We start from the raw sequence: 113335 nt of genomic DNA, 5'->3' as shown, positions 1-113335 counted from the left end.
TGTTGTAATTGGCAGCCTGTCGTAAATCCTTAAGAGCAAGCTTGAATAAAAAAGTGGGAAAGGGGGGGCTTTGTATTTGTTGAAGTCCTGTCTTATTTGAGTGTTATGTTTGTTAATTTATCCCCACAGGAGAGCGCTTTAAACATCAACTACTCCAAAATGAGCACTTGCTTGATTGGATTTCCTAATTTGTAGCGGTAGAAACCCCCAGATTGATTGTATCCCTTTTTACAGAGGTTTTTGGTGTTGAATATGTATAAAACTATAATCTTTGGGTTCTCATTTTGTGGTTTTATTTATACTTTGTGTACATAGGTATATATATGTATAGCTTGAATGTATGAGCTCAGTGCGACCATTTGCTTGTAATAACCACAATGATTACCATAGTTTACCAACAGCGTAGTAGTGTCCAGTCTCACTGTAGTGTTCAGTCTCACTGGTCACTGTGAAAATTTTAACAACGAACAAAAAGAAAAAACTTGCAGCTATCTTGTATATACACGATTTCTTGCCTAGCTCTGTCTGTTTTTTCAAGTGTTTCACTTGAATGTTTCAAGCTTGCTCTTAAGTCCTGCAGCAACTTTACCCGCTGCCCCTGGCTTTGTCAACACTCCATTTTTGTGTAGTTTAAGTTGCATCTTGGATCTTTTCCCCCGACCCCCCCCCCCCAAAAAAAAACAAATACTCTTGCTGTGTTAGTCAGTAGTTCACTCAGATGTTTGGATCTCTCTGCTCTGCTTACCATCTTCCTTCTGGCTTCATCAGGTGTGTTTTGTGTTTTACTGTAGTGTTCGTTCCATGTGGTGGGTTGTTCAAGATGTGTGGTTATTTTGATCGTAGAGGAGCATAAAGGTTGTACATGATAACTGGGAGGATTCATCAGAGAAACACTTGGGGGATGGGGCTGGATGGGTCAAACGGGCAAGAAAATCTTGAAGAGCAAATATTGGAAAACCTAAGAAAAACTGAAAAATAATAAAGGTTTTTATTAACACTTGTTTGGTGTCTTTTGTTTCATGATTTGAGTGTAAAATAAAGCAGGTCACAGGCCTTTTTCACAGAAGATATTTTGAAGTATCAGTAGAAAAGGCACAGGTGGCCTACAGAGCCATTAATATTTTAGTAACTGCTTTACTCTGCTGTTGTCTCACTTTAGGATACAGTAGTAACTGCATCTATCTGGTATTTCTAATGAATAGAGCTGAAAACGGTCACTGAAGACAAAGGTCGCAGTCGTGTCTACCTGATTGATGGATGACCTCGTCCCCTCTGGCTTTTATGAGAATTCCAGTCATATCTGCATGCGGATGACATTCGAAACTGAAAACACACTTGTCTTGTTAAAGAGCAAATTCTTACTCTGCAGACTGTCAAAGAGTTCAAACATCTGTCATCGGACAGTCGAATTTTTGGGGACAAGTATTGTTTTCAATGCAATACCCAAAGTGAAAAGTCAGTATATCTGGTAATAACATTCACATATCAAGATGACTGGTGCAGAACTTAAATATAAATATATGCTTCAGCTGCTCTGTGTCGTCTGATGTGATAAGAGAAGTGTGGAGAAGCCTGACTTTTACGTGACAAACGCGATCGACATGATCAAGGAAAGGATGGTCTAAATGCCCACCTCTCCCGTGTGCTGTTATTAATAACTGGCCCACATACCAGCACTCCACTCTGGTTTCTGTGGGTCAGCTGCTTTTTTGGAGCGCTGCGTCCGGCCTCCGTTACAGTTACCTATGACGACTCCCTCCTCTCTGCCTGTGTGTCTGTGATTCTGACTCACTTGAAGCCCACGGACAGAAAGGAATAAGGAGCAAAAAAAGAGAAACCGCACACACACAGATAAATAACACCTGTTTTTTTTATTTAAATAACAGCTCTGAAATGCACCCACAAGATTTACAAAGATACATTTTAGCCTGCAACATAAAATAAGGTGATTGGACTGCGAAATGATGGCAATATTTTCTATTGTAGCAACTCTTCAGCCAGTGATAATAATAATACGTCTCCGTGTATAAATACTAGACTATCATTATTAAACAGTCAATCCTACACCTGCAACTTGACAATTACTGTGGAAATACACTGTGCAGGTGAAGGAAAAGGTGCTTATATACTTTAAAATATTTATTCTGTTTAGACTGTCCTCTCTTAAAATATTTTCTCGATGTTTCTGCTGTGTATTAGCACCAACAATGATACAGATTGAAACTCGGAAGAAGTGAAGATGCATTCTTACATGATTACTGACAATGTGAACACCATGTCTGACCACTGAATCGTAGATTATATATTTTATTGTTTAAAAATATAACAATCTTCTGATAAGTTATAGGTTATAAGTTGTTGTTTTCTTTAAAATCAGTATGTAACAGTAATTCACAGACCCACTTTGATTTAATACACATTCTTCATGCATTGATGATCAGCTGTCCCTTCATTTCCAATCACCTCACTAACGGATCAAATTAAGCCACATCAACATTGAAGCCAAAATCCTGCTTTAAAAACCACTCAGCCATATTTCAGTTATATCAGAGTATGAGACTTGGAGCATGTGGACACAAAACCGTTAAGTTACCTATTATAAAGGAAGGACAAACACTTCTTTCATTGACCTTTTGGCAACATGAACAGACCAGTCACCTCTAGAAATATGGCAAATACAATCAATTAACTTTATGAGCCCTCTATCGTGGAATAAAGCAAAGGGCTACTTATACATTAAATATAAATCCCAACAAAATGTAGTCATGCCCTAACAATGTAACACGGAAACACTACAGGATGCAGTAACTAGATTTGCTTCTGTGTTTGTTACATCCATGCATAATGTATTTAAATAAAAGCTAAAACTTCCCAAAATAAGCATGAAACCCATAGACAATGATAAATGATTGATAATGTTTTATTCTACAGCCCACCAGTATATTTAATACTAATAATGTACATGACAGAAGAGTTAACATGCTCCCCCGGTGTTCTTCAGAGGATGAACCACAAAATACAAAACAGCAGAGTTTGGGAAACTTTTTACAACATCTGTTACAATATCGGTTGGTATCACTCTAGTAATTGATTGGTTGATCATAACTGGGACATAATCAGACTACAATTAGTGAGTTTGCCACAGAATGACTATTTAGCAACCGGTTCAGCAGTGAGATAAGTTGATCAACCAAAGATTTATTGTCATGTCGAAAAGCAAAAAAAAGTTAAAATCCAGTGGTTCCAGCTTCTCAAATGTGAATATTTGATGGTTTCTTTAGTCTTCTGTGATGATAAAAAACAAAACATAGACAAAACAAATGACTAATTGAAAAAGAAAGAAAAAATTGGCAGATTAACTGATCATGAAACTAATCTCTAGTTGCTGAACTGTTTTACTTTCCATCTGTTACAACACTTAACCATGATTTAAAGCAGCATTCAATGTGATCATCTGAAATACCATCAGAAATGCAGTTTTTAACTACTTATTTTCAGCTATAAGTTTGCACAATCAAACAAAATATTTATCAAATATAAAGTTGCAGTTATCATATCACATTTTTCCCTTGCTATCCCTTTAAGAGAATTCCCTCTAAACTGCAGATGGATTCATTCAAGTGACCTTGGTTTTGCAAAGTTACATTCCACCATGTTAATCTTCTGCTAGTTTCTACTGCTGGGCTGTAAAATAAGACATTATTAAAATTGGCAGGCCAAGTCTCAAGTGTCCAAAAACACAATCTTCACAGCACAACAAAAGCCAAATTAAAGCTAAATGTCCCAAACCTCAAAGTCAACTGAGGTCACAAGCTGGCTAATGAAAAAAAAAAAAAAGACCTTTTTCCCCCCTTTGAAAAATGTTGCACTTCAGTGAAATTGTCACAATATACAGTGACAACAATCTGTCAATGTCCCAAACATGGCACATTTAATTTGAAACCCAATATAACATTTAATTTGCATAAACCACTGCTGAATAAATTAAAAACGATCGAATAAACAAAGTTTTGCTCCAAGCTCACTACTACATGTCAAACAATATATTAAAACCTAAATTTGAAATAAAAGTAAAGGCAAAGAATACACTTGCCCACATACAGTATAATCAGCTGATCCAAGTGCTGAAGTGAAACTGACTTGATAACGTGTCAGCGAGGTCACATTGAACTATAAAGACTTCACCCAGAGCAAAAGTCTGGATCAAAGGGCCTCTGTGCCTTTTGTACAAAAGAAAAAAAGTGTGTTTTGTTCAGTGTCACTGTGCTGTTTGTTTAAAATAATAGTCGACTTTCTACCATTGGTAACATGATATTGCAATCATTTACTGTTTTGTTTACATAAATACAGCTGATAACTGCCATGGAGCGAGAGCAATGGCGGGTTCCTCCTGCTAAATGTGGATCCCTTCGGTGGAGGTAGAAAGTGGACTGACACAAAAAAAGGAGGGAGATGAGCAAGAATTTGTTGAGGCTGGAATAAGAATGATCAATACTCCAAGACAATGCTTACAAGGGTTGGATGTCTACGATGCTACGACGTCTGTGTAGCGGTGAAGACTCGGAAGGGATGGGCGACTAAGCAGCATCATGCAGGTTGGTGGGGAGAGAGGGAATAAAGGTTGGTGTGGTGCTATGGGTTTAAGGCCAGATGAGGACATACAGCAGTTGAGATCACGTCTGATGCACCTCGTGGAACATCAGCTCTCGGGGGATACGAGTCTCTGGGCCGTAGAGCTTACAGGCTCGACGCTCAAACGCAGCAACGTTCTGCTTTACAACCTCATCGAAGAACATGGTGGCTAACTGGGAGTGCAGCAAAGAGCGGAACTCAAAGGATATCTGGTAAAAAATACAAAAAATACGATTTCTTTTCAGTATATGCCAGACAGAGTAGATGAGTCATAAAATATGGAAATGATAGAAGGCAGATGCAGGAAGAAAGCTACTGGCTACTTACAGAAAAGTCTACTGTGCAGGTGCGAGGGTAACCAGGAATGCCAGGACTAAAGCGCCATATTGTCTCCAGGTGATTGAACAGCTTTCCATCCGTGCACACTGCCTAAAAATCAACCAAAAGAGAAGCTCTGTGGTTACAAATGGGAGTTTTGGGAAAAGAATACTGGCTGACATTCCACACACTACTTGCTTCAACTAAAATTTGCTAAAAATTTGTTACATTCAACATTTAATATCATCCACACAACTGACAGACTCAGTGAGGCTACTGGCACTTACTTTGACTAGATGGGGTCGGACACTAGTGATCATAGATGTGTATCTCTCCACCACTGGAGGGAATCCCACTTCAAGATGAGCTTTGGAGTGGCCTGCTCTTCTCATGATGGTCTGGGACTTCTTACACCAGGGCACAAAATGCTTGTAATCATCGACATTGGCCACCACATCATACATCTCCTGCATAGAATACCTAAGACAGCAAGTATCACAAGATTAAGGAATAATAATAATAAAAAAACACTCAGAAATACAGTAATTGCTCATAATGAACTGGAAAATTACCCAAGTATCCTACGCTCCGAGTACTCCTTCCTTTTGTTGGTGAGGCTGATGAAGTTTCTGCTTTGAGGAACAGCCATTGTCATTGTGTCCCAGTCTTGAAGGCAAAGCACTCTGGGAGTTCTTGTCATTAATATGCCACATGATGACAAGTGTCTAAAAGGTAAGAGGAAATGTCCTGTAAGCCACATTCTGGAAAGAGTGCAACCTGCCACAAGCACAGTACACAACAAAACAGGCCCACTACATTCCAGTTTCCAGCTACCAGTGTCAATAAGTACACCTGTATTATGCTGGACCATGACATGTTGTGAGTTTGCTGGTAATTTCTGAGATGGTCCTTTAATATGAATAGAAAAAAGAATAGTAGTGTGACACCCACTCACTCTTGTTGCACCATTTCACAATGTGTTTTCTGGTAGGTGATTACAGGCTGACACATGTGACTAGAAAAATACATGACAACTTACTGAGGATCAGTACATAAATATACTATCTCTATCAGCGGATACAAGGTTAAACAAGCAATACTGTATGGGTCCAACAATTAGGTATTCCTTATAATTAGCTGATTATTTTAATAGTAGTGTGCCAGTATTGCATCTGTCAAATGATATTAAAACTGTTGTGGTCTTTTTATTTAGGAAAAGCAATAAACTGCCTTGTGATACTACGCTCAAATATAACAATACATTCGCAATATTGACCAATATTGTGTTTGCTACTTCAATCTTAAACAAGCCATACTGTGTGGGTCCAACATTAATTCGTTTTTCTTTATAATTAGCCGATTGTTTTTATTAGAAACATGTCAGTATTACATCTGTTTTCTTTTTACATCTTTTTATTTAGGAAAAGCAATAAACCACTTGTGAAAGTACGTTCAAACATAACAAATACGTTCTCGACCAATACTAGTAAGACAGTACTGAATATTGATCATGGCTTCAATAGCATATTTTGATGCATCCATGAGGTGTTAAGTGTTTGTTACTTAAATCTTGAAGTGTAAACTGTGACATTAGCCACCAGGGTTTAAAAGTCACAGAGCTCTTACCCTGGTGCAGGACTGTCACACTGTTTACATAAGAAAACATAAGTACGACTACCCTGATAACGTTACCTGATGACCTTTTCCTCTCTACACCATTTGATCCACGGGAACACACAGTGTCGGTCACTACGCACTGAAGGACTAGCTGTGTGTCATTATAATAATAGAGCCAGTGTTTCCGTGACAGGCTCACCTGATGTTTTGTCGCATGCATCCTCTTGGCACCGCTGTACGACCCGAGCGAGAGGAGCCCACAGCGGCAATCTGCAGATAGTCACTGAACGTCCGCACACCCATGGGTAACCTCCGGGCACTGGCCGTGGCTGCCATCAACCCAGCCACTCCGTTCAAATGGGTTAGGTCCTGGCTGGGTCTGTGAGGCTGACACCGGGGTTTCAGTCCCTGCTTACGCCCGTAACGTTACGACTTGTCAGAATAACCAGCTTTCACCGGTTGTCAACGTAACTAACGTTAGTTACGGCAGTTAACTGCTAGCTAACGTTAGCTAGCTAGCAGGGTTTCATAACGAGTCCGAACAAACGCGACGTACAGCCGCGTTCCTCTATTTTTTCAGCAATACTCACATCACTCCACCTCTCAGGACCCAAACGTGCTGCAAAGTTATATTATTTGTGTTAGTTTCGGTTTTAAGTTTCGTCAAATACCGCCCAGCTGCCGACGACCTTCTACTGCTAAATAAAACGCCGGTGGGACAAACTGTTCCTTTCTTCTGGCCGTTGGTCTTCGGTTTAGCTTAACGGCTCTGTGGTGAAATACTGCCCCCTCCTGTGCTGGAGGCTGAATGAAGCTTTTATATCTAATATATTTTAGTTCTATTTTTTATTCCTATTATATTGTTTTATTATATTTTATTTTGAGCAGTAGTGGAAGAAGTATTTATATCCTTTACTTAGGTAAAATTACCAGTACAGCAATGTAAAAATACTCCATTTCAAGTAAAAGTCCTCCATGAAAAATCCTACTTAAGTAAAAGTACATAAGTATCAGCAGCAAAATGTACTTAAAGTATTACAGTAAAAGTAGTGGTTTGGTCCCTCTGACTAATATATTATTATTTATGACATCATAAGATTATTAATACTGAGGCATCAGTGTTAGAGCAGCATGTTACTGTTGTTGCTGCTGGAGGTGGAGCTAGTTGAACTACTTTATATACAGTTAGCTAGTTTAGTCCAATGGTTCCCGATCAAGGGGTCAGGCCCCTCCAAAGGGTCACCAGATAAATCTGAGGGGTCGTGAGATGATTAATGGGAGAGGAAAGAAGAAAAAACAGAGTTCTGATACACAAATCTGTTTTCAGTTTTTGGACTTTTTCTATAATCTTTGTTTTTTGTTGAAATATTGGATCATTTGAACATTTATTGAAATGAAACCATGTGAGAAGTTTAGAGGGAAAAATCACTATTTGGTGGAGCTGTTATCAACTCATAGACATCTGAAACGTGACACCGACTACACATTACTTTTTTAAGATGTCAAAAGCCAAAAAGTTTGGAAACCACTGGTTTCATCTTTAACAATGTGTTGTATTTTAAAAGCTTGTCATATTATCCATTGTGTCAAATCTCCATCTGAAAAGTAACTAAAGCTGTCAAATAAATGTAGTGGAGTAGAAAGTACAATATTTCCCTCTGAAATGTAGTGGAATGGAAATATAGGAGCATAAAATGGAAATGCTCAAGCAAAGTACAACTACCTCTAAATTGTACTTAAGTACTTTGAGAGTAAGGCACGTCCCAACTTCAACAACTGACCATCAGGAGTTGTAGTCTACAATATTGACAACTGAGCCATCTCCATGACAACAGAGCGTGAACAAAGTCCATGAAAACCATGAGATGCCGTTGAGAGCACCAGAAAAAGCTATTAAGTAGATATTATGTCAAACCTAAAGAGCCAAGTACGATTAAATTCTGGGAATAAATGTATAGGAAAATTTACCTTGTCATTATTTGGTAACCTGTGAGCAAAATCATATCAAGTGGATATCTGCCACATTTACATGTCTTTTTAGCATCAAAGTCCCTCTTTGTGTTTCTTGGAGAGTGTTTCCCTGTTGAGTTGCAGTGGAAGTAACAAAAAGAGAGACTTTGGCACAAAAAGACTAACATTGAAAGATATATACTTGATTTGACTCATTTGGATGGCTGAAACTTCATATTAGCTTCAGATAAACTATTAAATACATTTTTGCACACAAGGAGCCTTGTGGATTTTGGCCCCCATCACTTATATTGTAAGTGCATTATGAAGGGATCTTCTAATAGCCAGTATGAACAGGAGGAATGATTATGATTATCACAGGCCCCAAAAGTTTCACCTCAGAGAAAATTGGTACTATCATCACATCATATGTTTAGTTCTCTCAATCTTTAGCGGTGTATTAGGAGGTGTACGACAGAGTATTAGGGCCACACTGAAAGGAAAGAAATTGTGAGATTTTGAGAAAAAAAATCATAATTTACGAGAATAAAGTTGTAATTCATGAGAATAAAGTTGTAATATTACAAAAATAAAGTATTAATTTGACAACAAAAAAGTTGTAATTTTATGAGAATAAACAGTCGCCTGCATTAAAATGAGGAATGTGAAGCATCTTGTGAAGTTATACTTTAGGTTTCACAAATAACCAAATGATTTGGCACATCAACACCAGATTATTATCAGACTTTTAAATGAGTGTGTGTTTATTCCGAAGAAAGAAGCACACAGACTTGAAAGAACTTACCTCTTTTTGTGGAAAAGGAAATGACTGAAAGTGGTCGAATGCAAGACTACCGGTGGTTACATCTGATATTAGCACTTTTTTCTCGTAGAATTATGACTGTATTCTTGTAAAATTACGACTTTTTTCTTGCAACTGTATACTTGTAATATTATGACCTTTTTCTTGTAGAATTACAACAGTATTCTTGTACTATTATGACTTTTTTCTTGTACAATTATGACTGTATTCTTGTAATATTATGACTTTTTACTTGTAGAATTATAACATTATTCTTATAATATTATGACTTTTTTCTTGAAGAATTACAACTTTATTCTTGTAATATTGTGACTTTTTACTTGTAGACTTATAACATTATTCTTATAATATTATGACATTTCATCTTGCAGAATTACAACTTTATTCTTGTGATATTATCACTTTTTTCTTGTAGAATTATGACTCTATTCTTATCATATGACTTTTTTCTTGTGGAATCACGACTTTGTTTTCGTAATCTGAAAAAAAAATCTATATTTTTTTTCAGTGTGGCTTTAATACTCCGTCTTAGTGGAAGAGAACATTGTAACTTGTTTTCTTTTTTTATGTCAATGAGCAGTGGGACGGCAGCGTGCTCTGCGGGTGTCTGCCGCACGGTGTCGCCTTTTCACCCGAGAAGGCGCGAGCAGCCGCCACGCCTGTAGGCGGAGCGGCACAGTCGTAGCCAGGATCGTCAGACCAGACATAGGATACAGACAACAACAGTGACAGATCAAGACCGCATTTCTGACAGTTTGCAACCAGCTATGGGTGCAGTCTGAAAAGTGGACACAGTAGCGCACCGCAATATACCTCGAAGTTTTATCCTCATGAAGGAGCTCCGTCCTGGCTGAGTTTGGGAGATGGGAGTACTCAACATTGCAGACCAGGTACGCTGAAAAGAAAGCGCTCCGTGTTTGTGCTGTGGCGCAGTCTATTTGCTGGGAGATTCCTGCTCTTGTGCGCAGCATATTACGTCTTATCGGCCGAACGGCTTGTTTTCGTTTTTAGCTTATTGGCGGTGCATGTTTATTTGATTGGATATCGGCATCATAATGATATATCCCCTTACAATTAGCGATCCTCGGCGTTCATTACGTTGCTCTTGCCCAGGCCCAGTTCTGGGTCGCGGCCAGCTCTGGAGCAGAATTAGCTAACGTGAGCTAGAGCCGATGAGCTAGCTGACGTAAGACAACGGCCTGTAGTGCAGGCCTCAGCCAGGGCTCAGTGTATTTACTGGAGGGAAATAAGAATCGCATTCGGTTATTTAAAGTAAACGCATTAAATACAACAACTAACATCACTATTAACCATATCACTGAATTGTTAACGACTATAACGAAGATAATGACGTGCTCAGAGGAATCAGACATAGTGATGGTTATATCCGACTCGTCGCTGCGGGATCAGCTTTAACGTTATTTAATGCAGCGTTAACTGACCAGATTTTTCTATATTGCAGCCTCCTCTGGTCCAGGCCATCTTCAATCGTAATGCTGAAGAAGTTCAACTATTATTGCACAAAAAGGAGGATGTCAATGCACTGGTATGTATGTTGTGCAGTAAGTTTCAATGCAAAACGGGTCCAGATCATGAAGGGCCCCAGTATTATCAGTTAAACATGAAAATTAAAGATTGATTGATTGTATTCTTTAATCCTACAGGACCAAGAGCGCCGTACGCCACTTCATGCTGCTGCCTGTGTGGGTGACGTCCATATAATGGACCTCCTCATTGAATCAGGTGAATGATTAAATGCATGCATTCCTGACACCTGGCTATGTGTTGATAATATAGGCTCTTCTGTGTTTAAGAAATGTGGTGCATACTTAATTCTTTGTCACTATGCCAGCAGATATCCCCCCCCCTTCATTGTTAGTTCACCCTGCAGAAGCATTGCTCTTTCACCTGTAAGATCCTTGTTATTCTTTTGAATAATAGTTGATTTCTTTGTCTTCCAGGTGCCAGTGTAAATGCTAAAGACCATGTATGGTTGACCCCGTTGCACAGGGCGGCTGCTTCCAGGAATGAAGTGAGCAATAAACTCTTCCCCTTTTGCCATTTTGAAGAGTCTAATTATCTCTCAGTCTGATGACTTCATTCTCTAATTCTATTATGTATTCCTCCATGGTGATTATAGATCTCATTTAGATTTATGCACCAAAATATTGCGCTGACTGAGGGAAATGCAGCAAACTGCAGATATGATATATGCTTAAAGCTCTTGCGATTGCTTCCCTCTCCCCAGAGGGCAGTGGGTCTGCTGCTGAGGCGCGGAGCAGAGGCAAATGCACGAGACAAGTTTTGGCAGACACCACTGCATGTGGCTGCTGCCAACCGTGCCACACGCTGCGCAGAGGCCCTGCTAACCCAGCTGAGCAACCTGAACATGGCAGATCGCACCGGTCGAACTGCCCTGCACCACGCTGCTCAGAGTGGGTTCCAGGAGGTAAGACATGGCACAATCTTTTTTTTTTTTGTTTGATTTATTGCCTTCCTTTTTTTAGACTCCTTAAAAGAGTTGTTCCTACAGTTTTATTTCATGTCTTACAGATGGTGAAGCTGCTGCTGAACAAAGGGGCCAACCTGAGTGCCATCGATAAGAGGGAGAGACAGCCTATCCATTGTGCTGCTTACTTGGGTAAGCGAGTTTCGCTCTCCAGCCAGTGCTGCACAACACAAATTCCCATTGTCAAATAGCAGTAAAAGCTCCTATTGTTCATGGTGAGTTTTACTTAAACGAGAAGCAATAACATGGAGAAGTCCTTGTGTCACAGTCTGGGGGTGAAAAACGCCACAATAACCGTTTACTTAAACCTCTCTATTTGTGGCTTTTATTGCATTGAATCCGTCAAAATAAATAGAATTAATGTTAGAGATAATACTGAAATGTTTTCTCTGGTTTTGTGTTGTATCCTGTAGGGTATGTGGAAGTTGTGAAGTTGCTGGTGTCCCGCAGTGCAGACAAGAGCTGCAAGGATAAGCAGGGCTACACACCTCTCCATGCTGCTGCTGCAAGTGGTCACATCGAAATTGTAAAGTACCTACTGAGGATGGGGGCAGAGGTGAGTGATTCAGTATTCATTAAAAAAAAAAAAAAGATTTCGAAACTAACTAAATTAGTCTGCCCCTTTGCTTGTTTTTATTAAATGTCACGGGGTATAACCAGTAGCCTTTCAGTATGAGCAAGCAGCTGAAATCTGATCAAAGGGCTCTTATTTTAAGATTTCAGGCTCAAGGCACAGACTGAACTTGCGTCATGTTTGTCTTTTTTCTCTGTCAGATTGATGAACCCAATGGCTTTGGAAACACTGCACTCCATGTGGCTTGCTACATGGGACAGGAAGCTGTGGCTACCGAGCTGGTGAACCACGGAGCTAATGTTAACCAGCCCAACAAGTGCGGCTACACCCCTCTGCACCTGGCCGCCGTCTCCACCAACGGTGCCCTCTGTCTGGAGTTGCTGGTCAACAATGGGGCAGATGTCAACCAGCAGGTATGTAACGGGCTGAAAGCTCTCAATTCACTGTGCTGTTATTAATAATTAGATAATCTGGTGATAATTAAATCAGTCACTCTGGAGGAAGATTGTGTTCGAGCCACTTTGTTTGTTTCTCATTTACAGAGCCAGTGCTGTGTGTGAACTAGAGCTAGTGGAGCGTGAGGAGATATTAGCTAGATTTGACAATCTGCCACCGCAATCACTGACTCTACCTTCTTAAGTCTTTATTATGTTACACTACAGACATGGCAGCGTAGTACATTTTGTATTTGTTTACTTCAATCTTTGTTAAAGTTGAGGATCATTTAGACACAGTTTGGTTTGTCCAACAAATTTCAAACCAAAGATTTAACTAAAATGTTGTTTTAGGATTGGTCCCATAGTCCAAAGTGGTTAAATCAACATATGGGGGTGGATATGGAGAAAGAATAAAGATAATACACATTTTATTCCTGCCTATAGAAACACTTTTTGTAAAGCTGCCTAAAATTCAAACATTGCACACACACACACTGTCCCCGTACATTTTTAAGGATTCATGTGCTATTGCTTACTCCCTCTGTGCATAGCTTACAAGGCCTTCAAATTATCTTATTGCCCAATTCCAATAACAGAAAAAAATATTGGTTTGTGGTTAAGACAACCATTCAGCCCCAGCCAAAAAAACTTACCACTTCAAGTATAATTTTCTAAATAGATCTTGTGAGCAGTTGAGTAAGAGTGGAAACAGACTATCTGCTGCTACCTACAAAAATGTAAAAAAGCAGATGTGCATGATCATTATTTTGGTCTTATTTGTAAACTGGACATGTGGATCTGCTTTTGTTCACTGTGGTCGTAGCAGTTTTCTGAAGCTTGTTCAAAAAAGTGAAATGTGATTTTTTTTTTTTTTTTGTTTTAATGATCTCTGAACTACACTTCAAATAATATCCTGATTTTTTTTATATTTTGTTTTTCTTTTACTCTATACAGAGCAAAGAAGGGAAGAGCCCCCTGCACATGGCAGCCATTCACGGACGCTTCACACGCTCTCAGATCCTCATCCAAAACGGTAACCATGACTATGCTGTCTAACTGATCAGTAAGAGTTTGGTGTTGCAGGATTTTTCTCTCCTCCATAATGGCTTTTTTTTTTTTTTTAATTCACTCCCTCTTCCCTTACTTCCCATCAGGTGGGGAAATTGATTGTGTGGATAAGTATGGCAATACTCCTCTCCACGTTGCTGCTAAGTACGGCCATGAACTTCTGATCAGCACTCTGATGACCAACGGAGCAGACACAGCCAGGTCGGAGAAGCCTTTAAGTGGTGTTGCTTAATGCTATGAGATGGTTTGGTTTAAGTGGGCTTGTGTTTTTGATATTGACCGTTCGGCTTCTAACAAACTCTTTGTGCTTTTTCCAGACGTGGGATCCACGGAATGTTCCCTTTGCACTTAGCTGTGCTGTACGGGTTTTCAGACTGTTGTCGCAAGTTACTCTCCTCAGGTTTGTCTTTGTTCCATCAACGTGTGCACTCTGATTCATTTACACTTTGACAAAGCCGTTACCATCAGCTGTTTCTTCGTCTCCCTACAGGTCAGCTGTATAGTATAGTTTCATCCATGAGTAAGGAGCACATACTATCTGCTGGGTTTGACATAAACACCCCTGACAACTTTGGGAGGACCTGTCTACACGCTGCTGCCTCTGGAGGGTAGGATTGCAGAACCTGCTTTGTATTTGCTTAAAATGTTCCGCTATTAAATGGCATCTGTTACTCCAAGTTAATTTCCTCTCTGTGTGTATCTTTCTTTTACAGAAATGTTGAATGTCTGAACTTGCTCTTAAGTAGCGGTACCGACTTGAATAAGAGGGACATAATGGGAAGGTGAGTTTTGCCCTCGTCTTTGTTAGATGTGCTAATTTTACTGATGCTGCTACATGTCTGTGCAGCTGACTGAAGCGTCGACTCACTGTATTCTCCCTCCTTGCCTTAGGACACCGTTGCACTATGCGGCTGCTAATGGGAGGTACCAGTGCACTGTGACCCTGGTGAGCGCTGGCGCTGAGGTCAACGAGCCTGACCAGACAGGCTGTACTCCCCTGCACTACTCTGCCGCCTCCCAAGCCTTCAGCAGGTTGGGAAAAACAAAAAAAAATCTCTCTCCTTCTGTGTTCTCTCAGTAACAGGAGAAGCAACACAAAACCACCAAATGTTCGAAGTCCAAGACCGTTCCAAGTCTGGCAGAAAGTCAACCATTGTTCCAGAACACTGATTGACTGGTTAAACTGTCAGATCGGTCGGTGGATTTTGAAATTTGTGTTTCTGTACTGTCTTTCTGTGGTTTTTCCTCAATTCTCATACCCGTTCACTTCAATAAATGTAAAGTTTCATGAAGGCATAAATGCTCTAAATGCTTGGTTTCATAGTCAAGTCACACGCCCAGCGATTTCTCAACTTTTTCAGAGTTGATCGTCATTTTTCTGGGAACCATCAGAATGACGAGGATGAGGCGAAGGAGTCGTACTTGTGAGTTTTTTTTTCCCCTGACTAACGTGATTAAGGCGTAAAATTCAATAAACTGAAACAATGTTTGTTTGTGGGAAAACAAATTTATCGCCGCTTTCCTTCCTCTTTCTTTCTCCGCATCCTTCATCGTCCTCTAATCACAGCTGCTTGGAGCATCTTTTGGACAATGGTGCTGATCCATCGATGGTCAACTCAAAGGGTTACAGCGCTGTTCACTATGCAGCTTACCATGGCAACAAACAGAACCTGGAGCTGGTGCGTTCCTCCGTTTAATCACCTCACAACACAACTACATGCATTAATCAGTCATATCATGTCACACTTTAAACATCTAGTAAAGGATTTCTTGATTGATATTAATATGTGTGGTTTGTTTTTTCAGCTCCTGGAGATGTCCTTTAATGCACTAGGAGACATAGAGAGCAGTATTCCAGTCAGTCCTCTGCATCTTGCTGTAAGCGTTTCACGTTTTACCAACTTTCTAGTTCCACAGCGATTCAAATCGGCCTCTTAATCTTGACTGAATGCAAAGTTGTGACCGTCTTCCTCTGCTCCCTCAGGCTGATAAGGGTCACTGGCAGGCTCTGCGTGTGCTGACAGAAACTGCAGCCTATGTGGATATGCAGGACGCTGCAGGCCGTTCTGTGCTCTACTTGGCCGCCCAGAAAGGCTACGCCCGCTGTGTGGAGGTGCTCTTGGCTCAGGGGGCCTCCTGTCTCCTCAATGACAACCGCCTCATGTGGACTCCGATTCATGTTGCAGGTACGCTGCACCCCCGCTGGAAGATTTCATAGCAAACCACCCACATAGAGTAAATATTGAGTTATAGATGAATACATATTTAAAAAAAGACAATCTTTGTTTCATATCAGCTGCCAATGGTCACTCTGACTGCCTGCGCATGATGATTGACTACGGGGAGGAGGGGGATCTCACCAACGTCGCAGACAAATTTGGCCAGTGAGTGCTTCTCTTTGTTGTTTACTCTGAAAAGAATGGCTTCACTTTGTATATCCAGCTGTTTTGATCAATGAGCTCACAGTGGGTGGGAAGAAAAAAAAAAAAACACTTCTTTATTGTTACTTCTGTCCCCCCTTCAGGACCCCTCTGATGCTGGCTGTTCTGGGAGGTCACACTGACTGTGTCCACTACCTGTTGGAGAAGGGTGCCTTGCCAGATGCTAAGGACAAGAGGGGCAGCACAGCTTTGCACAGAGGGGTGAGTCAAACACACTCGACCACACTGTGTGGCTGTACGTTCATGACAAGGTTACTTAGCAGCAGCACAAAATCCATACAAGACTAATTGGTGGGTAAAGTGCAAGTGGTACATTAATCAGTAGAAATCATACAAGCACTGTTGAATTTTAGTCCTGGTATGAAAACCAAGGACTACTATAATACACAACCTTCGTTCTCACTTCAAAATAAAATAGTTTAGAAAATATGGTGAAAACAGCGACCTGAATGTAAAGCTGCATCATTAAAGGAGTAAAATATTAACAGAGAGGAATGAAATGATGGTTGAAACTCCTTTTTAAATCCCTTAGCACAATGTTATTGGCACCTAATCGGCATCAGCTGATAAAGGCTTTAAAACGAATGTCGGTCATATCGGCCTGAAATGAACATTTCTGTCCATATGACAGGCTGATCAGATGCTTTAATTATGCGTACGTGTTGCGAACTGTTGACTAAATGCTCGAAGAACTGTTTATCTGTTTGTCCGGTAAACTCGCTTCATGCGGGTGGGTGTTATCACCATGTCGGGTATTTAAAAAGCAGTGAAATGAAGGCAACCGAAGGATTTTTTTTAGTGATGCTGTTCTCTTTAAGTGTGTTAGGGATACATGTTTGGGGATGTAGCTGCGAGGCGAAGAGGAGAAGGGTTTAATGGATGAAGTTAAACTGCAAGATTAATCTATAAGGCTTATATATTTCTCCCTGCTGGTCCTGCATAACGTCCTGAGAAGGATGTCTCAGTGCTTGATGTAGTTTAAGTTTTAAAGTAAAAGTAGTGATTTGGTTCCTCTGACTGATACAGTTTTATGCAAAAGTTTGGGCACCTTTTGACAAATAACATATTTTGGGGATTTTTTTCACTCTCTCTAGGATTTGGAACATAAAACACAATATTTTCAGCAACATTAATGCAGTTAATGTCATAAAAAATAATAATGAAAACATCATTGTGGCTTTGGCAAAAGTTTGGTCCCCCTACATAATCAGTACTTAGTAACAACCCCTCTGGCAGAAATCACAGCTTACAAACACTTTTTGTTGCCAGATAAAAGTCTTTTAGTTCTTGTATTTGGGATTTTCTCCCAGTCCTCCTTGCAAAATGCTTCTAGTTCTGCAATATTCTTGGGCCGTCTTGTATGCACAGCTCTTTTGAGACCTAACCACAGATTTTCAGTTATGTTCAAGTCAGTGGACTGTGGTAGAAGCCATCCTGTTTTCAGCTTCAGCTTTTTTTTTTTTTTTACAGACGGTGTGATGTTTGTTTCCAGAATTTGCTGGTATTTAGCAGAATCCATTCATCCCTCCGCCCGTGCAATGTTTCCTGTGCCTCTAGCTGCAACACAGCCCCAAAGCATGATAGATCCACCTCCATGTTTAACAGTTTGCAAGGTGTTCTTTTCATGAAATGCTGCTCCTTTTTATCTCCAAACATACCTTTGCTGATTGTGGCTGAAGATTTCTATTTTAACTTCATCAGTCCACAGCACTTGTTTCCAAAACACATCTTCTGTAGATGTTCTGTTGCATATTTGTGACGTTGGATTTTATGATGAAGATGCAGGTATGATTTTCTTCTACCGACTCTTCCATGAAGCTATGAAGGTCATTTGTGTAAGCATCGCTGCTAGTGTGACCCAAGTGCTTTAAAGCTTCATTTGATGCCGTGGTATTCCAACGGTGAAATCAGTACTTAAGTGTGTGTCTATTTTTTCGTTTTAACCCCCTTGTCTCGTCTACCCGTAAAACCTGGCGAGAGAATATCACCCGTACACTGACACCTGTCAAGGTATTGGGTAATACCAGCAGACAGACATACTTTGCAACCAATCAGAGAGCTAGAGTAAGTGGCCACGCTGTGACTCACAGTAAGTGACGCAGCAAGGTTGGTTGACAGCGCTCTGTATATTGCTCATACTATGATGCTGTTGAGAAGTAAAACCACTTGTTCTGAGTGCAAATACGCTGCGTCAGCCAGCAGTTTATTTGACAATAAGTAGCCACAATGACATACTGGACAAAATACGTAGGGACATGGGGAAATGCTCCGCGCTCAGTTTGTTGTTGCAGGGTTTCTGCAGACATGGTGAAGCTTACAGCTGTGTGCGGTGAAGGTAAGCGGAGCTGTGTGTGCTAGTTAGTGGTGTGTGACCGGCAGCGAGCCCCTGTGTTGGGTGTGTGCTCAGAAAGACGTTGTTGTGCAGATATAAAGAAGTCACACAGCTGACACCAAAAGAAGCCCAAATGAAGGTACTAACGGTGTACCATCACTCCTATGTCTGCTAAATCTTCCTGCAGGTTTTTGCAGTCATGTGATGGTTTTGATTTGCCTTTTTGTGCAGCACACGAGCGGTTCTCTCTGAGTTTTCTTGGCCTTTCAGATCTCATCTTGACTTTCACAGTTCCCCTAAACTGCCATCTCTGGCACTGTGGAAACTGCAAGCTGACAACACTTTGCTATCTTCTTCTAGTCCTCTCCTGCACTGTGGACATCAATCACTTTCAATTTCAGAGTCTTACACAGCTGCTTAGAGGAACCCGTGGCTGCTGAGTGTTCGTACAAGGTTTGAACAGTCAGAGTATTTGTAAAGCTTTGAAATTGGCATCAGCTGACGTTTCCTAATGACAGTTGTTGACATGCTCAGGCCTAACAAGTTGATTAAGGTTTCTGAGACTTGGGAACTCTTTGAGTGCCTGAACTTTTGCACATGCCACAGTGATGTTTTTATTTTTGTTCAGTTTATAACATTAAAAGTAACTATGCATTAATGAAAATATTGTTTTTTTTATGTTCCATATCGTAGAGATGCGGTGTTTACATCTTATTAATTAAAAAAATCACCAAAATCCAGTGCCCAAGAGGTGCCCAAACATTTGCATACAACTGTATATTATTATAAATGACATCATTAGAGTACATCATGTCTATTTATCTTCTTTTAGTTTGCTTTAATTGCAGCACACAGCCAACAGTTTCAGTTGGTTTTGCACTTACTCTCACATGATTCCTGTGGACAGAGATTACATTTACTTACTTGTTTTGCAACTTGTAAATGGGTCAGATTTGCTCTGGTTGTGGCTCTTGTCAGGATATTCTTAGGGAGAGCATCATCCGAGCCTGTTAAAGTAGGATGAATCTTAAAGTTTTGTTTGAAAATGTTACATAAAATGAAATATGGCATGTTTTACACGTAACCTGTGAATGTACACATTTTGAAAAGCATCGTATTTTATGTCTCCATCTTCCAGTGGGCCATCATGATAAGAGTAGAGATAATAATATGTTAATTCCACTACAGGAGAGACTTGTTGTTCTCTGCTATTAGGTGGTAAAAACATGTGCATATATCTGTATCGGCATCAGCAGTCAGACAAAATGAGTTGGTACAAAATTAACTTTTTTGTCCACCAGCTAAACGACTAGTGAATGTTGAAATTTTACCATCCGATCAGTAGATTACCATTGGGGGTTTTTTTGGCCTGTGAGTGAAGCAGATCTACCAGCCACTTGCATATTTTACCAGCATTTGGCTGTTGGCTGGTGCTAATTTTGTGCTCTGGTTGGAAAATATCAGCAAAAATCCAATATCGTGCCTTCTTAAAATGCCTAATAGCACCATCTGTTCAGGAGTCTTAATGTTCAAATCAACAGAGTCCAGGGATACTAGGTGGACAGTTTCCTTGATGCGTATTTGTCAAGGTCCTAGATTTTAAGAAGTGCCAATTAGCATCTATTGAGTAACATTTTTAATCTAGGAATAGACTCAATCCTTGTCCAGGAAAGTAGTGTAGATGTAATTAACACTGCTGTGATCCAAGAGCAAAATACATAACAGAGAAAAGTGAAGGAAAATGACTAATCGGTAAAGAATTTGTGGTCATATTTTTCACAATCACAAAGTTTTTGTTGTTTATGTCGGTGGAGATTGTCTCATCGCTCCTCGCTGGTGTCTGTTTAGGCGGTGTTGGGCCATGATGACTGTGTTACAGCCCTGCTGGAGCACAAAGCTTCTGCACTGTGTCGGGACATCCAGGGTAGGACACCGCTGCACTACGCAGCATCCAGAGGCCACACGGAGATCCTGGCCAGTCTGGTGCAGGCCGCCATGGCAACAGACCCACAAGATAAACTGCTGGACAACAAACAATACACCCCATTACACTGGGCTGCTTACAAAGGTTTGCTCAGTTTGATTGACTGGAAATGGCTAATCCCCCAAAGCCTAAATGTTGTAATTAATCACTGTAACATCTGTCGTCTCTAACGCTGAGTGTGTTTGTTCTCAGGGCATGAAGACTGTTTGGAGGTTTTACTTGAATTTAAAACATTTATCCATGAAGAGGGAAACCCTTTCACCCCCCTGCACTGTGCTCTGTGAGTATTAACTTCTTGTCTTGTGTGTCACTGTGCCAAAACTAATAACCTTTACTCAAAAAAAAAAAAAAACCCACATTCTGTAGGTTTAGATGAAATCATCATTTCATTAACAAGCTTGTTTTGCTGGTAGGATGAATGGCCACAGCGGTGCTGCAGAGAGGCTGCTTGAATCTGCTGGGGTCCACATGATTAACACCAGAGATGCCAAAGGAAGGTGAGACTGCAGAAAGCTTGTAATGATCTTAAAGAAACAGGCAGTTATTAATGTTTTTCTCGTAATCTGCATCTGTTCCTTCTTCCGTTTTGTCAACTGTTTGGTCGTAAAGGCCCCACAGACACTTAAGCTGTAACACTGATCCATATGGTAATTGGTTGGACTGTCCTGGTCTCTGCCTGTAGGACCCCACTGCATGCTGCTGCATTTGCTGAGGATGTTGCAGGACTTCAGCTGGTGCTTCGCCATGGGACAGAGATCAATGCAGTGGACAAAAGCGGACGCTCTGCTCTGATGGTAGCTGCTGATAAGGGACACAGTGGCACCGTGGGTAAGTCCGCTTAGAGAGATCATGTAAATGCATCGATCCAACGTTTTCTCTGGTGACATTTTGAGCTGTTATTCTCATGAGATTCTTACGAGCTGAGTGTTTTTCCTAAGAACACATAACTGCATGTCACACATTAGTCTTAAATAGGTCTGTTGTGCATCTCCTCTGACTATAATTGTCAGATAGGAACATATTTAGTCTCTCAGGAAATAAATAGTTTGTGTCGATGTCGTTCAGCCATCCTTCTTCACCGGGCCAAGGCTGACCTGACACTGCTGGATGAGAACAGGAACACTGCCCTGCACCTGGCCTGCAGCAAGGTACGCATCACAATCATAAAGCTCCACCGTACTTCAGCAAATACACTTTCTCTTCGTGTAATACGGTAGAAACACTTGCATTTTCTTTATGCTTCTTTTGTGTTTTGTCCTTTTTTAGGCTCATGAGATGTGTGCCCTGCTGATTCTGGGGGAGATCCACAGTCCCACTCTCATAAATGCCACCAACAGTGCTCTGCAAATGTGAGAATTTTTAAATTCTAAATTTTTACAAAAGCACTTAAAGGCCAACAGCATTGAAATACTAACGCTGAATCTGAAGGGCGCCATTGTTAATGTTATTAGTAACACCCGTGCTTTTCCTACTATGACCAATCAACATGTCTGTGCTGTGATAAAGGCCTTTCGGTTTATATCTGGTCACTACTCCTCAGCTGGATCTTACGTTAAGTGTATTTTTCACATAGTATATTAGTTGGTGAACAGTTTGCCAGCTGTCTCTCAGACTCTCCCTCGTTCTCCTGCAGGCCCCTCCATCTTGCAGCACGTAATGGCCTGGCTACGGTGGTGCAGGCACTGCTGAGTAGAGGAGCCACTGTGCTGGCTGTGGATGAGGAAGGTGAGGAAGGCTCTGTTCATATGCACTTTTTCTACTCACCATTCTCCACAACACACCATACTGTAGTGTTTAGATTTTGGAAAAAAAAATATTTTCCTAGCTTCTAGACAGCTATTTATTGTGAAAATGAACTTATGAAGACCTGAAACTTGTCAGGATAAACGATCACAAATGAAAATCATGACGGCTTTTAAGTCAACACTGTGTGGGAGTAAAGCTGAAAGCACAGATTAATGTTAAGTCATCTGTGTTCATGTGCTTGGTACATTTTTTTGGAGTTGATTACTGAAGCAACCATATTTGTATCGCCGTCTAATCTTTTAGTTAGATTTCTGAGCGTGTGAGTGTGGTAGCTGACTCACCTCTTAGATGTTGGAGCTTTATTTGTGGTAAAAAGATTTAACAAGCAAAAACCTTTTTAAAAGTTGTAATTCACATGTGATTTACGTGTGCACTAACGTGACTTTGCCCGTCGACCAGGCCACACTCCAGCTCTGGCCTGTGCTCCCAACAAGGACGTGGCTGACTGCCTGGCTCTGATCCTCTCTACCATGAAGCCTTTCCCCCAGCGGGACCCTTCCTCCTGCTCCTGCTCCTCTCCCACCGTCTCCCCCTCCCCGGGTCTCAACTTGCTGAAGCACTGCGGCATCACCGCCGCCTGCGCCCCCTTGCCCAGCAACGGCCTCCACAACGGCTACGTCAAAGACCGTCACGGTGCACCGGTTGGCCTGGACGGGTGTCTGTCTGAGTGAGAGGTCTTTGTGCCCCCCGCCCCGCCCCCCTCCCTCCTCCCTCTCCCCCCGCTCAGTCAGCTGCTATCACCATCATCACCACCAGGGGGCGACTCCCTTTAACATGGCCCAGAGGACCAGGAGAGCACCCGCCCACATGTCTGTTCTCTGTGTATGTATGTGTTTGTGCGTCTGTGTGTGCGTGAGTGTTTGGTCTTCTCTTGAGGTGCAGTCAAACCTAATATGCAATTAGATCCCATTCCTCCATCTCCTAGTAGTGCTTAATACATAGAGGCTGATTGCTCTACAAGGTCACTCAAGATGAAGTGTGGCATCCAAAACAAACACTAGCAATCTGGCCATCTCGAAAATCATTTAACCCTTTAAAACCATGTCGACATAATTATATAACCGACATTTAAGAGCATGGAAATCTCTGTATCCTCTACTGTCTTTCTCTTCATATCATTCAATATAAACGTCATATCATGTTTAATCAGTCGCCGGTGACCTTGTAGAGGAACAGCCTTCCCAAAAGAATGATCAAAGAGTTTCTTTGTTTGTTGAGATTTTTTTTTTTTTTTTTCTTTTTTCTTTTTTTGTTTTTTTTTTTTTGTTTTTAAATGTCCGTTAGCATAGATTTTTATGAAGGAACCACACAAGGGAAAAAAAAATCTAAATTTTTTGCTTAAGAGTGCAATGCTTGTGTACTACAGTACAATCCGAAAATTTGGAAAAGGGTCACAAAGATGTTAATTCCATAGTGTACTTTAAATGTAACGGCCTAGAATTGTTTGGCATTTTAAGATAATTTGGATAATGCTGCTGAATACATTAGCATGTCTCCTTCTAAAAGGAGGGCCATGTGCCGGTCAGCGTTGTAACATCAATTTGTTCTTAATGCTGACTTAATGTTTTAAAGATGCTAAATAAGTGTTTGTTAAGCTAGAATGTTTCTAAGCATATAAGTTATGACCAAAGTTGATCAACACTACTATGGCTATAAATTATTTATTTGAGATGAACTGTACTGTATAGAGAAAGACAATAGATCTTGATATACCTCGTCAACTCGTTTAGCAGCTGCTTCATCTTCACCCAGGGTCCGTAGGCCTAATGTTCTCTTTTTGTAGGACTAGAGAACTACTGTAGGATAGTGACTGACTGAGGCCTTGTTTATTTCTAGATGAAGGCTTTACTAGTAATATCTGCCAACAACACCTCATCAAAGCATCATATATCTGAGCACATAAATGAACAAGCCATTTCAATTTATTTCCCATCTCTTTAACAGTGGTTTTTTTTTTCTTCTTCTTCTTCTTTTTTTTTTTTTGGAAAAAGATTTCAGAATTAGGGGTGGCCTAATGATCGAAAAAGGGAGCGATCCCTTTTCGTTCCTTTTTAGGCACGTTTTTTTTGTTCTTTTGTGTTTTTTTTGTTTTTTTTTCTGAAGTTGAACTGGCCATCAGCGTTGTGGTTTTAACGAGCTCTTACTAAAAAAAGGAGTATCTCTCGTAGCTGGTGAACTAGTCTTAAACATCTAATAGCTATATATATATATATATCTCAACTTCTCGGTGGTCATCAATTTGAACAGATAAAGAGTATCGTCTGCTATTTTTATTGGGCAGTTTTCAAGCAATATTTTCTTTTTTGGCCTTTTTTTTTGTTTAACGTTATTGAATAGACAATCACTGTCACAAGGGCTTTTGTTTCCCTGGAATGTGTTTATTTGTTTTTTTTGTTTTGTTTTTTTTTTCTTCTTTTTAATATTTCATGAAAAAAAATTTACCTAAAGACTAAACGAATGGCTCTGTGTGTGCCGGGCATTTTACTGTCAGTGTCAACACAAATGCACTGGATTGCCTTTATGGCATCTCATGAAATGCCTTTTGACCCATGCCTTCCGTAACACATCATTTCAGTTGGATAGCGTTAATGGCAGAGTATGAGGAGCCCTGAGACTGATTATGTTTCCACCCATTTGAAAGCAACAGCATTGAACCACAGTTGCACCATTAGTATCTAGTGGGGAATAAAAAAAAGAAAAAACATTGCCCGGCATATAATACCTTATATGTTTCGGCACTATCGATGACCAGGGAGTTGATATCCCTTAAAGAAGTAAATAGGGCTAAGAGGAAAAAGGAGAGGGATCTTTGCTTAGGCCAATACCTGTTGTTTAGATTTCAGGAATAGCAGAAATCCAAATATGTGCTTTTTTGGTGTTCATTTTGTTGTCTCCTCATCCCATTTCTGGTACTAAGCATACTAAAGATGATTGTATCGGACCACTAGAGCTGTTTGTGACTTTTCGATGTTATATCTATGCTATTTTGTCGTTTTTTGTTTTTTTTTTTGGTTTTTTTTTGACCATCCGCCGATGGTTAAATTACACTGAGTCAGATTGTTTTCATTGGCGTGATAACTTCATATCCACTGGTAATGAAGTGGCACAATTGCACACATTAGTTGACTGGATGAGAGATGAGGACCTAGACTAGGCTTTGTCGTTAATTACCCCCCTACAAAAAAGTCTTTCATGTTGTTTTTTTTTTTTTTTTTTTTTTTTTTTCTTGGATATACTAAAACCGGCACGAACGCCGTTTCAGAGCAGTGATTTGATGTCGTAGATTCAGAGTTTGCATTTCAATTGACCTCCATAACTGACTGAATTGAAATGGAACTAATTGGTGACCCCCCAGCCTTCGTTCTCTTGATGGATTTTTATGTTTTTCAGGAGAACAGTTATATTATTAATATTAGGGATAGGTACATATTTTTCTTTGTAATCTCAGGATCTGTGCTGAAGCAGCAGGCAGAATTTATTACTCCAATCAGATCTCAGCAGGATAATTATGTCTATTTCTTTTTTTTTTTTCTTTTTTTTTTTCTTTGGGATGGGATGTTCCATAATTTAATTCCTTTTTAACCCGAATCCCACAGCACTTAATTAGATAGTCAAGCACGCACTTTAGTACATTCAGGTTCTAAGTGTGCAAAATAGAGCAGATGTAATGTATGTACTTATGTTTACATGCATGTGTGTTGCTGCTGAATACAGGAAGGGGAGGGTTGCAAAAGACAAGCAAAGGCTGCAACAAAATTGTACTCAATGCATTAATTTAAACAAACAAACAAACAAAAAAAAAAAAAAAACAAGTGTCTCTAAGCACTTCGGGACAGTGTCCACTGCCCACTGACTTTTTTTGTGCTTTCTATTTCTGGGCGGCCGGCCCAACAAAAGTGACAAGGTTACATTACCCAGCCTACTGTGTTAACAATACAGACTCTGGCCTAAGTCACTTAAAGTCAGTCCAGTGATTCAACAGACACCTCAGGCAGGCTCCTAAAAATACTCTACATACTCACTCTGCCATCTGTAGGTGCTGTCAGACCAGTCTGTTCAGGCAGGGATTTTTTTTTTTTTTTTTTTCTTCTCTCTTGTGATGTCCTTATCTGACCAGTAAATGGAGCCATTGCCCCCCTTTCAACTATACAAGTTGTAACTGAATCCTTTTGTTGTATCACAGTATTCTTATACATGCTTTTTTTTGTGTGTGCGCGCGCGTGCGTGTGTATGTGTGTATGTACCAGTGATAACTTGAGTGATTGTGCATGGAGCTACATCACAATTTTGACATAGTAACGATGAAAACAAGTGGAGCATATAAAAAAAAATATATATATATCTGGAGTCAGAAACGGAAAGCAATGAAAGGTCCAATTGTAGCAATAGAGAGTGTGTGTAATCGTGTGCAGCACAAATATTGCACTGCCATCCATTTAGGCCAATTCAGTAAATCATAGCATAAATGCCAATGGAAGATTTTAAAATGCGGGTTAGATGTTATAATCTTTGGTCACAAATAAGGCCTGTTTTTGCCAAAATGTGTGGCAAGAGGAGGGGGAAACCTCTTTAGTAAAGCAGCAATGGATTTATGCATATGTTCAAGCAGTTTACAGTCTGACCATCAAATCTGAGCCATGAATTTTCTGACTGAAATGAATGTAGGGTCAGTTTGGAGCAGGACAAATTTGCTTTCTCCTGACTTAAAACTGTTGCTCTTCATTTGTCTTGCATAGATACGATTATACAGGTAGCATGTAATAACCTAATTCTCTACATATTATACAGTATGTGTAGTAGTCTTCCTGCATTGAGAGACTGGATAGGGTTTTTTGTTTTTTTTGGCATTATTGTTGGAGTATAGGCCTGCTGTTGTATAATATCGCTCTTCTTTCTCTATACATATACATATTTGTGTGGAGTGTAGCCTACAAGGTAAAACAGAGGACAAGAGTTCAGATGAATTTTAACATACACGTTCATCCATTTCATTGAGATTGCCTTACAGCACAGTAAAACAAGAGGGACAAAAAGGTCTACAAGTAGATATGATCACACATACTCGTAAATAGCCTATATTTGACAAAAATGCACCTAAGCTACACCCATTTAGTGCCATAGAAACCTTTATTTGCCTTTAGACATAAATCATATTACTTGGTCAGTAACTTCTTCAGACGTAGGCAGGATTATTACAGTTTTTGTGTTCGGAGCTGCATGTCCGCTCGCCAATTATACTAGTCAAAGAAAAACTATAAATATTTGCATGGAATATTATTACTCAAATGCAAGTATTCTGTTCAAATTTGGTGTTGGTAGAAGTCTATTTTATAATTGGACATTTTTGAATAACATAGTTAGTCCCTTTGGTATTGGCAAAGCAATCCCTAGGTTGTGTGTTTGTTTAACAAGATGGTTTATAGTGTGTGTGTGCGTGTGTGTTACCAGGAAAAAAAAAAAATAAGTTTTTGATGTCCAAAAAAAAAAAAGAAAAAAAAAGCATGGTATATACAGTATAGAATTGATTTGCCTCAATGGATGTCTTGGTTCTTACTTGAAGTAACGCTGATAAATGGCAAATTTCAATTCAACTCTCTGATCCACTGTTGAGCCTTTTGCCTTAAAAGCTGAAAAAAAGGAAATGATACCTGGCAGTACCTGATAAGTCGCATCACCTGTAGAGTTATGCTACTTGGTTGGATTGCTTAAAAAACAAAAAAAAATACAATTTTGGCTAATTTTGTTCTTACAGACATCCGTGGGTGTCGAGAAGCACACGAATCATTTGAGGTAGCACATAGCTCAAGGTTGCCATGGTGCAGAGATTGTTCTGAGAGGTTAGGATATCGCCATATTTGCCACTGTGAATGAATGAATTCAGAATTCACTCGTAAACAATCAACTTTGGCTTCTCTGTTATCCAGAGCCAAATGACACTGGGGATTAAAGTGGTGTACCTCAAAAAAAAAAAAAAAAAAATTCAGACGGAAAGGAAATTCTTATGAAAAACGCTTGTACAGCTATGCTAACAAAGAGTTAAAATCTCGTGATCCATCTTGTCGTGGGGTAGTGTAAATCTGCTTAAACCAGCCTAAATCAGAAGTGTATCTACGCTGAAGTGTTAGATTAGTGTCGGCGGATATCTCATGTTTCCTACCTTACAAAGGGGCAGCCAACTGCACCTTGTACTTTTTATTGGACCTGCAGTTTTACCTCATCAGTGATCTTTTGTGTGACGACGCTGACATTGATCCTCTGTGATTTCTTCTTGTTTTTCCTGATGCCAGTCATGTAGATTTCTCTCGTATTGTGTGTGTGCGTGTGTGAGAGAGAGAGAGTGTGTGTGACTTTTCAATATATGCATGCCGATCCTAAACATGCACAAGTCCCTTTTTTAAGTCCATAAGAGCATAGTTACCTTGTTTGAACATGTTTCTCATTACTACAAGCAACAGACGAGTCTGTTATCTGGTGCAAGTCATATAAGGTACACACCGTACATACATGACTGTACCTTATATATACAGTACGTATAAGGTGCAGTCATAAAGGACACGGTCTAATTCAAGGTGGGAAATGAAGGTAGCTATTAAACTTTACCTCTGCAAGTGAAAACAATACAATTTTACTGTATGACTAATGCTAGTTTGACCGCCTTCCCTGCCTGAACACTTGGTTATTAATTTCCCCCCACCAATAGGACCTGTGTAATATCGAGCACAGTGGTGGCATGGTGCCTTTTATTTGTTACTACCGAAAGGTACGGTCTTCCATTTGTATTTCCCAGAAGCCTTATAATGGGAAAAAAGAAATTACACTGAACGACTACAGTAGATAGGCTCATATTCCCTCTGAGATGATTATTTCAACCCTACGTGATCTGAGTTTTTTTCTTCTTTTTTTTTTTTTCTTTTTTAATTTTTTTCGGAAAAGCCTAAATAACTCCTCCTTCTGTATCTGGATTTCATGATGCATTTCCAGTGACTGAGTGCTCCCTTAGGGTGGCAGAATAAATTGCACATTACTGATGCGATTTTTTTTAGGGCACATCAAACATTGAATGGATGGGGATCAATGGTATGAAAGCACAAATCCAAAGAAGGCACCGCGGGGCTCAGTTGGCTCTCCCAACACCACCGAGTGAAGGAGCCTATAGACCAAAATTTAGGCGCAGACATGAGGAGCAAAAAAAAAAAAAACATCAGACTCCTCTGAGTGCAGAAAACATGAGGTTTGATTGTCAGTAACACATTAACTGTAGAAAGACTATTGTCTGGAATTTCAGAGCTGCTTCTGATTGTTCTACTAAACTCTTTTTTGGGTATTCATCGACGATTAGTAACTTCACAATACGAACAGAGTTGTTGTGAAAAAAACGACGCGGTACCTGCATTCAAGATCAAGTGATTACATTTAGGCAAGCTGTTTGTTGTGACTGTGTTGCAAAATTGATTGTGGAGATTGTTTTGTGTTATTTAGGGTAGACTGACCACAAGTAGGGTTGCAGTAGTAGCTGTGTGCAGTGTTAATAACGGTGTGATCATACTATAGAAGTGACGTAACATTTGTTGTCTTACTACGACATTAAGGCATGAATCATCTTCTCTCAAGCTGACCTCGTTTGAAATAGACAAAAGATAAAAAGTGCAATAACCTTTTGTTTATCATTGCTTCCTCAGTTGAAAAAAAAAATTATTTAATATGCTCTTTTTTTTTTTTCTTTTCTTTTTTTTTTTTGTTAACACCAAAAGTCACTCGTCTGTAGCAAATGAAGGATTTCAGTGGTCCTCTTGTTTGCATTCAGAGAGGTGGTGTTTGATAGTGGAGTGTGTGATATTCCATTCTTAAAAACTGTGATCAATATCCGACTTTAAAAAGCTGCCTGCTCAGAGAAAGGACCGTGCACAAGTTGACTGATAGATACGAGTAGGTGCTTTTGTTTCCTTCTTCTTATGGATGGACTTTTGATGGTATTGTAGTTTGGACTTTAGACCTAATTCCTTGAATTCTGGTTTATAGCCGGTAGACATGTTCATTTGCATGTGTAGATGTATATGCATCCTCTTCCTCCTTGAATGAAATGTTTTCTCAAAAATATTTAGACCTGCTGTCAGTGATGTATGCGGATAAAAGGAATTATGAAATGCCTTATATTTGTTTTCAATGTTAAGCATTAAGGGTTCTTACGTGTCCCTCCCGTTTTCAGCGTGTAGCCTAAAGCTTGTACAGTTAAGAAACTCATGAGATTTATATCTACTGTATAGCCTATGTGTTTTCAGAATTTGTTACTTGGAGGTCCTGTGATTGTGGTTTTAGAGAAACATTCCCCTTGAAAGTGCCGTTTGTTTTCACCAGCAGAGGATATGTCTGGGGGGGGGGAAATAATGTAGTATTTACACGAAGGAAAACAAATGAAATGTTTCAAAAAAAAAAAAAAAAACACTTTCCGGTGTTTTTTTTTTTTTTTTTTTTTTTTTTTTTTTTTTTTTGAACTGAATGACACAAAGTATTTGTGCAGGTGAAGCAAGGCAGCAATCTTCTGATGGAGCACCTTATCGACTCGCTCCTTCCTTCTGTGAGCCCACGATGGAAGTAGTCTCACACCAAGCTTCATTACTCTAAAGCAGAGCCATATCAGAGAATTTGCCCATTAGGAGCCCCCTTGAATGTGCTATTTAGGAATAGCCTACTGTAGGAAAGGATGTATACTGCATGTTCTGTGACATTTTAGTAGTGATAGTCCCTTTCATGTTTTTATGTTTAGTCCGCTTCACTGTAGATGTTGCCACCTCATTGCAACTCACAAGCTATTAACAATCCTCTCACAACTGGACTTAAAGCAGGCATTGATCTGCTGCTGAGGCAGCCTTAATTCATCGCAAATTTAAAAAAAAAAGAAAAAGAAAAAAAAAGAAGAGATGATAGATAATGGGTTGCCTGTTTTACTTTGAGTGGCTTATCTGGGGAAATATAAAGGAGCCCTTATCATGAGTGGAAGGACTCTGAATCAGGGCATGTGATGAGTTACAATCAAATAGTTTCACAGCGCACCTTCACAAAAAAATAAGATAAAAACCTTTAAAAAAAAAAAACAACAACGTTGGCTCGTCCACCCAACATTCCAAAGTTGATTTCATTTTCCACAGTCCTGTCCCGCTGATTGAGGAAATCTTTTTTTTTTTTTTTTTTTTTTTTTTTTTTTTTTGCTTTGCTAGTGAATGAAGTGGGCATGTGTGTCAATGACAGGGTTCCCTATTTAGCCTAACGCTGATTACCTCATTTACAAATCTGCAAATATACTATTCTACTGTGTGTAAAGGAGTCAATGCCATCACCAGCAGCGTGGTCTCAAGACCTGTGATGACAACAGGACCAATGAAGTTACTCTGTTGAACTTAGCCAATTTGATATATGACCAGTCTGGGGGATTTAAAGGGTTAAAGACACGATTCAAATTTTGTAAGGCCGAATGGGCCGCTAAGATTTCTTCAGTTAGTAAATCACCACAGCTGCTATCCCGGTTAGTGTCAGGAGCTATCAGAAAAAAGCAATGACACCATTTTTTTTTTTGGAGATTTTTGTCTTAATTTGACTCAAAGTGGTCAAATCAATATTCCGTTTGACAAAATCAAGGTGAAAATCTTAACGTTACAGTTTGTCAACATGCCGCTCCTTGAAACGCCGGCTGGAGTAGCAACTGTGGGGTACTAGCATGGTTCAAGAAGTCGAGCCGAAGCCTGGTGTATCTCACAATTATTTAAGCAAACGATCATGTTAGCATCACTTACTGTTTTCAGTAGCATTTCTCCTACCTCCTTGTTTTGCAGCCTTGAGTATTGTTTGTCTCTCCACCTGTTCTGACAAAGAAGAAAAAAAACAGATTTATCATAAGCAATGGTAGTTATACATTAAAAAAAAAAAGTGTGCTTGGTTGTGCTGTATGTGTATATGTCTATTTGACGTTGAAAAAAAAAAATATTTATGAGAAGCATTTATACGACAAAATACCACTGGAATGTGAAGCCAGACAATGTTATGATGCAGATTATGATGATAGTCTATCCCCTTTAACATTCAGTGGCGAATGGTCAGAGGAGTGTCATCTTTTAGAAAATGAATAACCACGCATTGGCTTTTTTTTTTTTTTTTTTTTTGTTTAAATATATATACCATCTATCACTTCGGTTTCCTCGTGTGCATATACTTCCCTGTCTAGCCCTATAGTGTACAGTATTTCAACGTTTACAGCTTCATTCTGGGTCAGCCATTGATTGCCCTGCAGTTGGACTCGATACCACAGGTTGTCACAAGAAAGATGTAAGGTGGATTTGTTAATTCAGTACGAGGGCGAGTTTGAGCCCCTCGAGCCGTATGCCTTTTGAATCCATCTGTCCACTCTGAACCAAAATCTGCTACATAGGCGTCTGTTTCCACACTGCCCCGACATTTTACTTTCAGTTTGACTACAAGGGGTACAGGACAAGGTGAAAGGTTTGAGGTTTTCTGACCAGGGCCCTCTTCTCTCCCCCCCCCCCCCACCCCCACATACCCTCCACCTCCTGCCCCACCCATGCCTACTCCAGGACAGGACCAGCCCACTCCCCAATCCCCGCTCCACCCCCCCACACCCCCACACCCCACCCCACCCACCCGCCGTCTCACCTAAACCTCAAGCCATTCATTTTTCTGTTTTGTTTCTTCGACAATGCAATCCTGAAAGCACTTTGCCTTGTTATTCCTTTGTGTGAACATGTGAATGATAATTTGTTACAAAAATGTTAAATATGTAAAAGATCATTCACTGTTTTGGAAAAACCTGCATCTGTCTTTCTGACGTTAAAAGAAAAAAAAAAAAAACAATTTAGTGACATTAAACCTGAATCTATTTTATAAAATGTTTGCTGCAGCCAATTGGTCTTGTCATTCAGTATTGTGGCTTAGGGTTGTTTGTGTTCAATAAAGTGCTATTGCTAAATATTTACTGTGTCTGGAGTTATTTCTTGCTAATTGATCAACGTTTTTGGTCACATAGGTGTTGTTTTACAGTGATGGAAAGCAGTCAAGTACATTTACTCAAGTACTGTACTTAAATAAAATTTGAGGTACTTGTACTTTACTTGAGTATTTCCATCTGATGCTACTTTATACTTCCACTCCACTACATTTCAGAGGGAAATATTGTACTTTCTACTCCACCATTTACTTTTACAAAGTTACTTTTCAGATGAAGATTTGACACAACAGATAATATAACAAGCTTTTAAAATACAACACATTGTTAAAGATGAAACCAGTGGTTTCCAACCTTTTGTGGCTTTTGACGTCTTACAAAAAAGTAGTGTGTCGTCTGGGTCACATTTCAGATGTTTATGAGTTGTTAACAGCTCCACCAAATAGTGATTTTTCCCTCTAAACTTCTCACATGGTTTTATTTTAATAAATGTTCAAATGATCCAATATTTCAACAAAAAACAAAGATTATAGAAAAAGTCCAAAAACTGAAAACAGATTTGTGTATCAGAACTCACTGTACTTAACTACAGTTTTGAGGTACTTGTACTTTACTTGAGTATTTCCATTTGATGCTACTTTATACTTCCACTCCACTACATTTCAGAGGGAAATATTGTACATTTATTTGACAGCTTTAGTTGCTTTTCAGATGAAGATTTGACATAACAGATAATATAACAAGCTTTTCAAATACAACACCTTGCTAAAGATGAAACCAGTGGTTTCTAACCTTTGTGGCTTTTGATATCTTACAACAAGCAGTTTTAGTCAGGGTCACATTTTCAGAAGTCTCGAGTTGTTAAGAGCTTCTCTCTAAACTTCCTGGTTTCATTACAGGAAATGTTCAAATAATCCAATATTTCACCAACAATCAAATATAAGAGAAAAAGTCCAAAAACTGAAAACAGATTTGTGTATCAGAACTTTGTTTTTTCTTCTTTCCTCTCCCATTAATCATCTCATGACCCCTCAGATTTATCTGGTGACCTTTTGGAGCCCTTGGTTGGGAACCACTGGACTCAACTAGCTAACTGTATATAAAGTAGTTGAAACTAGCTCCACCTCCAGCAGCTACAACAGTAACATGCTGCTCGAACACTGATGCTTCAGTATTAATAATCTAATGATGTCATATATAATAATATATCAGTCAGAGGAACCAAACCACTACTTTTACTATAATACTTTAACTACATTTTCTGCTAAAACTTATATACTTTTACTCCAGTATGATTTTTCATGCAGGACTTTTACTTGTAATGAAGTATTTTTACACTGTATTGGTACTTTTACTTGAGTAAAGGATCTGAAAACCTCTCCCACCACTGTGATTTCATTACTTCCAACACATCAGGTTTGGTTCACCAAAACACATGATACATACTGTGTGTATATATATACATGTACATATAAAATGCATTTCTCAGCCACGGACTGCAGCAGTGCTCTGTGGGTGATAAGAGGCTAAACAGGAAGGAGAGGAACAGCAGCCAGCATGCAGAGTCTGTGGGATACGGTTTAACAGAGGGACACATTGAAAACATGAGTCATCACTCACTACCACTGTGATTACATGTTCCAACACCGCCAAAAACCAATGTCATCACATTGCATGAGTACTCTTAACAAATAATGTGGTTTTGTTAGTTTTAAAATATATTCTGCACACTCTGTACTGTAAGGACTTTTTTGTAAGCTCATCTGGGCTTGGTACCCTTTTGGTGTTTGACATTTGAAGAAAAATACTGATTCATTCATTGTACTCCATCATTATTTTCAGGTCTATTTGAGTATGGTTCAGTCTTTTTTATTCTTGTCTTTGTGGACTGTTTCATTTTGCAGGAATGGATGAGATATATTAAGGTACACTGAGAACAAAGGTGTGGGCTTCAAGTTCAAACTGTTTTGGATATACATGTATGAATAAATACTCTGCTGACGTGTGTAAATCCAAGTGTAAAATGGGAAAAACGATAGATGGATAGACAGATAGATAGATACTGATGACTGACCAATCAAAAGCGCTTAATTTACGTCATGACGTTTCCACCCGCTTGCGTACTGACGACGCAGGGAAGCGTAGGATGTAGCACAGGACGTGGCTAGCGAGCTAGTAGTCAGAGTAGGACGACCGAAAATACATTTAAAATCGTGACTAGGATCTGTTTTGCTACATGTTCAAGTAAGTCAATCACTCGGTTATGATGTTTTATTCCAACGTGGCTGATTGTAAACAGACATTAGTCGGTGTAGTTTGCCCAGACTGAGCTCTGTCTGGTTAGCTCGATGGCTAATATCCAGAGGAAACCAACGGTGCCGTAGAGCTAGCTAGTTAGCAAGGCTTTTCCATATTTATTACATGACGAGCAAAGTACACTGAAATCTGAACTTGATTATTTTTATTCAGTCAATATGGCACCAGGTTGGGCTCGCTTATGACATTGTGTTTTTTAGTGTAACGTTAACAACGACAGAGGAATCTGTCACATACACACACACATACACGTAGCTGACGTTAGCATGAAAGGTTCGCTTGTTTGCAAGGCATGCTGAGTGCGATGGGAGGAAAGGGATCTGAAAATCGCCTCCAGACCGGTGTGTGCTGCCTCCAACTGAAATTAGGTCAGCCACCAGTCAACGGGGACAACAGGATCCTCTGCTCGGATGTGGGAGCTCCACATGTCGAGGATAACGATAGAAAACGTTACGGATCAAGGACGTCGCTTCGAGGATTTATTGAGTCATTCTGTCTTAATTAATTTAGCAATATGTGACAAAAATGTGTAGATTAGATATCAACATTCTACTATTTCTTACCTTTTATAGGGATATCCTAGTATATATATTTGTCAGTTCATGATAAGGCAGGTTGGAAATCACTAATGCCTCAGCTATTTAAATATGTCTGCATTGATGTTGTGTTTATGATGTTGGTTAGGATGACAAAGCATAACTTAGCTTGATATAACCATCAGCCAAGCATCAATCTTTTAAAAACTAAATAGTCAGTGTGGATTTTTTTCTTCAATGTATTTTTATTTTTTGCAGGGAGTCTTTGTGTCTCTTCAGCCAGACAGATGACCTGTGCCAGATGTGACCTGTCAGCAACACATCCAGAGCTGAATGGAAGCATTTGAGGCCTTTTGTGAGTGAGGTAGGCTCTAAATATTTTCTCCCTCTATAAATGAGTTTGTGTGAAATATCTGCAGTCATGTCTTGTCGCAGTTAAGTCGCCTGGAAACCTAATTTGCTTGGTTGTGTGTTGTTCAGGAGGTTGCGGCTCCCAGTAATGTACCATGGGGTACGACGTTACGAGGTTCCAAGGGGAGGTGGATGAAGACCTGCTGTGTCCTATATGTAGTGGAGTGCTAGAAGAACCTGTGCAGGTGAGTCATCTTCTGATGAATCATAAGCTCTTAACTGTATCAGCGCTTTGTCAGATTTTTAAATTTTTTTGGTCTCATTATAATTTTCAGGCCCCGCACTGCGAGCATGCCTTCTGCAATGCCTGTATAACACAGTGGTTCGCCCAGCAGCAGATTTGTCCTGTTGACCGCACAGTAGTGACACTAGCTCACCTCCGGCCTGTGCCACGCATCATGCGCAACATGCTGTCTAAACTACAGATCAGCTGTGACAATGCGAGCTTTGGCTGTGTAGCCACACTACGGCTGGACCAGCTGCAGTCACACCTCAAGGACTGCGAGCACAATCCCAAAAGGCCTGTCAACTGTGAGGACGGGTGTGGGTGAGTGACTTCCGTTTGTCAGGAGATAGTTAGAGTTGAGTGCACTGATTATTAATTTGTCTGTTCAACCTTCAGAACCTAAGTTTCTAAGGTGTGGGAGATCATAACTCAACAGCTGCTCAACAAAAAATATAGTAATCATTAAATATTGTGTCAGAAAATATAAGTATATGATTTGAAAAAATGTTGTATCACTTTGTATGGTTTTCAATTTTCTTTTTTCTCTCTTGTTTATTGTTTCTTCCTCTCTCGGGCAGCCTTGAGATGCCCAAAGATGAGCTCCCCAACCATAACTGTATCAAACACTTGCGAAGTGTCGTCCAGCAGCAACAGACTAAAATTTCAGATTTGGAGAAAACTGTGGCAGAACATAAACACCAGTTGGGGGAGCAAGTAAGAACATTTTTCCTTCTCAGTGATATATTAACCACAAAATACTTATTCTGCCTACTCCTGAAAAATATTGTTTACAAATGTGTGTGGATCATATTTAGAAACAGCCAGGAGCATATTTCTTTTCCATAACAACCACTTTATAATGACTGATTAAATTTTATACTTAAGTAAGCTATACAGCACTCTGTCTCAGTTACTGTAATGCTTTTTGGGTTTGAAACATTTGGTTACATATGATCATTTGTAGGACGGGATCTATCAAAGTATTTGAGTGTGATATGTCTGTGTGGTGTAGCTATCGACAGAGGTCTGTGTGTATGATGTTTGTGTTTGGTACTGCATTGTTTCTTGTTTCTAAAAGTGGTATTAACAAGTGGTGGAGAAAAATATGACTATTATATTGTGACTGTGGTGAATTTTTATTTTTTTTTGGTACTGTTATATAACATACTGTATATTCCAAATAGATAATTTTGAATCTGCCCTCGCTGAAAGAGTTGAGGGTTAGTATTTGTCCAGAAAAAGTGATTTAAAGGCAGAGTACTGGATCCAAAGAAATAAAAATATTTTACATCCTGGTATGTGCGACTTTTCAAGGTGACTAGACCAGACTAGTTATTACCAGTTATAAATTCCTTTCAAAGCTTTTAGAAATTTTTTGAGATTTTTCACTGACTCTGGTGCTCTTACACTCCAGAAACGGGACATTCAGCTGCTAAAAGCCTATATGAGAGCAATCCGCAGTGCTAACCCTAACCTGCAAAACCTCGAGGAGAGCATCGAGTACAATGAGATCTTGGAGTAAGTGAACTTTTGTCTTCTCTCCCACTTGTGGTATTCAACTACAGTCAACTTTGTCAAGCTGCTGCAGCTCACTCCCTAATTTTTTACTGTTTTTTTAAAATCTTAATCTACAGGTGGGTCAACTCCATGCAGCCTGCCAGAGTGACACGCTGGGGCGGCATGATCTCCACTCCCGATGCCGTGCTCCAAGCAGTCATCAAACGCTCCCTCATCGACAGCGGCTGTCCTCTCTCTATTGTGAACGACCTGATCGAGAACGCCCATGAGCGTAACTGGCCGCAGGGACTGGCCACTCTGGAGACGCGGCAGATGAACAGGCGTTACTATGAGAACTACGTTGCCAAGCGTATCCCTGGCAAGCAAGCAGTAGTGGTGATGGCCTGTGAGAATCAGCATATGGGGGAGGATATGATCTTGGAGCCCGGGCTGGTCATGATCTTCGCGCATGGCGTGGAGGAGATCTTATAACTGTACTGCTAGCTGAGCTGATCCAGAGACAAGTGGGGACGTTTTGCTTGGGGGTTTGCTGTGACGAGTAGGTTTTTCCTCGCTGGAGTGAAACCTTCCGAACAAATCTGGCTTATTTAAAATAAAATCTTATCAGAGGCTCACTCCTAAGCTTGATACCTATGCCTTAAAGTAAGGACAAATACATTATGAACCTGGCAAATAGAAACTTAATCTGACTGATATCAAAGATAAAAGGTGAGATATGATGTTTACAAGGTTTATATTTAGTGCATTATATGATCTGATTGTTCTGCTCTGTGTCCTAAATATAGTGATAAGCTTGAACCCCCATTTAATGTCCTCAGTTGTATAAATGCTTGTAAATACAAATACTATATTGAATTATAAATGTCATTCTCTTATTCCTCTCACTGTAATTAGGTTGTGATTTTTTTGTTTATCTCGGTTCTGTTTAGTCGGCTTGTGTTAATGTTTGCAGGGATGTCAACTCGGAAGTTTTTTGGGGTTTCTTTTGCGTGCTTGCTTTAGTATTTAGTTTCCTGTGAATATTTCACAAGACATTGTGCTTCTCAGTTTAGATTGTCCAAACCTTCTGTGCCATTCGTTTTATTTATTGTGTTGCCTTTTACACAAACATGCTTGAAGATGTTACCATTTGATGTATGGAAATCTGCCTTTTTCGGTGCATTTGAAGTACGTTGCAGGAAGAAAAAAATGATTTTGTGTTTTCTCTGTTGCCTCAGTTGTATATAGTCTGTATGTTGGGTCCAGTTGAATCGTTAAATTTGAAGTTTAACATCTGGGATTTAACTATGTATAATTAATTTTATTTGACAAATCATAATGGTTCACGTTATATGTTAGGTGATCCTTATGTCATGTTTTGATGATTGAAATATAGACATTGATCTTATTCTTCACGGTTAGCAAACATCTGTTCACTTACATGTCACTACAAAAACCACAGCTTGGAGATTGTAAAAAAATATTCGTAAAGTCACTCTTATGGCTTTTGAGAGGTAAAATGTTTCACCATTAGTCACTTATAACAAGATATCAGATATTCGGTATAAAAACCCAAAAAGAGCAGTAAACATAATTTCGGATTGTGCCCTTTATTCTTTTCCCTGTTAATGTTTTTATTTGTTTTGTGTCTGTTATGTACTGTGTTGTACAGGCAAGAAAGTAATAAAATGTCAAACGTCATCCCAAAAGAATGTATTTTCTCATTGGGATAACAAAATTTTAAATTTAGCATCTTAAGTAGAGGAAAAAATGCAGTTCCTTCCTTTGCCACACCATGTCATCAGAGACCTGTAAGGAGCCACGTTTCTTAAGGGCACATCAATTGAAGCACATTATATAAAGTCTTGTCTAGAGGAAGTTATTGCTGCTTTTTACAGCAGCGAGGAGTTGATGTGGGATCTGAAATGGTGCTGATCCAGGTTAAGATAATGAGGAAACGTTTAACCACAAAACTCGGAGAGAGAGAGAGAGAGAGAGAGAGAGAGGGAGGGAGGTCTGACCGCTCTGACCTGACTCATCTCCTTTTCTGTCTAACCAGACACCCACATGTTTTCCATGTCTGTTATTCTCTCTTGCCAGCCTTGTCCTCATTGTGGAGCATAATCCCTCACCATTGTGGTCACTGGAATGTGAAATCATGTGCTTTACCAAATACTGTGGCTCTGTTATAGTCCTACACACATCATTATGTGATGTGATTGGTCTCTAAAATGCATACAGCGGTCCCCCATACTGAACATGTTACATGAATATGTTTCAACATATAAATTACATAAAAATGTGTCTACATGCAGCTTATTTATTGAAAATGTACTGCACACATACTTAAGGTTACTATGCAGTGTTGAAGGAAGTACACAGATCCTTTACTTAAGTAAAAGTTGCAACACTAAAAATATTCATCATAAGTGAAAGTCTGTCTGCAAATATTACGTAAGTAAATATATGTGAGTATTATTAGCTAACTGAACTTAAGTATCAAGTAAAAAGTACTGTAGAATAATGGCCTCTGTGATTGTATGTTATATTGTCAGATCATTAATGCCGCATTAATTGGCATTGTTTACATTGTTTAGGTGGAACTTATTTGAACTATTTTATATGTTGCATAGTTAAATCTATAACAAAGCATTATATTTTACAAGCCCATCATATGTTTTATTGTAAACTCTTCATTTGTAAAGTAGTAATAGTTGTGAAATGTAGTGAAGTAAAAGTTACAATATTTTCCACTGAAATAGTAGTATTGCAAGTTTTAAGCGGTATTAAATACCTCAAATTTGTACTTAAATGCAGTACCTCATTATGAATGCAAATAGTTATACTGCTGTGCTGTAAGACAGCGTCATTAAAAATAGTCGTTTCTGATTGGCTGCTGGTGACCATTAACCTACTCAACAGTTTAATCATTGCGCAATACACGTTAAACGGCAGGTAACCGTTTCCACAGCAACAATATTCGTTGAATATGTGAAAATAGCTAAACCATTGTTTAAGTGAACAACTTTATTCTATTGTCAGTGTTTATTTATTTTTTGTTAGTAATCATGGTAGCTAACGTTAGCTATAGCCTAAACACTAAGGTATAACAATATGAGAAAATAATGGACGGTGTTTTTATTCATATTTTAGGAAGTTGTGGCAGTTATGGCAGCTAGCTTGATACCCAAACACGTAAGTTATACATAATATATAAAATACCACAAAGAAAGTGAATTTACTTAGCTAAAACATCTTGTGTACAGGACTAGTGGTAAATTAAAGCTCTATGGCATCTGTGAGGGGTTTATAGATCATAGATGGACCAATCAGTCTTTAATCTTAAAAACAAATCTCCTTATTTTATATCAATGTTTGGGATATAACAGAGTAAAACTGACTTATGGTGAGTTGACAAGTTTGACTTGTAGATGAAAAATGTGCATTTTGTGTTTGCTAATAGGCTCGGTGAAACTGAGGTCAACAACTCTTTAACAGCATAAGCAAACAATCATGTTAATACCTATATTCAAATATCTGTCAATCATTTACAGCAGGTTTCAATGTTGTGCATTGAATTTTATTAGTGGGGCTGTAGTTTACATTTGGATAAAGTTAACAGATTAAAAATATTCCAGTCATTCCTCCAGATACAGCTGTACGCTCCTTATCAGGGAAAAATGAGACATCCTGGTATGTGTTATTTTTATAACACATTCTTATCATTCATGGATCGTTCGTATCAGAAATTCTTATCAAATTTGTTCATGTCTTTCCATCACCTTTGCTAGTTACTTACTTTCTGGTCTTTTGTCTGTCTGACATATTGTTATTTTGCTCCCCTTCATGAATGTTAATGGAGTGAGCAAAATATTGGGAACTTTTCAATATTTTCAATATAATGCACTCCAGTAAACCACCAACACCCACTACGACCTCAATAATAAACAAAAAGTAGAATTTCTGGCAGAGCTGTTGTATTGGATTTCATTAGATTGCACAAGTGTTCCTAATAAAGTGCTGGAGGAGTGTTCATTTATTACCTGCGACAAAAACACTTTATGGCTCTTAGTTTGTTAAAAGCACAGTGATAGAAAGTACATTTACTCAAGCACTGTACTTAACTACAGTTTTGAGGTACTTGTACTTTACTTGAGTATTTCCATTTGATGCTACTTTATACTTCCACTCCACTACATTTCAGAGGGAAATATTGTACTTTATACTCCACTACATTTATCTGACAGCTTTAGTTGCTTTTCAGACGAAGATTTCACACAACAGATAATATAACAAGCTTTTCAAATACAACACCTTGCTAAAGATGAAACCAGTGGTTTCTAACCTTTGTGGTTTTTGATATCTTACAACAAGCAGTTTTAGTCAGGGTCGCATTTTCAGAAGTCTCGAGTTGTTAAGAGCTTCCCTCTAAACTTCCTGGTTTCATTACAGGAAATGTTCAAATAATCCAATATTCCACCAACAATCAAATATAAGAGAAAAAGTCTGAAAAACTGAAAACAGATTTGTGTATCAGAACTTTGTTTTTTCTTCTTTCCTCTCCCATTAATCATCTCATGACCCCTCAGATTTATCTGGTGACCTTTTGGAGGGGCCAGACCCCTAGGTTAGGAACCACTGGACTAAACTAGCAAACTGTATATAAAGTAGTTCAAACTAGCTCCACCTCCAGCAGCTACAACAGTAACATGCTGCTCTAACACTGATGCTTCAGTATTAATAATCTAATGATGTCATATATATAATAATATATCAGTCAGAGGAACCAAACCACTACTTTTACTGCAATACTTTACATTATGCTACTGATACTTGTACTACTTGATACTTATACCGTACTTTTACTTAAGTACGATTTTTCATGCAGGAATTTCACTTATATTGGAGTATATTTACATTACTGTATTAGTACTTTCACTTAAATAAATAATCTGAATACTTCTTCCACCACTGTAAAAGCTCTAGCAACATATAGTGCACGTTACATTGATTTTCTCTAAGTGGGCAGAATGATAATAGCTCAGCTAGCACAGCTGCATAAACCTAACGAGCATTATCTCACAACTTTGCAGATGTGTGCACGCTGGTGTAACGTGTGTGTATTGGTTAGCAAAGAGGGTGCAGAGCAGCTGAGGCGGTGCTTGACAGGAGGGATCTGCTCAGTCAGTCTCAGCACTGCACTACTTCACCGCTTCCAGTCCGTCGACCTGCTGCCGCCGCTGCTGCTGCTGCTGCTGCTGCCGCCGCCTCCATTTAAAGTTAACGGCCACTTTCCTTCGCATCGGAAAGCAGGATTTTTGACCGGCTGTTGAGCTGCACCGAGACGGTTTCCATTAAGACTTAACGACGGAGCGGCGATAGGAAGGTAAATAAACCTACAAAAACAAACAGTAAGAGGCGTATTGATTGAAGTTTGCAGTGCAGCTCTGGACGGCTTTTTGCAGCCAGAGAACGGACAGTGAAATACGGAGAAGGGGAGGGGGTGGTGGATAATTTTAGCCTCATATCTTTTGTGCTCTTGTCAAGAAATGTAAAAATCCGAGGAGATGCATGAGGTAATTGACAGCTTTCAATCTTTGCATGGGTTGTTTTGTTTTTTTGAAAGTGAGTGCTGCGGATAGTCGTGTGTTGATAACAGAGTCATACACTCAACCGGGTAATAACCAGCAGGGTTATTGCATTTAAATGCACACTTCTCTGCCTCCTCTTTAATCCTCATAAACATCCTTTCATCTCCCTTTTTGCAGTTGTGTCATAACATCATAATGTCAGGCTACTTAAGTTACCTGCGAGGGAACCCTTCACTTAGTCTGGGCTATTTAGAGAATTGAGCAATTCATCTGTCAGAATAGAGACCCCGGAGCAGTAAGAGGCATTTAAACTATTTGGGGTGTCATATCTGAGGATACTGTGTTGTAAAGCACTAAACCACTATTTGTTTAATTTGTATAAACCCCAGGAAGAGTAGCTGCTACCTTTGTAGTGGCTAATGGGGATCCAAATAAACAGTTAATCAATGTTTAAACTTGTCAAGACAGCTTTGTACATTGAGCAGCAGTAGTGTTATCATTTTATCAGAGTGACTCCCATCTGAGATTGTTGCAGGACACGGTGGAGACAGTGAAAGCTCAATCAGAATAGGTGTAGATAACACATCAGAGAGGGGGTTTCCCTGTGTTTTTGTCAGTTCTGGGATAGTAAAATCCTCCATGGTGTGAAGGAGATGAGAGTGGGCGTTGGTGGGCACTGTCACTGCTGTGTGTGTGTGTGTGTGTGTGTGTGTGTGTGATCATTGTTTACTACAACACTTCCCTTTCACTGTCATCTCACTGCAAATGGTGACTTTCCGCTCTCATGCTAACTGGCAAAACAAAACATACAGGAAAGTCTTGATACTTAGTCAAATCTACATTTCCTCCCCTTTTTCTTTTTTCTCTTTTTTTTTGCCTGAAGTCTCAGTTTCAGAGGAGCTTATTTCCCATATATGTGTAGTCATTATGAGCTGGTTGTTTAAAAGCTGATCTCGTCTGGTCTCATTAGTATTTGTTTGTTTTGTAGCTGCGAGAGAGTTTTCAGTCACAGGCAATCAATACTGTAGTCAGGTCAGTTGGCTCATTGTTAATGTTTAGATCAGAAGCTAGAGGCTGTAAATGAACTAGAATTCAACCCATTTTGTGATATCAGATTAGTTTGTGTTATGTTAGCTGTTGCGTTATGGAGTGCTCAGAGAAATGGTATGACCGTTTGTTTATGAACTGTTTCACTTCTCTAAATACAGCAGTGCTATCTTCTATTTAGCCATCACTTCCTTTATTATATTATTGCCGTGAGTCTGTTTAAATCCTGTATGAATGACTATCATCTGCTAAACTTCCATAGCTGATTCAATACGTTATTATCACGTCATGGAAGTGATTGGACTTTTCCACAGGGCAGCTTGAATCACAAATCCTGGAAATTATAATCTCACTTGTTCTCCTTCTGTTAGTCTCATTCTTATTCTCGTAATCACTCACATTAGCCAATCTAATTATTTATATTTTCAGTCTTTCTGAAGAGCCCCAGATCCCTGGAGATTATTGGCATAATAGCCGAGATTACTACGTGATTGCATTTTTAGATCGCATCATCGAAAACACTAAAAAATGTGACATTTAATCTTTCATTTTCACTTGCGGATCGATCTGTGGCCAAACCAGTCGAGACTCCCTGATACATGCACACATTTACGCCATAAAAGCAATGTGGTTGTTGTATGGCAGCAGGCACCCTCACAAGTCTGGGCAGGTTTGAGGTTTTGTTGTGTTTTTTTTTTTTATTTTGGAGAGCAGCATGGTGTTCTACAAGGCTGCCTCCACAGGAAAGAAAAAAAAAAAGCTATTATATAAGTCGCATTCAAGTCTGAACTCAGAGTGATGGGCAGTCCTCACTTTGAAGCCGCAGAGTGAAGAAAAAAAAAAAAAAAGCCTCGCCTACATTTTCCAAGAAATCTGTGATTCATACCGTGGTGAATGTCTTTTGGTTTTTTTTTATTTAAGTGCTTTTGTCTCATTTACAATCCATGTTTATTGTGTTCAATATCTCCAGTCTTCCTACACACTGGTGTAGTTTACATAGCATTCAATTCTTCCAGTATTACAATTAAACATTACATGAGACCTTCCTTTTTTACATTATTACGCAACAGTCTTATTCAACCGATAAATCTTACGCTATCCAGATCATCTATCCAAAGAAAAAAACCCTTTCATGGACTATATTACTGTATGCATAACCTCATTCTACTTGGCAGCGCCACACTGATACTATACTGAACTAAAGCGAAAAGGTGAAACAACCAGGGGAAGTAGTGGTTACAGACTGTAGCTCTAGGGATACATAAAAGTTAAAAAGTGCCCTTTTCCTTTTTTTCTCTTTGATAGTTCCACTAAGTCAGTAAAATATAACTTGCGGCTTGTAACTTCTGGCTCAGCCTGTAAAGTGACCCGTTGAGCAAACTGTGTATTTATAGTAAGGGAGTATTCCCCTGTTCAGGCAATGAGTCACAGTAGCATCTGCATGTAGAATGCAATTTAGAGCGTGGCCTCTGGCTCAGAAGGCCAAACGAGGCTCATGGCGTGGGTGGAGGTGGAGCTGGAGGGGAAAGACTCAACAGTTACAGACTGGGCTCCCCCCTTCCCTGTGCTGGCTGCCTCCCTCTCTGTGCCTCCTCCTACCTGTTAGTCACCCGTGGCAGCGCTCTGACGGGGGAGCAGCTGATGGAGGGAAACACTTTCCATAGCAACCGAGCATGTCCGTCCTCCCCCCTCTGTTAACCTAATGCAATCTGTACACACTTCAGTAAGAGAATTGTCATAGTTTCTGGAGAAAAACAAATGCTCAAGATTAGATGCAGACTTCACTCTCTGTTCAGAGAACCTACGCAGTGTTTTCCAACCACAGAATGACGGAGTCAATGGCTTGCACCCTGCAAATGTTGCAAAACAGCAGATTTCCTTGACACAAGGCGTGGGCGTTATGACAGCTTGCACAAACATTAGCCTGCATGGAAAAAGGTCATCCCCAAGTATACCTTGAAATGCTTCTTTTAAAGAGATTGTTTTATGAGTTGTTGACAGTTTTATATCAAGAAATTAAAGGTACATAATAAAACACACAGCATGTGTGAATGAAAATTCCAACTGAGCTGTCCACTCTAATTCTCCGGTTATTTCACCGAGTGATTTTTTTTTTTCTAAAGCAGTTGTTGGTGCAGTTTTTGTTTGGTGTTTTTCATTTGAGTGGTCAGAAGCAAAAGCAGAGGTTCTTTTCAGAGGTTTATGGGGGAGTAGATGTTGCTTTCATAAGCTGTTGCTGCTTGAAGAACCACTTTTAACATTTAAATTGCTCTTTTCTCTTATTTGAAGAACCACTGGTGGCCCCACTTAGAGCCAGAAGGCTGTAGCTCTTGTGCGTTTCTGCTCAGAACACGTGCTGCACTATAAATTCTGCACTGAATATACGGAGCGACATTTTGTTCAAACAGAATTCTATCTCTTCTATCTTTCAGTGGAGCGAACCAAAGTAAATTACTCTGAATGATGGCTACGTGACTCCTGTTAGCCCACGTTTAAATCCCTCTCATGTCGACTCAACACGTCTCTACCGCATAAATGTTTCTCTAAAGCGACATAAACAGTTCCCTCATAAACCATCTACCTTTTAACTTCAGCGCAGCAATGTGACCTTATCGAGAATCAGGCCAGAAGCAGTCGGTCACATGGTTTGTATTAAGACTTAGAAGCCTCAGACATTCCTGAAACCTCCTGAAATATTCATACCTGCCTCAGTAAGCTCATTTAGATGGTGCCGTTGCTTTTTCAAAACTCCATCCAGTGTTTGAGAGTGGAGTCACGGGATATATTACTCTACTCCTATCTTTTCCTCTTAAGTGTAGGGAATGCCTCTTCCTGTGCTATGTGCTCTGACTGGTTCTGATTCCCACTCTGCGTCGTGCATGCAAATCATTATCTAATCAGGAAGCGAGGAATCAGATTACTCAGATTGGCTCGAGATCATGTTGGACCAGACAATAATGATGATGATACTCAGCTGGTGAGGAGACAAAATAGAAATGATGATGCTCAGGACATCACGCTCCTGTGGAAAGCAGAAAAAAAACAACACCCAGGAGTTATCTAAAATAATAGATGTGTTTTATGTGACACCTCTGAAGCCTATTTATAGGTGTTTGAAGAGGGAGTCATGAGATTTTTTTTTTTTTTAGAATAAAGTGCTCTGGCTCCAATCAGGCGATCAGTAGCTTTTCTCTTTTCATGATTCCTTCATGTGTCACTTTGCTGTCGTGGCCCACCTGATCGGCTGCATAAACAAAACTGCTAGGCAACGCTGCTGACCTTTTGAGAGAATTAAGTGAGGACAGTGTGAACCTTTCACAGTCCATCGAAAGCAAGTAGGTGTTATTTCAGATGATTTAATTTCCTTTTCTCAGTTTGTTCTTTGTTCTTCTATGATTTTCTGTTCAGTGCAGGCAGCCGTCACAGATACCTGCACTGGCTGCACTCAAATGTGTGATAACACCTATGGACAACGGTGTGAATGACACTATTACGGTAATGTCGTATTCATCATCCGGGACTGAAAACCACCACACAGTCTTTTATTTGCTGTAGTTTTGTGTTTCTATAGCTGATGAGAGAATAGTCCTCCACATGGAAGATTAGATTTACAGTGTTTAACTCTTTAAAACTATTAAATCAGGTGCAATATGTTTATTTATTATATTTTAAACTTTTTCTTCTCACAGTTTCCTCATTAACAATCATATTTTTAAGTGGGAAACTACCAGAATCACAACACGATACTTGGTTTTAAGCCAAAAGTCTGCTATTGTAGGCCCTGAAAACATCTCATTTGACTTGTTACTATGAGCGATGTCGTCCTACATAAATATAAAATATACTGTCAAAATTGGAACAGTTTTGTTTATTTATAGTTTTGTTCCTTATTTGTTGTTAGCCAATGCTAACAGCTTAGCTCCAGGTCTGGCAGTTTCAGTCCACCAATGTCCCTGGAGGAAATATTCTAACGGTGGCAGCGATGCTCTGATGTTGCCTCTAACGCCACCAGCAGGTCAAGGATTTCACTTATACTGCAACTTGCACAAAATTTGGTGCAGACATTCATGGTTCCCAGACAATATATTCTAACAACCTTGGTGATCCTCTGACTTTTACTCTAGCACCACCATGAGGTGACTATTTTGGTACTTTATTGAAATAAGATGCCTATTAGATTGCTGTGACATTTGGTTCACACATTCATGGTCCTCAGAGAATGAATTGTAATAACTTTGATCTCGTGACTTTCCATCCAGTCAACCATAGTCAAAATTTCATTTTGTCTAATACTTTTGGTTATAACCAAATACCTGCAAAACTCATGATAATCCCTCCAGCCTCAGCTGTACTTTGTGTTCTATTTTGCAAATGTACATAAATATTAAGACAATAAATCAACACGGTGAACATGATAAACATTGAACTTGCTAAACGTGTTTGTATTATTGCTGTGAGCATGTCAGCACGATGATATATAGCCTCACAGAGCCGCTAGCACGGCTGTGGACTCTTTGTTTTTCTTGTTTTCTTCTCGCTTGTTTGAAGTGGGTGGGGCTTCGCTGGAAATCGGTGATGTCACATATTTCTGTGCACCAATCAGCAACATTTGAATTAAAACTTTGATGTGAAGTTGTTTGTTTAAGTTGACAGCGCTGTCAATATAAATAGTAAAATATTGTGTACATAGTGTAATAGAGTCTTTAATATAAGTTTGCTTAAATTTGCTTAACATGAGGCACCATAACCTACTGGTCATACCAGACCAAGTAAGACATTAGCAAAAAAAAAAAAACCCTTGAGAATATGAAATAGATTATGGGTGGATTTCCTTTTTTATTAACTTAAATGTTTATTTGTAAGTGGGATAACTTATTTTATCTTCAAAATTACATGGTCTCTTTAACACAATTTTTACGCCTCCACACCGGCAACAGATGTGGCTGGAGCGATATCACAGGAACGCCTTGAGGGAATTTCCTCAAAGTTGACAGAAACGTCCGCTTGGACTCAATAATCACTCACTAATTAGAATTTGGTGGTCAAAGGTCAAACATAGCAAAACATGGCCATAACTCAAGAATTCATACGCTAATTATGACAAAGTTTCACACACATGTCTAATAAGGACAAAATGATGAAATGATGACATTTTATATCCAAAAGGTCAAATGTCAACTTCACTGTGACATCATAATGTTCTGCAAAAACATGTTTATGGCCTTTATTCAACACCATTACTCAGGAACAGAAATGGAGATTGTGACCATATTTCACATTTAGTCAGATACTGAATCTTTGACACTAATCTTAGGTCTCCACCCTGAAACTGCAGTGATTGTTCAGATCTGTGCTGGCGGGTTGAAGATATGTGTGAAGCATCACACGTTTTTTAGAATTTGTAGCCTCTTTGCAGACGCGTCCATATCTGAGGCTTCATCTACTGTCATTGCTTCAACTTTGTGCTCTATCACTATCAGCTTTATTGGCAGAACATGCAAACACATACAAGGAAAATACACTTAATATCTTTTATTAAATTCCTCACTACAAATATTATATGAGTCTGGACAGACATGCATGTAAACTGCAACTTGACTGGTTGGCTTCATATGACTTCATACTGAGAATAAATTTATTGATGCTTGTTATACTACACTTATCTGGAAAGATCACATTTCTTAGCTAGCATAATTGCAAAACATATTGATTATCAACTGCATTAGGCATTCTTCAAATTCTCTATTGATCTATTGTTATACTTCCTATTGTACCATTTCATCGGCACGCATCTACCAAAGCAACATCACACAGGATGTCAGTATGGCAACGTTCTCCTCTCCATTAGGTAGTTCCTCCCCTTCCTTCAATGATTAATTAACCATACATTTGTCTGTTTGTTTTCCCGTCATTAAGGAATATCCTTCCATTATGTGATAACAGCATGTTTGCTTCTGATAAAAGTATTCCACCAAATGTTCGTCCAGACGCCATCCTTCTCTGTGTCAGGTTTAAATTTCATGCTCACTTTCAGCCGTGTATGACATTTAAGTCTCTTCCTTTTGTTTGGAGGGGAGGTCCCTTGACAGTCCAGTTTCTTTTTTTCGGCCTCCCCGAAAGTTCTTATTGTTTATCTCTGTAATTTAACACTTCGTCGCGCCCTTTTGTTCAAAACTAAACTCTCTGTATCTTATTTTTTATTAATCAGATATGGGCCAGTGAGTATATGGAAAAAGATTTTGGGTGCAGAGAATCCCTTGAGTGGAAGTATCATGGGTACCTTTAGCCTGACATCATTTCTACCAGAGTTTTGGCCCAGTTTTGAATGTTAATGATGGTGAGAGATGTGAAACATAGATACAGTATACAAAAATGTTTGAGCATCTTGTCTTCAACAACTTTATCACTTTAAGACACGTTGAGTAAACATTGTGAGTTTATGAACACGAGTCACCGTGTTATGATATATGATGGTTAGCCACAAACATTTTAATTTCACATGTCCTGCAGATGTCCTGAATGTTCTTACTTGCTTCTGAGTCACTCAAAGTTTAGATGTTGAGATGATGAGTATGTATGCTCTCTGTCTACAATCATGGATTTTTTCGAGATGAAAGATGCTATCTTTCGCTCGCAGCCTTGCTTTTTATTCTTTTACTCAGAAGCAGGCTAATGTGCACCCACCTTCTCTTTTCTTTCCGTCTACATCTCACTGTTCCTCCTGTCTGTGCACAGGCAGTTCGTGCAGAAGCAGGCACCATGTCCACCCCCACAAACCCAGAGGTGAAGGAACTGAACCCTGTCGACTTTATCCAGCTACAGCAGTACATTGAATGTGAGTACAGACAAGGCGGGCAGGCGGGCAGGCAGGCGGGCAGGCAGCTTTCTCAGCGCTTAACGCCCCCCCCCCCCCCCTCTCTCCACTTCCACTTCCACCCACACATACACATTCATTTACACTTGCTCATATTTCTCATATCTAGAAGAGGTGACAGTCTACCACATTCTGTTTTTTTGCAAATAAAGCACACACATATTCTGTCGTTCTTCAGATAAATCTATATTCATCGTGTAGTCGTGTTTCAGAAATGTCGGTATGGATTTATGTAAAAAAAATTAATGTTTGTGAATGACCCTCAAGTACATGTGTATCCCTGTGTGACCTGTGTGTCTTTGCTTCCAGACTGCAGCTTGAAGGTGAAAGACGTGCTGAGGGAATTTGATGCAGATGGCAGTCTGGCCCGGCACAGACACGGAGAGGTGAGGGGACGGTGTGTCCTGCTTTTTCCACCATCAGGTCTTTGCTGCTCCAAAACTCACTCACAGTGATGTCAGCTACAAGGCACATAACTAAGCTGAATTATAGGTCTCACTGGAGCAGTTTAGTGAGAAATGAGCATGTGATTTATGCGTATTACGCAGTTATTAATTGTCCTACGCTGATTAATTAGATTCAAACCCATCGATCATGTTGACTAAGCCGTCCGCAAGAAATATCTTCAACGGCATCCAACCGAGGTTGCAAATGTAAATTATCTCCTTATTTTTGCCCACGCAGCAAGGCCTTGCTGAACAGTGTGCTGGCTGCCTCATGCAGTGTAAGCTCAAATGTGATTGAAAAAAGATCTTTACAATACTGTACATCAGTGACTGACTGCCAACTAATGGGTACAGGAAGCAATTGTAGTTATTTCTGATGGATTACTAGGGCTATATACATTTTTGATTTGATAACTGGAGGGAAATGTTGGTTTTTATGATAAATACAAACACTGCCATAAAGAAACAGTTAATAGCTTGTAAAATACACAGGACATCGACAATATTTGCTGTAAATGCAGAATAATGATGCCGTTCCCTCACGCTCACTCTTGTTTGCCTCTTTTTTTTTCTTTTCTTTTGGTGGTCCGGCTGCCATGCAGTGACATTATTTATTACTAGGGCAGCTCTGCAGGGTATCAAACAGAGAATGGAGTTATGTCAACAAGAAATGGGTTTGTGGTTCACCATTATCAAGGGAGTACTGCTTGTTAGCCCTACAGCATACAGTCATGTGAGAAGCACGGATACCAGGTCAGACAGATGGACTGAAATCTTGAACCAAGTGCTTGTTTTTTGTTGCATGTCATCGTCACAAGAAACCTTGCAACTGCTCCAATTTTGGAGACAGATTTACAGTTGTTTATTCACTCGTAAATGATAGATTAAACGTCTCTTCACAGCCTGAGAAAAGTCTTTGGCCTTTGAAGTGTGTTTTTCTAAGTTAATGAGAAACACTCGTCAGATGCAAAATTTTCACACGGTTGCGACAATGTGATCTCCAATGCGTCATCTTCCTTTATTTTCACAGTAGGTGAATCTAAAAAATGCAGAAGTGCCTGTGTGCAATTGTTATGTATGCACCACACACTCAGACGCTGCAGATATTTAATTACACATTTCACAAAACCACTGCAAACCAAATACGTCTCTCCCATTCATTTCCTTTTCCAGTGCATCAATGAAGAAGGCTTTCGTCTGTTCCTGAAGACTTATTTAGACGTGGAGGACTTCCCTGTGGATCTCTGCCAGCGACTCTTCTGCTCCTTCCAAAACTCTGAACCCACCCAGGAAGACTGCGCCAGTGAGATTATACACCACGTATTAACACAACTCACTGCCTCCACGCTACTTTGCAGCAGACCTTTATCAATTTACACCATGGCCTATTTGGCATACATTCATTTATCACCACATGCCTGCGCAGTAGTGTTTGTGCAGATATAGTAACCATAGTATTCACAGTCCCCCCCCCCTCCTCTCTCTCTCCTCCTTCTCTCCTGTAGAGGAGGTCTTTCTGAAGGATGTTTCATGTTACTTCTCTCTGCTGGAGGATGGCCAGCCCAGGGATAAACTGGAGTGTGAGTCCGTTGTTTCATTTCTGCTCAAAATAATTTGAGTGATGACTTGGTCCAGCACTTCCACTTTCATTTCCCCTCTCTTTAGTTGCTTTCAAGCTCTATGACAGAGACGGCAACGGAGTCCTCGACAGCTCTGTAAGTTGTAAAGAACATGTGATTGTAGAGTACAGTACGTATCATTGTCAAGCACAATACTGAAGTGTTTTGTTACTTTTTACTAACAGGAAGTGGATAGGATTATTGCTCAGATGATGCACGCTGCAGAATACCTCGGATGGGATGTGTCAGAGCTCAGGCCGGTAAGTCCCAGAATGCTCTGCTCTGAAATATAAACTTCCTTGAAACACGTGAAAACCTGCCCTCAAACTGCACTTTAAATCATCAAGATATAGTAATCGTACATACAAAACGACAAATTTGTTTGCACAAGATATGTTTTACGACGTTATGGACATTGTATGGCAGCGCTTGTAACTCATTTGCCAGGGTTAGTAAAATGATAAGCATCTCTGCACCAGCAAAAGCCACAAATTCCCACGCATGAACAGCTTCAGAAAACATATGGCCTATATAGGTGAGAGAAATGTGCGCGCTGATTGGATAATAACAACCAAATGTCATTTCATCAGGTCCTGAAGGACATGATGACAGCAATTGATGCTGACAGCAGCGGCACGGTGTCTCTGGAGGAATGGGTGGAGGGAGGCATGAACAACGTTCCCTTGCTGGTCTTGCTGGGTCTGAAGGTACATTAAAGCAGCATTTATTTCACAGTTTCATCAAGTGTTGGCTCCAGAAGCCTCACTCAGATTATAGATATTTCATTTTTACAGCAGGTGTCTCACAAAGTGGTAAAACCTACTTTTACTGCTCTTGTGAAACTCTGGCCTTGCGTGCCTCTCCTGTCCTTTGCCTCCTCCTCATATATGCGGCCGTTTTGCCGACTCAGGATTACAGGGTGTGGTAATGTCATCTCCCCTCATGCAAGCTCCGCAGTGCTTTAGTGTTTTCCATTTACTCTGCACTATCTGTGCCCACATTTAACGAAGTGCTGGCACAAAATAGAAATCTTTGAGCTAATACACTATATTTATCGTGTAGAATATATTTATATACTAAAGAAATTAATAATATAAATATTGGTTGTACACATACCTGATCTGTTCTTGCCTGCATCAAGGACAGATCAGTTTTGTGTTATGGGTGTTGCCAGGAACGTAAAAGTCATTTATTGTCAGTAAGTCGCAATCTAAAACCACGAACTAAACTCTGTCACTGGGTTTGGCCTCTACAACAATGCTAGGGACTTCCCCTCAGGCTATTTACAGCCACCAATGGACATTTGAAGCCTGGGGTGCATGAATTCAGCCCCCTCACAGTTGCTGTGTGCTGCTGCTAGGGCTGCCCGCTATGTCTCGAGCAGTAAGCGACAGGATGATGCATCATGTTTGAAAGAAAGCTTTTCAGTCCGTAATCTGGACAAGAGTACTGATCGCCCCATTAAAGGATTGAAAGCAATCCTTAATAATCTTGAGTTGAGAATTTGAGATTATAGTCAGTGTTGATTTGAATATCCACGGTGCTGCACAGCATGTCATGATATGTAGAGCCCCTACATACTGCATAATCAGCAATCTCATTAAGGCAAGGCTAGTCATGAGTGGGTGTTAAAAACAACTGTGAAATACTCGCCTTTGCCACAGTACGTTTTACGGGAAGGTCTGTGTTGTTTGATCCAAATTTAAATAAAAAAACAAAACAGATATAAGTCTACTAAACTACAAACATTTAGCATAGAAAGGCCTTCGTGTTTGCTTAACAACTCTGCTTTTCCAAATGCAAACATAGTTGCGCAATCACAAAGATCTTAGACCGTGATATACTTCTCTTTCTTGCATTGCCTCCCTGCACCAACCAGATGACCCAGAAGGACGGACAGCACCTTTGGAGGATGAAACATTTCAACAAGCCTGTTTACTGCAACGTTTGCCAGAGCATGCTGCTGGGTCTGAGGAAGCAGGGACTCTGCTGCACCTGTGAGTACCTGAACTCACCAGGAGAGGGAGATATTGCTGCGCAATTTAATCACTGAAATTATAAACTGCATTATACTGTAATTACTGTCATAACTGAGAATCAGAGGATCCTTTTTAGATTAATACTCATCTGTCAGCTTTTATTTTGAGAGGGAGATTTATATTAATGTATGGCAATGACATCATATGACAGCTGTGTTATGTGTTCCCATTGTTCAAGGTTGCAAATACACAGTCCACGGACGCTGCGCCAACAGGAACCCTGCACCTTGCACCAAGACTTATGTGAAGTCAAAGAAAGAAACAGGGGTATGCCAGCGTCTACACGACAACATTAACCTTCATCCTCTGTGTACGTTGGTGTAAGACTGTTTTATCCCACATTTCAGGTTCCGACACACGACTGGGTGAGCGGGAACTGCGACTCTAGGAAGTGTGATAAATGCCAGAAGAAGATCAAGAGCCTCCAAGGTTTAACGGGCAAACACTGTGTGTGGTGCCATAGTATGGTGAGGAAACATTGTAGTTTGTGACTGACTTTAAGGGATGAACAGTTATACTTTCAATTATATTTCTACTCATATGTATTCCAATCAAACTGCATCTACTGCTATCTAGTATGCCACTTTGATCTGGATTTAAGATAATTGCACTATTGATTTTGCACAAATGTTTATGCTCCACTGGTCAGGGTAATGTACTGCATATAGCACTCTAACTTTGATCTGTTTTTGGTTATGTGTATAGTATATTTATATTATTATTATTACTTTTTCTCTCTTTATTTGTATCATGTTCATATCCACCTTTCTGGTTTCTTGGGATCAATATTATTTTATCTCATTTAGTTTCTAAGTATTGAGGAAAAATGTGCATTTTGGCTATAAGGCATTGTGGCCCAAGTAGAAACCATGTACTCATGATGCTTTTGTTCTGGTTCTGGTTGGGGGATGTTTGATGTTCGACACCCTCCTCTCTCCTACTTGTCCTGTTTCTTTCCACTGTGAGCACTTAATGAAGCAGAAATATGAAAAAGAAAAAAAAAACTTTTAGAAAGATACATTTGGATCCTGTCAGTTGTCATCTCTGTTGTGCCGGACGTTTACGTAACGTGTCACTGTTGGTGTTTCACAGCGTCATGATGAATGCGCAGAACAAGAACCAACAGAGTGCTCATGTGGGCTGCTCAGAGACCATATCCTGCCTCCATGGGCAATATATCCTGTTATAAAGGTACAGAGTTATCCCCGGGCACATCTCAAGCACATGTACAGTACAAACACTGCCTGTCACGCCAACGCAAAACACAACATCAGCTCAGGGCTGTTTCTTGTTGTTGGTAAACCCTTCTCACCTGTGTGACATATTGACAGGTACAGTGTGTGGATATTTTTTCTCTGTCCTCAAAAGGAAAGAAAACCTATTAGATTTTCTCAGGTTTACTCAATCTCTGCCTTTGTTTTATTCCCTAAAGGAGAGACCAAACAATGTGAAGAACGGCTGCTCAGGCTCAACAGACGAGAGCGAGCTCAATACTACTCCTGATGGACAAGTGCTGCAGGTACTTTCCTGCACAATGAAGGCTTTTTTTTTTTTTATATCTCTGCTGAATATTTATAGCTTGAAATCTGAGTAGGCAGATTCCTTTGTTCAGAAAAATGTACAGTAAACTCAGTATAGATACGTGTTTTCATCTGTTATACAACTGTTTTATATTTTTTTTGTTTATCTTTGAACAGATCAGCCCTGTGCCAAGCACCCATCCTCTTCTAGTGTTTGTCAATCCTAAAAGCGGTGGCAAGCAGGGAGAAAGGTGAGTCCAAACACAGTTACACTCATGGAGAAATATATGTCTTACACATGCACATTTTTAGCCTGGTTTTATGTATTTCAGAGTCCTGCGTAAATTTCAGTATTTACTGAATCCACGGCAGGTATACAACCTTTCAAATGGCGGACCTGGACCAGGGTGAGTGATTGGTATAAAATACACGGATCTAAGATTATTTCAGACTAATTTGTCCTAAATATTTAGTTAGGCTCTGTATCATGCCCTGCTGTAATACTTCATCCATCATCTTTGTTTTTTCCAGACTGAGTTTTTTCAGAAATCTGCAGGACTACAGGATCTTGGTGTGCGGGGGAGACGGCACAGTTGGCTGGATTCTAGATGCGATAGGTGAGACAGTTGGATCAAGTACCGTAAAAGACGCATTGGAGCATCTACACGGTGTGATTCTGGTGAAAATCACTGACGCATTTCCTTTTTCCTCCCCTTTTTCCTCTTCGTGTGCTCAGACAAAGCCAATCTGTTGGTACGGCCACCTGTTGCTGTGCTTCCTCTGGGCACAGGAAATGACCTCGCAAGATGTCTGCGATGGGGAGGAGGTGAGAAATGAAGATAGGTGGATTGTTTCCCTATTTTGAGACAATACTGAAACGTTTTTTTGCATATCCTCTGATGCTGTTTCTGTATGTTTATTGCATTCATGCAGATGAAAATCATGTTTTATTTTTACATTTTGCCAGGATATGACGGCGTGGATCTGAGTCGTATTCTTAAAGACATTGAGGGGAGCTCCCAGGTGTTGATGGACCGCTGGAGTGTGCAGGTCATCACAGACGAGAATGAGGAGAAGGGCGACCCAGTGCCATATGAAATCATCAACAACTACTTCTCTATTGGAGTTGTGAGTTTCCCCAGAAATACATGATATCCTACCAGAGGAAATGTTTATTCTTCAGCTTTTGTGTCATTTTGACCTTTTGGATCATTGCTCTGTTTTTGTTATGTTGACAGGATGCCTCCATTGCCCACCGGTTTCACACAATGAGGGAGAAACATCCCCAGAAATTCAACAGCAGGTATACATGTAAAACACATATAACAGCTAAGAATATCCCACTCTTAGTTATAACATACAGTATAGTTTCATTATCATAACTCTGACAGATTCACTCCAACGACAAAGTAGAAGCTGAGAAACACTATTTCCTTTTTTTGTCTCCTTTTTTACTTCAGTTGATGAATTTTTTTTTCATAGCTGAAAAAAACTGGATGCAGGTGGCGACAACAGATGTCTGTGGCAGCGAGTGTTGCGACTCTACTCCTCCTCCTTCTGATGAACTGTGTGTGCTAAAAAGAGAAAATGTCCTGTGAAAATGAAACATCACGTAAACCTTATAGACGTACTTTTTTTTTTTATGACTGCAGAATGAAGAACAAACTGTGGTATTTTGAATTCGCCACTTCAGAAACCATCTCTGCTTCCTGCAAGAAACTGAACGAAAGTCTAACGATTGAGGTGAGAAAAATCGTTACCAACATTGCATGTGTGCATTTTGTGTTTGAACAGTTTATGTATTGTGATGAAAGACTTTTTCACACATACAGCACTGATGCTACCTTTGTGTGTCTCTCTCTCTTCTGTCCTCAGTGCTGCGGTACTCCACTGGATCTCAGTGGCCTGTCTCTAGAGGGGGTTGCGGTCCTAAACATTCCCAGCATGCACGGCGGCTCAAACCTTTGGGGTGAGACCAAAAAAGGGGACACTAAGGGGCTGACGAGTCAGGAGGAGCCTGAGGTGATTGTCGACCCAGAAATCCTGAAAGTGACCTCCCAAGGTATATTGTCTTTAACCTTCAGCCCGGTGTGTATGTGAGATTATCAGAAGTCTGATTTAAAGCTGCACTAATCAATATTTTTTTATATTAACAGTTGAACAAGTGACTATGTGTGATGTGAAAGGGGTCGCTTGTAATTATGGAGTTCCCCTAAGCACTACAGAGCCATTTAGCTTCCTTTATCTCACTTTTTTTTGTCTAGTCATCCCTGTTAAAAGCTCTGTTAAACCGACTTTACACTACCTGCCCAGCACCAAATGACTCACCGATAAAGTTAGCAGTTAGCTGGTGAACATAGTGTACTAGACTGTAACCCCATTAAACACATGGAAATAGACAAAATACAATAAAATGAAGAGAATCATCTTCATAACACACATGCAGCATGACCAAAAACTAGAAAACACAACCAAATACAGAAATGTGCACTAGGAAGTCCATTTCATTGTACTTCTGTATTCGGTTGTGTTGTCTGTACTTGCAAAGCATTTCATTTTACTGCATATGAGACGTCAAATTGGTGAATGTGTTTTCAACTTGAAGCTGCAATTTCAGTTTCCTTTGTTTTGTTTTGTTCTATGTGCATGTTTCCTTAAATCTTTAAAAACTGATATTTTTTTGGCCACTTGAGGGCAGCGGAAACAAGTTATGAACCCAACATTGAGAAAGAGTCACATCCAGCAGCTACAGATTAACATTATCATTTATTTGGAATCGTGTTTCTGTCAACCTGGTGAATTTAAGTCCAATATTCACTCTCCTTTAGCTCTGTTTTTGATCTCTATCAACTCCTGAGGGAAATATCTTTGTTCTTTAGCTGCTAAATGTTCCACTATGTTCACCAGCTAGTGACTAACTGTGTCTGTTTGCCATTTGGCGCTGATTTGGTGGTGTACAGTGTGTTTTTAGAGCTTTTCCTCTGAAAAACAGCTAACCGCTGCAGCCAAAAACAACACTATCAGAGCCCTGAGAGTGAACCAAAACAGTAAAGTTGCAGCTGGACACCAAAACAATGAGCAGAAACTCTGTATAAAGCTCTGTAAAGCCAAGGGAAGCTGCAGTGTGTTTTGTTCTGATCAATGTTCCCTCTCTGTGCGCTGGATGTTTATCTGTTCTTTTCAGATCTCTGCGACCGCCGATTAGAGGTGGTCGGCCTTGAAGGAGCCATGGAGATGGGACAGATTTACACGGGCCTCAAGAGTGCAGTGAGGCTAGCGAAAACATCACAGATCACCATCAGGTGAGAAAAAACCACCACACAGACAAGTTCAGACTTGTCGAGCCTTTGGGCTCTCAATTCCGACAACGGCTTGAAATTGACTCTGATCACCAGCTAAAGATGATGCTTAGCTGGCTCTTTACATGACAGTAATTACATTCATTGGCTTTCCTTTTGGTATTTTAATTACACGAGGGTCATTGATGTTGTTACCTGATGCGTGTTGTTGATCCTGCACTACTTTACCCTCAGGACGAAGAAAGCATTACCGATGCAGATAGATGGAGAGCCGTGGATGCAGCCTCCCTGCACGGTAATTACCGCACAGACACTGAAACGAGACACCATGGCTGCCTCAGTGCAGACCAGTAATTAAATATTAAAGCTTCCTAAATGGCTCCCTAAAATGTGTCAAAAATGTTTTAATTTTACTATGTGATATATTTTCTTTTCAGATTCACATCACACACAAGAACCAGGCCAGTATGTTGATGGCTCCTCAGGCCAAATCTTCTGGCTTCTTCAACTACAAATGAAAACAACTGCTCAGAAGCATCTACGTGCACTTGTTTATTGTATAGACTGACACTTTTTTTTTATATATTAAATCAGTTTGAATGTGTGTGTTGTAGAAATAACCGCATTGTAACAGTCAAAGTAAGGATAACTGCTTCAAGGCATCCCTATAACACATAACCGACGCATGGCAGTGTATGAAAACAAACTGTGTGGTAAGATATGTTTGTATCATGGCAAAAATGATTTTGACCAAATTTATTCAGTGTTTTTATCAAATACTCAACACTCGTTGTGTCAATGCTTCTGTAGGAACTTAAAATTAGGTTAAAGTAAAGTGAATATCACGCTAAAAGACAAACTGTAATCTTCGTGTGCCTTTATGATCTGTTCTTCATGGTTATGGCTTTGGTAGAAGACATACAGAGCGCTGTGTTAGGCGTGCACTTTGGACATAGACCATGTAGTATTGCTGTTTTGTTGTGGCTGTAAAGTTTTAGAGATGCTGCGATATACTATATGTGTTCTTGTCAGTTTGGGGGCGAAGGATGGATGAGATTAAATCTCAGATTGCGGCTGAAGTAATCTTACTTTTTTTTTTCTTACATTTCAGAGGATACTTGAAAGTGTTTTTGGGGAACAGTAACAGGAAAATCATTGCCAAAAAAGTGCTGCATGTTGATCAGGCTGCAGCAGTCTGTCTATTCTGCTGTTCCTGTGTGTGTGTATGTGTGTGTGTGTGTGTGTGTGTGTGTGTGTGTATGTGTGTGAGGGCAGAAAGCCTCTGCTGTACCTTTTGTTTGGCATAGAAAGCTGAGGTGTTCACTTCTAACTTTTAAATTAGTGATGAGTTGGATTTGAAATTATCGGTTCAGATGTGTTAAAATATATGTAATCCTTATTTAAATGTCATATCATGTCAGTATATCAGGAGGATGTTACGGTAAAATATGCCTGAGATAACACAATGTGTAAAGATTCTAATAAATCATCTGGACCTCAGTGTCTTGTATACTTTATTTCATCGTTCAGTCATGTTTCATATATTATGTGGTAAATTATTTTTCCATCACAAGGGGGCGTCATTCTCTTTTTAGTCTGTCGCCACAGACGGTTGCAACATGATCTGCTCCACTGACTCCAGACAAGTCTTCTCTGCCTCTTTAAGACTTTACCTTACATTGAAATTAATAATCTCTTAATAACTGAAATCTTCTAGTGATCAAAGTGGTTTTTTTTTTTAAATCAGAGTTCCTTTTAACACGCACCATTTATTAGATTAGTTGGAGTATTTCTGACTAATTACAATAAAAGGTTAATGAAGTGCAACAAATGCTGCTTTCAAATGCCGTGGGACTGTTCTTGAGTACTGACGTGATCACATTTTCGTCACCTTTTGAAACTTTGCATCAGCTTTTTGCACATGAAGTAAGATCCCTTTTTTTTTTTTTTTTAAAATGTTGTCATATTTGTCAAATTTTGTGCAACAGTGCAGCTCAGTTCCTGTGAATTTTCACCATCCATTCTAGTTTTCTTAGTTTTACTTATTGTTGCTTCACTTTGGTGTATGAGCTTCACTGTACAGAATCGTGCATGTGCAGAGTTTGACGTAAAAAGGCTGTTTTCGCGTTCATCCGCTTGAGGGAGAAGGTTTCTCTGTGGTCACCTTAAATCTGAGTTTATGATGCATGAGTTGTGACATAACAACTACTCTGGAAGCCAAACCTGGTCGAGTATTCAACTTACACAAGTGTGATGTGGAAACTTGGACGCCTCCAGTGCACATACAGTGAGAATGGACTTTACAGTGAAGTAGGAGATGTATATTCACAGACTCTTTTCAAAGAGGGAAAAGGAGTAGATGTAATATTGAGGATTTAACAAGGTAATTTAACATTTTTTGTGGAAAAACCATGTCAGACACACTGTATTATTCAAAGTATAGTATTTTTATATATCTTAAAATATGTCTGGGGGCTTAAACCTGTCATTTCACTGAGAGAAAAGGTTTTCTTTAACAAGGATGAAAGTGGAATTAAGTTGAATTGTCATGAAAAATTATTATTATTACACTATATTATTACTTAGGATAAATTAAAGATGGAAATCCCATTTGGTTGTGGGAACTCAACAAAGTCTTTTATGTCTGTGGAGGGATTTCTGTTCACTGAACTCAACACAATCACATTTATACTTATAATATAAACTCTGATGATTACATGCCTTGTGAGCATAATTTTGTAGCGGTCACCTATTTGTGGGACTTGCTGTCATTTCCCTGATCCAAATTCGTACAGCTGAATGTTGAGATCCCTCTGGGTTGATCGGAAGATTATTCAGACCATCTTGACCCCAATTTTGTAAATCGGCACCTCTTATTCTATAATTTAAGCATTATTTTACTGCATATCAGTCGTGGAAAGTAACTAAGTACATTAACTCACATATAATTTTGAGGTACTTGTACTTGAGTATTTCCATTTGATGCTACTTTATACTACCACTCCACTACATTTCAGAGGGAAATATTCATATTTTCTACTCCACTACATTTATCTGACAGCTTTAGTTACTTTTCAGATGAAGATTTGACACAATGGATAATATAACAAACTTTTAAAATACAACACATTGTTAAAGATGAAACCTCCAACCTTTTTGGCTTTTGACGTCTTACAAAAAGTAGTGTGTAGTCGAGTCACATTTCAGATGTCTATGAGTTGTTAACAGCTCCACCAAATAGTGATTTTTCCCTCAAAACTTCTCACATGGTTTCATTTCAATAAATGTTCAAATGATCCAATATTTCACCAAAAATCAAAGATTAGAGAAAAAGTCCAAAAGCTGAAAACATATTTATGTCTCAGAACTCTGTTTTTTCTTCTTTCTTCTCCCATTAATCCACTCACGACCCCTCAGATTTATCTGGTGACCCTTTGGAGGGGCCCGACCCCTAGGTTGGGAACCACTGGACTAAACTAGCTAACTGTATATAAAGTAGTTCAAACTAGCTCCACCTTCAGCAGAAACAGTAACATGCTGCTCTAACACTGATGCTTCAGTATTAATAATCTAATGATGTCATATATAATAATATATCAGTCACAGAGACCAAACCACTACTTTTACTGCAATACTTTCGGTACATTTTGCAGCTGATATGTACTTTTAGGAGGTAGGATTTTCTTTTACTTGTAATGGAGTATTTTTTACATTGCTTTATTTGTACTTTTACCTAAGTAAAGGATCTGCTGCGTGGGCGACACCAAAAACACTGCTTCCTACATTTGGAACAGGAACATCCGAGGTGTACGTGAATGCAGCACGGCTCTAATTTGTGTCTTTCACCACAGAGTCCCTGCCTCTCTCAGCCTATTCACAAGAAACACTGAGACTAAGTGGTTGTGCTCCACGTTGAAGCTCAGAACTCAGTGAGCATCTTCGTCTGCGGGAGGACGACAACAACAACAACAACAACAACAACAACAAAAACACCAACAAGAAAACACTTTATATCATTTTTCAACAAGTGAAGTCAACATGACGTTCAGGAGGCTGAAGAAGGTGAACTCCAGCGGACCAGACAGCGGAGCAACATCTCAAGACAACGACATTTATTTCCCTTCGTCAAAGTCAGACAGCTGCAAGACTGCGGACCTACCGAGAAACTCCTCGGAGGTTTACAACTACAAGACTCTGGCTTACTCTGGCGGGACGCTGCCTAGAAACTTCAAGAAGGTGAGAAGTACATTTTGACACGTTTAACTTAAATTGTACCTGCAGCAGTGTTGCATGTTTCTGTCTTCTAACTCATTCACTGAGTCGTGTTTGAGGCTATTAATGTTTTTTTTCTGTAAAATCCTGGAAACAAGAGGGAATAACTGCACTACAGGCTTTAAAGCATTTATGTGATATTAACTTGAAGAGGCTTTTTAAAGTTACAAGTGTTCATACTGGACTCTTAGACCTGCTGAAATATAAAAGTTATCTACTCTTGCTCCTGAGGAAGCAGAATAATTTCATTTTTTATCTGCTTTATCAGCATCAAATCACGTCCAGTCCAGTTTCTGGTTCCGGATAGTGGATTCTTGCAACTTTTTCTGTTGAATTTCATGATTATTTCACCAGTTAGAAGGAGGAGACTTGCAGAGATCTCATAAACTGTGTATCTACTCGTGCAAAACAGCAAAAAAAATCTGCCTAGTTGAGGGTTTTTCTGTTTATTTTTCTGGGGATTTATTATCTGAAAATGTTTGGAAGCTTCTGCTGGAAGCTGTTTAAAGTGTGTTTACTGAGTTCATCTCACTGAAGGTTTACTGTGTGGACCACCCAAACACTGGATCTGATTTATGCTGTGTCAGTCAGGTACACCTGGACTCTGCTCCTCTTCCCTACATGCAGTTATCCAGATTGCTGTGTTGATAATTTGACATAAAAACCTGCAAAATGTCACATTTACATTCACTGTTAGACTCTGTAGGATGAACCCTAAATATAAACTCACTTTCAGATGCAAATGACTCATTTCCTCAGAGGGATGATGCAAAATGTTGATAAGATTATGATTTTAGGTGAGACGAACACGTAGCTAATTGAGAAACTTTCACAATCTGTTCATGTAATTATCACAAGAGAGGTAGCTAAACATGATATATTATACAACGAAATAGTAAGAAATAAGAAAACTCATTTAAAAGTTTCTGATCAGCCTGAAAAAGAGTTTAACTAAAGCTTTACAGTTTGAAATTTGTCATTTGAACTTAAAATGTACTCGCACTTGTGTACAATTGGGCAGAAACACCTAATTAATTTCAAATTGGAGTATTTTTATCAATCAGATTTGACTTCTGAGCTTCACTTTGCTGAAAACTGGTCACACAGTACAATTTAATCCACTTTACGATGATTGTTTTTGACTCTGTACTCATGTTGCCTTTAAGAGCGCTCTGTTATTCAGTATAACTTCTAAGAAACTGACGTCTAAGGATCAAACTGGCTGCAGGAGAATGAACAGGATCGTTTTAATCTGACATACTGGATCACTTAAACCACGTATGAAGAACAGGGTCCAGGATTGAGAGCCAGTGATGTCTCTAATGGACAGAATGACACCAGCTTTAGCTTCAGGTGTTGCATAATACTGACTCATGGGTCAGTCGACAACTTTTCCTGGCTGTTATGTCTCTCATGGAGCTCATTTGATTAAAAACAGCATGTTTTTTTTTTTCTTTCTTCTTCTTCTGGAGTCTTGCACAAGTGGACACATCAGTTGGAAGACTAGCTCAGAACAGACATGTGTAACACTGTACTGTAAAAGAGAGAGAGGCACAGTTATCCACAAAACCTAAACACTAGTGTGCAGTAACTTGGACTGAGGGGCTACAACAGTGCATTGTGCACGCACAGGGGACGGAGATCCTGCTCGAGCCACCCCCGTCGGTCTCTGTGGGGATTTGAGAATAAATGCACTCATTGAGAAGGGGCGCGGGACAATTCTGTAAGTGTTGGGACATAAAGAAAGCAACATTTTACTACCCAGAGAGACTGTGGCCACAAAGCAGCCTTTCATAGGAGCAGCATTTGAAAATGATTGAGTTGGAACAGAGGCGGATTGATTGTAAGTGATTAAGTGTAGCTTTCTGGACAGATACCTTCCTTATTTACACATTCAGGTAGGGCAGGGTCCTGACCTGCTGTTGACTCCTGGGTTTTCCCTCAATGTCGTTATTGTGGCAGAAGGCTCAGTGTTCATTTCTTATTTGTTTCTTTAATAGGCTGGAATTTGCACAAACTGCCTTCAATAATCTTACATTTCAGATGGGCCAACAGTTTCAGTGCCTAAAGGCAGCGGATTTGGTGTGAAATTGCAGCTAAAATTAGCTGCTCTTCTGACGTCGTGAGCGCTTGAAGTAAACAAATAGCAGCAAGACAAGCATTTCTGGTTTCAGTGCCAATGTTTCCATACCGGCGTGAATCCTTCAGTAGCTTTAAAATACAAACATACTACATGGCACACGTGTGCGTGCGGCTCATCAAGACTTGATGGACCAGTCAATACACGGATGTGTACAGTAGGTGTTGTCTGAGAAATACTAGGGGAACCCCTTATGAGTAGTCTTGCGTAAATCCCACGCAGGTGTCTGACACTCTTTGTTTTGTTTCATTTTCTCCTCACAGGGTGGCGGCGGGTCACAGAAATGGAAACCCCAAACAGAGTCACCAGAACCTCAAAGGTACAAACCTCCTGCATCATTTACAGGCGTTTATTCTCCCTTTACAGTAATCTTTTCATGGCAGCGTCTTCCTACGAAAAAAAAAACTTACAAGCAAGCAGCCTCATCTCAGAGTGAAAGACCCTCATTCAAACCGTCAGGACGGCAGCTATTGTTATGTGTGACGGTCTTAAAGGTTGCCATGAATTTTCATGTATTTAACCGACCCTGCATGAAAGAGTTTGCCTTGACGTCCCTCCGTCTAACAGACCCTCGCACTGTATGTTGGGCTGTGACGTCCAGATGCTGCCGGACACAGAAGAAGTCCTGTACAGCTGGAAGAGATATCTTGTTAAGCAACTTAGATAAGGACCCACATGGAAGAGAAGATTCTAGCGTTTAATATCTTGTTTACCTCGTCTCGTCTGCTGTTTCATAAATGATCCTGAGAGTCATCATCATTAGAATACTGATGGATGGGCTACAAAGTTTAATATTTCTTTACTTTTATTCTAATATGACACTTGTGGGGGTTTTCGGTTTTTCTTTCAAAGTGATTTAATACATAAACATATCCCATCATACAACTATGCAACTAATTAATCTGCAGTTTATTTGTTGGTCTATAAAACATCAGAAAACAGTGAAAAATGCCCAGATGATGATATAAAATGTCTTCTTTTGTCCAACCAACAATCCAAAACCCCAAAATATTCACTTTATTATAATTTACGATCAAGAAAAGCAGTGAAGTCTCACATCTCAGAGCCTAAAACCATGAAATGTTTTGGCGTTTTTGCTTGACAAACGACCTCTTGTCTCCACCTCTGCCTGAAAAATTGGGACGACTTAAATCAAATCGATCACATTACTTTTAAAGGAAAACTCAGTTGCTAAGAGGAAATCTTAGGATGTTGTGATGTAGAGCTGCAGCGACGAATCAATGAGTTGATCAACAGAAAATAAATCGGCAACTATTTTTATAATTTATTAATCTTTTGAATAATTTTTTTGTCCAATTTTCTGGTTACAGCCTCTCAGATGTGATTATTTTCTGGTTTCTTGAGTCCTCTTTGATAGTAAACTGTATATCTTTGGTCTGAGGAGCATTTGCGGATGTCACCTTGAGACATTTGTCACCATTTTCAGACACTTTATGGACCAAACGACCAATCAATAAATTCAGAAGTTGTTATACCTGCAGAAAAGAGTTCAATCAACAATGACACTTTCTTTTTTTTTCATATTTCCAGAAAGTTGGTGGTCCTGGAGAAGAAAGACGAGGAGACGTTTGGTTTCGAGATCCAGGTAAGGGGATTATCAGGGAGATGGGGGGTGGGGGGGCGGTTATGAGCCTCTTGAGCACCATTTAACAGGATTCCCCTGATCTCCCGCATCTCTGTCAACAGATGATGATACTTGAGTGACTGAAGCATTGTACATCTTACTCTGTAAATCTCTTAATCCGAGCATTTGCTTGCGCCGGAGGGGAGGGGAGGTGAAAGGTCACGCATCAGTCAAATAACCCGTTGATGTTAGTCCCATGACTGGCGAGAAGAGGAGATGTTTTTTCTCCCAGCGTCTGTATTTTAAGCCGTGTGGTTTGCTCACACGCTCCCCCATGTAATACCTGCTTCGCTTTCAGCCCGCTCAGCAGGCAGACGCCTCGCACATTTAACCTCAATATCTCTCTGATCTCTCTCGCCCTGCTCATGTGTCCCTGAAGCGCTGCCTCACAATGCCGGCTCTGTTTTACAGGCCTTCGGGTTGATGCCATTCTTTAAATAGTTTTCTGAAATGATTAAATGTTTATTCGGCTTGTTTGAATCTCCGTCTGCTTACAATAACGTGGCTCTTGTGAGGCTTTTAAGGTCAGTTGAAAGTCTCTGGAAGTGGAGCGCTACATCAAGGAAAGGATATATTGTTCTATTTACAGTTTCGATGGACGTTACCGCCCTTCCTGCCTGCCTGTGGCCAGGAGGAAGTGAGATCATGAGGGCCTGTTTGACGGTCAGTAGAGAGAGAGAGAGAGAGAGTCAGATGAATTTGGAGTCTTGGGTTTCCTGGTGGTTTTCCTCCCTTGGCATCTGTTATGTTAATACTGATGTGGGGCTGAGGATCCAGTATGTAAATGTAATATTTGCATTTCAATGATATTTGCATGGTTATATGTTTATCTATCAGGCAGCTGAGGAGGAAGCTCACAGCGAGCCGGCAGCAAACGCACAGGCAGATAGATCCTAATCATCGCAAATTTCCATAAGAGACACTCATCCAAGTTGGTTTCATGTTTTAATAGGAACACTTGCCTATAACCGATTTGAAACCTTGATAACTTGAGTGTCGTTTCATGAGACGCTGTCATGGTTCTGTCAGTCTCTCGAGCTGTCTGTTGAAGGGGAAAGGTCCTAAATTTCACACCGCTGCAGGGGAAGTGTAACTGTGGCCTGCAGCGCCCTGACCTTCTGCAGAGAAACTGTGGTGACTGAAACAAGGAAGAGCATGCAAATACATGTGGAAGTAACAAAAGCTGTTTCCAAGACAACAAAACGTTAACGCTGTCAGAGGTACAGATGTGGAACAAGATGCGTCAAATGCTGTAATAGCCAGATATAGAAGTCGTTTCCACATTTATTAAGGAGAGCTGCTGTTTTCTAACGAGAACAGCAGGTTTATTGAGTGTCAGTTTTATGCTGGACGTTGCAAAAGTCCACCCGTGGTTTTGATTTCAATCAGACGAGAGAAAACAAACCTCTGACTTTGCATGTTTGCGCCACGTCTCTTCATGTCGAGCGATACGATCTGCTCTCCCTGCGTGCTCACTGCATTGTCCGTCATGGCTTCCTCGGCTTGTCATTCAACGGTTTATCAGTGTGTTGCATTGTATGGTGGCAACATTATCTGGAAACTGCTGACATCAATCACATTGTGTAAGACAATTCCTATACATGAAGAAGAAGGAAGCATTTCTGAGCCTTTTTTTTTTTTTTCAGTTTTTCTTTCGTGCAGCATGATTGATTGTGTTTTCTGCCTCTTTTCAGACTTATGGCCTGCACCATCAGGACCAGAACTCAGTGGAGATGTGTACGTTCGTGTGTAAGGTGCACGATGACAGCGCAGCCCAGCAAGCAGGCCTTAAAGTCGGTGAGTCACACCCCCGCCCCCCTTTTTTTTTTTTTTTATAGACTAGTGTCTCACCTACCTTCTGTTTGTATTTGTCATGTTATTTGAACCATCTACGCTCTAAAATAATGTGGAAAACAATCAAAATAGACATGTAGGGAAGTAAGCGTGACAGGAGGTTTTGCCTCAGCTCTCATCCTCTTTTGTGTTTGCCGGCTGACATTGTGCATCAACAAAAGCACTCATGAGTTTCAGCAGGTTGTTCAGGGAAGTACAAATATGAGCGTCATTATCCAGTCAACAAACAGTAATGAGCAGCTGTTTCAGCCAACACGTATTTGCCAGCTCCTCTCACCAAGGCGCCAGATAGAGTAAAAGCAAAGACAGCCAGGTTTAAAGCAAGTGTTATTTTTATTTGGCAAACACATCTTGTTTCCTTTTGGGTGCTTTTAAAATAGAAGTAGAGCTGCAAATAATTATTATTATTTTCATTATTAATTAATCAGTCGTTTATTTTCTCGATTATGTTCTACAAACAGTTTTCCTAAAGTTGACATCTTCAGATTGACTGTTTTGATCGACCAACAGTCCAAAACCCAAAGATGCTCAATTTACTGATATAAGACCAAGAAAACGCAACAAATCCTCACAAACTACCAGCTGGAACTGAGGAGTGTTTGACATTTTTGCCTTAAAAACAACTGAAATGATTAATCGATTATCAAAATAGTTGACGATTCTTTTTCTGTTGATTAATCGACAAATCGTTGCAGCTCTAGAGAGAAGCAGCTCCCGTCGATAAACCAGCATGTTTATCCGGAGAGGATCAGTGAAAGTGATTCTGAATGAGAAAACATTTGTAAGAAAATGTTTTTTAAAGTAAGACGAGAAGAAGAAGAAGAAGTAGGAGAAGAAGAAGAAGAAGAAGAAGAAGAAGAAGAAGAAGAAGAAGAAGCTCTGTGCTGAGTGTCATGCTAAAGAGCACTGCAGCGCTTCATTTTGCTTCTATAAATTCTTCCTGGTTTTTCTAACTCGTGACCGCTCAGTCACAAGCTGGCTGCTCTCAGCGCTACGTTAATGTGTCAAACCCACTCCTTCCTTCATCCACTCGGCGTATGTCACTTCAGTTTCGCTTCCTACATTCCTGTCATGCCTGGCCTATTGTTCCCTGAGTCTTGCTTCGAACACAGTGACTTCATCGCATAAAGCAGATCAGGCGGTGGTTTTTGAAAGAGGAAAATAGGCTTTTTTTGTGTGAAGCCTCACAAAGGCCACTGTCACGCATGAGAGTTCACACCACACACCACATCTAGAAGTAGAACGGTGTGACTTTCGTAGATAAGTCTAAATTTATGGCTTTGACACGTTGAAATAAACAGTTTCTTTTCGCATGAGGTGACCTCAGCTCAGCGACGAGCCGTATGCCACGACTGCACATGCACGGCCTTCCACATTTGTGTTGCACATGTGTCAAAGATTCATTTTGGAATCAAACAAGCTTCAGTTAATTGAAGCCACAGCATCCTGGCGGCTGCTGGTTAACACACATTGGTTTTTTTGTTTTTGTGTGTGTGTGTGTGTAGGGGACACCATCGCAAGTGTGAACGAGGCCACAGTGGAGGGATTTCGGCACAAGGAGATTGTTCAGCTCATCAGGGCCTGCGGCAACACACTCAGGTATACAGATTTAGAGAAAAACAGCAGCAGCAGCTGTTGTATTACAATCAAAACACTGTTTTAAGTGTTTCTCTGGTTTTAAGTTCATTAGTAAATATATTAAATTTATTCCAGCACTGAAGCAGTTTGTGGATTTGATAGAAAATTTGCAATTTTTTTTATAATCAATTAGTCTTTAAACTCAGTGAAAGTTACAAAGTTTGGATTCATGTGGCTACAAGAACTCTTGTCTTGCTAACAAGGCTCATAACTCAGGTTAGTAAGAATTAGTCAAGGACAACATGACGTAAATTACAAGAGGAGCAAATCTGACAAAAGAAAAAGAAGTTATTCTCACTGAGCAAACACGTCAGTCACATTCAAAATATGAAGTCTATGTTCCTTTTTTTTTTTGTCTGAAATCTGCAAAGTCATTTGCACAACAGTAACTCGACAGGTTGTTATGTCAGTACAAGTAACAGTTACAAGTTTGTCCATTACATGCAAGGGGGATTTTTTTTTACAATATGCATGACATAAAAAGTTTTGTGCCTGATATGACTTTCACAAACAAAGTATAATTATTACTTTAACATCCTTAACATTACCTCTTCTCCTTCTCACTCATCAAAAAGTCCAGAATCTACGAACACGCAAATACTGTTCATTTCACAAGTTTAATTCCTCCTTCACTGTAAAGTCTGTTCTCAGTCCATTCAACTAGTTGTGATGTCACAAATCCTGCTCGTAGGCCCGCCCCTTAAAAATCAGATATTTAATGAGCACAGAGAAACTTTCCACTTTCAGCAGATGAATGTGAAAACAGCCTTCTAGTGTCAAACTCTGCACATACTTCATTCTGCACAGTGAAGCTCAAACATTCAACTGAAGGAACAAGAGGAAAAACATATTTTAGAGTGGAGGGGGACTTTAACTTATTAACCTAGCGAAAAAAAAAACTATAAAAATGCTGATTCCAGCTTTTCAGATGTTAAGATCTGCTGCTTTTTAAATCTTATATCACTATCAGTAGCATATATTTGGGGGTTTTGTCTGTTAGTTGGACAAAACAAGCAATTTTTAGTCACCTTAAGCTCCAGGATATTGATTTCTAACATTTCATAGATTAGAGGAGGAGAAATAATCAAAGGATTTAAACAAAATAAGATCTATTATACTCCATTTTATTCAGTTAACTCATAGCTGGAGTGTGTTGCACACCACTGTCAGGGTTTGATATCTGGCATTTTGCTGAGTGGGTGTTTAATTTGAACCACACTCTCTTCCTCACCCTCCTTCTCTGCTTGTAAAAGATTAAAAGGACAATTAGTGAGGCCCCGTCTGTCAGCTCTGAGTGCCGAAGCAAAAAAAAAAAAAGAGGTAAACCGCATCAGAGTGCCAGATTTTATAGACTGACATCATCAAATTATACTTACAAGTCAAGTCCATATAAACTCCATACGTCGGCCGCCCCCCCACCCCCGCTCGCTCATATGATTCAAAGGATTTGCAACTCTGAAGTGTCTTGAGTGGAAACTGTATTTGTTCCTGATCCCACCCTCCCTCTTATAAACTGTTGACACCATGACACCAGACTAATTCCCGCCACCGTCTTATGAAAAGAGCCTTTCATATGGTTGAGCTTTTTTTTTTTAAATCACTGTTTTCTGGTCTTGTAGTTTTTAGAAGTACTTCCTGTAACGCCTGTTAATTTTGATGCCATCTGGTTTTTCACTTAAAGGCTGGAGACGATTTACAGCGACTCCATCCGAAAAGCGGAGCTGGACGCCCGGCTGCAGTATCTGAAGGTGAGTTTTTTTTCTTTTTAGTGTTGCTGCTGCTGCTGCTTTTTTATCCTACAATGACTGTTTGTCAGCAGTGAGTCGGCCTGATTGTGTGTCCGGCAGCTTCTCACACACACACACACACACACACACACACACACACACACACACACACACACACATTATGTTACATGCTAGATATAGACACCACCACCCCCTCCCTCCACACCTGTCTCCCCGATAGCACCACCTGTTGCATCGGCGGTTTCTCCAGCATGCTCGCTGCTGGCTGCAGACATTCTTGACTAGTGGCTGTTTTAAAAAGCTGCCTGTGAAGTGGCTCAAGAGAGCGAGCTTTTCCCCAAGATTACAGCAGCTGTCCGGCTCTAATCCACGAGTGTCTGAGAGCTGCCTGCAGCACAGCCGGCTTTCTGAGATACTAATCCAACATTTTAAAGATTAAGCGCATAACCTGCATGCTGAACACTCTGCATTTAAAAATGTTGATAGATCTTTCTATTATTATGATATACATGCTAACTCATTTGTTGGAAGTACTGGAAAAGCACTACCTAAATCCCCATGACAAACACTGATACAGTCATATGTTTCATGTCAGTTAGAAATGTTAGGGAAAATCCCTCTTCCTGTTTTTGCCTGTTAATCCTGTTATTTGTTTTTCTGTTTCCCACATCACTGTGTTTTTAGAATATTCCCCCTGAGTTCCCTTGAAGTAATTTGGTTTAACAAGTTACGTGAGAGTTAAAGTCCCTTTTCGTGAGTTGTTTTCAAAGCGTGTATGTCTTGGGTTTTTCTTGTCACAAGAATTTAAAATATCTTCTTTTGTCTTCTTTTATAGCAAACTCTTCATGAGAAATGGGATGAATACCGGTCGTTGATGGTGCAGGAGCAGAGGCTCGTTCATGGTAGGTCACCTGTCTTGTCAGTTCAGTCTGTCTATGAATAGATTGTTTTGTGTGTTTTTTTTCACATTTAGGATTTACAACAAACATTATAAAAACAAAAATGTACTCAGTCCTAGTTTCATGCATCTTGTGTGTCCAGGAATATGCTGTAGTAAGATTCCTATCCTCACTGCCTTTCTTGTCTTGTAGGTATAGTAATGAGTGATGCTGCAGTGTACGAGTCCCTGGAGTCAGCAGGCATTTACGGCAGCCTCGGCGTTCCCAGCCCCGCCGCTCAGAGAGCCCTCCGCTGCACCGGCAGCACCAGCAGCAGCGCCAGCTTTCTCAGCACAGCCACCGAAGACGACCCTCTCTACCAGACCTGCCTGTACCAGGCGGACGGCAGCGCGGACTCGGACAACACCAGCGCAGACAAACAGAAAGAAAAGCTGCAGCCGCCGCAGAGGCTGCAGCGTCTCCGACCGGCCAGCGAGTTCTTCACTACGGCCAAGACGCAGCTGACCCGCAGCGCCAGCACACGCAGCTACATGAAGGGGTCTTCGTCGTCGTCGTCGTCCACCTCGGGGGAGAAGCAGGGAGGATTCAACTCGCTGCAGAGGAAGCCCAAACAGAAAAGCTTCCGCAGGCGCCTCCTCAAATTCATCCCGGGTTTAAACCGGCCGCTGGAGGAGGAGGAGAGCAAACTGTGAGCAGCAGACAGAGCTGTTCATCAGACCCAAAGACTTAAATCTCCAGCGACTTTCAAACTAAACTTCCAAAGAGTGCAAGCAGCCCCAAAGAGTGAAGAGATCGAGACCAAAGTGTGATGGCTCTGTAGTTGCACCTCTCCATGTTTAAATGGGTAGACCAATGAACATTTGGCCACGTTCTGTAGCCTCCAGTGTTTCCAAGCTGTACATAACTTTTGTTTTCTTTTGTTTTGTTCTTTAAGTTATTTATTTATTTTAACGAGTCTGCTTTATGTACAGAATGAAGGATTTTTCAGTTTTTACTGCATGCACCAACTTAGTTTGACAGCTGAATAAATGACCCGTCATGACTGTGATTGTGCAACGCAACATTTTATAAGAGACAAGTTTGATATCTGCTTTAGATAACTCAGATTGATCCTGTTTTATTTTTTTCTGCCAAAATCACGGTTCCTAAAAATAAAATGTGTGGCATATTTCAGATTATACGCTCGTTATTTTGTGCAGAACTTGCAAGAAAAGCTATTTTGTTCCACAAGCCACAACTGTTTGTGGGAATTGTAGCTGCCAAACTTAAATTAGCGCCCAGACCTCGAGTGTACACACAATCTGTTTGTAATTTCCCCCAGTGGAGATGTGTCTTATTCCATGTGATACTGTTAAATATAGCAAGCCTTTATAGTTCCACAACTCTTCTTCCGTTCAGGAATGTTATCACCCGAGTTTTAGAGGTTAGCGTGTGGTTTTGGATGGTTTAAGGCTTTTTTATGTTGCGAGGTGTCCAGAATGGAGGCTGTTGTATCAGCTCTGACACAGTTTATTGTTGGGAAAATAGTGAGGAATGTGCAGAGAAAGGCATGACCCAAAATTCCAAACACAACCACTTTCTTTCAGCTCCTGCAGACGAATGCTGATTCCTCCTCTTCCACGCTTCCATATTCCCATGGCGGCTTTCAGTTGTCCGAGGGCTAGCTGGGTGTGTGTGTGTGTTGGGCGGGGGTTGCTTGGAGTCTTTTCATTCTTGGTTCCCAGCTGACCCATGAGGTCATGGTGGTCACTCTCTCCGTTCACTCTATGCAGTTGATCCCTTTTGTCCTCCGCCGCTTAATTCACAGATGCGTCAGGAGTGTTGATGGTGGTGAGCGATGGTATGCGGCCATGTGTTAGAGCCGGACGCTCTTCATTCCCTCTTCTGACTGTTGTTGAGCACATTAAAAGAGGGAAGAAGAAGGAGGTGGGGGTGGATGGGACGCTGACATAAGGGATTTGTTATGCAAGCTTGCTGGTGCTTGAAACATGAGTTTAGAGAGAATGGGCTGAATGCATAACGAGGGGATGATTAGTCAAGATGATGGTACACTAAAAACAATGCGTGAAAGGGCCATTTAACATAGAGACCAAACAAGGAGCAGGCAGTTGCTCTGCAATTAACACAGCTGGAGTTTGGGGGCGGGGGGCAGTCAAGATTGTTGCATTTGTTTAAATGTCACCACATTGCTAAAAACACAACTGTTGACTCAAGACTAATGAATTTGTTTTGTCTGTGTACCAGTATTGGACTGGGTTTGAGTAAATGTTTCCAGTTGCTGCATCCTCCTGTAAAAATACAGTTATCTAACTTCTGAAGTTTAACTTGGTTACCATCTCAACATTGTTACTGGAACATGTGTTGAAAGAGGCTGATTTATAAGTTTTTCTCCATTGTTTTGATGAAATATTAGAAACTAAAAGTCCCGGTTTAAGAATAGATGACAAACACACCAAAACCGAAAGTGCACACTCCAATTGCTGTCTTCATATTGTCACCAAAATCAGATACTGGTGTTGAAAAAGAAAACACTTAATTTGGTCAGTGAAAGTGCCCATCACAATATCCTAGAGCCCAAGGTGAAAACAACAAAATATTCCATTTACTATAAGACCAAATCTTTGCGGTTCTAGTGGAAATAAACAAAACTAAAAATAAAACTAACTAAATATTTTTGGTTGTACGTCACACCTACTGTAATATTCCCTGTAAAATTCCCTGGTCAGATAAAAATGCCTTGCGTGACAAATCCGGCCTTGGCATGACCGCGGTGATGTCATCGCAGGCCGAATTCATGTCCTCTGTGTGTGACCTTGACATTAGATTCCAGTTTGAAAATTTTCCAACTGTACACAGACAATAAAAATCTCACTTTCATTGAGGAACAGAGACCATTGATGTTGTTGACATGTCTGCTGAAGTGCTGCACTGCAGTCTGTCAAAAAACTTTTGTCTCTATATATTTTAGCACCTTACATTTGTGCTTCCCTCCATTCATGGACTGATTATGAGATGATGGGCCCTCAGTATGTACTGTGCAGCTGTATTATATTTAGGAAAAAAACAGTAAAACAAAAATATAGTAGAAATAAATAACAGATTACACTTTTTATAGACAGGATACCTCATATTAAAGGACTTGGCTCGAGATCAGGAGGAAAAAAACATGACTAAGACTGAGCTCCAGGACATTCCAACAAGAAATGTCACTTTACTTGGTCAATTTTTCCATTTTTTTTTTTTTTTTTGCAAACACCAGGTAACCAAACTGGTGTGTCTCTTTACATGTGACTTCATACTAATTATAGTGTTAAAAGTTTTCAGCAAATGAGGCGACAGACGCAACAGAAACAGATTTTTCACCACTGAGAACAAGATTGAGACTATAAGAGCAGAGGAGTCTCATTCAAACCTGCATTTATGTTAAAGTCTCTGGAAACCAGGCTGTCAATCTGATAGTTGTGTGAAAAGAGCTAGGAATCATCTAAAGTTATGCCTGTTTGTAAAGTATACATTTAAAGTCGTGGCCACTGCATCGCTGAATTCACAGTTGGCAGATGTACATTAAATCAATGTAGAGAAACTTTATTAGGGCCGGCATTTAAATAAAACAAACAACAACAAAAAAACATTTGCCTAGTGGTCCAGTCCTGTTGCCGCCTGTCAGTAATGATAGATGAACTTTGAGAAGAGGAAGCAGAAGAGCCTCTAGGACAAAGTTTAGCCTCTGTGGTCAAACAGCTCACACTAAAATGCTGTTTCTCAAGCATGACATGCGTCACAGTCTCTGAAGAGACGTTAGTGTCTCTGGTCAAATCAATGGATATGTTCAGATGTTCCTCTGGTTAAAAATAAGGAAGCAGTTGGATGTTTGTTCTCAGCACTCGTGTTTTTATACCGTTGCTTAAGTAGACAGAAAAGACAAATGGAGAAAACACACGTTTTAATCTCACACAGGAAATTAACCTGTTTGAAGCAGAAATTAACTAATCTGAAGCAGAAATTAACCCATTTGTAGCAGAAATTTCACTCAATAGGGGAAGTTTTGATGTCATAAAGCGTGGGTGGCCTGTATGGCATTTTGGAGTGTTGTCTAATGTAGGGAAAGGAGCTTGTGTGGGCTGTCAAGGCACAGGATGTGGGTGACAAATGTGCCGGAAATCCACCATAAAGATAAGATAATACAACTGAAAAAAGAAACCATTACACGCATGTGCCTATTTGCCTGTGCCATATTTGTCTTTCTGTCAGTACGTGTTTAACAAAGAGAGTGAGAGAACAGGTAACGTGCTATAAAATGAGTAAGCACCACATCAGAAGGGACGCCTGCCTTTTCGGAGGTGACAGGTGTGAATTAAAGAGTTCAGGGTCAGACAATATAAAGACGTCCTTCCCTTTCTAACATGTCTACAAAGCAGTTAGTTCAGCACACGTGGCCAACAAGTGGAAACAAAGATGTCTGGCGTGATTTGGACGAATCAGCTTAACTGAAGAACTTCGCAGCCGTCACATTTATCTTAACACTTTAATGAATGCAAACGTTATTCACTATCACTATGTGAGATAAAGATTCTGCATTTTGGTTTCCCAGCAGCAGCAGTGGCAGCAGAGATATGATACCTTGAAGCTTGTGTTGTCTCTTTGTGGCTTCAACAGCCTCTTTCCTGGAGCTGCTGCTCATAATTTCCACCTAACAGCTTGTTAATGGACAGCTCAGCTATACAGTCAGAAACTCTACTGTAGGAAATGGACAGCAGCTGTGTATTTTATCAACCCCTAGATACAGTCCAGAAAAAGTTGCTAGTTGCTGTGCTGGTCTAACAGATAAAAAAAAAACCACATTTTAATGTACAGTTACTGACACCAGATAATAAAAAGATTCATTAAGATATAAAAATATCTTAAAGGCCCATAAAACCAATCAGCTTTTATTATGAGCTATGAGGTTGTACACCAGTGGTGTAATATAAATAAGTACATTTACTCAAGTACTGTACTTAAGTACAATTTTGAGGTATTTCCACTTGATGCTACTTTATACTTCCACTCCACTACATTTCAGAGTTAAATATTGTACTTTCTACTCCACTACATTTATTTGACAGCTTTAGTTACTTTTCAGATGAAGATTTGACACAACAGATAATATACGAGGCTTTTCAAATACAACACATTGTTGAAACCAGTGGTTTCCAACCATTGTGGCTTTTGACGTCTTACAACAAGCAGTGTGTAGGCGGGGTCACATTTCACATGTCTATGAGTCGTTAACAGCTCCACCAAATAGTGTTTTTTTCCCTCCAAACTTCTCACATGGTTTCATTTCAATAAATGTTCAAATGATCCAATATTTCACATGCTGCGTACACACTGATGCTTCAGTATTAATAATCCAATGATGTCATATATAATAATATATTAGTCAGAGGGACAGAATGAGTACTTTAACTTTAATACTTTAACTATGTTTTGCAGCTAATATGTACTTTTACTTAGTAAGATTATTCATGCAGGACTTTTACTTGTAATGGAGTATTTTTACATTGCTGTACTGGTACTTTTACTAAAGTAAAGGGTCTGAATACTTCTTTCAACACTGTTGTACACGAACACAGTTTTCTGCCAACAGTTTTGGTCATTTTACTTGAGAGATTTCTGTACAGTATTTGTCATTTTTCCAATACTTTCCTCTGTGGTTTGATGTAGGCGGACCTCAAAAATGGTGATGTCACATATTTCTGTGCACCAACCAGCAACATTTGAATCAAAATTTGATGACACTTGAGGAGTTATTTGCTTATGTTGCCAGGCACTGCCAACAACACAGTCCTTTCTTTGAGTAACAATAATAACTTTGACTTTACTTTTTTGTTCATTTAGTTGTGAATATTTAATGTTTTAGAGTAATAATGAAGAATTGAAACCAGGTTTTCAGGGGCTTCAATATGCACAAATCTGCAAATGAAAACCAATATGTTACTGGGATCTATTGGACTTCATTACTGGAAAATCATGATGTTTTTCTGGCCTGCATCTAAAAGCAACTAATAGATCTGAAGTCTGTCTAACAAAACTGACAGATTGATGCATAATAAAAACATTTCTGGCAGATGCTTATAACAACAAATGTTGGACTGCACTGAAAATTGTGATCTGGTGGAGTTTTGGACTGGAAACTACATGTAGAATTTATTATCTAATATAAATGCTTGATTTTCTCAATTTTATTTTAGTTCTATGAGATATTAACAGATCTTTTGACCAAGTTAAAGGGGCAGTCCACCAAGTTTACACATGAAAAAGTTTAACACTTCTCAGCCTGTGAAAACAGTTGTATAACATCTTTGGTGGCTCTGAGTCTGACTAAATAACCGAGATGATGCAAATTTTTAACGGAGATCAAAACTCCAGCAACGCTTTTAGTATAAAGAACAACCTTATTGTGTTGTATGATGATTCTGATTAAGGCCACAAGCTGAATTGTGTTGATCTAATAAAGTTATTCTGTATTCTAAACGACGTGTTGCTGAAGTTTTGACCTCGTCAGACTTTTTCCTTTCTCCATACACTTTAGAAGTAGGTGAAGTCCAGAAATCTCCTCTCTGTTTCACATTTTTAACAGAAAGTCTGCGTTATCAACATGGGCATTTACCAGGCAGGGAGCATCTAATGAAAGACACTAGTGAGTTGCATTATGGGAATTGTAGGCTCCGATATATTTTGAGTTTTTTTAGAAATCTGTCTCAAAACCTAATGAAAGCACTGTGCTAAATGGCATGGAGTACCCCTTAAAGGATGAATACAAAAAGCAATTAAAATTTGGTTTTACTCATTGACTGTATACAAAGATAGACGTAGCGAGCTGTGGCGTTGCCCATTGGTTTAGAGCTGGTTTGAAGCCCAGCGTTGCTGCTTATGGTCGGCGCCACCTTTCTCCATTTGGAGCCAGGACCTTCCAAAAAAGCAGTGCAGGGTGTTGCCTTTCACACTCTGGAAACATGCCTCGCTACCTTGAACCAGGCACACGCTAGCTTACTGGGAGAACACTTTGGCTAACATTAGCTACTTTTGCTAAATTGTGCTAATAGGGCAGGTATCGTAATCAAGTAACATTAGTGCGAGTTCTGGAGCCGGGTAGAGCAGCAGATGAGCCAACTGTCAATCACAGCTGTCAATCAACGCCCACACAGCAGACATCAAAGCTACTATAAGTCTTCAAATCTTATTAACGGAGCAATAATTTCCAAAATGACCACCAGCACACTTATTAGAGGGCCTGAATTTAGCGATTGAGACCATAATGACTTGTTGAAAAAAATGCTTGAGTTAGTTTTTCTAGAGAGAAGTTGATGCATTTTGAACGGGAGTCAGTTGGAGCACCTAGTGGCCGCTGGTGGCGTTGCACTTTAAGATACTGCTACACTGATTTCAGCCACAAGCCACAGTAGTTCCCACCAGGTATTTACCGGGCAGGGAGCATCTGAGTTGCATTATAGGAATACTTGACTCATACCTGCGATTTACGTAAGCCCCAAAAACTAATGAGAGTTCAATACTAAGTGGCTGGAGTGCCCCTTTAAAATTTGGTTTCACTGAACAGATCTCTCATTATAAAGCAGAACTGTTTTTAAGTCACATGGGGCAAGGACGTCACTCTGGGTTCTGTTAGGTCCTAGATGACTAGTCTATGTTTTATTACAGGAGAGCAGGTAGGTATTTGCGAAAGTAACACTGTCCACAGCTATAAAAGAGAGCTGTGTTCAGTTACTGCGGCAACACTTCCTATTCATCATCATGCGCCTACAAAGTAAGACCTCAAATGACTTCATCCATCACCCACCCACCCACACACATGCGCGAACACACGTACATATATATATATATATTTATTGGCTGTTTAAGGAAGTGACAGGTGTGAAAGTCTGTCATTGAATATGCTTTTATTTCCCATTACGACTCGTATGTCAGACAGACCGTGACCATTTAGCTCTAATGCCAACACAGGAAACACAACAGCTGCAAGTGGCTAATCTCAGTATCATTTTAAGGGGTGAATGAATGAATCATTTGTTGTTTGATATTTTTTCCACATATCAGTAGGTAGTAAAAACATCCTGAAGTGGTGTATCATAGACTTTAGTTTTAATACAATACACATGTGCATGAGTTTCTCTTTTCTGCCCTGCTTACAAAAGCATCAGTAATACAGCAGGTCTGGAATAAATCTGGACATCTGGAAGGTTAAATCTGGTTTAAACTTTCTTATTTGCAGTTTATTTTCTCAACTTGGGGCATTGGGGATGCTTCTCCTCAGGATGTGAAACATGTAGTACTTGGTGTGTGTACAGATGGTGTACAATAGGCCTTATGTTGAAAGTTCGGTTAATAAACCAGTTCCTCTTTTTCATGGTGGTTTTACGATGTTTGAGAACACAGAATTAGATAAGGAACCACCTGCCAATATTTGTTCACTGCCCCCACCCCTCCCCCCTATCTCAAATTCAAATTCAAATTCAAAATAGCTTTATTGGCATGTATGTCACAACAACAATATTGCCGAAGCATCAAGAGTCAATGAAACAAAATAACATTAACATAACATTAGGATTGATATATATTAATTATATATAGTATATCTATGTATTTGTGTATATTTATATATATATACACAGTATATCCTATGTATGTATTTGTGTGTGTGTCTAGGTAGGTCACACACACACACAGAGTTAATCTAGCGTCAGTTTTTTCTGTTGATAATAAATCTATGCTTCTCTTTCTAATTTTGCTAATGTTTATGTAAAACTGTCCTGTGTTTTACTATGTGTTCCTGTATTGGGAGGTACATTTGTAATGTTTATTTGTATTTTTTATCATCTAAAATGTTTACCTCTCAAGTCTCCAAGTATTTAGTTGAACAGAAAAATCTCCACAACTCTCTCTCTCTCTTTTCAAGGGGAATTACCTATCTGTACTTAGAGGAGTGTTTTACTTTACTTTTACTTTCTTCTGTATTTTATTTTACCACAGACTTTGGCCTGTGGGGTTTCTCGGTGCTCTCTGTATTGCTCATAGACTGTATATCTTGCTAGCTAGCTAGCTAACTAGCTACGTTATGGCAGCATGGATGTATTATAAGAGCTGGATACCAGACAAATACGGCGCCCATTCAGTCTAATAAGAATTGCTTGCCTGGTGCATACATCAAAAAAAGTTTCTAGCTTCCGGGTTTGCTTCTACATTGTGTGGCCCACTATATATATATATAATAAGCAGTGGTGTTTCCCTCGCTGGCCCCGTCCACAGGTTCCAGCTTGGCCCATAGGCTTTACATTGTGATGACATAACAGACTTTGAAATAGCTTCTCTTGGCTCGAGGAAAGTTTTAAATATATAAAACCTCCATGGATCAAAAATTCATAATAGAGATAGTCATAATTGACCTTGTTTGTAGTTCGAGGTGTCCTGTTAACAGTTTTACAGACGTCTCTTTTACAATGGTGGCTTATGGGGAAAATGCTTTTTGGGCTGCAGAGGTATTTTTTGCTGCAATACTGCAAATGACCACTGGGAAAAATTGGCTGCAAGGCCAAGCGGCGAAGCCCTAACCAGCTCTTATTATAAATCCATGTATGGCAGTTACATCCACAAATACCGTAATGTTAGCTTGCTAGCTAATTTTAGCTAACTAAGTGGTAACAGATACGTTCATATAATTGTAATCAAAGTGTAAATGTTTTGTAAAACAGTTATACTGTACATTTCGTAAATGTATAAAATGTTATTTTACACAGAATTTTCTTGCTGTGTAAAATAATGTAACGTATATATGATGTGTAACTAGTGATGTTATGGCAGTTACATCCACACCTACAGTAATGTTAGCTAGCTACAAAGTAGCCTAGTTTGATTAATAGCAGATATTCTTCCATAGTTATGATCAAAGTGTAATTTTTTATAAAATACTTTTATAATATCACATGTACAATAATTTTAGATACATAGCTACAGTTAACTAGCTATAAAGTAGGCTATTTTGATTATAATGGCAGATACTATTTCACATAATTGTAATCAAAGTGTAAATGTTTTTTAAAACAGTTGTACGTTTCGTAATATCAAATGTATAATATGTTATCTTACACAGCATTTTTGTAACATAATGTAACATTAGTGGAGTGGTTATACTAGCTAGCTAACTAGCGACATTATGGCAGTTACACCCACAACTACAGTAATGTTAGCTAGCTATAAAGTAGGCTAGTTTGACTATAATAGCAGATACTCTTTTGCAATTGTGATCAAAGTGTATAAATAGTATAAATAGTTATAAATTTCATAATATGATGTATAAAATACACATAAAACTTAATTTTACACAATATTTTCTTGCTGTGTAAAATAATGAAACGTTAGCGTAGTGGTGATTCATGAGACGGTTATCTATCTGTTTGCTCATAGACTGTTGCTAGCTAGCTAACTAGCTATGCTATGGCAGTTACATCCACAACTACAGTAATTTTAGCTACATAGCTGATGTTAGCTAGCTATAAAGAAGGCTAGTTTAATTATAATAACAGATACTCTCACATGATTGTAATTAAAGTGTAATTTTTTGTAACAGAGTTATACATTTTGTAATAGCACATGTATAAAATGCAATTTTGCACAGTATTTTGTTGAGATGTGGTTCACAGTGAGGCTTCTGTAAATCTGACAGAGACCAATAAAGACAAAAGATTCCTTCAAATTTCAATACTATACATATCAGTCATTTTCCACTCACTTATAGAAAGGCATCATAATAATAGCCCAAAGCAAAATCTAATTTTCTTAGGAAGTATATGGAATAAAAACAAATGGTAACACTTTATTTTAAGTTCCCCTATAAGCAGAATATAAACAGGTACACTAATGTGGTTGTAAGCAGATTTCAGCGTATTCATGTACTTGTCAATAACTAAAACTATATTAGTAACAGTTGTAATAAAATAAAATACATCTTCATAGAAGAAGTTATAGTTGACAAATACTGTACATAAATAAACTTAGAACAGCTGTGTGTGGTAAACCATTTATTACACGTTTACTGCTTATATAGTAAATAATGAATACAGGGACTTAAAATGTGTTCCCGTACAAGTGAATGGGGAAAACAAGACATTTGACGAATAGCTGGAATACAAAAGATTTTTGATATGCAGCCAGGTCATTTTTGACCCACCCATGCATGTGAGGGTTAAGGACTGAGCCCCTGTTATATAAAACCTCTGACAGCTGTGAGTGTGAGGGCAGAGTGTGCACACAAAGACAGAGAAAGTCCTCAAATACAATTGCAGGAAGTGTCATGGGGTTATAAACACTATGGCCTCAGTTTGAAATCTTTTCCCAGAAACAAAAATGTTCAGTTAGATTATTTGCAAAATCCATCACTTTTTTCCCCCCACAGAAATAAAGCCCCAAAACTATAGATTTGAGCCACCACTACTGTCTTGAGCAACATGCACTCTTGTGTTGAAAGAGAACGGCGACAGTAACTTCTTCCTGTCTCCAAACAGAGGAAGTGGTGGGGATCAGCCTGTTCTGGATGTCTTTTTTTCTTTCCAGGGGATGCCAAACAAACAGAACGACCACGTTCACATTGTGCAGTACAGCAGACAAGGGTACAGCACATTGTCCTCATCTCCCACCATGTCTGAGCAAATGAAATCAGCATGGCAGCCTGAAAGCTCAGGCTGTGGATGGAGCAGGAGCGTCTGGGCTTCAGGAATGCTGTAAGCTGCGGTGTTTGTCCAAGAGGAGAGAGGATGTTGACTCACCGGGGCTTTTTCAAGAGCCAGCTCCCGGAAAACAGAGAGGATGGAGCTCAGATATACTGTACCGTGTTCCCAGAAAACATTATGATTGCAATTAGATGGAATTCTCTGTTATTAGGTAGATGACATTATGTTTTTGTTTGATTACAACGTTCAAAGAAGTCACAAACAGACCTGAAATTGATATGAGCCCTGGTCCGAATTAACTCGGAATATCCACAAAGCTCAATAAAATATCAAATTTATACATTATGTGGGTACACAGTGTACAAGTGCTTTTTATCCGAGGTGTTAAGAATATTCTCACTTTTCACCCACACACACTTTAAGAAGGTATAACTGACTCATCTGCGGTAATGATGATACACAGACACACTTCATATTGAAATTATTACATTTTCTTTTGAGGGGGATAGTGACATGCGAATGACGACTGTGAGAGAAGACACTCTGTAAGCTGTAATATCATACCGCTAAAAACCACTGTAGCTGATTAACATATAGATACTTTTATAAAAGTAAGGAAGGAAGTATGTCTGTCTAGTCTACTTTGTGGTTTCTTTGCTGCTTCTTCTTTCTTTTTTTTTTCCATTGCGCTTTAGATCCCATGATTACTAGAATGCATCTTACAGCATGTTCTTTTTCTTTTCTTTTTTTTTTTCTCAGCAATCATTTAAGAGCTAAGGTTTTTTCAGTGTCGAAGTCTGAATGTCAAAAAACTCTTTTAATTCTTGACACCTACAGATCTGTAGTTTTCACCTGACTCACTGTTGCGTTGTTTGGTTTTCCAGTATAGAGTGAGGGTAATTTCTTGGGCCGAATTTAGCACCAAAACAGACAGTGACTGTACTCTGCACGCCAATGAGGGCGGGGAATTCACTGTGATTTGAAAAGAGACCAAACATAAACACATTGGGACAAAGCTATTATCCATTTCCAGCTGAATGGCAGCTGTGCTTGTGACGTCTGACATTTCTCCTCCACCCGCTACAAGTTTCTCCAATCCCTGTCTAATGCTCACAAGCAAGGCTTTGTATTGTTTGGGGATTTCTCTTGCATCAGTGCGATCAACCCCCGGTGTGCACACAAACTTTTCATGAAGTCCCCTTGCTTACTCTTAAACAACTGGCTCCTGACCTTGAACAGGTCCAGGAAATTTTGAGACAATAACACCGCTATTTCATCCACAGACTGTATCTGGAAAAACAAGAGGAAATTCATTGAAGAAAAAAAAAAAAAAGAAGAAGAAAAAAAAAGTTGAAGATGAAAAGGAGCCAAAGTCAGCCAAGAGCCAATATGTGAGTCACTGATGGCGACTGTCCCAGGCTTGGAAAGGAATCAAAACAAAAGCAGCAGCAGCAGCCCAACACGCTGGCCGTGCAGTCCTGCGAGGAGATAGTGGTTAGAGGGAGTTCCTGGAGGTGTTTGGCGCTGTCTCTCTCTCTCTGGCTTGACCAAGTGTTTGGGGCCTCATGTAACACTTCCTGTAACTCTTTTCCTGTGGGATCTGGGAAAACATTCTCCACCCTCGTCCACGCCTCTGCTCAGAGACAGCAGAGATGACCACAACCTCGACGACATCTCCTTAAAATCCAGAAGGAAAGAGACACAAAACCGAGGTGTGAATAAAAGCTATGGTGTTTCCTGTCTGAGACTGACCTGGTTGTTTTTCCATGAACTGTACTTTAGTAGACTTTTGAGGCACTTGTACTTTACTATATCACATATTTCAAAGCTCACGCTACTTTATAAAGGTGAATATTATACTTTTTACTGCTTTACATTTATCCAACAGCTATAGTTACTTTTTAGATTAAGATTTTAAATTAAAAACATAAAATAAGCTAATAAAACACCATTTAATTAATAATACATTGCACATTAAATTAATAAAACACACAGAACTCATTGTTAAAGATTAATGATTCCCAGCCTTTTCGTTTGTGACACACAGAAAAACAGTATCTAATTTTAGGTCCCTTGACACGTTTCAGATGTCTATGTGTTTGCAGTTTAACCAAATTGTGATTTTCCTTCTAAAGCTCTCAGATGGTGCCACTTAAATAACTGTTTGAAACCCAAAGAGTTTAAAGTATTCCATATTTTACCAAAAAAGCAAAGAAAATTTCTAAAAATGAATACAAAGTTGTGTAGCAGGACTACTTTATTCATCTGGTGACCTTTTTTTGTCCACCCCTGTGATGGAAACCACTAGTATTTACAACTAGCTCTACCAATAACAACAGTAAAATGCTACTTATGAAGTTGCATCAGTAACAATCAAATAATGGGGGCCATTTTTTCTGAGTGCTTTTTCCTCTGATTAGATGAGAGGAAGATATCTCATATCTGTCCTTTTTTTAAGGTTAAAGTCAGCAGCTGGTTAGCTTAGATTAGCTTATCTTTAAGACGGAAAATGTGGGAAAGCTAGCCTGGCTCTGTCCAGAAGTGACAAATTCACTAATAAACATGTTATATCTTGTTTGTTTAATCTATTTAAAGTGTAAAACTGACAATTTTGCATTTTACAGTGGGGTTATTGGCTGGACTATATCTTAGCTCTGAGCAGTTGCTGTGCTTGCCCAAGAATAACCGCAATAAACGCATAAAATGATGAATTGTCGCTTTACACTTTATATGGATTAAACAAAGAAGTCATAACATGTTAATCAGTGAGTTTGTAGGCGGATTTTGTTACTGTTGGACAGTGCCAGGCTAGCTGTTAGCCCCTGTTCTCGGTCTTTATGCTAATCTAAGCTAACTAGCTGCTGACTCTAGCTCTCAGTTTTTGTACAGATTAAACAAACAAAATATAAACCTTTAAATTAATGAGCTTTAGAGGTTCTGGGATGCAGATTTCTTTTAACCTTTTGCCCCTGTTTCCAGTCTTTATGCTAAACAAAGCCAACCAGCCATTGGCTTTCCAGTAGCTTAGCATAGAGATATGAGAGTAGTGTCAAAGTGCATTAGCATATTTCCCAAATTGTCAATTTGTCAAATTGACTATTCCTTTAAGTGGAGGATCTGAGTACTTCTTCCACTGTTTTCATGTGTGATCAGCTACTCGTAATCCACACCTGCTAACCCTGTGTTGAGCCCCAGTGACATCAACAGATCTGTCCTAAAGAATGAACCCAGTGCTGGACCAGTCCAGTGTGTGTGGCCCAGCATATGTGGGCAGTCGATGAGGGAGGAATGTGAGAGTGGGAAGGCTCAAAGGGGGACATTCTTGTGACCTACAAACGGACGACAGAAAAGATTTTGTCTCCCGGCGTGACAGAGACCAGCATGAAGACAGAGCTCATTATTCAAAGTGTGTGATGAAACGTCTCTGATGACAGCACAGACGAGCCTTGCGTCATTTTGACTTAATGTAAGCTGGAAGGAAAATTACTGTTCAATATTGACAACCAAATGGCAAATTAAGCATGAGATTGTGAAATAATTCATGTTTTCATTCCAACACATCAGTAACTGCAGTATGTGCCTACAACATGAAATTGATTTTTAATAGAAATTCTTTGAGACAAATTTAGTAATATAACACTAGACATGAAAATAATTTGTATCTTCCAAGATTTAGAACAAATATCCTTTAATTCAGAGGATCTCAGCGGAGTAATAATCATATCTGCAGCACAATCTTCTGTTAAATTCAAGCTTAAAGCTTGTTTCATGAGCCAAACTACTTGACTTTTGTATGTTGTGGCCTTGTCACTCCTTGCACCATTTCTATGCTATACCTTAGCAGCGATTGTCATATTTGTTTGCCACATACAATTATCAGCTATTCTTTATTTTCTCCTCTTCATATTATGTTTTTTGTGTTGTGTTACCTGTGCATGATACATAAATAACTAAGTACAACTAATATTGCCTAATATACTGCTGATACTGATGATGTTCCACAGCTGTTGATCACCCAGCCAACACCAAGAAGATAGTCAGTTACTGAAATACAAATTTTCTCCTTTAAATGGCCAAACGTTATTGAAAAACAGAAAAATAGAGCCACAGTGTCCTGTCAGCTCAGTTCATATGACACTCAGCATTACATTAAATGAGGTTACTCAGTTCATGTTAGGACGCTGCCCTCCAGTGGCGATTTATTTCACACACTTTTCGCATGATTTTGAGGGTGTTCATTTAATTTAAATGGTGAATGTAAAGTGGAGCGCATCAGGTTATGACCTTTGATTTCAGAAGATACAAACACTTTTTTTCTTTAATTTCTTTAATTTAGTTTACTTTTCAGGTTTGAGACAAATATTGAAAAGTTTCATTTATCACATGCTCAGAGTGTATGTAGTGTGTTGTGCAATTTGTCCTGTACAAAAATGTAAAATATACTATGTCACAACTGTAAGGCAATTTTGTACATGCTGGAGTGCAAATATGCAAACATGCATGGAATTGCAGAGGATTCACAGAGGACAATGTGCTGACAAGGCCGAGGATATACAGAGGTCAGAGTTCAACATCCTAATGACCTGAAGGAAGAAGCATTTTCTGAGTCTCTCTGTATTGGATTTATGGCTACAGAGGCGTCAGTAACATGTACTGTAAGTAACATGTGAATAATTGTCATTGGGGTACTCAGACATGTACAGTATATATATATATATATATATATATATACATAGATACATATAATTTACACATATACATATACATATACTCATACTGTATGTAGTCTCAGTTCTAGTTATTCCATACAATTAGGCTGCTTTTATTTCCATTTAAAAATGTTTCTATTCTTTTAATCAACATTTTAATTTTTTTAGATTGTTTTTCTTTTTTAATGTTTTTAATGCATTATATAAAGCACTTTGAATCGCTCTTGTGTATGAAATGTGCTATACAAATAATCTTGCCTTGCCTTGTTTGACATCCTGAGTCATGCAAATGGTTCAATTTCTGTCAAAAATATTTTATTTAAAAAGTAGTTCTCCTCCCATAATTTTTTTTTTCTTTATTCCATTTATTTTATATTATTGTCATACAAAAACAGTTAAAAACATTATACATTTAAGTCCAATCATTGTAAGTCCTTTTAGAGTTCAAATAAAATGTACTTCATTTAAAGTACTGAAAGTCTTCTCAGCTTTTTTGTTCTTCACATCTTGGATTAAGGTGCAATACTGGTTTAATTCAACAATAAACTGAGGAAAGCAGGTTTGGAGCCAGACCATTTAGATAAGTGGATGTGAAATTTACTGAGAATGATCAGCAGGTGAATTATATACTGTAGGTAATATCGCTATCCATCCCACTGACCACAAAATACAGCATCACATCATATACACCAATCCCCAGATAAGTACCAATTTTCCTATTTATAAAATTCTACCAATTCTATTAAATAAAGTTGAATGAGTACATTGGAAGAACAAATAATATATTGTTTCCATAATTGCATATAATCTATATTTAGCCTAAATCTTTTCAACACTTCCCTTACATGGTAAAATCTGATATAAAATCTTGAAAGTGGGTCATTTTTTTTCTGTTAAGTACATTTCCTGGACAATGTCAAAGCATTTCCTTTTTGAATACGAGGAAAAAAGGCCTTTTCACAACAAACATTTTGACTTGTCATAAAAGGAAAAGTATGGGTGTTACTAATAACATTAACGATTGCTCAGTTCTTTAAAGTGTTACAGTAAACCATGACAGTGTGACAGAGAGCCAACAAAAACTGAGAAAACTGAGAAATTTATTATTTACACCTGTGCTTTTCCTACTGTGACATGTCAAAATGTCTGCTGTGAAACAGGCCTACCAGTCGAGGATTTATCTCTTACTTGTATCATCTCTTATGTGTCCTAACATCACTATTACTCATTCACTATTACTGTTAATTGTTAGTCCATTCATAGCTGTTCTGGAGCTTTTGCATCACATGAACTTCATCAGAAAATGATGTTTGCTCAGCTGTCATGCAATTGTAGATGTTCAAATTTAAATTTTTCTGAGCACTTACTGGATGCTGAAATTGCTGAAATTGAGAGTGAAAGTTGATTCTTCACCTTTGAAACAGCAGTTCACAAAACAATCTCACCTCAAGGTCTATTGGTGGCTGTTCTGGAGCTTTTGATTGTATCACACTATCTTGCTCAGCAGAAGGAGTTTGTGGTGAGACTGTTTTGTTACCAAGGCCGAGAATGAATTTTAAAAATGTTAATATATCGAATTGTTTGCACCTCAGCACAAGATTAAACTCCAATATATCAAACACCCGCTCTGGTCTTATTTATCTTCCACTTCCAGAATCCAAGTGTGATTTCTTGTCAAATCCACACGTCTATTTTTGCAACAAATGTGCAGTAAAGATCAAACAAACTACATGGGATTTACACTTGAATGTCATATTCCCACACTGTACCACCAGATGGAGCATGAACAGTATGTGATACATCCTCTGGTTGGTGCAAATGTCAGCAAAAGTTGAGAACGCATATGAGATGTCTATAAAGTGTGATGTGTGATCCTCTTTTCATTTGAGCCTGGAAAGTGGAACCTGATAAGGACAGTGGTGACTTAAGCTTCCTGGAGGAATGTGGGAGCGATAGAAAACTGCCTCACGTGTTTGATCAAAAAAAAAAAAAAAAAAAAAAAAAAAAGGGGAAGAGTCACAGTAGACCTAGTCATGTTTTCGTCATGGGTACAACAGCTTCTCAGAATATGTAAATTTCAAGGTCTGTGTTTTCTGTTTTTTTTTGCAACATTTTCCATATGTGATGTTGATGGATTGTATGTGTGGAAATGTGGAGATACAGATGACCAGAATTGAAAATTAGACAAATCCTTCCTGTCTTACAGGCATTAACAAAAAAGTCTCTTCCTACTTATTCTTGTACAAGTATGACTGTGAGATCATATCTGCCCAAGATATATCTCAACAATAATATGCTGTTATGGATATGATCAACTTTATTTCTCCCATTTGGGAAATACAAATCAGTCACAAATTAAAGGAACAACTTATAAAACTTATAAATAAGGAGATCAAGAAATACTGGCTAGGAGCTAAATTAGCTGAGCGTGCTTGATCTGCTATACCCAGTGGGACCAAAGGAGACCACAGCCTTGACTCGAGCTACGCTGGAGAGGAAATATTGAAAGCGGCACGACAGGACGCGGAAGCTGGGCAAGCAAGGAGGAGTGCAAGCTAGGCTAACTGTTAACTTATACAAACCGGCAGTTCCAACAGTCATGCTACCAAATGTTTGTTCTCTGGACAGCAAAATGGATTATATAACTCGCCCATCAGTGCTGGTCACTCGTTTACATGCAAGAACTTTCTACATCACACTAAGACATGTACTTTATTTATCCTTTCTGTTGTTGTTGCACTGCTGTGGGCTGGAGGGAAAAGCATTTTGGGGTTTTTGTCTGTATGTGTGTATGCAAATACACAAGAAAATGACAATAAACTAAATCTTGAATCTTGAATCTTGAATAATGAATGCAACTGAACATTTGTGGGAGACTTTGCAGCGTGACGGTGCTCTCCACCACCATCATCAAAACAACAAAGGAGCAAAAATGTTTTGAAAGAATGGTCTTCATCCCTCTAGTAGAGTTATTTGTTGTACCAAGACGTTTTAGTCATGCTATCGACGTGACTCTAGTAAAGGCGACGTTGGCCGGTCAGTCAGTCTACCACTTTGGTTCAGATTGAAATATCTCAACAACTATTGGATAGATTGACCTGAAGTTTTGTGCAGACATTCATGGTCCCCAGAGGATGGATCCTAATGACTTTAGTGATCCCCTGACTTTTATAGCGCCACCATAAAGGTTGATATTTGTGGGTTTAAGAGAAAAATATTGACAACTGCTGGATGGATTGCAATGAAATTTGGAACAGATATGTATGGTGCCCAGAGGACGTATCCTAATTACTTTGGTGATCCCCAAACTTTTCATGTAGCTCCACCAGCAGGTCCTCTTATCAAATGAAATATCTCAACTGCTATGGATTAGCTACAGTAGCTACAGTAATCAGTCTCTTCATAATGAAGGAATATGTCACCCAGTACGGCAGTTTGGCTCACTGACCTGTTTGTAATAGTTGGCAATGGAGAGCAATAGAGGTCTATGACACAGATGGATAAGATATAACAGACTTTGGATACACACACAATAAAATAAGCAGGATGAGTTCATTATTAGTTTGGCTCTGCACGTGGCATTTGTTGACAATAAGAAGAATATAGAAAATTGCCAGCCAAGGAAATAGGCCACAAGCGCACACGTACACAAACATGACTCCATATCATGTTGCAAAGATCCAAACAATCCATACCTTGCACACCCCATAAAGCCATTTATGTCACTGCTTAGCATGAAGAGGCCAGTAAGCACAAAGGCATGTTTGAACCCGGTCACTGAGAGTTCCCGATGTTCTGCCTGCTGGGAGAAGCTGATATTTTGAGTGCAGAATATGAGCTGTGTCAGACACAAATGTATCTGCTGGTCCTAAAAGAGACAGGTGTTGCTTTACTCGTGTCGCGTACTGGCAGTGTGTTGTCACTCTGAGTAAATGCTGACACTCATTATTATACAATCTGGAAAGGACAGGGGGGATGACACATCCCTGGAGCGTGTTCATACACTGACCTGCTGGGTATAGCTGGTCAGGAATTAATGACACTTCACAATAAAGACTTAAAACTCTATTAACCTCCAAATCAGTGAATGAAGCTGCAATGTCTTACACGCAGAGCTAAAATCAACAATTGTGCATATGCAGTGGAATCCTCTAAAGTTTGGAAAAAGATGCAAAGCACTACTGATAGCATCATCTCTGCCTCATTTACATTTGTATGCAAATTATCACGGATCTAATAGATAACTGACTTCAACAGCTCTAACAGCCTTTTCTCCAGCTATAAAAGTTGGAGCTCAAGTCAGTCTATCTGATGAAACACTTTGTGTGCAGCGCTCTCATCTGTTATCAGTCTTGTCACAATGCTTAACTCCCTCATGGAACCCCTGATAGTTCTCCTGGCAGCCTGTAGATTTGAAATGAGATGTTAAACAGCTGAAATCCCACCAGACGATGTTTTCATGGCACGACAAGTTTGGACTGAAGAACTAGAGGATTTCTCCACAATGACAAACATCTTCTCGACACAAAAATAGCTCCCTGAAGGAGCAACAGGTGGTGGGTGGAGCTCTGGCCATGCACACGTGATAATACATAACAAGTATGTGATGTGTGAGTAAGTGTGTGTGTGTGTGAACAGTTGCACATATATTTGTATGCAAAAGTTTGGGCACCCCTTGACAAATAACATATTTTGATTTTTTTTTAAATTGAAAAGATGTAAACACAGCCTCTCTAAGACATGGAACACAAAACACAATATTTTCAGCAAACATTAATGCAGTTACTTTTTATGTCATAAATTGGACAAAAATAAATAAATAAATGAAAACATTGTGGCATGTGCAAAAGTCCGAGCACCCTAAGAGATCTCAGATTCTTTTTACAACATCTCAGACCTTAATCAGCTCATTAGGCCTGAGGCAAGTCAACAATTGTCATTAGGAAATGTCAGCTAATGCCAGTTTCAAAACTCTACAAATCCTCTGACTCTTCAAACATTGTGCAAACACTCAGCAACAATGGATTCCTCTAAGCAATTGTGTAAGAAAATGAAAGTCGATGCCCACACTGCAGGGGGAGGCTACAAGAAGATAGCAAGGTGTTGCCAGCTTGAAGTTTCCACAGTGTAACTGTGAAACAGAAAGTATCAGTTAAAATGTCCAGCTGCAAGTACAACATGAGAAATGCTTTACGCCTACAGCTTGCAGCCCATATTTTATGTTCCATTTAAAGCCTGCATGCTCACCTCTTTCAACAGCTTCAAATCCAAAATGTTGACGTCTCATCACCCCCAAAACACATGAACTTTCTAATAAACAACACACGGTGTGCATTGTCTTCCCCCCCACCCACCTTTGATTGGTCCACTGAAATTTGATCTCCTTGTTGCTGGCCTCAGTCATACACGTCCATAAAAAAATATGGACGTAGCCACTGTGAGACCACCCACTGGTTTTTGAAGAGCGGTTTTGAAGCTCAAAGTGGGCGGCTCCAGCTGTCGCCATCTTGGCAGTGCCTGACTCCATCTAACTCCCAGCTAATCCAAATTGGACAAAGAGGTGGAGCTGAAGCAGGCCAAATGAAGCCTGGTTGCTGAAACAAGCCACCTAGCGGCTAGCGACCTGTCACTCAAAGCAGCCATGTCCTTAATTATTCATAACTTTACATCTTAATAAAATTGAAAGGGGAAATTAGCTACAGAGACCAAAACTGTTTTTTGTATCAGGCTGTAAACATTACTTCTGTTGTAAAGTTTGGTATTTTAGCATGGGGGTCTATGCAGATTGACTCGCTTTTGGAGCCAGCCTCAAGTGGCCATTCAAGGAACTGCAGTTTTTGGCACCTCTGTCTATTGGCTTCATTTTTCAGTCCCGGAGGTTGCCACCTGGCCTCAGCACGGCCTGTCAATCTTTTTTTTTTCTAGTAGCTCCATTTATCAAAAAACACAATATTACGTTAATTACGCTGTCATATTGCTTATTATTAATGCAATACAAGTTGGAATTAGCACCGTCAGCAAAAGTTGCTGATGTAGGCTACTTTTTAATTTGCCAGAACGTCTGATAATGACAAATGCCGGTTCACTCGGTTTGCATATAATCATACCAGTTTAAGCTTGTATACTAGACAGAATTGGCAAAACCGGAAACCGACCCAACCCTACAAGCAGCAAAGGTATGTTTGGAGAAAAAAAGGTGCAGCATTTCATGAAATGAACACCTTGCCAACTGTTACGCATGGAGGTGGATCTATCATGATTCGGGGTTGAGTTGCAGCCAGTTGCACAGGAAACATTACACCAATGCATTAATGACTGCTGAACATGTTGTGTTTTATGTTCCATATCCTAGAGAGGCTGTGTTTACATCTTTTCAATTAAAAAAATCACCAAAATATGTTATTTGTCGAGGGGTGCCCACACTTTTGCATACAACTGTAAAGGCTGCATTTCTCTCTCATATCACATTGTAGGCGTGCTTTTCTAGGAGGAGTAGAGGAATGACAATACCACAACACCTACCTAGCTTACCTGGAACATTTATTTAACAGTAATACTGAACATGGTACCACAAAATCTCCCTTAGGCCAAATAGTTTCAGATAGGTTCAGTTTATTAGTCAGTTCAGGTCTTGTTTTTTTTTCCTCTCATGCTATCCTTTAAGTTGGCAAACTTAGTGTCTTTTCTTTGCCCTTTCAACCAACCCAGGTTGAGGAGAAAACAAACGAAATAAACAATTCAGAGCTCTGAGAAAATAACAAACCAAATCAAACAAAACCAATGTTCATCTACCCAGGTAGTGTGTTTTTTCCTTTAAATGATGTGTGGTGAGATCTCAGTGCTTATCTGCACAATATGAAAATGGCAAATACTCATCAAACACTCATGGGAGAATGGAAAATACAATCATTAATCATGGCAGAATTTCAACCAGTTACTCCTTGTAACCCAGTTTGGGACAGATTTCATTCAGAAGAACCTTTAAAGGACTAATGTGTAAGATTTAGGGAATCTATTGACATAAATATTGTCAGAAATGGAATATAATATTCATAAGTATGTTTTAATTAGTGTATAATCACCTGAAAATAAGAATTGTGTTTTTGTTAGCTTAGACTGAGCCCTTTATATACATAGGGAGCAGGTCCTCTTCCACGGAGCTGCCGTGTTGCACCGCCATGTTTCTACAGTAGCCCAGAATGGACAAACCAAACACTGGCTCTAGAGAGGGCCTTTCACATTGTTCATGAGTTTTTGCAGCCGCCATAGGTTCTCCTACATGCTTGGAAAGGGAGTCATGGGTAATTTCCCCTCAGCTTTAGCTTTCTACTGTTCTGTTGTCTACTCTCTCTCTAACCCATGGATGTATGAAGAGAACTGGATACAGCGTCGGAGGCGGGGCCCCGTTCATTCTCATGAAAGTTGCTCAGTTGCACATGAGGCCAAAAGAGTTGGACTTCTTACACATAGCTTCTGCATCTATGGGGCCCATAGATCATGTGCACTAGTGACTTGTGGTTTAGTCCTCTGGCTAACCTGAATGGGGATAAAACTATTCAATTGTGTGGCTCTTCTAGACTTTCCAAATGTTATCAGACCGAATGGATCAAATTCTGACAGTGAAACAAATCATTTTGTGGGGGTTGTAACGCTCATGAAAATGTATCCACTGATTTACAGACATCTCTTTCACAATGTAAGTCTATGGGAAAAAGTCTTTTTGGGCCCAATAGCATCATGTGACGTTGTAATTACACAGTTTGGCCACTATGTCAAATTGGCTTCAAAGCCCATTGCTGTTCCTGGGGACTCGCTCTAACTGGGAAACCCTGTTGATATTTCCTCCCTGCAGCGCCACCACTACTGTCTGCTGGACTAAAATAGCTACTGCAGATGGGAAAAAGACTCACCCTGGTTATAGGCTATTTTGAGTGGGTTACAACTTTACAACCTACATACTGGTACACACACAGATACAGTAAATTCAGCAATATAGCTGAACTGTTTTTGTACTGACAACAACTTTGTCCGTCCACTAAATAACTTGAAGTTGTTCTCTGACATCTGAGTAAAAGATCCAAAGAAAGGATCCTGTTGATGTCACAAAATGATTGTCATTTTTGGCAGGAAGAGGCTGTGTCTGATAATCCAGATCAGATAACCAGTGAAATCAGTTTCTGTGCAGCAGGGAGGTCCAGCCTGTACTGGCATGACATCACAGGTGCCCAGTCATTCACAGGAAAAAAAAAGACTCCAATGGGAGGATGATTAGTTTCCACCACAGGCTGCACAGAGAAAATGTGTACTGTCCCAAAATTTCTTCCTGAAGCTGATCGCACCTGTCTCTTTTTACGAGAACAGCCTTGAACAAGGATGAGGATTCCCTTTATTAAAGCCTGCAGCATTTCCATAATGACAAGGTCAGCTTGATTTGTCTCCAGACGCGTGTGTCCTACTTCCTCTCTTGCACCAGCTTGTGACAAAGCTCTTCCTCCCAACAGGAGTTTATGAATGACATTCAGGGGCAGTTAACACATCATTAGTGAAACCGCTGGGGGTTCAAAAATGCTTTTAGAAAACTAAAAGTCCAGGTGGGAAGAGAGGTAAAGGTCAGAGATGCACAGAGAGATCTCAGAGAAGGCCTGAAAAAAGTATATTTGTGTACGTTTTCTAAGTAGTCAAAATTTCATGCTTTGTTTTATTGTAGTTTCTGACAGGAGCATGAGAAACATATAGACACCTTTAAAAGAACATACTACGATATATGCTGGTATACAACTTTACAAAAGATTAACTATTAAAGGTAGCATGTTGAAGTAGCATGTCTGACAGTCTCAAATAATTCAACATTATAAGCTGTAGAAAGATGATTATCATCATGAGTACAATAATTGTCTTTGTTTTACAGGTGGTATTGTATCTAACTCTTGTTCATGCCTGGAATAAGTAACCTGCTGGGCCCCTGGTCTCCCTACTCTCAGTGCAATACTAGTAATACTACCTGACCCCAGATTAGCTGTGTGGTAATTTAATTAAACAAAAATGAAATTAGGAATATGCTAAATAGAAGCACTATGCTACAGTGGCCTGGAGGTGCAAAACACAACAACATTTCAGAAAAGATCTGTGAAAATAAATGTTGGCCTCTAAGTAACTAGTAGTCAAAAGTTCATGATTTGTTTTATTGTGGTTTCTGACAGGACCGTATCTACTTTACATGACAGATATAAACAAAAGTATTACCCTAAAATGTCACATTGAAGTAGCACGTGTGACAATCTCAAATAAGTCAACATTATAAGTTCCATGGAGTCAGTGTTATACAAGTGGTTTTGTGTCCAACTCATGTATATGTACGGACAAATAGTGTACAATAAACTGTCTTTATATAGCACTTTTCTTGACAAAGTTACAAAGTGCAGAAAAGAAGAAACAACTAACAAACAGTAGTTAAAAACAAACAGAGATCATGAAACAACAGGGAATAAAAATGAAATTACACAAAAATACACTCACTGTCTGTGCAATATTACCTGACTACTGCCAGATTTGCTGTTTGGTAACTTGGTTAAACACAAGCTAATTTAGGAATATGCTAAATAGAAGCTCTAAACTGAATGTCTTACAGTTACATTTAGACACAGGAACTCTCTTCAGCATAGTTAGGTAATAAAACATGACCCAACTAAAGTCTCTCGTGCAAGTGGATATTGTGCTTTTACTGGAGCATATACCCAAACAAATTTTTAATTGAATTGGCACAAACCAGTTCACACACACTAAACCTAGAGCTTTTTGGGCTCTTGTACTTACAGGCACCTGGCTTAGGCAGCTGCTGGTAGTTTGTAAGGTAATATCAATTCTATGGTAGGCTACACACCACATAATCTTTTTTTTTTTTTTAATTAATTCTCTCTCTCTCTCCACAAAAGACAAAGATAGCCCTTTCTCTTAGAAAAACCTCTAAGTTACTGTGACTTCCTGTTTATAAATGATGAAATCATGTTTCCATTTTATCAACGAGACATACTGTTACCATATAACAAAGACACTCTTGTGGTTAGTTGCACAATTTATTTGTGACTATGTAATCAGCCTTCCTAATCAGCCCCTTCCTGCTCACAATATCGAAGTTTTATTCAGCTTTATCGAGTTTTTATTTAGCAGACTGTGTGTGTGTGTGTATGCGTGTGTGTGCATGTGTGTGTGTGTGTGTATGTGCCTGTGTGTATGTGTGTGAGCGTGTGTGTGTGTGTGTCAGTGTCTGTCAGGAGGACAATGCTGCGGTTCTTCGCCGTACGCGCGTCAACGGAATCCCGGAGTGCGTCATCAAGCGACTATTCTCTCGAAGACGTGCGCTGATTGGCTGGAGGTTGGAAATCTCCCCGCCCACCGCGCAACCATGTATGGAAACCTTTCTCTGACGTCATGGATACAATAACGCTCAAGCTATAAAAGTGTTGAAAAGACGAGCGCGGAGGGACTGCTGCTCAGCTGGGAAACACTGAAGATGACCGACTGTTGTTTGTGGAGTACAGACAGTTAAACACATTTGTAGACGGGCCTAACAGGTAAGAAATATTTACGAAATATTACGATTTTTTAATACTTTATACTTATTTTTAAATGTTTATGTTATTACAACTGCAGCGATATGGACACCTGGGCATCAGAAAGACTTTAAAGCGGACGGAAAGCAGCCGCCCCCTTCTCATTTATAGAGAAGAAAACCAAAAGTTATATGTACGAGTGCTATATCCAAAGCTCCTGCATGTCTCAAAGCTCAATGGATATACAAACTGAAACTGTTTTTGCAATAGAAAAATAGCTTAGTTTAGATTTAAAAGTGAGGCTACTTTGCACAAATCGATTTTCAGATTTTTTTAAAAATTTATTTCATAGCTGTGCAGCAATGAGCTTAAGTTGTAGAATTAAGTTTAATGTGTACCAGGGAGTGTTTTCCATGCAGTATGTGACATGTGCCCCTGTCTGAAAGTCAATCCTACACTCCAGTCATGTGCACCTGACTATATATAGGCTACTACACATTAATATTTGAGAAGATATATGACTATTGCTATTAAGAGCAAATAACTTTCCAAGTTTTCTCATTAAATGTCAGATGCTGATTCATTTATATGCAGTTTGTCAACTAACCTCAGGTTCTCAGACCCATTGGCTTATTGGTTTATTATAACTGAATTTAGGTTAAATATATTTTAATTTAACTTTATTTGGGAATGTGCATTACTAATGCACATTATACACTGATATTATAAGGATCTAAAGGAGGGATCTGCATTATTTTCTAATCTTCAGGCCCTGTTGAAAAATTTATTTCAGTTGATATTGTGCTTACATGGAGGATACTGTAATGTTAATTTGATTTGTATTTAATCAAACTACCACACAGCAAAGGCCCATCATTTTTGACCTCTTGCAGGTTATTTGGCCATGGCTTGAAGGTTTAAGATAAAGTTACATTTCAGAAAAACAAGCTCTAATATTTGTGATCTTTTTCAGTCTTGCAGCCATGACTTGCATACACCCCCAGCATGGATCCCAGCCTTATGACAACAGCCTCGGCAGCTCAGAACTCCAGAACACAGACTTCATCTCCAGGCTGGCTGTCGATATGAGCAGCCCACGGGACCACCTCTCTGCTCCATCTTTGCCAAGCATTAGCTCCCTGGTGGGCACTCAGGGGGGCGACTTTGACGCATATTCATGCCAGTTCACTACGACCCCTGCCCACATCACGCCATCATCAGGCCCAGAGACCCCATTCAAGTTAGATGACCTCCAGGTTTACGGCTGCTACCCTGGAGCGTTCACGCTGAGTTACCCGGATGAGGCCGTGTCTCCCGGTGGGTCTGATTATTTCGGCAGCCCAGCATCAGCCTCGTCTCCTTCAACCCCCGGTTTCCAGAGTCAACATGCACCCACCTGGGACTCAGCTTTCGGTCCATACTCACCCAGTCCAGGATACTGGGCAGCTGAGGAGACCTCAGTGCCACATGCGCCCTCTTTCTTTACATTTAGTTCAGGGTCTGTGGAAGACATGTCTCATTTGGGTCAGCCCCACTTAAGAGAGCAGGACCCTTTCACTTTGACCCATCCTCACGCATCCACACTCACCTTCCCCGCCTTGGCGATGGAGCAGGCATGTAGCCAAGATGGCACTGACCAGCTGGACGGGAGCTTATCACCCAAATTAAAAAGTCCGAATGGAAACGAGGGCTGCTGTGCTGTGTGTGGGGACAACGCCTCCTGTCAGCACTATGGGGTCCGCACCTGTGAGGGATGCAAGGGTTTTTTCAAGGTAATCAGATCTGCCTGTGCAGCCAGTTTAGAAACATATAACTTTGCAATGCAAAAATGTGTTACCCTAACTGAATTTGCCAGTCTTTTTCAGTCTTTTTCAGCAATTCTTCTTTTTATTTCACAGCGTACAGTACAAAAGAATTCCAAGTATGTCTGCCTTGCCAACAAAGACTGTCCTGTGGACAAGAGGAGGCGGAATCGATGCCAGTTCTGCCGTTTCCAGAAGTGTCTAGCCGTGGGCATGGTGAGGGAAGGTGAGTTCAGTGGAAACACCAATGAATCAGGGTAGAATTTGCAATTTTCCAATTTCACATCAAAAGGAAACACGGGGTGATTTCCCAGTTAACATCGGTGTCACCATTTTTCCAGTTGTAAGGACGGATAGCCTGAAAGGACGGAGAGGTCGCCTGCCTTCCAAGCCTAAAGTTGTCCAGGATGTGGCAACCACAGTGTCTCCAGTGAGCATGATTGCTTCACTTGTGAGGGCCCACATCGACTCAAACCCCAGTGTTGGGAAAATGGACTATTCCAAGGTAGGCAAAAAACACAATCCCTTTTTTTTCAGTTTATTTGGAGTAGTTTAATTGGCCACTTACATGAGGAAACTGTCTATAATTTCAGTATGATGAGACAGAAGTCAGTCCAAACCAGAAAGAGGATGCTAATGACATCAAGCAGTTCTACGACTTACTCACGGCCTCCATGGAGGTGATCAGGAAGTGGTCGAAGAGCATCCCAGGTTTCTCTGATTTCTGCTCAGAAGACCAGGAACTGCTGCTGGAGTCTGCGTTTGTTGAACTCTTCATCCTGCGTCTTGCATATCGGTGAGTCCAACTGAAGACAATGATGACAAACTGACATGTATTTTTGCACAGTTGAATTTCAAAATATTTATACATATATATACAACCTAAATGTAAAATCAATCAAATCGTTGATCAAATCAACAACATGTATTGTTTTGTCTTTTGAAGGTCCAATGCTGAAATGGACAAGCTCATCTTCTGCAACGGGGCCGTGCTTCACAAGACGCAATGTGTCCGAGGGTTCGGGGACTGGATTGACTCTATTTTGGAGTTTTCTCAAAGCCTCCATCGCATGAAGCTGGACGTCTCCTCTTTCTCCTGCCTAACAGCCCTGGTCATAATCACCGGTAAGAGCCTTTGACACACCGAGCAGAAGAGGAAATATCAAGAGTTACTTTTATAGAGGCAGAGCAACAGTTTGCTTGAGGAATCTGGTTTCATTGGTGTGGACAAAACAAGGCAGTTATGTAACACAAGGATTGGCACAACAGGTGTATGACAAAATGTAACACGACCTCACATATAACACAGAGAAGTAGCAATATATCACAGCAGACTAAACATAACCACGACACAGGTTTACATTTAAAGCAAGGAATTGTTCCACTGTAGCCGCAGTAACAACACTAATGCAAGTCCATTTTAGTGGTGCAATAGTCCACTAAATAACGTTCATGTATCATATAAAGATTTTCCAAATACAATACTTAGTTGTGCTCTTTTTTAATCTGATTAAAATCAAATGAGCAAATGGGAAACAGATTAGTCAGTGCATGATTTAAAAGTTTGGAGTGTGTATTATTTGGTTGCAGTCATAATAATGAAGCATAAAGCTCATTCTCAACATGTATCTTATTTTCCTCTGCAGACCGACATGGTCTCAAGGAGTCCAAACGTGTGGAGGACCTGCAGAACCAGCTCATCACCTGCCTGAAAGATCACGTCTCTGGTTGCGCCTCTGACTCCTTGCGGCCCAATTATCTGTCCAGGCTGCTGGGGAAGTTGCCCGAGCTCAGGACTCTGTGCACTCAAGGCCTCCAACGCATCTTTTACCTTAAATTAGAAGATTTAGTTCCTCCACCACCGATTGTGGAAAAAATCTTCATGGATACGCTTCCGTTTTGAGTGTGCGATGTGAGACTGACCATCTGTGGTATAAAATCTGGAGTGAACCTGCAACAGCCTAAGAAGAATAATGAAGGATTATTCATCTCCAGGGGAAAAGGGCTACTTCTGAAATATAAAATGAATGAATTATAAAACTTATGGGAAAAAAACATGTATGTCGGGCATCACCAGGAAATTGTGTACTCTCCAGATGAAATTAGACAGGCCAGCTCATGGACCAAAAGGTGACTGTTTACATACAACAAGATGCCATGAATGGAAACATTTCTGATGGAGGGAAGATGATCACACTTTCCAAACAGTAACAAAGTGAATACAAATAATATTTGCGCCATCATTTCAAGGCTGTAATGAGCACAATTGTTTTTTTCTTTTGGTTTTTTTTTTTGTTACAATCTTTTCTGTGATTTGGATGACTGTAAATTGCACATAAAATATCAGACAAAGCATTATTGTGGTATCCTTTGCTGAGTTATTAAAAAATGGTCAACATAGAAGCATCAGTCACTCAGAGCTCCAGGTTGCTTTATATTCAATACCACCATATATTTTTGGTGATAATCGAATAAGTTAAACCTACAGAATTATTCAGTAGTATCATTCATGTATCATGAATAGACATTGAGCAGCTAACATATTGTTTATCATCCAGTACAGTCTTATACACTGGTCTTCTTTGTAAATTATTTCAAATTTGTTTTAAACCTGCTGGTGTTATTGCCTCATGAACTGTATTTGACAGTGTGGGGAAATGTATTGTTGTTTTGTGCCTGTTATTTTTACATACTAAGAGATGATCTTTTATTGCAGCAAAACATGAAATAAAATGTAGAACTGCATATACCAACTGCTTTTCTTATCTTTACGCTGAACAAGTCTGCATTAAAACAATACTCAAGTGTCCAGATGAACACTGAAATAGGTTTTTCTTGTCATAATCATTCCCCCCGTCCAGTCACTAATCTGGGTGTTAGGTTTGACCCTCACCTGACTTTTGATGACCATGTAAGACATCTATGCAAAACCACTTTCTACCATCTCAAAAACATCTCTAAAGCAGAGAAGCAGAGAAATTTGTCCATGCATTTATCTCCTCAAGACCGGACTACTGCTCTTCACAGGGATCCCTGGCAGGGGCATCCAACTCCTGATGAGAGTGCGAAAACACAAACATATAACACCAATTCTGTTTTCATTGTCCTGGCTCCCTGTCTCATTCAAGGTTGATTACAAATGGACATGTGAGTCCCTATCTAAGGAACTGCTCATACCACAATCCTCCGCACCCTCAGATCTGCCAGGGGCTTGCTCAGCTGGGTCCCCAGTACCAAGCTCATCACAATGGGGGATCGAGCTTTCTGCTCTGCTGCACCACGCTTGGAGTGGATATGTGAGGCCGGAGAGCAGGAGTTGCTCAGTGGCATCCCCTGGCCAGAGAATAATAATAATAATAATAATAATAATAATAATAATAATAATACTGAGAAGAAGACAAATGAAGTGGGCTGACATTTAAACAAGCCAGAAGTAATTTTTGTTAGCTGCTGTTAGCTGTTGAAGCTAAAACTGTCTCAATCAGCATATATTTGAAAATGAGCATGGGCGATTTCACAGATTCACACGCAAGGGTGGAGGCTGGGGGAGGTGGGTGTTAACATTCTACCATTTATATAAATTTCGACAGTCGACACTGCGTCAGCAGTGGCCCTGTCTTTTCAAGGCTATATTTCTTTCTCTATATTAAAGGACCAGTGTGTAAGATTTAGTGGTAGAAACATGGCGGGGCAACATGGTGGTCTCCGTGGAGGAGGATCCGCTCCCTATGTAGATATAGAGGGCTCATTCTAAGCTAACGAAAACACAACAATTCTTATTTTCATGAAATTATACACTAATTAAAACATACTTATGAACATTATATTCAATTTCTGCCAAGTCCGTTCTGCTAGATGCCACTAAATTCTACAGACTGCTCCTTTAAGTAAGTTTATCTTCTGTTTATTCTTCCATTGTGTGGCTGTGCTGAGTATCATACTGTGCCAGCTGCCTGTAAGCCTGAGTCAAGTGTATCTTCTTCTTTGGCAACAGATCAGAAAATACTGCTGAAAAATGTTCCCCCTTCCACCTCCCTCCCAGTTATGTACTGGTCTCTTTTTAGATGGCGGTGGAATTCCCTGTCCGGTCTCAAGTGACTCAGACTACTTCATCATTGTGTAGTGCTGCATTCACACATGCATGTGTGTGTGTGTGTGTGTGTGAGAGTGTGTATGAATTTATATCTTGTAATGCATGAAGTAAATATTATGGAAATTCTGCTACACATCAGGGCTATAAAGGACTCATATATTATACAGATTATAAATTACAGATTACTCAGGTGCACCTGTTCATAGCATGTGGGCATCTTTCATCCACTATTAAAGGACAGGTTCATAATTTTTCAAGTGAGTCTTAAAACAATAGTCATTGAAATAGGTTTTTGTTGCTGTAATCATCCCTCCTGTTCATACTGGCCATTAGAAGATCCCTTCATAATGCACTTACAATGTTAATGATGGGGGACAAAATCCACAAGCCTCTCTCTGTGCAAAAATGTATTTTAAAGTTTATCTGAAGTGCATTTGAAGGGGATCTTTTAATAGCCAGTATGAACAGGAGGAATGATTACAGCAAGGTAATGATGCTCAGGAATGATGAGGGGGAATGACTGAGCCAACAGAAAACGCTGCAGTTTACCTGATGATGGCGCTCGGTGAAAGGTCAGCAGATCACAAAGGTTATTACAAATCATTCTGAGCGAGACGTGTATATCTATCATATTTCATAGCAATCCATCCTATAGTTGCTAAGATATTTTACTCAAAACCAAAAATGTCAAACTCATGGTGGCGTTAGTGGAGAAATCAGGGGATCACCAAAGTCATTAGGTTTCATCTCCTAGGAACCATGAAAACATGGTTTATGGTCACTAAGCCCACCCCCACATCAAAACAGGGTCAGCAGTGAGAACGAGCAAATTGAACAGAGAACAAAATATGAGGGCTTATGAACAAAGGAGGAAAAGACACATAAAAGCAGAGAAACGCTCCAAGAATGAAAGTTTCTGCTCTATGTTGTACATGCTTCGCTCTTAATTTACCCTACTACTTTTACCCACCTGAGAAAGATCATTGCACTCACTGCCCAATGGGGAGGTAGTTACCCCCTATAAAGCTCCAGTGCACTCGCCGCTCATCTCCTTTTGAAATTCAGCCACCTTTGAGAATGCATCATCTGCAAACTTCAAACATGTCTGTTAGCAAGTCCTGCGTCTCGTGTGTCTTTCCTATGCTACCAGCGGATTCACACAAATCCTGCTTCTGCTGCCTGGGTTGGCAGCACTAGGCTGAGGCCAACTCCTGCTCCACCTTTCTCACACTCACCTGGGAGGAAGGCGAGCAGCGATGCAAGTTCACTGAGTCAATCCGCTCCCTCCACGCTAGTCTGGTGCCTGCAGAGAGTGCGATGCCTCGGTCCAAGCTGTGGGACGAGTACGATGAGGAGGACAATCATCACATCTTCATGGAGGAAGACTCAACACCCAACTGTTGCCCATAGGCTGAGCACACTTCGGCTAATGGTTAGGCTACTGTCACTCAAGTTGTGTCAATAGCTACACTAGCTGGTTAGCCTGTAAAAGTAATGAAAGACCAAAGGATTGTCTTATCATTTTAATATACAAATATAAAATGAGATCATTACATTTTCTCTGTAACTCTGTGTTTGCCTTTGGACAGACATGTTCTTTTGTTATTGTTGAGAGGCCCACTGGCCTTCTCCATTGTGTTTCATCCTCAAGAAGGTAAATCTTTGTGTCTTGGGGTAAACAAGATATGTTAAGGGGTCAAAGGCCACATATGGCTTTGGGATCTTCCCTTTCTGTGTCTTTAGGAGATGTGGCTCTTATCTAACATACTTGTGCATGTAAATGTATCTCGTGGCTGTTTGCCATTGACAATTTCAACGACAAGCCCTTACCATATCATGACCTGCTAGCACTGCTATCTGGCTCAGCACTAGCTAGCAACAAAGCAAAGGGGTATGAAGCGAAGGATGCGGCAATGTCTTTGCCAGCCTTAGCTGCTTCCCAGCTCTTTCTGCTGGGCTCCCCTGTGTGTTCCCTCCCAAGATGGGAGGGTCACCTGGTGTGGGTGCAGCTCTGAGGCCCTCTCTCTGCCTGGCTGGACAGGACTCTGCAGAGGGACTACGCATTACAATTCTGCAGCCAACCCTTCTTGGTGCCCAAGAAATTGGGGGGCATGAGACCCATACTGGACCTGTGTGTTCTGAACAGCCACGTTGCGCAGAGACTTTTTCACATGCTGACGGTCAGACAGCTTTTGGAGTGCATCCAGCCAGGCAAGTGGATGACATCTATAAACCTGACCGATGCGTACTTCCACGTCCCTATACTGCTACGCTATAAGAAGTACCTGCACTTCGTGATGGGTGGATGGAGCTTCTAATACTGCTGCCTCCTGTTCAGATACAGGCACTGGCACCGCTCAGGGAAAAAGGCATGAGAATCTTGACCTACATACATAACTGGCTGATTCTCACCTGGCTGCCACCTTAAAGGGGCGCGGCCAGGGTTTTTCCCTCATCACGTCCAGGTCTTCATGGACGCCTCCCTGGCTGGTTGGGACAGAACCCTCGGCCAGGACAGTGTGGGAGGCAGATGGTAGACTCCCCCTGCCACATCGACCTGCTGGAGCTCACAGCAGTCCAGATGGTTTTGCAACCCTATCTCGCATCTGAGTGGGAAGCACATCATGGTGAGGTCAGACAACACCACATTGGTGGCCTACCTCAACAGACAGGGGGGAGCAGCTGCTCCACAGGGTCCAGATACAGCATCTATTTGTGGTAGTTGTGGTACCACAGAGTCCGGGTGCCAGGTAGTTCCCAGACCTGGTGCACGTGCCTCATCCACCTCCAGGGCTTACACAGCTCGATGTGGGGTGTTTGCAGACTGGTGTGAGGCCAGGATCGCTATGTACGTGGCTCCTGCTGGGTATCTCAGATTTTCTGCAGGGCCCTTGTGTCCTCTGTGGTGCTTCTCAGGGGTGTCTCAGTGAGGGACATCTGTTTGGCCGCTTCTTCGTCCTCTACTTTGACCTTTGTGGAGTCATATCTCAGGGATAAGACCGCTGGTTCTGTGTCTCACTCAGTGCTTGGTGCATTGTCTGGGGGGACCTTGTTTGGAGCACGCTAAGGTGTTTTTTGATAACATCCAGCTTATTGCGGGCTTTTTGCAGTCTGGTGCGAGACCCTCAAGCAGGCGGTGCCTGACCACTGGATTGCTGTTGTTTCTTGGTTGTGGTTGGGTTTGGACTAGTGTTGGTTCAGGTCAAGCTTGGAGTACATCTCATCCCTAAAGGCCTCCTTAGGTTTTAACAGATAGCAAAGCCCATTAGTGGGTGGAGCATGTATGACATAGGAACAGTTGTTACCTGGATGTAACTCCAGTTCTATGAGTACTTGTGTAGCCCTCTAACCACAAGCCCAGCTGGCCCCAGTTGTTTGTTCCTGAGTTTCAAAGGGAGATGAGCAGTGAGTGCACTGGAGCTTTAAAGGGGGACGGTGCTGCGCAGTAGCTACCTGATTGGGCTGTGAGTGCAAAGATTTTTCTCAGGTGCCGAGGCAGAGGCTCGTAGGGTAAACCCATAGCGAAGCCCGTTAGTCTTACTCGTAAAAAACATATGTTTTTTACATTTACAATAAGCTGACCTTGTTTTGATTCCGTAGCCATCTCCTAAGCTACACTGAGCCACAACCTAATATACATGTTGGAGGACTTCATAACCTTGCAAATGTTGAACTTATGCAACAAGAGCAACCGGATAAAGTCAGCATCACTCTGATTATAGAACGTATGTGGGTGATGGTGTACTGACAACGAGTGCAGATTGGGCAGCTCTTGTACGATCTACCCATCATGTCTCACTGGAAACTGGGGAGAGTGAGAACAACTTGAATGCGGCTTGTTTGAGTGGAGCGTGATATGTCAGTGATAATAGAGGATCACAAGCTTCAGACAGAGTTACAGGATTAGACACCGGCTCCGGAGCTCAAACTTCCCACTGCACATTGTGCAGGACTCTTGTGTCTGTGAGAATATGAGAATGTCACATTTATAAAACAAGACAGATAGAGAGGCTTCAGTTTCACTTGCAGGCGACAAGCCTGGGATGCGTGCCTGAAACTTGTTTGCAGAGTGTCCAGCAGTCAGCGTGAGCATGATAAGTTTCATAAGGGTCACGACTAAATGAGGCCAGCAATGTGACATACAGTCACCACTCTGTAACAAGTGAACAAGATCATCAACTCAAACAAGGTAACCAGCAGGTAACTGAAATTATACTACAATATAATTTCAAGTGAAAAGGTCAGATATTAAACCATCAAGAGACATACTGGGGTCAAATCTGTCCCCCAAAAATGCCAGACTATAAAAACATGATTCATTTAATTACACTTTTACGGAAATTACACATACACAAATCTCAAAAAGGTGAAGACATGGAAGACATCGAGCAGCCAAACATCACAAGTCTTTGTAGCTCAATATTTAAAAATAAGATTTATCTTTTACTTGTTATTCTTTATATTTCTCTTATTTCATTACTATAATTTTGTCATGTTATCTGGTATTTTGCTAACGTGCTCATAGTGCCGATGCTAACATCCTGATGTTTAGCAGGTATAATGTTTAGCATATTAACCATCTTAGTTTAGTGTGTTAGCATGTTAAATTAACAACATTTACATGCATTGTCAACAGGAGTCAACAAGTTAAATAGTTAACGGTGACAACTTGAAGAAAATAAGACTAAATGTTGCGTGATTAACAGTCCAAAACCAAAGATATTCAGTTTACAATCATGTATAAAAAAGAAAAGCATTAAATATTCACATTTGAGAAGCCGGATTCTTTTGGTATTCTAAATTGTAAAAAATAACAAAAACAATTATTAGATTATCAAAATAGTTGCAGATTAAGTTTCTGTTGAGACTACTCAGTGCAGCTCTGAAAATGTCCTGATATTGTGAGGTTTTTTTGCCATCCATAAACAATGTCAATGTTTTCTGGTTCCTGCTATAATTTCAGACTCATCAACCAACAAAATAACAGAACGTACAGTTCTCTCTGAGGGATAAAGGAAATATACACCCTAATCATTCCATATTTAGAACTGTACTTTAATCAAGCCAAATAACACGATGAGAAGAAGTTTGCCTTGTGACTGACAAGAAGCTATTTTCTTTGCTCCAGTAGACTGGACTGATAGTACTAGTACTCCCACTGGCAGTGTCTTCTGCCTGTACTGGGCACTCGGTCTGGAACAGGTTGTACTAAAGCTATTCAGTTTCATTTTATGTTGCTGGTTGGCAGGAGTGTAAATATGGATTTGGCATTGCATGTCTAGCCAAAAAGGGGAAAAGGTTTTTAATTAATGATGCTTTATCACTGATCAATAGCAACAACAAAATGATTTCAGAAGAACACTGTTTAGTCTAGCATCTTGATACATTGATCGACCCCC

At 39.9% G+C, this 113335-nt stretch overlaps 7 protein-coding genes across 8 annotated transcripts in view; 6 read left to right on the top strand and 1 right to left on the bottom strand.

Moving 5' to 3' along the window:
• The window catches only part of cs (citrate synthase), a 12501-nt gene extending 11501 nt beyond the window's left edge, over positions 1 to 1000 (top strand). The window contains exon 11 of the mRNA XM_042408684.1: positions 1 to 1000. This exon is cut by the window's left edge and continues 1176 nt beyond it. The gene's annotated coding sequence lies outside the window, so the exon portion shown is untranslated.
• Positions 1001 to 4538: 3538 nt separating this feature from the next.
• Positions 4539 to 7321, bottom strand: coq10a (coenzyme Q10A). Its single transcript, XM_042408685.1, has 5 exons — positions 6767 to 7321; positions 5523 to 5675; positions 5238 to 5430; positions 4960 to 5061; positions 4539 to 4841 (listed from the first exon to the last, which is right to left on the bottom strand). The coding sequence occupies exons 1-5, from the start codon at positions 6901 to 6903 to the stop codon at positions 4674 to 4676; spliced, it is 753 nt and encodes a 250-aa protein (XP_042264619.1). The 5' UTR covers positions 6904 to 7321; the 3' UTR covers positions 4539 to 4673.
• A 2702-nt stretch (positions 7322 to 10023) lies between these two features.
• On the top strand, positions 10024 to 23172 carry ankrd52a (ankyrin repeat domain 52a). Its single transcript, XM_042409096.1, has 28 exons — positions 10024 to 10230; positions 10803 to 10886; positions 11005 to 11083; positions 11302 to 11372; positions 11589 to 11789; positions 11894 to 11981; positions 12263 to 12405; positions 12624 to 12836; positions 13815 to 13893; positions 14015 to 14129; positions 14246 to 14328; positions 14419 to 14536; positions 14642 to 14710; positions 14820 to 14960; positions 15290 to 15352; positions 15496 to 15607; positions 15735 to 15806; positions 15913 to 16114; positions 16225 to 16312; positions 16453 to 16570; positions 20550 to 20769; positions 20878 to 20965; positions 21099 to 21182; positions 21368 to 21513; positions 21751 to 21833; positions 21952 to 22034; positions 22319 to 22410; positions 22891 to 23172. Exons 1-28 carry the CDS (start codon positions 10204 to 10206, stop codon positions 23160 to 23162), a joined length of 3234 nt encoding a protein of 1077 aa, XP_042265030.1. The 5' UTR covers positions 10024 to 10203; the 3' UTR covers positions 23163 to 23172.
• A 12393-nt stretch (positions 23173 to 35565) lies between these two features.
• Positions 35566 to 40129, top strand: rnf41 (ring finger protein 41). Its single transcript, XM_042409012.1, has 7 exons — positions 35566 to 35686; positions 36553 to 36658; positions 36775 to 36890; positions 36981 to 37252; positions 37510 to 37645; positions 38346 to 38449; positions 38566 to 40129. Exons 3-7 carry the CDS (start codon positions 36801 to 36803, stop codon positions 38918 to 38920), a joined length of 957 nt encoding a protein of 318 aa, XP_042264946.1. The 5' UTR covers positions 35566 to 35686; positions 36553 to 36658; positions 36775 to 36800; the 3' UTR covers positions 38921 to 40129.
• A 1258-nt stretch (positions 40130 to 41387) lies between these two features.
• On the top strand, positions 41388 to 62363 carry dgkaa (diacylglycerol kinase, alpha a). Of its 2 annotated transcripts, XM_042410111.1 has the most exons (25): positions 41388 to 41623; positions 43522 to 43814; positions 51802 to 51901; positions 52250 to 52326; positions 53560 to 53689; positions 53892 to 53966; positions 54052 to 54101; positions 54191 to 54265; positions 54596 to 54712; positions 55885 to 56002; positions 56223 to 56311; positions 56392 to 56511; positions 57137 to 57235; positions 57477 to 57563; positions 57742 to 57815; positions 57897 to 57971; positions 58096 to 58181; positions 58301 to 58390; positions 58532 to 58692; positions 58803 to 58867; positions 59217 to 59307; positions 59440 to 59626; positions 60749 to 60866; positions 61098 to 61158; positions 61301 to 62363. In XM_042410111.1, exons 3-25 carry the CDS (start codon positions 51826 to 51828, stop codon positions 61379 to 61381), a joined length of 2202 nt encoding a protein of 733 aa, XP_042266045.1. In that variant the 5' UTR covers positions 41388 to 41623; positions 43522 to 43814; positions 51802 to 51825; the 3' UTR covers positions 61382 to 62363. The 2 variants fall into 2 exon arrangements, with proteins under 2 accessions (XP_042266045.1, XP_042266044.1); XM_042410110.1 differs by lacking the exon at positions 43522 to 43814.
• A 2338-nt stretch (positions 62364 to 64701) lies between these two features.
• Positions 64702 to 76232, top strand: tamalin (trafficking regulator and scaffold protein tamalin). The gene is made up of 8 exons (XM_042410214.1): positions 64702 to 65099; positions 67539 to 67594; positions 68827 to 68881; positions 70615 to 70717; positions 72280 to 72373; positions 74094 to 74160; positions 74996 to 75062; positions 75252 to 76232. Exons 1-8 carry the CDS (start codon positions 64902 to 64904, stop codon positions 75749 to 75751), a joined length of 1140 nt encoding a protein of 379 aa, XP_042266148.1. The 5' UTR covers positions 64702 to 64901; the 3' UTR covers positions 75752 to 76232.
• A 25715-nt stretch (positions 76233 to 101947) lies between these two features.
• nr4a1 (nuclear receptor subfamily 4, group A, member 1) lies at positions 101948 to 106199 on the top strand. The gene is made up of 7 exons (XM_042410438.1): positions 101948 to 102062; positions 103015 to 103813; positions 103940 to 104069; positions 104185 to 104348; positions 104437 to 104639; positions 104790 to 104968; positions 105490 to 106199. Exons 2-7 carry the CDS (start codon positions 103025 to 103027, stop codon positions 105744 to 105746), a joined length of 1722 nt encoding a protein of 573 aa, XP_042266372.1. The 5' UTR covers positions 101948 to 102062; positions 103015 to 103024; the 3' UTR covers positions 105747 to 106199.
• The last annotated feature ends 7136 nt before the right edge of the window (positions 106200 to 113335 follow it).

This window comes from Thunnus maccoyii, chromosome 4 (assembly GCF_910596095.1).
Source record: "Thunnus maccoyii chromosome 4, fThuMac1.1, whole genome shotgun sequence".
Classification (NCBI taxonomy): domain Eukaryota; kingdom Metazoa; phylum Chordata; class Actinopteri; order Scombriformes; family Scombridae; genus Thunnus; species Thunnus maccoyii.
This window is presented reverse-complemented; position numbering and strand designations above follow the sequence as displayed.

What these genes read in the sequence shown, in the direction of transcription:
- dgkaa (XM_042410110.1), top strand. Translation starts at nt 41,597, where the DNA reads ATGGCAGCTAGCTTGATACCCAAACAC. An exon ending in CAATATATCCTGTTATAAAG is followed by an intron (nt 57,236 to 57,476) that starts GTACAGAGTTAT and finishes TATTCCCTAAAG; the next exon opens with GAGAGACCAAACAATGTGAA. An exon ending in CCCCAGAAATTCAACAGCAG is followed by an intron (nt 58,868 to 59,216) that starts GTATACATGTAA and finishes TTATGACTGCAG; the next exon opens with AATGAAGAACAAACTGTGGT.
- ankrd52a (XM_042409096.1), top strand. Translation starts at nt 10,204, where the DNA reads ATGGGAGTACTCAACATTGCAGACCAG. An exon ending in GGACCTCCTCATTGAATCAG is followed by an intron (nt 11,084 to 11,301) that starts GTGAATGATTAA and finishes TTTGTCTTCCAG; the next exon opens with GTGCCAGTGTAAATGCTAAA. An exon ending in GGGACACAGTGGCACCGTGG is followed by an intron (nt 21,514 to 21,750) that starts GTAAGTCCGCTT and finishes GATGTCGTTCAG; the next exon opens with CCATCCTTCTTCACCGGGCC.
- rnf41 (XM_042409012.1), top strand. Translation starts at nt 36,801, where the DNA reads ATGGGGTACGACGTTACGAGGTTCCAAGGGGAGGTGGATGAAGACCTG. An exon ending in TGCTAGAAGAACCTGTGCAG is followed by an intron (nt 36,891 to 36,980) that starts GTGAGTCATCTT and finishes TATAATTTTCAG; the next exon opens with GCCCCGCACTGCGAGCATGC. An exon ending in GAGTACAATGAGATCTTGGA is followed by an intron (nt 38,450 to 38,565) that starts GTAAGTGAACTT and finishes CTTAATCTACAG; the next exon opens with GTGGGTCAACTCCATGCAGC.
- coq10a (XM_042408685.1), bottom strand. Translation starts at nt 6,903, where the DNA reads ATGGCAGCCACGGCCAGTGCCCGGAGGTTACCCATGGGTGTGCGGACG. An exon ending in TCGGAGCGTAGGATACTTGG is followed by an intron (nt 5,431 to 5,522) that starts GTAATTTTCCAG and finishes TTGCTGTCTTAG; the next exon opens with GTATTCTATGCAGGAGATGT. An exon ending in TCCGACCCCATCTAGTCAAA is followed by an intron (nt 5,062 to 5,237) that starts GTAAGTGCCAGT and finishes GTTGATTTTTAG; the next exon opens with GCAGTGTGCACGGATGGAAA.
- tamalin (XM_042410214.1), top strand. Translation starts at nt 64,902, where the DNA reads ATGACGTTCAGGAGGCTGAAGAAGGTGAACTCCAGCGGACCAGACAGC. An exon ending in GCAAGCAGGCCTTAAAGTCG is followed by an intron (nt 70,718 to 72,279) that starts GTGAGTCACACC and finishes GTGTGTGTGTAG; the next exon opens with GGGACACCATCGCAAGTGTG. An exon ending in CCCGGCTGCAGTATCTGAAG is followed by an intron (nt 74,161 to 74,995) that starts GTGAGTTTTTTT and finishes CTTCTTTTATAG; the next exon opens with CAAACTCTTCATGAGAAATG.
- nr4a1 (XM_042410438.1), top strand. Translation starts at nt 103,025, where the DNA reads ATGACTTGCATACACCCCCAGCATGGATCCCAGCCTTATGACAACAGC. An exon ending in GATGCAAGGGTTTTTTCAAG is followed by an intron (nt 103,814 to 103,939) that starts GTAATCAGATCT and finishes TTTATTTCACAG; the next exon opens with CGTACAGTACAAAAGAATTC. An exon ending in CGTGGGCATGGTGAGGGAAG is followed by an intron (nt 104,070 to 104,184) that starts GTGAGTTCAGTG and finishes CCATTTTTCCAG; the next exon opens with TTGTAAGGACGGATAGCCTG.